General features: G+C 40.3%; 3 protein-coding genes across 4 annotated transcripts; 1 reads left to right on the plus strand and 2 right to left on the minus strand.

Annotated features, from left to right (window-relative positions):
* Window positions 1-22,627: 22,627 nt before the first annotated feature.
* Window positions 22,628-74,104, plus strand: LYN (LYN proto-oncogene, Src family tyrosine kinase). Of its 2 annotated transcripts, none has more exons than XM_084306817.1 (13): window positions 22,628-22,721; window positions 43,596-43,732; window positions 44,865-44,913; window positions 45,006-45,111; window positions 45,467-45,565; window positions 45,671-45,774; window positions 47,440-47,589; window positions 48,807-48,959; window positions 55,764-55,946; window positions 56,873-56,949; window positions 65,416-65,569; window positions 67,659-67,790; window positions 72,486-74,104. In XM_084306817.1, the coding sequence occupies exons 2-13, from the start codon at window positions 43,601-43,603 to the stop codon at window positions 72,686-72,688; spliced, it is 1,542 nt and encodes a 513-aa protein (XP_084162943.1). In that variant the 5' UTR covers window positions 22,628-22,721; window positions 43,596-43,600; the 3' UTR covers window positions 72,689-74,104. The 2 variants fall into 2 exon arrangements, with proteins under 2 accessions (XP_084162943.1, XP_084162944.1); XM_084306818.1 differs by having other exon boundaries at window positions 43,596-43,669.
* Window positions 74,105-76,099: 1,995 nt separating this feature from the next.
* LOC311206392 (kinesin-like protein KIF20A) lies at window positions 76,100-100,388 on the minus strand (the record flags this gene model as incomplete). Its single annotated transcript, XM_084281672.1, has 19 exons — window positions 76,100-76,372; window positions 77,605-77,724; window positions 79,306-79,373; window positions 79,453-79,570; window positions 81,098-81,263; window positions 83,152-83,291; window positions 83,958-84,128; window positions 85,450-85,615; window positions 86,225-86,371; window positions 88,287-88,358; window positions 90,006-90,117; window positions 90,199-90,393; window positions 90,894-90,990; window positions 94,491-94,675; window positions 94,774-94,912; window positions 95,752-95,871; window positions 98,572-98,646; window positions 99,829-99,907; window positions 100,285-100,388. The coding sequence occupies 19 exons, from the start codon at window positions 100,386-100,388 to the stop codon at window positions 76,100-76,102; spliced, it is 2,547 nt and encodes an 848-aa protein (XP_084137798.1).
* A 1,718-nt stretch (window positions 100,389-102,106) lies between these two features.
* Window positions 102,107-103,896, minus strand: RPS20 (ribosomal protein S20). Its single transcript, XM_084306624.1, has 4 exons — window positions 103,736-103,896; window positions 103,411-103,510; window positions 102,598-102,671; window positions 102,107-102,332 (listed from the first exon to the last, which is right to left on the minus strand). The coding sequence occupies exons 1-4, from the start codon at window positions 103,736-103,738 to the stop codon at window positions 102,150-102,152; spliced, it is 360 nt and encodes a 119-aa protein (XP_084162750.1). The 5' UTR covers window positions 103,739-103,896; the 3' UTR covers window positions 102,107-102,149.
* Between the last annotated feature and the right edge of the window lie 8,328 nt (window positions 103,897-112,224).

Raw genomic sequence — 112,224 nt, forward strand, 5'->3', positions numbered from 1 at the left:
TGGGCTTTCTTAAAATATCATCTGCTGCCATGTAAACACAAGAGCTATCTATATAGGTTATCTTACACCTCACCTCCACCTCCTTCCCATCTGTCCAGACCTTGTGAGCCACCAGCTCCATGGATGCTGGCCACCCTCATGCCTGTGGGTGCTCGGGACAACACATCTCCGGAGCTGTGATACTGAAACAGAGCTGCTGGGTGTAACTCAGAAAAGAAATTATGCAACTCAGCCAAAGAAATTAATGAAGTGGTAGCAAGTAGGGCAAGATTGTTTTGAAACAGGAATGAATTATGATAGTATATTAAGCTGATTATGCATCCGGGTTGAGATGTACAGAATGGGTGGGCTATGCTATAGCTGGGAGAAGCCAGGCGCACAGCCAGCCACGCACAATGTGTGTGTTTGTGTGGCTGGTGGCAATGAAACCCGTCGCCCTCTGCAGAGAGTACTGTAAATGTGAGCAGGGCCTGCCAGATGGCAGACATCCGGAGAGACACAAGGAGAGAGCAAAGCGTAACCGCATTGTGCATGGAAGTGAGCGGGCTGAGCCTGTCCACAGATGGGAATCTGCAAATCGCAGTCCTAGTGCAAGCTCACAGGAAAGCGCTGACGAAGTCAGAACCAAATTCCTTAGCCTCCTCTGTGTAGCTGAAAAATCAGGATGAGGGTTCAGACTGGTCTCATCTACGGTTGCACAAATCTAGAGGAAACTGCAAGCCTAGGTGTGGCTGAGCTGCTGGTGGTGTAGGGCATACAGAAGGGATGTAGGAAGATGAAACTGAGTTCACGCTGGTCCTGATGCTCATTAGCTCTGGGGCTAATTAGACACTGGATCATCCTGTACATGATATTGGATTGAAAGCCCAAAATTGTAAAGTGTGAGGAGTGCAAATATGTTCCTACTTCTCTCTTCCTTTAGTTGCCACTTTCCATGGGCAGCCATAGGGACGAGGTGTCCTAGAGCTGCTGAATGCCAACGTGGGCTGGGGAGAGAGCATTTCTGTGTAGCTCTTTTCTTAGCTACATTATGCTAGTGTAAACAAAAATTATTCTAGGATTCAATTCCATGAAGTAAAGAAAGATTTTTTTTTCCTTCCTGCATCCAGTCTGTATTTGACTGTTTCTTGTTTCTTTGCAAAACTTTTTGTCTTTCAAGGCAGGCTGAAGAAACAGACAGCAACACGAGACTCATACCCATGTCCGTCTCCCTTGCCTCATCTGCTTTGATTCAGGACTCAGGTGGGCAAGGATGAGCTGCTGCTCTCTGGGGAGCAGGTGCTCATCGAACCCTTGTGGCTCAAAGGTCCCTGTGTAACATACATGGGACACATGTAATACACGGGGCTGAGCTTCTCATTTCTGGTGTTTTCAAGTTTTATTCTCACCCAATATGAGCACAAATAAGAGAAGTTTGAGATCCCTGGATGATCATTTCCAGGATACATTAAGGGAGAGGCTGGCAATACGGTATTGCCACCTGACACAGCTGGAGCACACCAGCCCATACCCCTTGGAAATGAGGCAGAAAAAAAGCCTCTTCCTCTTACCTGTTGACTCCCCTCCTCCTCCTCAGCTCCTAGTGAAAAAAAGGAAGCTCAGAACAGCTGATTTGATTTATACCCAAAGACAAAGCTGTTTGGGCAAACGGGTGTGTGTTTTGGAAGCCAGCTACTGATACAGCTTTTGAGTTTCACCTTACCCCAGTAATAAGAAGACCTCAGAAAAGCACCGTGATTTGGGTGTTGGTCTGTGGCAGATGTTAAGATCTGTGCAGGAGCTCCTTAGACCTTATCTGGTGTGTGTGTTTGTCAGGGGTCTGGACTGGGAAAAGGGCACTCTGTAAGGATATGAGCTCCTCCACTCTGCTGTGGTACAAGGGGTTGTTAGTGACTTGTCAGTTCATGTTTTCAATTACTGTTATTACTATTATTTTAAAACTGTGGGTGTTTCTAAAATTGCTTTATATCAGATAATAAGTATGCTCATTCTTTAGTTACAGTAATTAGCATTCAGAGTTTGATTCTGCCACCTCAATTGCTCCAAGAGCTGGGGCTGGTTACCACATACACAAAGCTCTTAGCTCTTTTCTATAAATAGATTATATTATATATCCTAGTTTTAACTCCTGATGTCCCAGAGACTATCCTTCCTACCCCTCTCTTTTCTGTGACTCATTCCTGTCATTCCTTCACAGTTTCTCTCCCACCAAATGATATGTCTTGGGAAGGAATGCCTTTTTTTTCTTTCTTTTTTTTTTTTTTTTTTTTAATAACTGAAATAAAAATGTGATTCCTAAGCAATTCCCATGTCCTCTCATGTTGCTGTGGAGCACATTTTCTCTCACTGGCTCTGATGAACAGCCTCCGTATCAGCCTCTCATGGGCCACCGTGGCATTTCCTACCACTTGCGCATGCCTTCTGTTGCCCCAGGAGGGGACATTGCAGATAATTGCCAGGCTACCACGTGGAGCGGCCTGAAAATGCAGCGAGTGACCATCTAGCTGAAAACAAGCTGGTAGGATGTGGTTAGAGCAGAGAAAAAAAATCTTGCATTTAAAAACTGCCTTAAGAAATATCTGAGTCTGTACTAAAAAGAAGCGATGCATGAGAGCAAGTCAATACCAACAAAGAGAGGGGAGGATTCAATAGCGTGGCACTGCGGGATGTAACTGCAGCTTAAGGTATGCTATTAAAGGAGAAAAAAAAAATGTTTTTCCTGAAAAGCTTAGGGTATTTCACTGGAGAAAGCTGAAAACAGACATTCTGAAGGAAAAACAAACCAAAGAATTAAAAAAAAAAAATCCCAGACCAGCAGATACCCTGAAAGATGGTCCACAAGGACATACATTAAAGAGAGGAAAAGAGACAGGGTTGTCTAACAGGAGTGAATGAAGTAATTTTTTAAAGCCTTGTTAGGAGAGTGCTTAGGTATTTTATGGTCCATCTCCTGGATGGGAAACAATTTTCGCATACTGAATCAAAATGTGATTTTTTAATGATGGGGAGATACATACAGTCCAGAAAGCATGCTACAGTCAGCTTTAGTTAGTTAGGTCAACTCACTGGGCTACACGTGCACATCGTTCAGAAGCTAAAGCCTGTTCACCTTGCTGCCCAGTGTTTTGCTGCTCTTCTGTTGATAGATCCCAGCTGGGTTTCTTGCTGTACAAAAGCAACAGGATTGCTGGCAGATATTCATCACGACAAGTCATCTGGCTTGTAGCTCACTTCACACCTTGGGTTTGCCATCACCCGACTCACTTAAACTTGCAGGCACATTATAAAGCTCGTATTTTTCTCACAGCTGGTATGGCATTGTCTATCCATGCAATAGCTCCAATTGCTCGATAGCAAACACATTCTCCATCTAACAGCTAGTTTGGGGAGAGATGAAATGGCTGTATTGGAGCATTTGCACACAGGGCATCTTGCTGTGAAGAGGTACACGGTTCTACTACAGGTACAGATAGGGCCAAACTGACTTTTTGTTAAACATGCCAAGGTTAGAAACACACTGGTCTTATTTTTAAGGAAAAAAATATACACGTGCTCCCATGTCTAGAATGTATATTTGATTTCTAGCAGGTCTATGTGTAGCGAGTGCCTCCACTGATAATGAGGGATGTCTCACAGACCTAAATTACCTCTGTCCACCTACTGCACCCAGCCAGCACACCGTCTGTCCTGTGGCAGCCAGCGGTACTGGCAGAGCACACAGCCAAGCAATAAAGGCAGCAGCTCAAATCTCTGCTCCTGGCTTGGCTGCTACCAGGGCCTGCCTGGTAGTCGTGCCAAACTTGGACACTTCCTCTTGTATTTTACATACTCAGGACACCTGTCTCGGTGTGCCAGAAATGCCGCAGATGCCATCTCAGTCTTCCAAGGAAGGCTTCATCCTAGATAAATCCCTCACCTTCAGGAGAATGGTGCCAGCCCACTATATACTGTTGAGGGAGATTGCAGCTCATTAAGATGCAATGAGTAACGTGTTTGAAAAGGTAATTAAAATGTTTTTCAACCATTCTTGTACACTCTTTTAAAGCAGTATAAAGCTTGATCACGTCTGTGATTGTACTTTGACCTGATGAAAGCTGTGAATGGAAACATGTACAGTAGGTAATATTTACTCTGGCAGTGAACCAGTAGGCAATGTCTACTGCTTTCATTGCTCTGTGGAATAAAAGTTTTGAATTTTGCACTGTACTGAACCATTTATTGTCTTGAAATTGGCAGCAGTAACACCCAGCTGGATGCCTGTGTGTTTTGTGTTTGTGGACAGGCTGATCCATGGGAAACAATCTAACAGACAAATCAACTTCTTTATGAATTAAACAAAATCTTTATTTGGGTATGAGGCATTTGAGCCTGAGGGAGCTATTATTTTGGAAAAGGCCCATAAAAGGGCTTTCTAAAACATGGGCCTTGTGAGTTTTACGTAGGATATTCTCATACAGCCATTAGTTATGCCTTACTCTGCAGAACCCAGTGGATTTCTGTGTAAATGGCGTTGGGGTCCAAAGCACTGAGCTAAAAGACAAATCAGAGCTGGGTGTCTGGCCAAGCTATTGAGCTGTTTAAGTTGTTCTTCTGCCTCCCACCTTCTTGCAGCCTTTTCCCTAGGACAGGAATGACCATTTCCTATCTGTTTCCCAATTGTATAACACTTAAGAATTCCGTATAACCAAAGCAGAGGAGGAAAAAATTTACCCAGAAACAGCTGAACACTCAGTACCAAAAATAAGCATTAGCATGTCAAGATAATTTTGTGTGCTTAGAGTCAGCCCTATCAAATCTCACAATCTCATGAATGTCATGGGATCTGATGTTTTCTTAATTCTCCAGCTGATGATAATCAAGGAACCACATAATAATCTTGACTTCCTTAACAAACTTAAAAAAAAAATCTCTTATAAATTTCTAGCTTTGTGGTTGCTGAGAAAACATGATGCAAGAAAGTCCTAAGTCCTGAAGGTAAATAAAATCATCCCACAGTCATTCCAACCCTTTATTCACTCCTCCTAAGTTAATATGCCTAATGGTTCTTTCTCGTATACATGACCAGACAAAAAATTGTTTCGTGGTGAAATATTCTGTAACAGTCTCTGCTTTCATCCTCAGTCAGCCACCTTCCTGATTTTTTTTCTTCATTTGCAGGTCCAAAGGTGTGTGCTGATAATTGGCCTACAGCAATGTGCATTGGATATTCTCACAATTTACACATGCCTTGTTCTCTCTGTGCCTTCAATAATAGGCTCCTGTGTTCTTTTTCTTCCTTAAACTCCAAGTGATCAGGCTGTTACACTGGTACTAAATGGCAACAGGCCCCATGCTCACAGACCTCCTGCAGGATTTTGGGGAGGTCAATGTAGTAGTTCCTCATCCATTTCTGTATGAAATTAAAGTAATCATATTTACTTTTCTGGCCTGTTTGGTACTGCAGACTATTTTGGACAGAGTTTGCTTCTTAGCACAGTACATACATGGCCCTACACAGCCAGTCTTTATTACTGCTCTCTGTTTCCTTTTTATGGCCCTGAGAGCAGGAACTGGGGTTCAGTTTTTCCCCTCTCCCTGGCTCCTACGGGCTTCCCCTCTCCCATGGTCCAGAAGAGAAGTGTCAAAAGGAGAAAGCAGGTGTGAAGTGTCCCTGCATCTGTGCATGGGCCACACGCTAGTGATCTGCAACCTGGCTACTGTGAGGTGGGAGCTTGCAGGGGCTCCCACACAGTGCAGGCCGGGCAACACTTGGCAATAGTTAACACCAGTGTGATAATGCTGGCATTCACTATTGTGAATTGTGGGCGGCATGACTAACCATTTATGGACAGTTCTTTATTAAAAAATAAAATAAAAAATATATATCAGGATAATAAATTGAGTTTATAATCCACATCAAAGAATACAATCTGGGCAGGATTTTTCCCAGTGATCTGGATGATGCAGTTTGCTGCCTTTTAATACAGCTTTCTGAGGTAGACAGACCTTTTTTTTTTTTTCACATGATATTTTTCTGGATAAGCATTCAAAGCACAGCCAGATGCCTTACTCTTTCTGTGTATCCGTATGGCTTTAAGATGTCTGCCATTAACCACGTTTCAGAGTTTGAATGCTTGATATTTTCAGGAAGAAATGTGAAAAAGAAAGAAAAACATAATAGTTTCCGATCATCAAATATTTTGGGTGAGTCATTCGCCTGCATAGCTAGATAAATGCAACAGGACATCCTGTAACCGTTGTGCAGTTTCTTTAACTTCTGTGTAGTGTTTTTTTTTTTTTTTTTTCCTACGACATAAATAGAGAAGTAGGGAAGAAAATGGCAGTGGAGTCCTCTCCAGGCAGTTATACTCTCCTCTGCACTTGGATCCTCTCCCACATCTGATGGGGAACTCCTGGGGCAACTACCCACCTAGGTACTGAGGTACAAATTTGGGTTGTGTTCTCCTCCTGGCAAGGAACAGGGAATTCAAGGGCAAAGCCTCCTGAGGGAGGTTAGAGAAGCTGATGTTATTTCTCTGAGCCTTTTGTCTCCTGAAGAAGCTTCAGGAATTACCAACATCAGAGGGATGAGCTTTCACTGGAACTTTCCAGGAAATGAACTGAAGGGTCTGTGCCAGCAGCAGTTCTCTCTCTCACCTGCTGTTCAGAGACTAACCTCCCCCCAGCCATTTGTTTAGCTCTTGCATGGCAGTAGAAGAATTTCTAGGAGATTTCTGGTCTTTCTTTTAGATACTGATAACAGGATGCAGCTGACCAGAATACCAGTAAGAATGGAATAACTGAAGTCAAATTCTGCTCCCAGCAAAAGAAAACAATAAGTCATAAAACATAATAATTCTGGTTATGCAGTCAGTATATTTAAGAGTAACAGAGAAAGACGGAAAAGCTAAAACATTGGCAGGAAAAAAAAAATATTTTCCCCATTCCATTCTATCTGCAAGTACAAACAGAGCTTTGAACTTCAATCTATCAAATGTCAATCTGTTCATACCCAGAGGCCTTGGAAAATATATCTGATACCAAGTAGATAAACATCTAGTCAGTAATCTTGGAGTGAGCCTGAGACAGTTTGTGTTTATGTGTTTGTATATATATATGCAATCACCAGAAACTAAACAAAACTAAACAGATAGCTTTATGACTACAAATCAAGTGTAAGGGAATTAGTGGAGAGATCACAAATGAATAAAACCTAACTTTCAGTAATAATTCCTGTGAGAATTTTGGAGGAATGACTTCACACCTGAAATAACTGGGATCTTCTGAAATTCATCTTCCTCCTTGAAATCCTCTTCCAAGACTTAGCCCTCCTGTGACATTTAAAAGTAATTAGCTGATGAATCTGAAATGGTCATATATAGAGGATTGTATTGCCACTTATTATATATTGTCTTTATTTAGTATCAGGAAATGCCTTTCCGTGTTCACAGAGTACGTGGCACAGTGATATCTAGTTGTGACCAAGATAAGCCCTGCAAGTAATGACCAGGAATCAACTCTGTCAATAAGTCTTGCATCTCATGATCTGATGGTGAGATGATAGAAAGTCAGCATCTAACTAATACTAATATTCAACATCTAACTGATTTAATATATATTAAATTCTGGCACTCTTCTTCCTCTGTCTCCCATACATACACAACCTAAGAAGGCAGAACAAGATGTGACTTTTTCTTTGTTTTCATTTTCTGTTTACATCAACATTTTCTCCAGGGTGAGGAGTTCCCTTTGGTTTACATACCTCGCACATGGACTTCTTCCACTCCCTCATTCTTTGAGCCTGTTCCTGATCTGGTCACAGGTACATTGGCAGCAGGCATTTTGTTCTTTATATTGGCAAACTTTTTTTTTTCCACTTTTCAATCGCTGGTTCTCCTTTCCTCTCACAGTGCCATCTATTTCACAACCATTTTTTGTCAACAAAATACCTCCCACTCACTATTTGCTTTCCACCTCTGGATTCTTGCCCTGAGTGTAGACTGAGAAGTCAATAGAGTTGGCACTGTCTTTGGATTTACATGTGTATATGTTTATTTATCCGCAAAAAGCCCCAGCTCCAAACCTCAAAGCCTTATTACAGTAAGTCGTGCTGATGTGGGTGAAAAAGCTTTAACCTTTTAATTCCAGGAACTACTTGAAATGCTATTTTCTAGTCTTGACTAAAAGGTAAAGGTTAGTATACATTTCTTCATGGCCCTCAGCAGTCCTTCAGCTCTCCTTTCATCTGACTCTGGGTTCTGCAGCCCCCATTGTTCTACAGTACTATTGTAGAGCCTTTTCTTTTTATCTCCTTTAATTGGGATAGCTTTCCTGAATAACTTGTTTTTCCCTGCTTTTCTTCAAACATTACCTGAAGCTTACCTTCCTCTCCTAATTGTTCTTACACAATAGTTCTCTAAAACCTTTGATTTAGTTGGCTTAGTAAAATATGCTATGAAAAATGTCACAGGAAAGAAAGTGTTGCTTTGTTCCAGATGGTATTTTTATTTCTGTAATGGCTGGGAACTCTCTTCAGTTTACTTACTAAGCTGCTTTCAAGGCTTGTTGTTGGTGATGGCGGTATCATTTTTTTGTCGTGTTCTCATCACTTAGTCTGGTGTAGTCACTGCAATCCTTTACTTCTCTGTGGTCATCACAGTGTATTTAATAAACCAGTTTAGGGTTTTACTTGTTTTCTTTATCTTTGAGGACTGAAGCAGTTAAGACAGTTTGCAAAAAAAAAAAAAAAAAAAAAAAAAAATCGATGCCTTTCCTGTATAAATAAACAAATAGTGAAGCTGGAGGGGGAAGAGTTTGTGTTATGCTGCTGCTAGTTTTTACCTCTACCATATTTTTTTTTCTGTAAAGCCTGTTTCATTGGAACCCACATACTGGCTAATATCAGGAAGCATAATACTCACAAAGAATATGCAGAAGCACACAGAGAATTGCATTCAGAAGTTGCATGCTGTTTTTGCACGAAAGTGCATAATTCTAAGCCAGCATACCCATATTTAACCTATTCCAGTCTAGCAGAAAAGCACCACCGCCAGAGAATTGGTATGCCATTCATCACAGTCCCCTTCCTTAAACTCAGTATATCCTCCTGGTTCTCATCGCTGTTCACAGGCTAAGCAGGAGAACAACAAAGAAACTAAGGAAGCTGCCCTTTCATGGATAGGCTTCGTCCTGGTGTCCCAGGGCCAGACAGCCTCAGTGAGGCAGGCCAGAGCTATGGTGCCCATGGAGGTGATGTGGTGTCACCTCCCAGCAGCAGCGGCCTGTGCCTGCCCCGGCTTGTGGTTGTGGGCTCTGTATATGCTGCGGGACTCCTCAGCACAGCAGTTTGATCCTGGCTGATGCGTTCAGCCTCGGAAACCTCCAGACAGCTGCTGGCAGGAGGAGGTGAACATTGTGGCCATCCTGTGCAGGTGCTTCCTGGCTGCCTTGGAGCTGAAGCCAGGTCCAACATCCCTCTCATATAAACAGCCTGCTCTGCGTAATCTTCCGTTCAGCAGCACAGCCAGCTGATTGGCAGCCATCAGACTGTCCAAGAGACATTTCTGTGCCTCATGAACATCTGCCTGTGCCTTTTGTTTTCTTCATGTCCTGCTGCAGTACAGTGTCATAGGTACACTCTCCCTCACGAGTGCAAGATTCAGGAAAGAGGTCCTGGGAACCTGGCTAAAGCTATCTGTATCAGAAACTTTCCCCCTAGTAGGGCTACAGTTTTGCCCCCAGATCTCATCACATTCACACGCTGCCCATCTGAGGATCCACAAATTCTTGGGAAGCCAACAGGCTCCTGGAGCATACCATCAAAGTGGTCTTGCAGCAGGGCCTGGAAGTGGCTGCTCAGCAGAGAAGTCCTCTACACCACTGAGAGCATCTTTCCTCTGGCTGTCTCATTCTGCCTGACAGTTTATTTGGGCAGTAGGGACACCTTCATGGAGATTTTTGGTGCTTCTCTTCTCAAAGAAGTAGCCCCCATTGTTTCCTGTTTACCGTCATTCATATTCTCCACTGCATAGATGAGGAGGACAAAAGTAAATGGGCTACCTAGTCATTGAAGATTTTACCTGCCAACAACATTTCTAAGTGCTATCATTTAATATTTTGATCATTTTAACTAGTATTTATTCTGAGCTAACTCCTTCAGGAAGCACCAGATTGCTAAGTCTCACTGCATTCTTACAATTAGCACATAGCCTTAGCTTTGCCTTGTGTGCCATAATAGCAAGTTAATAACATTGTTGGCAGTCCAAGCCAGACTCTTGCCAAAACTGCTATCTATAACTCACTTTTTAAGAAACAATCTAATACTGAACACATCTACCATGCAGTCATCAACTATTTGCTACTTTGAGGTTTAAATGACATTCAGCCTTTAAATGGAGCACAGAAATTTTGCTGTAGCAGGAAATGTTAAACCTATGCCATTAAAAGTTTTGTTTTTTTTTTTTTTTTTTTTTTTTTTGTACACTTTCCCATAGTGGCAAAATTTGTCTTAACAACTTTGTTACATTTTTTTTTTTTCAATCAGGATTTCGATTTTCATGTTATGATACTAAAATGGACATCGAGAACTGTGTTTCTAAATCCAGCTTTTAAATATTAAGCATTGAAATAACTGCACATTGTGCTGTCCTGCGCAAACACTGGATACTGCATCTGGATGCAGTCTGGATGGGTGGGCTTAACCTTGTACACAGCAAGCTGGCTGTGACTGTCTCAGCAGTTTTCTTATTGTTCAATAGGTTTCTTCCAACTGCTACCTGCTCTGCAGGTAATGCTGTATGAGAGCTAAAGGAACTTCTTCCTGTTTAAAGGCAACTGAGTACTGGGAGAGCAGGTTGAAAAATTGTGAGGAGGGAAGAGTGCACGTGAATCAAAAGTATGGTCTCACTTTGGGGCAAGTGTAACTGAAGGAAGACCAGGTAGGGCAGGAGGGTGAGTGAGTTAAAGGGAAGCTTATTTGAGAAAGCCTTAAGAAAACAGAGATTAGTAGACCAAAAGGAATTGGACAGAAACATAGAATAATTTGTATTAGACTCCAACTCAAATCAGGGCTAACTAAGATCAAGTTGCTGCGGGCCCTGTCTAGTTGTTTTGAGTTTTTACAAGGACAGAGATACTACAGTCTCTCTGCACTTGTTCTGGCTTTAACCACTCTCAAGATGAAAGTATTTTTCCCCAGATTCAGCTGGAATTTTTATTGCTGTAATTTGGCCATTGCCTTTTGTCATTTTGCTTCGCACCTCCAAGAATCTGGCACATTCTTCCCTATAACACATCTTCACATAGTTGAAAGCTATAATTAGACCTCCACCAAGTCATCTCTTCTCCATTATGAACACAGGTCTCAGCTTCTCTTCATATGTCAAGCAGTCCAGTTCCCTAATCATCTTCACGGCACTCTGCTGAACCTGCTCCAATTTGCAAATTGATCCCTGGTGAGGAAGAGGTGAAAGATAATAGGGTCGGAGAAAAGCTGCGAGACAAAAGAGGATATGGAGGAAAACCTGCAAAAAGTAGAGCTCACAGCAATTAGAACAATGTATGCAAAAGAAAGTGGAGGATGGGAAGGTGAACAAAAAAAAAAAAGCAAAAAAAAAAAAAAAAGCAATTCCCACTGTGACCTATAGTAACTATGTTACTAGAGCATCTCAAGAATTTTGCCCCAAAATGTTTTTATCTTAGAGACCTGTTGTTCTACTGTTTCCCTTTAAAGGTTAGTGTTGACATGTATTTCTTTCAAAAGTGGCTTACTAAAAATCAAATTAATTTTTCAGTAGTGTGCATAAATTATGGACAGCATGAAATGGGAGGTTAATCACATAAGATAGTCATGTAAAAGTGAGTGATGTTGGCTTTTTTTTTTTTTTTAATCTTTTTTTTTTAATCTTTTACAAATCTTTTACTTAATCTTTTACAAACAGATATGTAAGTAAGACAACTCTGAGACAAATGTGGGGGTGACAAATAGTGACGCCTTTTCTCTGATTCCTTGATTTTCTTCATTGGAGCAAGCATGACCATGAGCTTGCTATGCGACCACTTTCCCATTTGTTTTGAGGCATCCTGGTCTTCCAGAAGGTGCTCTCCAGCTTGGTGGTATAGGTGTCATTTGGAAGATTTTGCTTGAAATGCTTGTCAGGGTTGTAGCTCTCTCTAGTAGGAAGAGATTTCTTCTACTGCCTTGGGACTGCTGTGATCTGTTCCTCTGATCATGAGCTTGACAGATCAAGTAGCTGTTGCTCAATGACCCCATTGCCATACTTTAGCAGACATTGACTTGACACACTGGGGCACAAAGCTACTTTGGAGGCCTAGTAATGTCAGTCCTTGATAACACACTGTGTTCATGCAAAGATGATGGCAAAGCAGAGCGACATTTTGAGTAATGTCACTGAGCAATGGGACAACTACCACCTTGTGTATCATTAAGTCTAAAAAAGGCACATTTGCCTTTTATAGGAAAAACATTTCTGTAACTATCTACAAATCTAACCCAGTATATATTTTTAAGGATTGCCTTATGTTGTTTTCTCATTCAGGATATTACTTGGTTAAGTAGATACTCTACATTTTCAGCTGTATTTGCAAATTATGAAGCACCTACCTATCTCTGCTGGGTGAGCTTTTTTCACTTTTGTCATCTTTTTTTTATGACTAATCAGCCTGCTTAATCACCTGGAAAAAAATGTTAACTTTTATCAAAACCTGTGACTTATACTGAAATAATAATGTTATTAATAAAAAGCATTAGACAGTTTGTAGAAAGAGCTAAAATATTATCAGCACTATATACTCTTAAGTCTAAATTCTGAACTGAAGAGAAAATCAAAAGTCGAACAGAGTAGAAACAGAGTAGTAGTAGAAGATACAGAGTCATTCTGTGTGGTCAGCTGTGTCCCACCTGAGCCTATTTAAGAGACTAAAAGAGAGGGAATTCAGCAGAACAATTTTGGAGAGGATATCCAAGGTGCTGGGAGTCCTTTACCAGGTACACAATGGTTCTGATATCATCCACTGTCCTTGTATCCCCCTAGTTAGTGGCCTTCCTGTTCCTGTGGGAGTAAGAGACTTTGAAAAGATGTACCATTCTCAGCATTCAACAGATATTCATGCTCCAAATATTATTTTTTAATCTACTTTCACCAGCATTATGTAGCAAAAATTATAAGGCAGGAAAAAGTGTCTGTACAGATGTTTATGTAGTAGATTCAAATTAGATTAGAATCCTATGTGTGTTACATATTTTGGTTAAAAACATTAAAGATGGGTTCATTCCTTTTATCTCTGAGATTGCACAGTTCACAAGCACCCTCACAACTGTACCTGAAGAAATGCTGGTACAAATAGCAAATTAGCTGTGCTAATTATTAGGCAATTTGCATGCTTAATGCAAAGTATGCATTTTTACGTGTTGAGGGTCTATACTGTGCAGGTCTGTTTCTTTTTGTGAGCAAACCTGACTTGCTTCTGAGTATGAGCTAATAAATTTAAACCTTTGTGTGCAAGAAGGCTGGCTTGGTGACAAGAGTGTGTGCACAGGTGTGGAACTGAATTGTTGTTGTAGTTTCTAGAACTAGGTTCCTAGTTGTAGGAATTAGTTGTAAACTGTTTGTTTTTTTTTTTTTATAGAAGCTTTTTTTTTTTTTTTTTTTTTTTTTTTTTTTACTTCATTATACTTCATACAAGTAAAAATTAATCCAGGCAATCAGACAACTCTTAACATGCATGCCACCTTCAAGACTAGCCTAACACCCCCACATCTCAGTCTTAAGTTGCTTTTGGCATTTTGAGTTGTATTTCTACTGCCACCCTTGCTTCTAAGGCAGTGGTTCAATACAAAATAAATCTAGTTTTAAAGACTTCTGGACCAAAAATTCAGTGACCCTCTAACACAATACACTGACCTGATACATAGAGTAGAAAGGTCTGAAGTGTTAAATTTGTATCAACAGATTTTAATCTGGCTTTGCCATAGCACAAGTTCAGTGGCTCTCCCACAGCTAGACTCATCCCAAGGGTCTGTCCCAATGCCGTCTTACCTCCACACTGCTCATCCTATTTAAAGATAATGGTTCTAAGATACCACCGGCAAGCTTACAATCTTACATGCATCGGACATCTCTGATGCATCTGTGAACACTCACTGTAGTCAGGCTTCTTTGTCATAGATCTTATCCTAGATTGCTGCCTTGCAACAAATCTCTTCATCATTTTTTTTCCTTAACCCTTGCCTTTGCCTCAGCATTCACACAATGCAGCACTGTCACTGACTCAGAGCCAAGCTAAATCAAACTGTAAATCTATTCAGGACATAAAAGTAGCTGGTGTTCTTCAGAAACTGTCCATCCCAGTCCTGCCCCTTACAACATGCTGCAGCTGTTTGTGGGCAATACATACCAAGATACAGTTCACCACTTCCCACAGGTGATTCAGTGGAGACATCAGAGGGACTTGGAAAAGTAAAGAGCAAAAGACAAATCTCTGAAAAGTTCTGAGAGGTGAGTAGGAAATGAAGAACAGTGGAAAGGAAAGGAGAGGTGAGATGGTGCTGACAGCTACTATCATAACAGTGATGTAACATATCCTGAACAGGTATATACATGTACTTTCAGAGAAAATAGAGGACTCTATGGCAAAGAAACTAAGGTTCCCATTTGTTACTGTTGAAGTCACTCCCCTTAAGGCAGAGAAGGAGTATGAACACAACAACCTATCCACATGGAAAAGGCAGACAAGGAGAAATAAAATATCCTTAGCAGCCAAAAGCAACGCCTATTCCCAAATGCTCCAAGAACTTTTTTTTTTTATTATTTCTTTCTTGATTTTCTTTTTTGTCTGGGTTATTTTATTTGCATTTTTTAGTAATTCGTTGCAGTACCAAATGTTTTGCTGACAGATTGTCTAGTATCTGAAGAACGCTGCTCCCTAACTCTTGCATGCCCCTAAGCTGTGTGGCACCTCCACATTACTGCCTGGAGTGTTCCTCTGACCCTTGCACCACCATACTTTGTGTCAAGTCAAATTGCGTTTCATACACCTGAAAGCCTTCCAGGTCTGTGATCCCAGTGTGTCCCAGTGTTGCTGTCTTATCCCTAGCAGTCCGCTCAGTTGGAAAGGGCCACTTTCCACATTACCAAGTGTTAAACCTTTGTATAAAAAAGGTCCCACCAGTGGAGAAACTTTCCTTTGCTACCCTCCACCCTGCTGCAAGTCCACAGTAATTTCTGGCTCAAAGGCTGTAGATCATGCCTTACATCCTTCAGAAATGTATATGCTTTCCCTCAACCCAGGAGGTCTCCTTTCCCCCAAATCTAATCTCCATGTAGGTGGTTTTCCATCCCTTACTGACTCCAATGCTTCATGGGTTAGGAGCAACCTATCCAAAGAATCTGCACATGAAAGCTACCAGCAACTGAACTGATCTAGACAGGGCAGAAGTTGCTGGTCTTAGGCCTTCCAACAGCCTTTGGAAAGGTTATCAACATGTCTAGCTAAGGAAAAAACAAGGATTGCTTTGGTTCTCTTACTAAATCAATTCTAATGACTTGTGGCAGAAACCAGAACAAGTACATGGCACGCATGTTAGCCAGGAGACTGGACATCATCACAACCACCTGCAAGAAAGATGTGGCTGTGATGATGAGAAAGAACAGACTCTGTCCTGGACTAAATAAAGTACCCTAGGACATTCAAAGAGTGGGGCCAGGTGACAAACACAGCTGCTGTTGAGATCACAAGTGCTGCCATAGACTCAAGAGGAGGTCAGTAATAGCCATAAGGAACATCAGTAATTCCTCCTCCCTCAGAAGGTCTTTCTACCTCAGACTTAGCTTTTCTGCCCCCTTCATATCCTCTCCTCAACACCTCCACACCAGATAAACAGCTACTCAAGGCTTGGCAGCTGCTAAGGAACTATTCCCAAAAAAGCAGGCATTGCCTGCTGCAGACAGTGTATGAGATTCTTGCTACAACTCGATCCTGGACAAGAACTCGGGCAGTGCCCCTCTTCCACACCTGCAGTTCAAATGATGTCTGGAAATAGCTGCCACGTCCAGTTTTGTTCAAGATCTGGTTTTCTTTTGCACTTGTTTTTCGGTGACTTCCTGTGCTCTTGATTTGTTTCCAGCTGAGAGCTTTATCTGGGGGCTTTTCATAGCAGGGCTGGATGGCATCAGAGATATTAAGGGCTGAAATCTCAAACATTTCAAAGCCCATGGCAAAGAGCTGCAGTGGATGGGACAGCACAGCTGGGATTTCAAAGACAGCGGGGCCTGGCTCCAAGAATGGGATACAAAGGGCTTCAGGGGGAATCAGCAACTGGGAACAGGAAAGTCAGAGAAAAGCTGATTTACTGCTCATGTCCAACACATGCATGATGTCAAGTTACAGCAAACAGCTGTCAACCACTCAGCAGAAAAACAATTAGTCAGGTTGTCCCTGACAGTGTGACCCTCCCCGTTTTCACAGGAAAGGAACAAGCTGCAGCTGGAGGAGGGACTGGTGGTACTTCCACGTTACACCCTTACCCTGCCACCATCTGCTCTAATAGCTCTCTTTTGAGTTTCGGTGAAGGAAGCAGCATGCAGGCTGGAGCCTGGCTTGGAAAGGCAGTTCAGGAACCATCCAGCTTCCTCTTAGACACGTGCAGAGCCACTCTGAAGCCTAAGGGGTTACGCAATAGGTTGTGGCGAGAACTAGGTTGCTGCTAAATGCAAGAAGGGGTAAGTGGGCTCATTCACTGGTAAGGTGATTTGGCAACTCCATTGATCTAAAAGGGTTCAGCAGCAGGTTTGTACTTTGCATGGATACACACCATCAGATGGGCAGGAGATATGGAAGACGTGAGTGTCACATGCTTTGGCAAGCCAGCCAGGCCGAGCTGACAGCAGCAAAGTATCTGCAACAACCCATGACGGCTCATTTCATCATCCCTGCTGATGGAAAATTTGCCAGGTCAGGAGACAAAGAATGAAGAAATCACCCTATCATGTTGCCACTGCAGGTAGCACAGCTTTCCAATATAGCCACAGAGGTGCAGTCTGAGAACTTTGTGGGTGACAGGTGTCACCTTCCCAAACCCAGGCTGACTGGTAATACACCAGAAAAGGTCAGGTGTTTTCAGGTTTCTTATAGCTGAGGCAACCTTCTTGGTGCTCAGTGACACTGGTGATGACTGTCTTCTGTCCCAGAGAGGAGCTCCTTCTCACAAACCCTGGGGAACAAGGGGAGGGAGTTGATGACTTCAGTCAGTACCAAACATTTCCATCAATGCTACCAGTTGTCCTCATTAGCTCAGTGCCCACATATATTGCCTCTGCTGCCCCAGAAGAAAACAAAAGCTGTGCCATGCAGGGATCCTTCATACTGCTGTGCGTCTGTGACCAGGGAAGGGCTGCCTGCCTCCCTGCTGCTACTGCAGCTGTCCAAGGGCGGCTTAAACACTGCACTGCTCTTGCACAGCAGAATTGCTAATTGCAGTCCAATGCCTCTCTGTGAGGAAATTTTCCATGAAAAAATGGCTGATCTTGGAAAGGGAAAGCTATACTTCTAGAGCAGCCCACTCTGGAAGCCACCTCCAGGAACAGCACATTGCCTCTGAACTAACATTTCATGTGACACAGGACGGGCAAGATGCAGGCTGGATGCCCAGTCAGGCTGCTGAGACTAGGCATAATGCCCATAGTTCAAGGCAGGAAAAAAAAAATAAAAATCCACCCAAACAAAAATCTCTCTGCAGTGTAATCTTTCTAATTTGAAATGACCACAAACGTGCTCTTGAATTAGCTCAGATCTGTTCTTTCAGGTAATTATATTAGTGATCACAGTGCTGAAGTAAACATAAATGAAACCCACTCTTTAATAGTGTGGGCAGACTCTTTGGACCAATAAAAGTATCTGCAAATAGCCACAAATCGTTGGAAGTAAAGGGCTCCTGGAACTGCTTGTTTGCCAGCTCACCCTTATTATTGCCTACATGAATGAACTGTGAAGAACTCATCAGTTCAGCTGCTTTTCTTGGCTCTGTGAATAAGATGATATCCATGAGAACCAAGAAGACCTTTCATTTGATCTGTCATCTCTAAAGAAAGGCAATCTGGATTTCCTACAGAATACACATAGGCCATTTTCATTACCCATCAGGATACTCATGAGTGCTGCACCACAAGCACAACCTCACAACCTCACTCGTTGCAACCACTTCTCAAACTGGCTAGCAGTGTTGGACATGTTTCAATTCACTAATGAGCGATTTTTCTGCTCACAGCCATGAAACTAGCAGGGAAAAAAAAAAAAAAAAAAGGATTCCTGTGTATAAAAAAAGCTAATGGCAGGTGAATAAAATACTTAAGATCAGAAAAGACACAAAAGAAGCAGCTTTTTCTTAATTTTCAGAATTAGATTATCTCAAGGCAAACACTTTTTCTGTGTGCTGTATTATTATTGCTCATTCATGGGAATTTGAATTAACAAGTTGAAATAAAAAAGGGTGAATTTAGGTTTAATGGCCAGCAAATGTCAGTGTAATAAAATGTAAGAAGCTGTGCATTAAGCAGACCATCATCTACAGGAAAGACGCCAGATTTCCCTAATTTAATCCACTGAGTATGTGTTGTGTTAATCCAAGTGACAGGTCAAGTGCAGGTTGAGTCAATATAGGGATCTGTGCATTATTCCCCAAAGTGTTGTTAAATCATTAAAAAAAAAAAGATCAGCATGCAGGTCACAATCATGAAGTAAGATAGGATACACTGCAAATAATCACAATGCAACTACAATAAAGAATATTTTTTGTTGGTGTTCTTTTCGTTTCTCTTTAGGGTGGCAAAAATTATTTTCCTAGACTTCAAACTAAACAAGAATAGGAACTGAAGAATATCCACCAGAGTGCTTTAACCTGCTGTTTCATAGCTGAAAGTAATATTTCTTCCTTTTAGTCTTTTTCTTGAAGAAGCAAAGTCTTTATCAAGAGAAGCTCATATATTAGAATAAAGTTTGAAAATATTCTTCTTACATAGGCCACTATAACTTTCTCTACAAACATGAGTTATAATAAGAAATGAAGCATTGCAAAATGAATTCCAAAACATATTGCTTTTATTTTCTGTTTGCTTTTTGTCCCCCAACATTTTGTAATGAATGACAATGTGACTTGGATCTCATTTCTTATATCCCATTTTTCACTATTTGTTAAAAAAATTGCTATGTTATTACAAAGCAGGTTAACAATTTGGACTTTAGCTACATAATGATAATCTCTAGAGGAAGAAATAAAATACAGAAAAACAATGCAGTGAGCACGTAAATGCTGGAATCTCTAGAGAAAAGCTATTTTGCTGTCAACAAAATGAGAACAAGTTACCAAAAACAGCTTAGACTGAAAAGCCAGATGATTTCATGTTTTAGTTTTACACGTATCGTTGATCTCTCTTTCTCTGTTGTTCTATGCAGAATTTACATCTTTATAAGCCTATTTTTGAACAAAGAGATCTTTTTAATTAATTAATTAATTAATTAATTAATTTAATATTTATTTAATATTTAAAATCCAGTGAACCTGGATGTTCCTTGGGATCTCTCAAATGACTGCTCTGGATGCCCTGCTTCTGGTTTCATGACTAACTAGCATTCTTCTATTTCTGCTCTGCTTTTGTGTTCAAGCATATTCTAGAAAGTGATCAGAAACTCTGGAACAAAGAAATATGCAAAAGCATAGTGAGAGAAATTATCTTTTGAAGTATGGTGTTTGCATTGTCTGTGACAAAATTTGATTTACTGTCCTGAGCCATTATCCCCTAAATTCTGTGCCGCCTCATATGCCTGGACACAATCCAAATAATGACTGGATCAGAACTACCTCATGGGTGAAAAATTTGAACTGTGAAAACCTCCACAGTCTATAGGCTACGTATATGCCAGTAATTAACAGTGACCGAGGAAACGTTCCTGGACCTTGGAGCTTTGAGTCTACAGAAGAGATAGATCCCTGGCCCAAGCCAATTATCACTCTCCAAAAGTTTCCAGAGCTGATCTGGAAATTAACACAGGCCAGCAACTACTCAAACACCAGTTTGCATGCATCCCTTATTCTGGATGTCAAGAGAATTTAACAGTTTGGACATGGACTGTTACAGTGCCAGTTGGCCTCAGCACTGGAGAACTTTCTTGCAGCCCTGTTTGATCCGGTAGTAGCAACACAGTCTGGAGTTAAGCCTGCCCAAAGCAGAAAATCTAATGCTGAGTAATAAACTGTAGCTGGCTAACATGACTCATTGTCCTTCTTTCACTACAGTGATAGGCTTAAAGGAAACTTTAACTCTTGTTTTACATTCCTCAAATCACCCAACTTTCTTCATCTAAACACAAAGACATTTTAAAACATGTAACTAACTGTAGCTCTAAAGATGTAAGAGGAGGCTGGAACTGGGTTTTTATTTTTTCCTCTTGGTGAATATATAATGAGAAAGAGAGCGAGAGTTCATTTCCTGCTTATGCTGTCCAAGGTAGATTTGGTGCATATTGGTTGTACCAGAGAAAAATAAAGATGCATAAAATGGTGACTTATATTATGTGATACTAACAACATTTTTTTTTTCTTCATATAAAACACAATATTTATTCTACTCCAACCTTTCTTCATATTAGCTCTTTCAGGGCACAACTGATGAATTTCTGCTATGCCTTCCAAATCTAATATTGCTCAGCAGCTTACTGAGTTTAGTTCAGAACTTCTTTGATTCTTCTGAATTATTCACACTATAGGAAAAAATGTATTTTACTAGGCTGCTAGATTATTACGCATTTATAAAACTCAATTCTGTTTTATTTACCCTGATGCTTTAGTAGGAGAACGTGGATTTTAAACCAAGCAGAATGCTTAATAATGGAGAGAGAAAATAGACAGGAAAGTAGGAAGGTCAATACAGATGTGGGCTCTGTGCACCACTTCTCCTCTCCAAGACAGAAGATCAAGGAACTTATCCTATGGAGGAAAAGGGAAGCGTGAGACCCGAGCAGTGCATTCTCTTGAGCCTCTGCAACAGCAGGAGCAAAATAAGCAGAAGTAGTTTATTTTGCACAAACTTTTGGAATTCAAATTTCCAGCCTAAAAAATGCCCCAAACCCAAAGACAATATAAATTAAATCAAACGTTTCCTTTTCATATCAACTTTCCATAGGAAAAAAGGTTGTTTTATTATTTTTTTCTTTTTAAGTGTCTTGGGGGAGGGGAGAAAATCTTTACCAAATTCTTAGTAACAGATCTATAAGAATCTGGTTTAATCTTTGATGGTATAATTCAAAGAAGATAAGCAGCTGTTGCCCTCCACCTTTCAGAGCTCTACAGATACACATGGACATGTGGACCTGATTCAGAAATGTGGCAAATCGTGTTCTTAGTGCTTCTACAGATGGAGTCTTCTATGGGATCAAGGCAGTGGCCTGTGTGTTCAAGCCATAGCCTAGAGGAAGACTGCAGCACATGCTACGATTGTGGCAATTGTATGTCATTCTGTGTGACAGGCCATTAATCAATGCCAAAGTCCTGCTTGCAGAGTTTGTTTTCCTGGGAATGATTCAGGTTCTTTTCTTAAACTCACAGGCTGTGAGCTGCATCGAGCCATTTTCATCCACATGGATGCTCTGATGGAAGTCCTCGCCATCTCCTCAGTCTGCTCCAGCTCCCAGCTAATTAGGTCTTACTGGTGGCCTTCAGAAAAGGATGCAGGGGTACTTCAGAGCATCTTGCAACTATTGCCACTTTGACAGCTCCTCGGACTTGTCCCACTGTCTTCAATATTTTAAGTGGAAGGCTTAAAAGCTTTTATTTTGAAATTCTGCCTTTGAAACCTCAACGACCCGAATGCGTCCAGGTGGCCTGGCGGTACACATATGACGCCTCGGATCCCGTTGTCATCGAGCTGTTCAGCTGCATCCTCTAGGCGTTGTCCGCACGCTCTTGCTTCCTGTTTGGAGTTTTGCTGATGCGTGAGGTTGTAGCTCGCCTTCCAACGGGCCAGTAAGCCCCCCTTTAAAAAAAATAAAAATAATAAAATAAAATAAAAAATTAATATGATTATAATAATGATGATGATGGTGGTGATGATGAGGATAATAATAATGATGATAGTGATGAATTAATCAAAGATAAATTGATCCTATCTACTGGTTCTTTGCTTTTTCCAAGCCAGGTTGGTGGGTCTTCCAACCCACGGACCCCAGAAGTTCCCCAGCCGGGTTCTGGAGAAGCTGACTCCTTTTTTTTACGGCCAGGACACCCTCCTCAGCCCCGCCGTACCCCCTCCATCGGCCGCACTCCCCGGCTGCCCCTTACCGGGGGAGGCAGCGGGCAGAGCCCCCCTCCTCACCCCATCCCTCCCCTCGCACCTTTCGCAGCTCCCCGGCCCCTGACGACCCCCGGCCGTGGGTCGGGCCCCCCCTCAGCTCCTTCCCCCGCCGCGGGGGCGGCCGCTGCTCCCCGGGAGCCCTTTCCTCTCTCCGTCCCTATGCAAATCGCACCCCGCAGCAGGAAGTAGGCTGGCGGGCTCCCGGCCAAGCGCCGGCACCGGGGCCAAGTTCCCTCCGCCGGCTTCAGCGCCCGTGTCCCGGCCGGCGGGGCAGCAGCGCCGCGCTCCGCAGCCCCCCGCCCCCGGCCCCCGGCCCGCGGAGCCCCCCGCAAGACCCCGGCGACTTCACCCGCCGCCCACCGAGCCCCCGCACACGGCGAAGTAAGTGCTTTCGGCGTCCGTCCCTCCGTCCGTCTGTCCGTCCCGTCTGAGAGCCCCCTCCCCTGCCGCCCCCACCCCGCAGCCCCCCGCAGCGCCGCCCTGAGCCGGCCCGTCCCGCACGGAGGAGGAGGAAGAAGGTGGCTCATGGGCGCCGGGCAGGCTCCGGGGGTCGGTCGTGGTAAGGGGCTGCGGCGGTGGGGGAGAAATTGGGAGCGCTGGGGGATGCCTGGTCCCCGCCCGGGAGGTGCCCGACCCCATACAGGGGGTGCCCGGTGTTCGGTCCCGTAAAGGGGCTGCCCGACCCCACCGGGGGATGCCCTACCCCATACGGGGGGTACGGGGCGCGCTGCGGGCGGCTCTCCCCGCCGAGCAGGGGGCACTGGAGGGGGTCTTAACGGGAAACGCGGCATTAGAAAAGAGAGAAAGAAAGGAACCCGCGGTAATCGTCCTCAAAATGAATGATTTACCTCTTGCTGCTGTTGCCCGGCTTGCGTTGGGATCTTCAGGGCTTCTGAGTGTGCTGTGCTGTGTCAAATTAACTGGTCCGAGGCTGCAGTCGGTGTCTCAAGCCAAGGGAGCAGCCTTGGTTTACTGGGTGTTCCTTGTTAACTGCTTTTCCTAGGGGAATAGCTCCCGGAGCATCTTCCAAGTTAAAGCTGCTTCCTCCTAACTGGGTGCTCCGATGTGCTTCGGCTTAAACGAAAGAGCAAACGGCCTCGTGGTGTTGCCATGATGATGCTGTATGCCCAAGGAATGGTGGTGAGGGGTTTCCTCCTAATTTTCATTAGGAGGGTCTAAAAGCCAGGCTGGATCTCCGTAGTGGATGCCACACCTTCAGTAAAGCCCCTGAATTCGGAATTTCTGTTGAAATGGCATCTTGGTGTCTGCAGTGAATGGGTTTGCAAGAACTCACCTCCCTGCTTCACTGACCTCTGTTGGCACTAAAGACTGAAGAGATTAACACCTTAAACTTGTTTAGCCAGATCAATTGGATATACACAGGGAGCACAAAGGTTCTTGTTCTATTGTTTAATTTGAAACCCGAAATCAACGCCTCATCTCTTTCCCACCTCTGAAAAAAGCCCAATCTGACCAGTCTTATTACAGAATGCTAAAACCAGAGTTGGAAATGACCTGAAAGACCTTCGTAGTTTAGATATCTTGATGTTAGTTGCAATATCTGTAAAATACGGTAAATAATTCTATACTGATCAGCCTATTACTAAAGACTTAGATTTTATTTTCCTTAAAAAAAAATAAAAATAAAAATGTTGGGCAGTTACAAAGTTATGTTGGGGAAACATGGCTTGGTTTTGTCCAAGGGGTAGTCAAACTGTGTGAATTGCTTTCAGCCCAGTACTGAATACACAATAGGTGTTGCTTACATCTTATGACAGGACTGCATATCTTTATAATGTGTACTGCCATCAACACCGAGAGTGTGGATGAGAAAAATCATACAGTTTTCTCTGAAAAAGTAGCAACCAGCTAGAAATCAGTTAGATACCCGTAATAGGATGTTATGAAGTCTTGGGCAAGGATGAAAAATTAGAGAATTCTGGTATCTACAGCTTTCTCATTCTGTTTCTCTCCGTCAAGATTTGTAGCATTTTTCTTTCTCCGTTTCAGCTTTGTGAGCTACAGACTAGAAATGAATTCTTGCTTTAATAACATGAAGTTTTATTTTAATCGTATGCTGTTGAGATACTTTTTAAAACCGTAATGGTGTAGAATGAACTTTTTTTCCCAGTACTGTAGCTGGCGGACTTGAAGTTATTCTGCTTTTCTCCTGTAGTTTGTTGAGTAAATAAGGTTTGTTTGTTTCTTTTTTTTCCCCTCTTTTCCCCTCTCTATACAACTGTACAGAGAACAAAGTAAGGCTTACGCCTTTCCTCGTAAGTTCCTTGACCAGTTTGCACAATGACTTTTACTGACAGTGCAATGAGTTATGAAACTTTCACATATGAAGTTAAACCTTATTGTCATGTAGTTATTTAATATCCCTGGTTTTTAATGTTACCCTTTCAAGGGAGTTTCCATAAATGTGATTTTTTTTCTTGCATATATTTAGGAATGTATAAGAAGCTCTTTCATATACTGTTTCCCTCTGTTTTATCTATATCATTGGAGTGAGCTGTCTTCCTATGACCTTGTTGGCTCTGGTAAGATAAATAGCATCACGCAGCAGCAGGCATTCTGGGAAGAAATTCCTAAAACATGCAAAGAAAATAGTCCAAGGCCCTCCAGGCTCAGCTCAGTAGCTGAGCTTCAGTGTGATGTCTCACAAGACCCGAGATGCTATGCCTGGCCTTTCTTGTGTTGCGTGCCAGTAGCATTTGACCTATCTGTAGCTATTCAGGAAAGTTTAAGAACTGCAGTGTTTAATCTCAGATGGGATTCCATTTCCGTCATGAAAAGATGTTTTCCTATCTGTACTTTGCATGTTATTTGGAATCTTAATGAACGTCTTTGAGGTTTTTGAGTGGAAACTTACTGACCATGAGCCAATTTTTATTTTGTCAAAGGGCTAGGTGATCTGAGGAGGGAACAAGGCCTTTCCTTCTTTCCATATGTGCATATTCTGAGTAAAGGGCAGCAGTGACTTTATTTCTTGTGTTCAGGGAAAAGTAAAGCCAGTTTTACTCTTGGGGTTAGGGAGTTCTTTGTGAAGGCAGCTCTTTGCAAAACGGGTTGAACCCAAAAAACGAGCAGATGAGGAACAATGTGAAGGTTTAAAGAAATTAAGAGGCAGGGGGCAGTAGGTATAGAATAGGATCCTTAGCACTCTGACTGTGGTAGCATGCATGTGCATAGAGTTGCCTTTCCATGGTACCAGTGATCCCTAAAGCATGTAAAATGTAATGCAGTAATGCAAGGGACAAGAGGTGAATCTGTTGGCTGGGAATCTTCAGGGCTGTGTGGAGTGGTGATACCTCCTTATAGAGCTATGGTGCTAGATATGTACATACTTGCACAAAATCATGCCAATCCGCTAAGTAGTACTTATTATTTTACCCTTAAAGCATTTCCATTTCTAAGAGCAGCGGCTTCATTCTGTAAATTGTTGCCAGCTAACAATTAGATTTATTTTTTTCTTCCAGATCATATTCCTACTTCTGTCAATTACCTACTGCTTAATAACTCCCATTTACTTGTGTCACCTCTTTCATGCAAGTGTAGGAGCGCTAAAGATAGCGTAGAGGGAAAGACTTCCCGACTTACGAAGCCATGTCACAGGAAACTATGTAGATAAACAATACAAAATTACATTTGTATGGAAACAGCCTTTCGTGAAGCATACAAATAGGAGGAGACCATCGTACTATAAACAGTAATAGTACCTTCTCAAAGAAATTAGTTCCTACTAATAAAAAGCAAATACAGTGTAGCTGTCCTTATTGTGTATGTTCCTAGTTTAAATGGCAGTTGTCCATCAGGGAAGGGTGGAAAGGTCTGTGCTTTCTTATTTGTTATTGCCTGATGCAAATACATTTCCTGTTGACGTTGTCGTGATATGGTGTAATTTCTAAAGATGAATCTGTCATGGTAGGGTTTGGCATCTTTCCTGAAAATGTGGGCTGATGGGACAAAATGTAAAGGCAGAATTTCATCTTGTGTTGGAAGCATCTTCTCCAAATACTTATGAAATGGTTGCATTTGTAGTGTATCCTAAAGAACTGTTCCTCAAGGTGAACAGATTGGTTATTTCTGCCAACTGGACATTGAGAGAGGGATGGTATTCTGACAGTAGCGCTTATCTGAGGGGGAGGAGGAGGACATGAAGGAAAGGTGAAGGGTGTATGGGTAGATCCCATTTCTGTGGGGGAAAAATGGAAAATTGGCACTACTCAGGCCAATGTTTGCTGTACCCTGGGGGAGCAGTGTCTATCTTTCTCCAACTGCTGGCATCTTAAGTATCTCCAATTGGTTCCTGTGTTTGCACAGCTTACTATCTTACCCACTCAGTTCAAAGTACTAAAATGATAAACAGTCTGAACATTTTTGCATGTAGCATGAGGCTAGTTCTTCCTGTCTAAATTGTGGTTGGTATGTCAAAAAATTTGTTACTTAATTTGCAAGGGCCTGCATTTTACTTTGCACGTTCTTCTGACCAAGCTCTTTCTTTAAACTGCCTGTAATAGCAAACCATGAGGTCTTAAAACTAAAAAATTCAGTAGCTTACCATAGGGTAAGCTATTGAAGGTGAAGTGTGGGATACAGCTACTCTTCTGGAATGGTGGGTTTTGGAATTTTCTCTGTTTTAGCAGGCTACTGAAAGTCTGTACGTGATGAAAGCTTGGAAGGAATGGGCCCTCTCTGAGATGTGTTTTCAACTGCTCCTTTGTTGGTGTAACAGAAAGCCATTTCGGGAAGTTCGTCAACAAAAATGTAGCCTGTTAAGTGGGTTTACTGATGTGGTTTCCCTAACATACTGCCTTATTCTACATTTGCTTTTTTAGTTTGTACAGATAAGTGCACACAAACTACTTTTTTTTTTTTTTTTTTTTTTTTAATGATGATGATATCTTACATTAAAGCTTTTTCTTGGGCATAGCCTGTTTCAGACTGTGCCCAAGAGGTAGTGCAGAAGTATATTTGGCTGATAAACAGTTTTGTTCTTTCTGTATATGACTCTATTAGGGTATTATAACAGAATTAATATTAAAAGGTAAGAGTATGCTTGAGTGAATTCCTACATAATGCTAACATATCTGTAAGTTAGTAGGTCTGACCTATGACTAAGTTTTACTCTCTCCAGATAAAAAATTATAAATAAATAAATAAATAAATAAAAATTCCAAGTAGTATCACCAGAGTGGGAAAAGTTCTGAGAAGTAGTGCATCTATTGCACTTACTGAAACTGCTCATTCAGGTATCCTTTAGCAGCATCCTGAGGCTTTTTTTCATTAGATCCAGTGGACAGAAACTGGTTTCCTCCAGGGCAACCCCAACCCTACGTTGTGTTTTGATGTGATTTCAGAACCTCTTCAGTTAGTGCTGAATGATACCCGTGATTTAGGTGTAGCAGGTGGGAGCTGGAGGACACAGTTAAAATGATTGCCAGCACTACTGTCAGCTCCCCTGAGGAAGTGAAATTTTTTGGTAAACACACAGGAAGGGGATGGGCAGGAGAAAGAGGATATCCTATGTTGGATGTCCTGGGTTCATTTTGTTCAAAATACATTGCGAGAGTCATTTCAGTGTGTAGCTGTGGGGTAGCGAAGTGTGCAAATGGCATTTGAAGTACATTTCTACAACTACAGACCTACCAGTGCCAGAGATCTACTAGTTTATGCAAAGGCTGGATAGAAGCATTACAGCCTGGCAGGGTTGTAGGAGAACTTGCCTTTTAAGCAACTGTCCCGCTTTATTGCTAGCGTGGCACTTTGTCTTCCTTTTTCTGTCCTGCAAGGTCTTTGTGCTGTCTCCGCTTTCTAGCTGTGCTTGCAGTAGCTGGGAGAGATACCGAAGCAGCTCTCCTGACATTGGTGAAGGAGCTCTGGGCCATGATATGGTGGATGCTAAGCCCATTTCTCTTGGCATATAGACAACCTGATGGATAGCTCCTTCGAAGCAGGCAGCAGACAGCAGTACTCCAACTAGGCCTGATCAGGGGAGCTTGCCTCCTTTGGAAATCTCCCTCTTAATTTGCTTGGTAACAATTCCTGTCACTCTGCTGTGACATTTACCTGTGTGTCTGGAAAGTCTTAGAGTCACACTGCTTTGAATGTTTCCATTAGTAATAATGTGCTGTCTTCCTTTTTCTTTTTTGCTCCTATTTCCTGGGAAAACCAACATTTCAATCTTTTTCCTGCTGCAGTACTACTGTCTTCCTACTGCAGCTTCCTTTTTTCTTCTTTTATTCCAACATTATTCTGTTGTTGCTCTCCAGCTTTGCCGTCAGGACTGTCAGTGGTTTAAGTCATTTATTTCACCACTTGATTTAGATCTCTCTGCAGCAACTTTTTCTTTTTCCCCTTCCACAAAACAGGCATTTGGAACATAACCTTTTGTAATCTGTCCATGCTACCTTATCAGGGAATGTGTGCCCAGAAATATGTACCTCCAGCCTCTTGGAGAGGTGTAAAGTCCCATAGCGTACCAGCCCGGCATTACTCAGGATGTTTTAATAAGCCTCCTTAAAGTGCAGCTCTGTACTTTTCTAGTTGGCAATCAAGACTCTTCTATCTGGAATGTGTATTATGTGTAGATACAATCTATCTTTAGAGCCAGCTGTCACTGCTAACTGCCTTTGGTTTAAAACAGTGTCCTCAACCTTATTTGAAGAAAGGTTAGTTTCTATCTTGAAAATAATCAGTGTGAATTGTCTCCTACCTCATTGTCTGCTATCATCTATCTGTGATGTTGCTTCTGTCTCTCCTGGGTCAAGATTTGTTCCTTTTGTACACAGGAGGCTTTTCTGTGGTGTACAGTGTCACATTTGAAGGGTTTTTGAGCCAACGTTGACCCTTGTTGAATATCCAATTGGTGTAGTGCAGCTGAATGTGGATTTATCAGCATATGATGAAGAAACCAAGGCTTCGTATTGTGTGCCTGTGGTGCTAAGGCAACCACTCTAGTTCCAGGATTTCTATGCTGAACTCCTTGGTGTCGACATGCCCTGTATGTTCTGTCCCTTCAGAAAGTGAAACTTGAGCAGTGAGAAGGCAGTACGAGTTTTGAAGAACCAACTTCTGTGGTGCAGGCATCAACAGAAAATTGATTTGGCTGGTGGAGTGGACAACTGGGAAAAAGGCCCTTCAAGTGAGATATTTCTGCTCTTGATGGAGCACTTCAGCAAGTCTGAGAGCATTGGATACATGTGTTAGAAAATTAAAAAATCATCATTTGAATAGCTTGTTTGACTCAGAGATCTGAATGTTATTCTTTCCTGTAATGTATTTGACTATTTACAGCTGAAGTCTTTTCCTGCTACGTTTTCCTCACTCCTGTCATAAAAGCAAAAATATCAAAATGTTTGGTACAGTAAGACATAGAAAAGTGTTTGAGCACTCATTTGAGCACAGAGTACAGGTTCAGTGGCGTGACTGTTGTGTTGATTACGTGCTCTGTGTCTTGTCACACTCATTAAGAAAATGTGTTTTTCTAGGGACTGTAATTCTCTCTACCCCATTAGTTATCCTGTGCATTCTTATTTGATATTTCATTCTCCTTTTATCTCTTTGTTGCTCTGGTCTTCCCTCTTCATTCATTTCCCAGCATCAACCCCATTTCTGACCTCTCAGAGATTTCAATGTCCTTCCCTACACCTTTTCTCATATGGTTTGTGTTGTCCTGAGAACTTCCTGTGCACTCTCAACAATGAAGCATTCTTACTATTTATTAAAGTGTCTTCATTGCACAGCACTTAATTCTATGGGATTCAAATGTAAGTTCACTGTGGAGTCATTACAGTTTTCCTCAACAGGACTTACATGTAGGTAGCAATTGTGAACACTGATTTATTCTTAGTTCTTGCTCGAGAAGTTTACTGCGTGCTAAAGTCACTGTGAGTGTTAAAATTGCATATAAACCATGGGGATCATGCACTGTCTGCTGTGGTTTTGCTTGGTAAGGTATAATCATGTGGCTTACTTATGAGCTCCGTACTTCATATTTGCAATTACCAAAGTTATGAATTCTAATGAGCAGCCGGCGTGGTCATAATTAAGAGAGCAATAAAATACTTGCAGTCTGCAGTATGAATGTGAAAATATCTTTTGTCTTGGACCTAGAGTTTGCTGTGAGTCTAAATCTGCTAAAATTATCACACATGCTTCCATGCTCTTTAAGGTGCACGTCCTGCACTTTATTTAGAATAGCCTGGCCTGGGTCTCTGACCGTCTGTAGAGCTCCTGCAAGAGGCATGCAGTCAATTACGGGATCACAGCCTGATTCAGTGGAGCTGGCTGTGGTCACAATAGCTAGGTCTGCATCTGCAATCAATTGCTAGTCTCTTGAGCATTAAGCAACAGAAGATACTAAATGCTGTACAATCAACTCATGACACTTTGTGAAAGCAGCAGTGTTGTTTAGTTTTAGATAGAGAAAGCAAAAAGTGTCCAGGCATAGCCAAAACAGTAGCAGTGGTCAAAGTATTAATGAGATTCTGAAAATGAAAGAAATTGACGTTTTAAGCAAATGTGACATTTTCTTCAGGCCTGACTCAAAAATGTTGTCCTCCACTCAGGACTTCTACTTGGTGTAACTCATCTCAAATATAAAAGAACTTGAATCAATTCTTGCATGACTGCTGCTACAATGATTTGCAGAACTTTTTTTTTTTTTTTTTTTTTTTCATATTCTTGCTCTTGAGAAAGGTCTTCTGCAAAGACGTACATGTGTTTAAAATCCAAGGTCTGTAGCTATTTCGCTATTTCTTAGAACACTTGAACTAGGAACAATCAAGTGAACTGACATACCAGTGATTCACAAAGAGTTTCCAGATTCCCATTCTCACTGCCCTCTGAAAATTGAAAGAATGTCAAATATTTAATTTTGGTTAACTTTCGAGAAACTTCTTCTTCATGTGCGAAACAAATGTGAAAAGAATGCTTAGAAACTTGCGTGTCAATTCTTACTCCATGTTCATTCAGTGATGTATTTCCTTTCATGGTCTTACTGTCACCACAGCTTGAGCATGTAGTTTCACCACATTTTTACTGAAGTGTGATTCTGCCTTTACAAGCCAGGCTTTCAGACCCTAACTGCAGTAATTTGCTGCCCTTCAAGACTGATTGGTAGGATTATGTGTAGTCATATCTATTCACAAAGCCCTGAACTCAAGAATTTCATCTAAAATACTCCAAAAATTGCTCATGATATATAGCTCTTTTAGTTGTATTTTTCATATTTGTAGCAAATATCCTTCTAGTACCTCTGCATGCACCCCAGATTACAGCAGTTGTTTGGAAAAGTTTACTAAACTGGGCAAGAAGGCATCTTGCACGTTTTAGATTCATGCTCTCAAAGGAATATAATTAACACAGAGTTTATAACTCATTTATTTTTCCCAATTTTAAATAGACCTCTGCGAAGTGCAAGAACATAGAGTACAATCTTGCACCTTTGAAGCTGAGAAAGGTTCTACTGTTGTATCTGTGAGAATAAGGTTGGGTGGTTCCTAACAGAAATACTTACACAGCTGGGGCTAAATGTTCTCCTAATATTACTGTAAAGATTAAAAAGCATGAGACTTCATTTCTGCTAGTGTGATTTACTGACACCAGATTTGGCACTGTCTGATTTTTACAGAACTATTGCAATTTCCTCTTGCAACCAAAGAAAATTTGTCCAAGGTTTGCAAAGTTCCAGGAGGAACTGCAATTTGAGTAAGAGTGTCAGTATACATCAGCGTGAATGATGTAACCCCAAGTGAGTTAAACCCTCAACTGAGTTTAGAATTCATCTTTAAATCTTAATTATATACCCCACTACACTGACCTGTGTTTCGGAAGGGTTATATTTGTGTATATCAAATGATGAGGGTAGTATAGCTAATGAAACACAAACTAGTCTACTGGAGAAGTAGCTCTTTTTTTTGCAACTGAATCATTTGGCTTGCAAGAGGGTGAAAAAAAAACATCTGTTTTTCTCTTGTGAGTTATTTGTGACAATAAGTGCTTCGGGCAGCTTTAGACAGGTACCCAAGACATTGTATGAAAATATAACAAAAATACTGTGTTTAAATAGCAAATTTTGTCATGAGTGTGTGTGTCAGCGTTTAAACATGGAGGTGGCAGCAGATTAAGAAGGCCTTTGGCCAATGGAGGAGGATGGTAAATGCAGCAAGGTGCAAAGTAAAACGGGTTAAAAAATGACCAGGCTGGTAAAGAGATAAGATTCATTGGCATAGCAGTCACTCTGCACTAGTTTAAACACAACTATCTTAATCCATGTTAAAAGTGGATTGTAGAATGTATAAAGCCAGGTAAGATTGATAATAATTTGATTTATTCCATGGAGCTAAAGTTGCCTGAATTTGAGAGAATAAAAGCTAAGATGCACTAATGATCTTCCCCCCCCTTCCCTCCCTTTTTTAACACTCTAAAAACAGAAGGTAAACCTAAAAGAGAAGTAGTGACTTTCTATGAGGCCACCCTTAAAACCTTCATCATGGGATTTTTGACTGTGAATTTGCTGTTCTTTAACATGGTTTCACATGCATGTTGAGAAAATGTCATCATCTTTAGTCCTCTGTTTACAGTATAGCAGTGGGTTTGAATTTCAGGTACATCTCAATGTAAAATAACATGTCTGAAAGGGAGTCTTTAGTGCCAGCAACATCCTTAACTAGTTGAAGGCCACGTTCATAAATAACCACTGTTCTCCCTTAGCCACAGCAGCTATTAATGTTAGCTAAATATTAGCAAGCTGCTCGCTTTGTCCCATGTGTTCTTCTGAAGCTTGAAGCTAATTTCTCCTTCATACATCACATAGTAAATGCAAACATTTGGTACTGCAAAGTGGCTCATGCAGGTTACTTAGTGTGAGTTGTGTGGCTATGCCTTTGTTTGCAAGTAAATTGACCAGAATGTTGAAATCGACAAGATCAGAGTCAAACCACTGTGTATATAAACTAGACATTTTAGAGGGATGCAGCACTGCTTGCTGCACACCTCATCCACTTGTGTGTGAGGCAAAGTGTGTATGTGGGAGGCAGACGGAGGAAGCAAGGAGCTCAGGCAGTCTTACTGGGAGAGGAGGATGGTTTGTGTGCTTCTGGCCTGGCAAGGACCACCACGCTGAAAGGGAGCCCGTGGAGGCATGTGCTGTGCTGCAACTGCTTCAAACATGTTGTTGAGAGAAGTTGCCCGAAATTTCTACCTCTGTCCTTCTGGTGTGTCCCTTGGTATCCACAGATTTCTAGACCTTGCCCCCAGATCTGACTATTTTTGCAAGTTTCTCATTTTCCCCACACGCAGTGATTGCACTAGTCGTTTGCAGGAGAGGGGAGAAGGATTCTCCTCCTACTTGTAAACATTGACGTCTCTCAAGCTCAGGGCAAATACTGGACTACTGAACCTTTAGCATGCCACCATTATTGGCCCAAGTGGTAAATTTAAAGCTGAAAAAATTGTATGTGATTCACAGATATGCTCTGATTGGAATGCAGACATAGTCCTTTGAGTTTGTTCAAAGGAGTGGAACACTTCCGGACACTTAGGAAAAATTTTAATTCTCTTCAGTGTAGTGGTTTGGCCAAACTTTCATCTGGAAATAGAGATTTGGTTATATGGAGTTGCTGGTTTTCATTACTAAGGTTCTTTACTAGTAAAGAAAATGATACTTTTTACATACAGTTTGTACAACACTTAAGTCCATAAAGTATTTGGAAACCTTCTCTTTAAGTTGGTTAACATGTTGGCACATTTTTATTCTTTTCCATTTCATTTGATCCTTTTGAAGAATTTGATAAAAGTATTTATTCTGTTGTGGCAAATTACGATGTTATTTGACCTTTTCTCTATCTTCAAAAGATAAAGTACCATGGAAAAGAAGTTGAGGAAATAGAAGATGCAGTTGCCTGAGGGCTGGCAAAATGAATTAATTCATTGTTGATGTTGATTCAAAATTCTCAAGGATGCAGTTGAGGCAAATGATTGTAATAAAATGAAGTGAGTGTTAGAAGGTCAGGAACCAGATGTTAGCTTAATGTAGGACTTGGTTCAAAATCGGTGCCAAAAGGACTGACTACATGAATCTGGAACATTTTCATAATGCATAAAGTCTATTATGCAATGTTAACAAAATTACAGTCTTGTGTGGATTAACTTTCTTGTGTTTTGGTATTTTTATTCAACTGAATAAACAAGGAAAAGAATCAGTAGTCTGTATAAATTATATTCTGCATCATTTCAAAGTAATGTTTAGTTTCAGTATTTTATTTTCATCCTTTCATAAGCATAATAACCTTATTGCACTACCACAATGATATTACTTATTTTCAGTGTTTCTTCTTGATTTTTATTTATTTTTTATTTTTTTACTATGGCCAAATTTCCCATGTGAAACCAAGCTTCTAGGAAATTTATTTATTAAAAAAAAAAAAAAGAATTATAGAAATAGAAAACATCTTTCTTGGTCTTTGCTTGGTCCCCACCTCTTCACCTTCTCCCCCTATTCACGTTATAGGAATAGAACCTTTTGGGTTATCATTTACGCTGATGGCTTAATGGCTACGAATGTTGGACTGTGGATTTGAATATAGGAAACTACCTGAACTAACACAGTTAGTTTTACCAAAGCACTCTATAAAGGCTGTTGTGGAGGGAAATACATAATCCTCAAAGCTCTTCTGACCACACATAATTTCTACATAGCTGTATTTGACCATTTCCTACTTGGAAGTTTGAGGTGTGATAATTTAAGTCACTGATTTTCCATTTAACATAGCAATGTGTTAATTGATATTAGTTACTACATAACTAAAATGCCTGGATTTGTAAGTTAAAAATAAAACAAATTAAATTAAAAAAAAAAAAAAAGAAGAAAAAGGGGGAGGGGGACAGGACAAGTTTCTCCTGTGTCTGCAGTGAAACACATCAATAGAGCAGCTGCAGGTATTTTATCGTGCCAAGGCTTCCTGTTCTTATATCAGCTGTCTGGGGGATTTTTTTTTTTCTGTGTGTTGTAATACACAGTACACTTCCACTATAGTCAGATAACAGCACGCTTTTTTTTTTTTTTTCTCCATTCTAACTTGAATTTTGATTTTTAAAAATCTTTGAATTAGGAAGTAGACTTACACTATAAATTTTACCTAGCCTTTCACCTGATTTCACTTTGCAGGTAAATATGGGAAGAAAAAAGGACACCAAAGGGTAGAAGAATCAGTGTCAAAAATGCTAATGAGATCAAGAAAGGATTCTGTCAGCCCAGATTGGTGTGGAAAGGCAAATATTTGTGTGCTAATGTTGGGAATCTGGTCTCTGAAGAGGAGGAGCAGAAATACTGGTGCAGGACTGAAAAAACAAACATTGCAGAGGAAATAGAAACATGACCTGTAATGGGAATGTAATTGTTGAAGAGTATGAAGGTGATAGAGTGTGGGGTGATATTTTCTGTAACTGATACTGGAAAATGGTAAAAAAATAGTATGAGATGGCGCGGGCAAAGTAGAATTTGTCTTGCTCACGTAATTGGTTTGAAAGGAATTGAGAAAGAAGCTGACTGGGGTAGTGGTGCCTGTCTGCTGCACTTCCCGAAACTCTTGGTAATACCAGTCTCTCTTGCCTAATGATACATCAGTGTTACACTGACACTTTTTAAAAAACACTTTTATTAGCGATGAGAAAGTCAGAGTACCCTTGTGGTATTCGGAGGCATTAGAAGCACACAGGCAGCTGAGAATACTGTGCAGAAAGAATGGTCTGGCAAAATAATGTGGAAAAATTTAATACCAAGGTGCAAGGTTGTGCCGCTGGAGAGATGACAGTCTGCTATGATGAGAGTTTGTCATGATGAAAAATGAGACAACCCTGGATGTCTTGACTGATCACAAGATGATTATAAAGAGCCAGCGTAATGAAAGTTTGAAAACAATAAATTCATTGCTGAAATTTATTGGGGATCATATTTCTGTCTTTGGAAGAAATAGCAGTGCTATTTGTTGTAAGGCATTGCTGAAAGTCATCTTGGAGCGCGTGACCAAGTCCAGCCTCCTATCCTTAAGAGGGATGAGATCAAACTGAAACAGATGTAGGGAAGGGCTGCTGGGATGACCACTGCACATGGAGAAGACCGAGAGGGCTTGGTCTTTAAAACCTAGAAAAGAGGCTGAGAGATGTGACTTCTTCTTAATTGCCTGAGAAGATGAAGAACTATTTAGGCTAAATGCCATTATTGGCCCCCAAAACTGTTTAATACTGGGAATTATGAGACAGGTTCAAAACCAGTTGTAGTCAGGATCTGAATCCATTCAGCAGTAATATTTTGTTCCACCCCCCAAAGCTCTGTATAACCAGAGCTCAATAGACTTGTTACTGAGCTTATATGATGTGATCGTGCTGCTCAGAACAGATCTGCCTTTCCCACAGAGTAATTCTTGGTCCTGTGTTCTGGTCATGGTGATAAACCAGATAGCTGTGTTGTCGTGCTCTTATAAAAGTGCACCCTTGGAAAATTTGAGGGTTTGACTTAAATGTTTGATGAGTTGTCACAGTGTGTTTCATACGCTATAGTAATATTTGTTTTTTGAAGGTTACATTGGAGATTAAATTGTTTGTTGTCTTTGCTTGTTTATATATATGTATGTCAAAATATTATTTTGTCCTTGTCTCACCTTTTGCCAGAAAAAGGTTGAAGTAGGTTAAGAACTGCCAAAATTTTCTCCTGTTCTAGAAATTCTGCCAGCTGGACTATAGTGTCTCACAGGAACAAAAAGTCTACTGGGCAAGGCTGTCATAGTTAAACACCGGGTAGCTTGAGGCTATTCATGCTCCTTCTTTATAAGCATTTCAGAGAGCACATGGTGGTTTTTTGTCCCTGTATCATCTAAGGGATTGATTCAATCTGGGAGGCATGCAGATGATGTAACGTGGTCCAATAGAAATAAGCTGAATTAAAAACAGTTTAAAATACATGAGTTGAGGAGCAACTGAGACATACATAACTATTTCAGCAGAAGGGTGAGGGAAGAACAAACTCCTTAAGTCTCTGTAGCTGGTCCCTAATGCAAAAACAAGACGTAGGAAGTGAAACAAGCCCAAGATGAAAGCTGACCCAGGATTTCTGTACATGCAAGTCTGCTTTAATGAAAGTTACCAGGCAGTCAGGACTTACAGTAAGATTTAAATATATATGTATATATGAAATGATGAATTGCAGGTATAAAAACAAAGCTGAACCAAAACTGATCATTTCTGAGACAGCACAAAGGGTCAGGAAAGGAATAAGGAATCCACTTCAGTTCAGTTGCTCTACAGTTCAATTCTTTATCACCCCTGACCACAGCTAATTTATTTTTGTCACTGTTATTCTCACTCTAGCCTAGTAACGCGTCTTAAGTGGCACTATGGAAATATGTACAGGCCAGTACACCTTTGCTGAGCTCTACCATCTCAAAATAAACTCCTCTGCATGCCTTGGAGGTTGCTTTGCCATTTTGCACCGTGTGACAATGGGTCAGAAATGCATGTGGTTTTCCCAGGTCCCTCAGAGATGTTCCTCCCCATAGTCCCAATAACAGAGGTAAAGAAGATCGTTGCAGCACAGGTACCACAACTGATGTGGTAGCAGGTCAACGCAGAAAGGAAGTCAGCAACAAAGTTTAAGATAAATGAATTCCTTAAATTTGAAGATTCCTTCCCCTCCACACTTTTTTTTTTTTTCTTTTTTTTTTTTTTTTTTCCACTTAGAATGTGAAAATGAAGCTGTCAAATGAAGTTACGGATAAAGTTGGGTGAGGGTACTGAGAAAGCAGGTGTTTGTGTCCTTGGACAGGGTCAACTTACAATTCTTCCTCCCCAGCAGTTTTACATCCAAGTTTGTTTGTTTTTCAAACTCTGTTTTTGTATGTTTGTTTTTCAAGACTCTTCTGCCTTGACCTTGAAGATAATGCAAAGAAGTCTCACAATCTTTATTATTCGGGAGATCTAACGAAGGCATCAGTCTTTCCTTCAGGCCTCATAACTTGTGAAGTAGCAGCAAAATAGCAGACATTAAAGGCCATACTAAGACAAAATAGTATTAAGCTACAGAAGAAGAGAGGAAGGAAAATAAATTATTTTCAATTTTTGAAAGATGTGTTAAAAACTGAAATGATTACCTCTCTTTTCTCCAAGCTGCTTTAAAGCTTCAGCTTTAAAAGCAGTGTTGTATATACATGAAAATAATTGCTTCCTGTTATTTGACTTGGGAACTTAAATATAGAAAGCAGTGCTAAAGAACTCGAATAACTTGGGGGTCTTGATTTTTTTTTTTCCTCCTTAATGTACTTCTGTCTTATTTGTACTGTGTAGGAACACTTGTCTCTATGCACACATGTACACATATATGCATGCTCTATATATGTGTAATACAGTTCAGTGACTTAAATGAAGAGTTGACTGCTGATAAACCTTATAATTGAATATAAATTCATTTCATCTTTGTATCTGTTAAAATACAAATGTATATATCTGTTAAAGGACTAAGCCACCCACAGAATTGGTGTTTATATACATGATTACTGTTCTTTTGAAAAACAGACACCTATTGAATAAAATTGTATGGTCAATGTTGTAGATCAAATTCCTTAAAATACTTTTTTATTGGAAAAAAATCACCAAAGTATAATCTATTTTAGGTGTTTTATGAAAAACTATCTGTAAAGATTAAAATAAAGCTGCTCTAAATAACTGAAAAATCTGTGAGGATTGGAAAAATCATTTACTTAACTCGAGATACACCGAGATGTATCAGGTTGATTTTTAGGAAATGGTTTCTAATTTGCACTGTAAATATTGTATGCAATAGAATCACAAGGATACCAATAGTTGTGATCATGAACAAAATGAAAAACAAGATCAGCTTCTTAGATGATACAGAAGATAAACACTGGGAGGAAATGAAACCTCAAATGCTAAAAATGGTGGATGGACAGGCAATGGTCACACGATCTCTGACTGCCTGAAGCAGCAGAAAGCAGATAACACAACCATGCTTCTGGGATAGGCAGCAGCTTTTAACCTTGAAGAAACGTTGTGCTAGTTTCTGATACCCTAGCAATCTATTCTGGAATAAAGACCCAAGTACTGCTGTAGCAAGATGAAATAGGGGAAGATAATAGGGGATTCAGTGGGAAAAATTCAAGACAAATGTCTCTCCAGACAGAGTCTGTGAAACAACCCGGCTGTGTTTGTAAGGATAGTTCTGTGGATTTTAGAAGGATGCCTGAACTTGGATTGCTATCACCATGCTGCAGATATTAATTCAAGTATGTGTCTTTATCTTTCAGCAATGTTACATGATATGATGCTTTTTGTTAGGAGAGTACTTATTACTCTTTTTTTTTTTTTTTTTTTACATATGTATATAACATAGCTGCTAACTTTTATAAAGACTTTTATGTCTAGAAGTAGGGACAGGACAATAAGTGAAAAGCATGGATGAGATGTAGCATTTTCTGTATTGAAAAAGTATTGGATGGGAAATGTCTGAGTGGAGACTGATAGCATTTCCTTTGGTGTCATAATTATTTTTATCTCTGAAGAACAATAACATAGTGTCATTTGTAATGATGCTGTATTGTTTTCTTACTTACCATACTCTCTTTCTTTTTATATCTGCTCAAAACACTTCCTTGATGTTCATTGCGATACAGGAAGAGAGAGCTATGCAAATAAACATTTTACACTAAGTAAAATATTTTATTCATGCATGACTGAACTTTCCCCCTTCAGATTTTCCTTATGAGTACTCTATAGACTAAGAAAGATGTATACTACATACACGTTTTATATTTCAAAGATATTTTTTTTTGAATGTGTAATGTGCTAGGATTGAATTTTTGTGATTAGCTCTGGTAATTACATAGCATTTTGTGTTTTGAAATCCATTATTTAATGTGTGTTGATGGGAACTCTCCCATCCGTGCCTGCTGTTTATACTAGCTCTACAAATCCTTAATACCACTCCCAAAACCCTGGGAAAGAACTTGATCAGATTTCAGTAAAAATGTGTAATATTGTGGTACTGGCATTGCATCTGGCATTGCTGATGAAACAAGCTGAGTACATACCCTTCAGTGTATATACTGCAGTGACTGCTGCAGTCAGTCATTGAGCAGAAGCTTTTGAAACCAAGATAGTTAAGTTCTCTTTGGCTGTAGGACTGAGCTTGTGGAGTTTTACATGTGAAGTCTGGAGCCCAGCACATGCAGCTTTACAAAGTGCTAGCATGTGTAGAAATATAAGATCTCATGGCCTTTGAAGAGTTCAAGAATCTTTCATTTCACAGTATCAAAAGAACATGTGCTCATTGATCCGGTTTCTAGTGCTTGAAATACTTTTTCAACTTCTTTATACATTTTCTCCACAGTCTGCCTATCCTTGTCAAGAAATAGCATGTCAGAAAGTTATATATTATATCAATACAGTTAAGTGTATGATATATATATATGTTAAATACTAAACATTGTTTTATGCCGTTGCATTTTCTTGTACGTTTCTTTTGCATGAATGAGAGGCCTGCTTTGTAAGGAAGCTAAAAGTCTCAGGATGTATCTACATTAGCATTTTAGTTAGCCAAATTCTGTGAGGACTAAGGGTTTTCATCTCCTTGGGGAAAAAAAAAACAACACAGTTCTACCTGATGAGGCTCAGGATCTTCTCTTTGGTGCATCACATGTATTATTTCACATGCTGTATTTGTGCAATTTCACTTGACATTGACTATACTTCTGTGGGATTATGTGGCACCTGCACGTTGGTATTACTGATCTCTTGTTGTCATTGTCACAAACAAATGCTAACCTTGAGCTTGCCAGCAGAACCTCACAATGGGTTTACTGTTCATGTGCTTTAAGCTGCAGAAAAGTCAGAGTGAAAATGCTTTTCTATGAGTTTACATTGGCATTGTGTGAGCTGCAGTCCCTAAAGATATCTTCAGCTTTCTTACAGCAATAGGCAAAGGCAATTTAGATCGAATTACCTTATGTCCTCAACTTTAGCTGTTTGTTCTGTAGAAGCAGAATTATTTAAGAGCAAAAAAGGTTAGCACTTAGATGGCTAAACACCTGATCTTGCAGATACAGCAAGTAATTAAACACTGGACTTCCAGTTGTCTGGTGAGAGCATGCAAACAGAAGCATGCCTATGGGTGTACAAAAATTTCCTATGAACCCTTACTATGAAACAAGTCATCCATATATACACAACTATTAAAAATAAATGATTAAAACCCTTCCCATTTTTCTCAAAATGACTAGCACGTAACCCACATAGAACTGAGCATTTGGAAAATCTCCCAATGGGCATTTTCGCAATCCAATATTAAGCATTAAAGATTTTGGCTTCTAAGGGCAGCTTCTGGCTGAAGGTGCCCTGCAGGGCCTTCAAGCAAGTAGAGGAAGATTGAAGTGCTGACAGACAGGAAGAGGAAACCGTATGCTCTGCATGTGTGGGGTGGTGGTGCCTGGTCAGTGCCTATTGATTTTCTGTGTGGTTCCTTTTACTTCAAGAGAAAAGAAGGGGAGCAATGAGTTCTCATGCTTCTTGTAAACCAGTATCACAGTTCACTAGATCCCTGTTGAAATTATACGGACAGCCAAAATTTGTTGATAATAGGTAACATAATTTGCAGAATTGGAGGGGACAGCAAATGCCTTCCTCTTATTTTTAGAAGAAAACGTTCAGCCCACGCACAGGACAGTGCATCTGTCATTATGTGGTGCTTCCTCAACAGTGGGAGGGGAGATCAAAATGAAGGTGATGTGGGAAGGTGCCACGTGGAAGTGCTGCATCTGGGCTTTGTTTTATTATAGCAATGTCAGTTAGTGTCATGACTATTGCCAGTATTGTTACAAAAGTACAAGTCTTAATATAGACCCAGACCAATACAGCTAATTCTGCCTACAGGGATAGGGTGCTTAAGCTGCCATTCTGCTGAAACAGTCTACAAGTAGGCACCTCTACTATAACTGTTAGCTGTGATAACCTTTTCTTCACAACAATGGAGGTAAAAGGGAGATGTGTAGGGCATAGCAATCTGCTTTAGCTTCTCCAGGTGTGTTTCATTTACTGCTGGTTTGCTTGAGCCTGCATATGCACTGAGCCCTTTTTTAAGTTTTACATTGTTCTTCAAAGAACTGGCTTTAAAGATTAATTAGGGCAGGGGGAGTGAGAGTGTGTGCCTGCAAGAGAAAATATGTCTGTAAACCTAGCATTAGAGCACTGACCTGAAAGGAGGGAGAGACGAAGGAAAAAGAGGTTTGTAAAGCATTCATAGTGGATTCTTTCAAGAGTAAGTATAATTACTATCCTCTGAGGGAGGAGCGTGGAGATAACATTGTATATGTGCTTGCAGAAGTACAGTGTAATTACATCATGGGATTAGCAGTCAGGTTCCAGTCGTATACATGCTAGCAGCTGTATCTCATCCGATTTAGCATGGATGCACAGCCTGAGAGGAGGATTATTCTTCTAAATTATATTGGAGGATAAATACTTGTGTGGTGGTTTATCATCACCGACACACCTATGGTCAATTTCAGACCTTTGCAACAGGCTCATCTGAACAAGGAAATTCACTGCTGAAAGGCACAGCAGCAGCATATCTGCCAGGGAGCTGGGACTGCACAAATCATCTGTGCTCAGCTGAGATTTGAATCACACTGAGCTCCCTGTTAGACTGGCATACACAAAATAAAGTGGGAAGATACAGGAATTGCTAACTTCAGGTGTGGTTCTCATCATTTGGAATGGATTTTTTTTTTATTTAATATTTTTCCTGAAGATCTGCTACACTAGAGACTCTGCAATATTTCCTACATTTTATGAAGCATCCTTCTCTCTAAAACACCGAAACAAGTTTTCACTACAGTAATTACATTTGCTCTTACATTTATTTGGAAGTTCACAGAAGAATCAGAAAAACTGAAAGGGTCTGGGGGGTGTTTGGGGAGAAAATATGATAAATATAAAAGTGTTAGAATGGGAAATGAATATTTTGATATATTTACTTCAACTGTGGACTGACACAAGAAATTGTTTATTTCCTTTGCATCAGAAATAAAACTTTCAGCGTGTGTTCCTAACATTAAGTTGTTCTCCCAGTAAACTGTTGTGTATGGAAAGGAAGTAAATTTTTGCTACATAAACCAGGTGACTGGATGGGAAACTGCTTGGCTTATGGCATAATGTTTTTGTTTAATACATTTTTTATTCCAACAGGAAATATGGGATGTATAAAATCAAAAAGGAAAGACAATCTGCATGGAGATGGGCTAGATTTGAAGAATCAACCAGTACGTAAAACTGAACGAACTATTTATGTGAGGGATCCAACGTCCAATAAGCAGCAAAGGCCAGTAAGTAGATAGTCTCAGGGGAGAATTCCAGTAGCAAGATCAAAGCATGACTGGCATAGCTTAAATTTCAATCCAAAACATATGCATGAAGAGATCCAAATTGATCATTAGTCTACAATTTGGCTTTGTGCAGTTCACCCTCAAAAAATTAACACTTTAAAAAAAAAAGATAAATTACTTCGTCACATATCATAATTTCTGCATGAAAACATTAATCCTTGGAGACCTTTGATCTAGATACAACTGTGTCTGTAGCGTAATGTTAGGTAACTTTAGAAACTTTTTTTTTTAGTTGTGTTTTATCAGTGTTGTATATTAATAATTGTGGGATCCAGAAGTTGTTTATTTCTCTACCTCTACCATTCCTAGTCAACTTTCCTTTTATTCACTGAATTTTACCTTGCACAAGCTGTATATGTAAGAACTGAGGGGGAGCAAAATGGATGCAGTTCTAAAGTGTGCAGAACTGTGGTGTAAGAGGAACTAGCTAAAGGAAGGGTGCTGGGAAGGGGAATCCCATTGGGTGTTAAGGGAGTTTGATGTTTCTCAGATTTGCTAGTTCCTCTTTCCCCCACCCTCTCTACTGTGCTGAGGAAATGGTATTTCCTAATTGTCCTTATTCAGGGACCTAATTCTCTGTGTGTGTGACTAACACCCTTCTTGTGCATGTCACCAGCTGACACAGTGGACTCTGGATCAATGTACATGAATCACAATTGCCATTTGCACTTATTCTTAATTACAATTTTTGTCCTTCAGAACCTAAGAAGTGTAGATGTGCTTGTAGTTCTTTATCATGATAGCTCCTCATACTGGCAAAGTGATACTAACTGTCCTGTTAAGTTCCCTTGCATTAAGCCTGTTTAGCAGAAGTCACAAAATGTTAACTTCCCCACAGCTTTGTTTTGCACTTTCATGAGGTCTGAGCGGCTCAATTCGAAATCTAGTTGGGACTTGCTATACTTTTCCACTCTAATTTGCTTTTGAAGAATGGTCAGAAATGATTGCAAAATGCTTCCTTTTAATCTAAGACATAGAGGATAATACTAAAGTAACTGAATAATGTATGATTGTAATGTAGACTTGTCACATAAATGTAAAACTGCTTAATTAAAGGCATATTTCATTGTAGGCAAATACAGAGGCACACCTTTTACCAGGACAGATATTTGCCAATGAAGGTATGTTTTCCTACAAATGTTACTGCCTGTTTGCTATTCTTTGTCAGCCTGTGAGATAATGAGACCATTCCTTTGGCCTTCTACCTTTGTAGATACGGAAGAGCATGGAGTCATTGTTGTAGCTCTTTATCCTTATGATGGCCTTCATGAAGATGACTTGTCATTCAAAAAAGGAGAAAAACTAAAAGTTATTGAGGAGTAAGTATGACAGTACTGATTATATGGTAGTTTTTCTTCGGACTTATCTAAATCCCTTTTAAATTTTTTTATATCCTACTCATAACATGAGATTATGAATGTTAAGGGAGATCCCTTATAAGTCAAAATATAAAAGTATGTGTAGTTTTGATAGGACCTGACAGCTGTCCTTGGTGACAATGACCAAACTTTGATCTGATGGAACCAATGGCTTCTAAGAGGAGCTTGAGTATAGAGAAATGGTGATTTTGTGCTTTCTGGCACAGGCAAAGCTCTCAGCACAGTGGAACCTTAACAACCCTTTATGACTTTGCTTTTCTTTGAATACTATCTTTTTTGTTTGTTTGTTTTCTAGGCTGGGAGAATGGTGGAAAGCTAAATCTCTCATAACTAAAAAAGAAGGTTTCATTCCCAGCAACTATGTAGCAAAAGTAAACACCTTGGAAACAGAAGAGTAAGTTCTCTATCCTCTCAGTAGGGGCAAATTTTTTTTCCACCCTGGTGTTGCATCCTTTGTGGGTGAAGGGAAGAGGTTCTAACTCTTTGACATACTTTCCAGGTGGTTCTTCAAGGACATAACCCGAAAAGATGCTGAAAGGCAACTCCTGGCTCCTGGAAATGCTCCTGGAGCATTCCTTATCAGAGAAAGTGAAACATTAAAAGGTAGGCTTTGGGATGGGTGATTTTGGAATTGATAGAAGAGTTAAAAATACATGATCTGGCTTCACAAAAAATTGCATCAAGTGGCACTTGGTAATGAGTTACTCCAGTGTGTCTTGTTTGAATTTACTGTAGTTACTTAGGAATGAGAAGGATGAGAAAATCACCAGAGAAAGATAGGAGAGTTACAAATTACTGAATTGAGATGGGGCATGGTGGCAGTGGTGGTTTTGTATATATATGACTTATTACACTGAGAAAAGGCAGGAGTGAATGAAAAGATCCTTTTCCTTCCTAATGTTTGTGATTCTTTTATTAAAGGACAATTTTAGTTGTAAATATCCTAAGCTGCATTTTACAATAAGGCCTTTCATTATTGGGTCTGTATTCATCACTACAAGTTTTAAAATATAGTTAGTGCATAATGAGACTTTACTCTTCTGCCTTGTAGTATGTTTTAAAATAAATAAGCAAAAAACCTTTTTGATAAATATTTCTACACAGCTCTTTGTACTGAAATACTTAATAAAAGCTCCAGACTTTTCAGCTGAGACAGAGAACATAAGATGGTTCTCCTCCAATATCTTGATTCTAACAGTGTCCTAGTTGGATGCTTCAGTTGGATACTCTAACACTGGACCCTCCAGAGGAAGACACGCTAATCCCTTCAATTGATCATATGTCTTTCCTCTCCACATGGGTAATTTTTTGGCCCTAACATTGCAGATCAAGCACTGGAATGGGCTGCCCAGGGAAGTAGAACAGTCCCCCACTCCTGGAGGTAAATAAGAGGTGTGTGGACATGGCATTAAGGGACTTGGTTTAGTGATGGGACTCTGTAAGTCAGGTTAACAGCTGGACTTTATGATCTGAAAAGTCTTTTCCAACATAATTCAATAATTCTTGACTAGGTAGCTCTTTGTAATGAGCCCACATCACTCTTTCTGTAGTCTCAAATGAAGAGAGAGGTCTAAATTCAGCAGAGACTGATGGGACTAATGCAAAGTACCCATAAAATATTTCTTTCTGGCTTCTTCTGTCACTGGATCTGCATGTGGAGCGAGAGAAGGAATTGAGGTGGTTTCTTGTCCTTTCAAAATGGATGACAAGAATTGTGTAAGTGGAAGAAATCAAGAATTTTGTAGTTTAGGACAGATATTATACTGCTCCATCTTAAATCCTAGCTGAGGTTAGGATCCCAAGTATTAAGAGGTCTTCTTTCTCTCCTCAATGCCTCAAGCCATTTCCAAACAATCCTTTTGCTAGTTGGCCCATGGTCCCCAGGTCATCCTTTTCCAAGATGCTGATCTCCAAATTTTAGCTCCTGTCTCATTAGTGTGACAACTATGGAGTTCCTTTCCCAGGTGGTTCCACTCAAAAAGTGGGACTTTATGCGGAAGTGTGTGTTAATCATGGAGCTGTCTGAATTATGGAACTCCAAAGTTTACTGAATAAGATTGAAAAAGAAAGTCTGACTGTAAGCGTTTTGGTAACTGGTTCAGAACCAGCTATTGGCTAACTTCCTCATGTTGATTGCAAAATGTTATTTGAGGAAATAGAAGAGTGGGAAAAAAAAAAAGTAGACAAGGTAACTTTGTTGAGCTCAGCTGTGCGTGCGGACAGTACAGACTTGTTATCTGTTAATATTCTTTCTTTCTTTATCCACAGGCAGCTATTCCTTGTCCATAAGAGACTATGATCCGCAACATGGTGATGTCATTAAGCACTACAAAATTAGGAGTCTAGACAATGGAGGGTTTTATATCTCTCCAAGAATAACTTTTCCCAGCATCAATGATATGATCAAACATTATCAAAGTAAGTTAAATCCATTAGTGGATTACTTAATAGAATACAGTCGTTATTTCCTGTGAAGGAAAATAAATGCTTTCTTGTTTTGTTTCAGACCTTTTCATCTTTTTTTTCTAAATAACTCAGACGTGCATGTTATTGAAGATAAAGTAAAACTTGTTGGAACCCAAGTAAGGTTGTTATACAATCAGACCTAATACTCCTTGCTCTGTTGCATACCATTGTGAAATAAAGAATAGTTTTCTGAAACATCTCACCATAGTGATGATGATGTGAAACTATAGTAAGAATTGACTGCATTGGAAACAAATTCTGTATTTGAGATTAAATTTGTAATCACGATTAGTGGAAATAGGTATAGACTTCTAACTGTCTTCTTATATTTGATGTTGAGAGTTGAAGTTTTTTTTCCCTACAGATTTATTTATTTATTTCATCAATGGAGTTCTGAAGGCTGTAAAAGAAAATTACACCTACAGAGAATGTACGCATTTATTATTAACAAAAGGAGGGGGATAGGAACAAGTTTCCACCTATATTTTAGCTATAAAAGTGACCTTTTGTTCTGTATAACCTCATGGTGGGTAACTCCAAAATATATATTGTTTGTCTTGTCACTGTGAAGACATAAAATAAGAAAGATGTGAGACAGGAAATCACATTCATTTTTCAAGGCCACGCTGAAGACTTGTCCATGACATTTCTCTGAGTTGTTAGATATGCGTGGTAATTCTTCTGCACAGCTTATAAACCTGAGAATTATTTTATATTTGTATTAAAGTTATAGGTGGTAAGAGACTGGAGAAGAAATAATTGTGACCTACTTATGCTTGCATTCTTATGTGTGCACACATCTAAAACGACATAGCGTAAGAAAACTTAAGGACAGATTCAGAATAAAGATTTCAAGCCTGACACCAATGTGCATCTTCGTACTTTCTGTTAGCAATCAGATCTTATAGTTATTTGGTACAAACTGTACTAAAACAAAATAACCTGATGGTAACCAGATGTGTGTGGCACTTCTCTATTAAATCTGTCCCTGAATTTCAAACTGTAGAAATGCTTAAGGTTGTGTGAAAGCACTAAAAAGATTACATTTTCATAGGCACTGACTTGTCTGAAAATTATTTTGAGCTGGTTAATGCACACCTAAATCAAATGGTCTTTGACTCAATGGATTGCAATGGATTTTATATTTTGTTTTTCCTTTGAAAAAACAGAGCAATCAGATGGCTTGTGTAGAAGGTTGGAAAAAGCTTGTATTTGTCCTAAGCCACAAAAACCATGGGATAAAGATGCATGGGAAATTCCACGGGAATCAATTAAATTAGTGAAGAAACTTGGAGCTGGTCAGTTTGGAGAAGTCTGGATGGGTAAGTTTATTTATTTCTTTGAAAATAATATTAAAATCTCATGAAAGAAGTACAGTTTAAGAATCACTCAGAATAATGGTGGACAGAAGTCTTGTCTGATATACTTGTAAAAACAGAACAGTCAGGCTCAGAATATACCTTCTCATGAGGAAAAATAATAGGAGAGAGGATCTGTGAAAGATCCTGACACAGATCCTGTGAAAGGCACCTGACACAGACATGGAACAAATTGTCTTATAGCAAATTATGTGTAAAGTTTTTAACATCTGTTGGGAAAGAAGAGACTGAAATATAATGGATGGGACTACCATAACCTGGTGAAAAAAAGGAGATATTTAATACAAGATTATTGTTGGAGCTTGCTACTCAGGAAGCAGGTGGCTGATGTAGGTAGAAGATAAGAGACTGATCACCCCTAACCTTGAACTATCATGCAGGTCCCCAATAATGAAAGCGTTGTAAGACTTACAAGTAGTAAATTTTAATATATAACCAGCTAAAACTGATAGTGTTAATTATTATAATCATAATTAACCTTGCTTGTTTAAAAACATTTTTATTTTCTCAGCCTCAGTGGCTTCCCCTGGCTACGACCACTGTCTAATCGTGTTCTGCAAAAATGTTTTAATTCTCTTGCTTTTGAAGTGCTGCCTATTCAGGGGTCTGAGTATTCTTTTGGGAAGCATATTATGTGTTCTGTGTGTAATTCATTGGTTACACACATGTTAACAGTTACCATCTTACTTGACTTAATTGAGATAAACTATACCTTCCTTCCAAAGTCTTCACTATGATGTTTCTTCAGGTCAACTCATTGTCTAACCCTTCCCTGAGTCTCCTTTTTGGAGGTTATATTTAGATAGCAATAAAATCATTTTAATACTATTACAACATTTTTTTTATTATTGGTATTATTATGATTCTACAGGCGGGGCATTTCTAAGAAACTTAGAAGCATATCCCTAAGCTTATTAGCAGATGCTAAGGGTGCTCTAATGACCCACAGGAGTGCAGCAGTCTAACAGGAACACACTTGATATTTCATTGTTTTAAAGAGATGTTTTCTAATAGGTACAATCTGCTGATACAAATTATGCAAAAATGTCAGCGACACATCTCCATGATGCAACATAGACAAATTCAGCCTTTCATCTGCCTTCACAACAAAAGGCTTAAGAAAGCTTTTGGCTGTGTTATACATAAATGACAATTTACTTGCCAGTTGAGACAGGTGTCAGCCATTGTACAGTTTTTCTCTTCCTGATAAACCAGGCCAAGAAATAATTAACTGACATTGAAATGCTGTGGAAGACTTCATGGCAGAATGTTATCACCTGCTTGAAAATGTAGATCATTATGGGAAGTGACTACTTCTGCATACACACACAAAGACATAAAACTTTAAAAGGGTGTTTCTGGTTCAAGATGCTTCCTCTTATTTGTGTCGTTATTTTGACATCTAAATTGGGCCTAACCCTTTTATCTGAATTGTCGCACTGTGAGAAAAATTAATGTACTGTGAAGTGATCACTGTGTTTCCTCTTCTCTGCTTCATTTCTGAAGCGAGAGAAGCTGATTTGCTCAGTACAGATCCTTTCAAATCAGGGGCGTGGTTAATCTTAGAGCCAAGGAGGTTCAGGCTGAAAAACACTTATCAGGTCACCTGTGCAGGATATAAACAAACAGTGTTGATTGTAATGATGACTAACCAGAGGCATCATGAGTTAAACAGAGATACTGAGAAATAAGCTACTTGTTAGACTCTGCTGATTACTTACCTCATCTGGAGCAAAATTATGTTTAGGTCATAGTACGAATGAGAAATACTATTCCATAGCTTCAATACCAAATACACTTCTGCTTGCTAAAGGATTTTGATTTCAGAGGGAACAGTGTTTGGTTCAGAAGAACTTTGTCCAGTTCTGGGCTTCCCAGAACAAGAGAGATATGGAGAGAGACCAACAAAGGGCCCTGAAGAAGTTGAAGGGACCTGAACATCTCTTCCTCTGAGGAAGGGCTGAGAGGGCTGGGACCCTTTCACCCAGAGAAGAGAAGGCACGGGTTCAGTCTTATCAGCATCTAGAAATACCTGAAGGGAAGGTAGAAAGAGAATAGAGCAAGTCTCATTTCAGTGGTGCCCAGTGCCAGGACAAGAAGCAGTGGGCACAGAATGAAATACAAGAGGTTCCATGTGAACATCAGGAAGCAATTCTTTACTATGATAGTTGACCAAGCACAGGATGTCCAGAGAGGCTGTGAAGTCTCCTCCTTGGAGATCTTCAGAAGCCACCTGGACGTGGTGCTGAGCAGCCTGCTCTGGGCGCCCCTGCTTGAGCAGGGGGTTAGGCAGATGGTCTCCAGAGGTCCTTCCCAACCTTAACCACTCTGTAGTATATGGGAAGATAGAGACAATATTGTTACTGCAATGTGAAGATTTGCCAGAATTCTCTTATAGTCTTTTTAGTTCAACAATAAGTATTTTTTGAGCTTCCAAGCTGACATCCTGCTCCTGCACGTGTACTTTTGGGTTTTGGAGAAAGCTAGCATATGTTAGAGAAGATTGTCTTGGTTTCAGCTGGAATAGAGATAACTTTCTTCCTAGTAGCTGGTATGGAGCTGTATTTTGGATTTAGGATGAGAATAATGCTGATAACACATGTATGTTTTAGACCACTCAGTCTATTGCCCCCGGGGAGGATACAGGAAAGAATCAGAAAGGTAAACGTGCGAGAACTCATGGTCTGAGATATGGACAGTTTACAAGGTAAAGCAAAAGCTGCTATGCAAGCAAAGACAAATAAGGAATTTTTTTGCCACTTCCCATTGTCAGGCAGTTGTTCAGACATCTTCACATGTGACAGTTTCTTGGGAAGACCAATGCCATCACTCAGAACACCTGCATGCCTACTCCTTTGTGCCTACTCAAGTCCTGCACACAGCTCTGGGGTCCCCAGCACGAGAAGGACATGGACCTGTTAGAGCAGGTCCATAAGAGGGCCTGCAAATGCCTGGCACACCTTTCCTGTGAAGACTGACTGAGAGAGTTGGTATAGTTTAGCCTGGAGAAGGCCCAAGGAAGGCTTTATTGTGGCCTTCCAATACTTAGAGGGGGCTTATAAGAAAGATGGAGAAAGACTTCCTACCAGGACCTGTAGTGATAGGACAAGGGGTAATAGTTTTAAACTAAAAGAGGGGAGATTTATACTAGACATAACTAATTGTTTACTCAGAGGGTGGTGAGGCACAGGATCCCCAGAGAAGCTGAGGATGCTCCATCCCTGGAGGTGTTCAATACCAGGCTGGATGGGGCTTTGGCAACCTGGTCTGGTGGGTGGGAACCCATGGCAGGGGTTGGAACTAGGTGATCTTTAAGGGCCCTTCCAACCCAAACTGTTCTATGGTGTAGATGGTGAAGGAAGAGTGATGTGCTGATGTGCCATAGGATGCAGAGAAGCTGCCATCATTCTGACTCTTTCCAGACAGCATCCTGGAAATACTGTACCTCCTGCAGCTGCAATAGCCTGAGACATTGTCTGACTTCTAACAGTATCACACTTGATTAGCTCAGGTTGTTTCCAGTATAACCTTATAGGGAATTAGTGTGAAGGCAGAGGAAGGAGAAAGCTGCCTCTTGTAGACTCGTTCACAAAGCTGACCATCTTCAGTCCTGGAGATCTGTTCAGAAATGCTTTTGATAGGCTCAACTTATTGCCTATTATGAGTTTGTATCACAGCTTGGCCTGAATAAGCCCATGTGAAAATCTGGCAACCTGCCTGTGAAAATACCATATTCAACTCCAAAAGAAATGGGCAAAACACAATTTTTGAGGGGTTCTATTCATACATGTAAGAAGAGCATAGCTCTCTGTAAGCAACTGTCAGATTCCTCAGATTTGCCTATTATTTCTTGCATCATATCTAATTTTTAACAAAAGCCTAAACTGCTGAGGGACTTGCTTCCTGCCATGGTATGAAAGGGTTTTCATCTATGGAGTTTAGTTTATTTGGGCATCTTCTTTAGTGAAGTGATGAACCAGGGTAGCACCGTAAGAGTAGGGTCTATGTTTTATGCATTTTTGTTCCTAGTGTGCATTGATATGACGTGAACCATAATGCTCTGTGACATTAATAATCCATGAATAGAATTCTCAAGTAGGGACAAGAGAAAAGTTAACAAGCCAAATGGAGCCATTACGGTGTAGTTTATTAATGAGACTCATTTTGCTTGCATCTCAGGTGTAAAAGATTCTCTCATTTTGTAAACCCCAATTTAGAATATAAGTAATAAACATTTTGGGGTGTATTTTCTTATGCAGCTGTTATTAAAATCAGAGTAAACCATACCTCAAAAATACTATTATTTTCATGAAGACATGTAAAATGAACCAAGAAAACTGGCTAGTACATCTCATCAGCATCACAGATGTATTTTTACAGTACATACAGGAGCTGAATATTAGTTGCAAAGAATCTGAATTTTATGTCAGATGACCTAGATGTAAGCAAGAATTTCATTGCTTATCTATCTGTCCTTTCGAGTTCATGTTTAGGTGGCAAAGTGAGCATCAGTTCATTCATATCATATGCCAAGGAATACCATGACAAACCAAGTGTGGGGTCCTCTTAGTAATCATAAGTGACGTGACCTGAGGACTAAGACATTAAGCTTTGGTAGTACAGATGCATACTGAAAGGATGTTGCCTGCTCCGTGTCTGTCTAGCTCGATATTCTAACATAATGCTCCTATTCATGTGTTATTCGTACTCTGACACTTCTGGCTCACAGATGATGGGAGTTTTCTTTCAGGTGGCTAGGTGACACCAGCTTAGCTGAAGAGGTAGGGCCTCATGCTCTGTGAAGGCTTTACATGTAATGGGGGGGGGAAAGAGGTAAAACAAATTCCAGTTTTTCTGAGCTGACAAGGGTCCATTTTTTATAGACATCATAACATTTGCTGAAGAACCCCTAGAGTTCACAACCACCTTTCCTCACTGGTGGTGTATTGTCGTTCCCGCCACCTCCCCCAAAACCTGATGAAATAAATGAGTGAGAGACAGATCAGGATCAAATGTCTCTAATGCTCTCATGCTACTTTGTTTTGTATGTTACCACCAGAGGACCAGGATAGACTGTTTTCCTGCAGAAAACATCAGTATTGGGTGAGGTTTTTGTTGTTCGTAATGCAAATTTTCTGTAAGCAGAAACCTAGTCTGATGAATCTCTAGTGAATGTAAGATACTGTTATATAGTCAATGTTAAGAGTGTAGATAGAATTGTCCCACAGAAGTAAAGGTATTAATTAGTATGTTTAACAGAGTATTCAACAAATGGGGAGTGAAACTGGTGCTCTCATTCAGGGTATGGTGTAGAATATTACAAACTACAGATAAAAAACCTTCTGCTTTTTAAGCAAAAAGATGTATTTAATACATGTTTGTTTTTTTTTTTTTCATGGATAGAAATTGTATACCTGAATTTTAATGGCAGAATTTGACTTGTTATTGTCATTTCTTCTTATTAGACCATCTAGAGGCATATCTGTGTTATGCTCTGATCATACTGTGCTTGGAAAAAATATATTTAGTAATCATGCAATTGAATATTTGCTCACAGTTATTGTGGCTTTTCTCAGATGACGATTTTTCTTTTCAAAAAGGTGATAAAACGTGCAATGATTAGAGCAATTACTTAGGACCTGGAAATTATTTCCCTCCTTTGCCACTGAGCTTCTGTATTAAGGCAATAAGTAATACACAGAAATTGCAGGCTCCAATTTAGAGGTACATCCATTGTGGTAATACTGTCTGGATTGTTGCTGAATGTGGAACCGAGGTTATTTCTCTTGAATCACAAAAGCTTTACCTCTCCAAGAAGTGTTTTTGCAGTGTTGAAATGTGTATAGTAAGGGGGACAAAAGGCTGCAGTTTGATATTACTGGAGCTATCTGTAAATCTGGAGTGAAGATGTTGCATTTATATCCCTCTCTTTTTCTATTTATTTTCTAGTTCTTTTCTTTCCTATTTCATTTCCTTTTCAAATTTAAAAAACAAACAACAAAAAAAATCTTTACAAGATAAACTTTAGGATCAGTTCTTGCTATTCTCTTGATTTTATCTAATGCTATTTTAACCTTTATATACTGATAATTGCATTTTATATAGTCAGTGTATTACATTACAAGGTTTGATAAACAGAGAAATGAAACAGCCATGATTTGTTCTACGCTTGGCATGTGCTATGTGGAAAGGATTTATCGTGTTTTAAATCTTGCTCTGAACACTGCAGGATTGCAGTCCTGCCAGCATATCTCTGATGGTCACGAGAATGCTTATTTGGTTGCACTTTTCTGAAGAGTTCCATTTTGAGTACTGGGGGTTAAAGAAAAGATTATAAGCATGAGACTGGCTTGCATAAAATGGTTCTAACCATAGCATTTAAAGACGCTCCGCAATCCATTGGCTCTCTTAGATTTTGAGACAGTTTATGTGGATGTTTGTTAAAACACCTCTTGACTGTTTTAGTATTTTCTCATGGCCTACTTATAAATGAAAGCTTGCTTTCTTTATTTTTTCAAATAAACCATTCATAAAAAGTAGAAAATTGATTATAATTGACTGCAGTGTATCACTGGCAAAACATAAAGGAATTTTAGCGTCAATATTTGTGCTACATGTGATTGCTTGTTGTCAGGGGCCTAGCTGTTAATGGAATCTAACCTCACCAGCTTTATGGGTTCCTGCTAGTCAGGGTGCTGCACGGTGCAGGGTGACTGCAAGTGCACTGAACGTATTTCCTCCTTTTAGGTTATTATCATAACAGTACAAAAGTGGCCGTCAAGACTCTGAAGCCGGGAACGATGTCTGTGCAAGCCTTTCTGGAGGAAGCCAACCTCATGAAAACACTTCAGCATGACAAGCTAGTTAGGCTTTATGCTGTAGTGACCAAAGAAGAACCTATTTATATTATAACAGAATTCATGGCAAAAGGTGAGAATGACAGAGGATCTGCAAGTGGGGTTTTAGTAAACACTTGTGTTTATTAATCATTCATTAGTCAGTGCCCATCCTTTAAAAAGGAAGCAGCAGAAAAGGAAAACTTGGGATTTTAACATTTTTCTTTTGTATGCTCTGATATAAAGTGAGGAAGCTTAGAGGAGGCATAAGGGCTTGATTTTCTGATTCATAATTGCATTTTTGAAATAACCTTTTTTTTTTTTTAACAGATTTCTTAAATGTAACTTTTTAAAATTATTTAAGGTGCAGAGCATAACCCTCAAAATAGCTCTGGTTCCTTTGGGTTCTAATACTTAACTTTGGTGTCATAACAAGACAATAATTAAAACCTTAGAAATTGTCTTATATAGCTCTTGAATTGATAAATACTTGTTTAATAAGGGGAGTGATGAGTGTTCCTGAAAAGATTGCTGCACTACTAGAAAGGGACAAACTGTAATAGATTATCACTACAAAAAATAAGTGAGGTTTCCTTCTCAGATTGTCTTAGTAGGGTTTTTGTTTGTTTTGTTCTGTTTTCAAGCAGTTCTGCTGATGACTTCATAAACACTAGCTACCATTCAGCAATTTATTCTTTACCACCTTGAAAGAATTAATGAGTGAGATTCTCCTAGAGAACTTTCCCACTAGCCTGTAGATTAGGGTAATTATCCAATTCAGCACCACTGAACTAAGGTATGCTCTGACGTGAGTTTTCTACACCCAGGGAAATTGCAAAACTTGGATACTTGCCATGCTGACTTGAATGTTACTCTTATTAGGTCGTGTAAAGAGATGGGCTTGAAAATACATGAAAACCATTCACTGCAAAACTTCCATGACTCAGAAAATTGGGGACCTAGTGGGAACTTTATTCTGAAAATAAGCTACACTGACTTAATCTTTCTCTGTTGTAACAGGAAGTTTGCTGGATTTTCTGAAGAGTGATGAAGGAAGTAAGTTATTGCTTCCAAAGCTAATTGACTTCTCTGCTCAGGTAAGTTATAAGAAATATGCTCAAAATTAAGGGGTTCTATTTCTCTCCAGGTCTGAAACTCAGAATGGGAAACTATCCTAAACTTTGTTGCATTAAAGGAGAATTTAGTTTTCAAATGTTTTGGTCTGAGTAAATATGGTTACTTGAAAGGAGGGAATAGAGGAACAAAGTGTTTCAAAGGGAACTTGTGAAGTTAGGCCTCCCTCTTCGATACTGCTGGTGATCTACTTAGATGGCGGTGGTACACAGTCACTTTCCTTTGTGGAAAGGCTGTTTTCATTTCCAACAGAAGTGAAGTGAAAGTGTACAAGTTCTGTAGAGTGAGTGCTTATGAGATGCCTCCAAGTAGCATTCATTGGTGGTGTCGTCTTAATTTCCTAGGTTAGATCAATTAGTCAAACTTCTATGTTAACTTCCACAGAGTAATGTTAGTTTCAAATTCATGCGTAAATTACTGTGAAGTAAATAAAATCCAATCAATATTTCTTATGAAATATCATTGGTTGTGAAACCATGGAGATAGTCTCAAAATATACAAGTTATTCCACATCATAAGAAAAAATTTAGAGAGAAACCCCAAAGTGATTTGCGTGTCAAGGTCTGTATCAAAGGTGCCTATAGTGCAGTATTCTTCCTCTGACAGTCATACACTATAAATGTCCAGGGAGAAAACTCACAGTGAACTAAAATAAGATCAGGAATATTTTTTTTTTGGCCTTGGTTGATGCAGTGTTGAGCTCTGCATGTCTTTTTAATCACACTGTTCTGGTAAGGCAGTTTACCTGCCTATCCAAGCTTCTCAGGAAGACTGAAAACGGAACGAGTGGTAGCTGAGGATTGTCTTCTTTTTTCCCCTTGTATGCCTGTGATGTTTCCCAAGGCTGAGCTGCTCACAGCCACGCTGCACAGCTGGCGTGCCTGCATGCATGTGTCCACACAATAATTATGTTGCAACAAAAAGTTCTGAAACTTTACCCATTGCAGAACAATACATTAGCAATGGACTTGTGACTCAGCGGCATGAAAACGGTCAGGAAGTGTTTCCACTTAATACATTGCCTTTTTATGTAGAGAAATGGCCTTTGTCACCTTTGGCCTTGTCTGATAGGGAAGGACTGGGAGTGAGAGAAAGGGAGGGGAGGCTGTGGCTGTGTGACTAACAGATAGCTGAAAAATGTAATGCCCTTAAACATGAACCCGCTTATGGAGTTGATTTTTTCACTATTAAAGACTGCTGTGAGCTGGCGTTTGCATTGCCAGATGGCTACTCAGTGCTTCACTCTCTGAATTCATGAAGTCTTTGCCTTGAACAGTCTTGAAAGAAATCTGTATTTACAAGGGATAAAATATTCTGATTTTGGAAAAAAAAAAAAAGTTAGGAGTGCTCCCATGGGTGAAATAAACATCTTGTAAAAAGACAGCATTTTTTAGCAAGTAATTGAATATACTACTACTCTGCTGTACTGATTCTGCTGTTTTGTTATCTGAGCATCTGCACGCATCAGTTGCTGTTGTTAACAGCAATGGAGGAGGATTTAGGTGGACCTAAGTCTGCTGGTGACTTCAGTGTATAGCTGTGGACTCAGTTTTTTTGTTTGTTTGTTTGTTTTTTTAATTTCTGTTTGTTTGTTTGTTTGTTTTTTAATTTCTGTATTTTGCTGTAGTAGCAGTCCCAGTTTATGAAATTAGGTCTTTGAAAAACATGGCAAGAAAATGCTTGCTAGGAAGGCAATCCAGCTCTGTTTCTCAAACAATCTGCCCTCTGGAAGAGCTGAGGTTTCTCTTTTGTGTTTTAATTAGTGTGTATGAGTAGGGGCTAGGGAAATCTAGGGTTGGTTATGCCCTGGCAAAGATAATTTTGGCCACTAGAGATGAATGCTAGCAGTCTCTGTAATGAGAGTGTTTTAAAAGAAGCTGAGTTTTGCAAACATATCTTCAGCACGTACTGCCTGCTTTAATACAAAATAGACTGGAGGCATCCCCTGTAGAATTCAGCAGAATTGTGAATTTTTAATATATGCCAGGAACAAAGTCAGGTACACGGAGCAACCAACATCTGAGCCTGTTTCCCTCTATGTAGAGCCTATGAGACCACTGCTTGGTAAGTGTTAAGTAGCCCAGCACCCTCACCGTCTGGTCCTGTAACTTCCTTGGTCTGGCAGTCACAAGCTGACACAACTTATGAGCAGTTCCTGGTACTTCTGCTTCTCAGCTCAGCAAGCAGGCTGAGGAAATGCAAAGGTGCTGTTGGCTGTCGGTTCCCAGTTACAGGCTTGGGCGTGAGCGAATTTCTTTGCTTTGTCCACAACCTCTGCTGCCAGATCTTGCTAAGGCAGCAGACCAAAACACTCAGCGTGCAGGCTGCTCGTATTCCCCTCAGTCATTTACAGGCAGTAGCATGGCTGTTGCATCACCAGGGTGACTGGCAAACTAGATCTTAGTAGTTGTTTCCTGTCTTGCCCCACAGCTAATTTACCCAAAGAGCTTCCAATTCTTTGTTTCTAGTTATTGAACTCAGGCTTTTATGAGGTCAACTAAGAATGTATGATGCAAATTCAGTGAACTTTTTGCATGTATAAACTCTTCCTACTTCTTATGTGAATCTGTTATCTGCTGCTTAGCATACACATGCATAATGGCTGTGTTTAGGAAAATTATATCGATTATTAATGAACATACTCATGTCATACTTTTCAAACTGGTCAGTTGTATCACAAAAACAGTCTTTTCCATGCAGCACTGATACTTCCATTAATCCTTCCATGACCTACAACTTTGTTATCAACTCTTATCCTCTTCTTTCTGCCTTTTAAGGCTACAATGCCATTAGACTAATAATAATATTGAAATATTAATAATGATTCTCTCTAGTATTCCAGTACATAATTACTCTTTTTTTTCCCATGTGGGTCTACTTTACCTACCTAGCTGTTTGACTGGAGAAAGTGGAGTACATTTTTGCAGCCTTTCCTGACCCACCTTTAGGATAAACTCTGCTGCAAATGGAAAATAGGTATTACATTAATTATCATTTGAAGAATTAAAATGTTTCTGTTTCTCAACAGTTTTCAGATTCAGAGGGTCTATACCCTCTTCATAGGCGCTTACCCTAATGATGTGAGGACGAATTCTTTTTTCAAATTCTTCAAGTGTGTTTTATTTTATTACATGTCTGGCCATCATTGAAAGGAATCTGGTTTTGGTTAACCCTAGACCAAATAAAGTCTTATCCAGGTCAATAGCATGTGTTTGCTTAAACCTTCCAAAACCGCAGGCTGTTTTTTCTGACACTCTTCCCTAAGAACTGGGAATTACCAAATTTAAAGCAGTGTGAACCTCAGCAGATGCTACATTACTTCCTCTTCTTAAACCTCATCAGGATAGTCCCTCACATTGTAGCTACTTTTCACTGATTTCCTATGTACTCTGGCTTACATAGGCTGCTTCACCTGCTTTAGCAGGAGCTTCCCACAGGGCCACAGGTCTGGGCTGGGTTGCAGTGAGAGCAGCTCTGCGGCCACCCTCCGCCCAGCCCAGCAAAGGAAAAGGGATGTGGCCAGGATGTCCTGCTCACTGCTGAGCCCTCAGATGCAGCCTCAGTGGTAGAGCAGCCCCGGGGAGTGAGAATCACTTGTGTAGCAGGCAGCAGCAATTCAGAGGGATCATTGAAGCCGCCTTTATTCACAAATCCCTGGCGTCTATGGGGTGCATTTTCACCTGTAGCTTTCACATGTACAGATCCTGAACGGACAAAAAAGCGCCATCTGTCCATGCAAAGGAAAGCCTTTTAAAAATACCTAAATGATCCCCAAAGTAACTGTTTCTAGATTATTTTGGTTTAAAAATTATAGATGAAATAGGGCTGGAGAGTGGGGATGATTTAGCATTGTGTTTCTTAGTCTTTTGGGCATCATAACATCATAGGTCATATCTATTTTTTTCTTTTTTTCTTTTTTTTTTTCTTTTTTTTTCTTCTTCTTTTTCTTTTTCCCCCCAGAATTGATTTAATTTGTAACCAAATACAAACTAGGTGCAACCTTGAATACTGATTCATCACTTTAATTTATTTATTCTTTGTCCGTATTTTACTTCCCTGTTTTACAGGTGAGTAGAGGCTCTGTGACTTTGGATTTACTGACAGTGTTCAGGTGTTTCATAAACACTCATATCCTTCAAAACTGTTCTAGCCCAGTTTCCTTTTTGCACCCTGAGTTCTTACCCCTTTGTTATTCATGTCAGCCATGCGTGCATCCTTGATGCTTTTAGTGAAGACTGAAGCAAAAGCAGGCATTTAAAAACTTCTCTGTGTCATTTGCATGTATTTGCATTCCCCATCTGTTTAATGTAAATATTTTTGTTGCACATCTTGTTACAAATGCACCTCTAGAATGTTTCCCTGCTTACACTTTCTATTTGCAGAATGTTTTGTGGGTGAGTTCTTCTGATTTTTGTCACATTTGGGTATTCTTTTACAATTTATAATTTGACTGTATCATTTTCAGGGGTTTCAGGCCATGTAAAACTTGGCCAACCTTTTCTTGTTGAGCATTTCCTTGTGGTTTGCCCTTGCACTTGTAATTGTTGCTTCCTTGCTGGCATGGTTGTTCCTGAAACTGTTTTCCCATAAGGTTGCACCTGCCAACTCTCCAAGTTGTTTAAAGTTTGCTTTCCTAGGAAAAACAGAAGTCTTCATATTGCCATTCTTTCATTATGTTTCATTTTCATTCCCATCTGTTTCATGATCCCCATCACCCAGTTTTCGTTCTCAACTTGATATCATATATTCTCAGCATGATATAAAAACATCCTATCAGGTTAACCCCGAACAAGCCCATCTGGCCTTTTTAGTATTCCACATTTTTACACACGGCTTACAAATGCACAAGTGGAATCTGTTACAGATGTTACTGCAATCCTCTCTCTGCATTAATAAACAGCATTGCAAACAATATGTAAAACATGTCTCGTTTGAAGTAACTCTTGCAAAAATGAATCACAGGCCTTGGAATGAAAGTTGAAATGAAACATGTCTTTCAATTGAAAAGCTGAGCTGTGAAGGAATCCAGAAGTTCTTCAGTTTTGTAGGGAAAAATTTAAAATAAAATGATTGGCAGAGCTTCACAATTTGGGAAAAAAAAAAAAAAAAAAAAAAAAAAAAGAACATAACTGCCCATCTCTGTATGTGCTGTTTAGCTTCAACTGTGGCATTTCATCAATGCAGCCTCGGAGTTGTGACCAAGTGGTTTTCATTTTTAGAAAGTGTAGCTTTGCTGTGAGAGCAGAGTCTCCTCTCCTGAGGTGGTGGTTTATTAGGTTCTCCCCTCTCCCTTCAGAAGATGTGAAGGACTGGGCAGAACACATGTAATGCTTCTTTTAGCGTCATTGCTCGCTCCCTGCTTTTCCTACCATTTTCTTCAAATATTTTGAAAGAGTTTTATTGTTTGTGAGATGACCCACAAGCATTCTGGAAAGATAAGTAATCACCATACTTTACAGGCAGAAAGAACAGAAACTGAGAGAAAAAAGCACAGCTAGCTGAAATCACCACGTCAGTGACAGAGCTGTATCCAAAACATTGGCTCCGAGTCATTTATTTATCGTCTGACTTTCAGCTGAAGATTTACAGTCTGGAGGCTGTCTTACAGGCTGATTTATTCCTTCCAGGAGTTAGCTGGTTACTTGTCATTCTTACATTGTGTACATAATTCCTACTATTTAGTGATTGCTTTCTATTATTGTTATTGTCAAATAATTTAGCTTAGGTAATTCTAGAAGCATGCCAGTAGTTCATTACAGGTTATGAGAAAACCGGTTTCTTTTTGAGTAGCAGCAGTGCAGTGTAGGCAGGATCCTTTCTTAAAGGCCACGAAAACTATCCTGTGAGCCCAAATAATCTTTCCTTTCCTGCTTCTGACTAGCATGTCACCAAATAGCCTTGACAGGTACAAATGATCATTAAAAGAGAGGGAAAGAGTGCTTTCTTTTTCTTTTGTTCCTGTGGATTTCTTTACATGTAACATACCATTTGGCAATGAAAACCCAACAATTATCAGAAAGAGTTATCGCATGGGCTCTGGCACACATTTCCTTCATCAAAAAATCCTTTTGTGTGGGTTGTTTTGTTGTGGGTTTTTTGGGGTGTGTTTTTTTTTCTTTCCTTTTTTTTTTGTTTGTTTGTTGATCACAAGGGCTTAACATGAACTGGATATATGAATTCGGTTGTTGATTTTCTGTGTTTCCCCTCCTGTTAATCAGAATTCCTTGCCCACTCATTTTTGGGAATTTTTTTGCATGCCCAAACGTTTGTACATACACGGCTTCTTTGAATTTCTCTGATTCAATACAGTCAAAACCATTGCCCTGGAATTGCATGGAAACGTAATTTGTATTTGCTGAAAACACAGTGAATTGTTTGCTGTCACATTCTTAGTTTGTGACTAACAGATGATAAGTTCAGTGGATCTGGCACAAAGAACAGGAAATAGAAAGGTCTTTCCAATGGCTTTGCTTGGCTGGCCTTGGAAACTGAGAATCACGGCCACAAACTTCTCTTCCATGAAATGGTTTGTCATTCACCAGCCAGCAGTTAGTCCAAATGTTGGATCTGTGCAGGGAAGTAAGAGGAAAGTTGATTACTTCTTGATTGTTGCTGGGTTTTCACAGTGGCATTAGTGCACCTGTCTGCGTTTCAGTCGCATCTGCCAAGCTGGCCAGTCCCACTTCAGCATTGATCTCAGAGCAAAACTTTTGCTTTCAGTTCTCCTTCTTCCCCAAACCCAAATCATCACATGTGGAGGAGAGATTTAAATGCTACCCTTCTATTTTGTGAGTAGCCTTTAAGCCTCTAGTAAGACTCTCTGTGGTAACTATTCACTAGTAGCTGCTTCCATCATTATTTAAAATACCTTTTACTTATTTCTAGAAAATAAGAAATGCAGAAGTTCTTCACTTTCTTCATCATCACAGATTTTCTTTCTCGTTTAGTGTGAGAACCCCCTTGTGTTGTGTAAGTGAAATTTAAGACTGCCCTGAAGAAGTGGCAATATATTGGTTTGTAAGAAGAGTTTTTCAGTGGCAGGAGGTGGGAGGGAAAGTGGCTGTGTGTTCCACTGCCTGAACAACAAAAGAGGAACGAAGGTAACGGGGTTTCACTGCTGTAAGGGGCAGTGCTGCGTGCGTGTGGTGTATCCCTCGGGGACTTTTTAAAAATGGATAAGCAGAAGTGGTGTGAATGTTTTCTTAAAGTTTTGTCAGGTGCTCCTGTCTGCTTTACTGCACAGCTGAAATGTGCAGCTCTGGCATGAGGAAGGTGTCCGTGTGCTCGTCTTCTCCTGAGACATAGGGGAAAGAGCTTGTGTATGAGTGTGGTAGGAACTGGGGTGAAAAGGGCCCTTACGTTTCACTGCTGCTTCATTGACAAATCTGGGAGCTTGTGTTCCCCAAATAATGTGCATGGCAAAGACACGTCACCTGCAGAAATTCTGGAGTAGTGTCTCTGGCACAGTTAGCCTGTGGGACTTAAATGGAAATGGCACCAGCAATCTCACAGGGAAAAGAAATACTGACAGCTCCCAAGCACTGGTCTGGTGTTATTTTTTTCCTAGCTCCTATTAAACTTCTGGATAGCATACCAATGACACAAAATTTTTACTGCTCTGAGTTGAGAAACTTTTTTTTTTTTTTTTTTTGAAAAGTAGTATGTTTTTCTTTGGGTGGGAAATAGGGCAGTCTGGACAAATGCTGAGGTAATCATCCCCAGTGTGTATTTTGAGAGCATTAATCACCTTCAATTTGATTTGGAAATTAATTTTGGTTGCTGAAATGCGAGTTAAATTTACTTGTGATAGTATCTGACTACTTGCTGTTGCCAAATGCTCCTCATGTATGAGCAGGTAGATGTTGTCGGAGGTGAAAACGTACATAAAGTTATTTGACCTGTCTTAGTAATTTCCCAGGCAATTTCAGGTAATTAGAAAGCTGGTGGGTTTTTTGTTTGTTTGCTTGTTTGCTTTTGTTTTGTCTCCTTTTCTTTTAAAAAACTTTCTGCATTGTTGCTTAATGAAACTTAAAAGAACATGTCTCTCATTTAACTTACTAATTTCTTCCATTTTCTTATTATTTTAAAAATAAATTGGTTAGTAAATTAGGAAAGAGAACATTGTAGTAGAAATCTTATGAACATTTCATTTAAATTTTTGATTTGGGTATCTTATCCTACTGGCTGTTATTCATCCAAACTATTCTTTTGAAGCTGCCACTGTAAGTACCGTTTTGCAGGACTGGATCTACATGTAAGTTTTGCATGGCAGTCAACCTCTCCTAATTTCCACATACAAAATGCTCCAAAGTTGCTGTTAATGTTAGTGAACATGACTTTGCTGGTACATTGAAAGAACAGAGAGGCCTGGCCTGCCGATGGCATTGTATTGTGCTGAAATACCAAAACAGTTGTTTCGTTTGTTACAGATTGCAGAAGGAATGGCATACATAGAAAGGAAAAATTACATCCATCGAGACTTGAGAGCAGCTAATGTTCTGGTTTCGGACTTACTGATGTGCAAAATTGCTGATTTTGGACTAGCTAGAGTTATTGAAGACAATGAATATACAGCAAGAGAAGGTATGTTCTTTTGTTGTTTTGTTTTGTTTTGTCTTTAAAAATTCAGTCTCTGGGAGGCATTGAGGCTGTATTTAAAATTAATATGATCACCAAGGACAGAAAATGCCATAAAAACTAACTAGCGTTCTAATGCCAACAACTTTTAAAATGACCCGCAGCTTCCATCCCACTGAATTAAATGCTGAGAAATTATGAAAATTATTTTCTGTTCACATCCTAAGTGCCATGTGCACCTCCCTTCCCTTACAGAAAGGAAGCAGCCCTGGTAGTTGTAGTTTTTGGGGGAAACTTTTGCAAAACTGGTTATCTTTTGGAGCTGCTTTAGGAGCTGCAGCATTGATTTGTGTGGTCGGCAGCATCACTCCTGTGTATAGGGACGCTCAAAGGCTGCCTCCTTTTTTGCCCCCTGTTCAGCACACGGCCAGGAGGTAATGCTGCAGCAGGGGCAGGACTGGTGAGAGAGGAAAGCATGCTATTAAAGATTTGTCTGTATTTTGCCATATGTGTTTTGCTAATATTGTCACAGATTGTTTTAAGAAGGGCGTAGTCTATTAGCTGTAGTGAAAAATTCTGTGTTTTTTTTTAATGTTCCCATGCACAAACTGCATTAGAGTAAATGCCCTAAAGCTTCTCTGAGCGTGCCTGTTGGCTGGCTGTCCTGCTCTCGTTTTAAGGACACTACCTCATGTTTTCACACTGGCTGGGTGGAAACTGTGGTAATGTAGGATGAGAGTTTAAGAACCAAGGTATGCGGAAGAAAGAGAACAATGCGTTACAGTTGAGATTAAAGGGAGACGATTAAAGGGCTACTCAGAAGTCACTAGGTAACCAGTAACTAATTCAATGGGAGCTCAGAGGGAAGGGCATGATTAAGCAGCTTTCAGAGGAACAGAACCCATACCTGTGTTTTTTTAGCCAGCTCTGGACATTGTGTATTGATTAAACGATCCTTTCATGCTATAAGTTCCTTATGCTGGGTTTCTTTGATCAGTTTCCTGGCATTCAGTAGTTATCTAGCTTACCTGGTATTTTGTGCCAGCATGACAGAGCAGGGTAGAAAGGGCATAACCAGGATCTGTTTGCATTACTCTTCTTTGCCTGAAGAGCTAAAGTAATATTCCCCAGCAATGGCTGCTTCTTTTCTAACTAGATGGAGTTTGCATTTATATGGGATTTTTTTGGAATCAGTTATTTAGACACGAAAGACATATATTAATATATGACTTGCTACTCCTTTTGCATCTATGGCTGTTTAGAAATAACTGAGTGTGGCGTACGTTAAAGTGCATGTTGAAGTTAGATGGACTTTCTTTAAAATGGTAGAAGTTAGCTAAGTCTTGTGAAGTTCCAGATGATGGTTTCCTGGTTTCAGCTGGAATAGAGATAATTTTCTTCCTGGTAGCTGGCGTGGTGCTGTGTTTTGGATTTAGGATGAGAATAATGCTGATAACACCCTGATGTCTTAGCTGTTTCAGAGCAGTGCTTACACAGAACCAAGGTCTTTCCAGCTCCTGGTGCTGCCCTGCCAGCAAGGAGGCTGGGGGTGTACCATGAGCTGGGAGGGAACACAGCCAGGGCAGCTAGCCCAGGCTGGCAAAAGGGATGTCCCATGCCATGGGGCATCATAAGGAATGATAAAAAGGGGGGAGTTGTGCTGCTCATGGTCTGGCTGGGAATTTTTTTTTAATTTCACCCTGATTCTCTCCCCCATCCTGCTCGGGGTTGGGGGAAGTGAATGTGGTGCTGAGCTCCTTCCAGGTTAAAGCCCAATAAACAGGATTTGTAGGATTTTTCCCTGACCACTGGTAGAAGGTAAAATGTTTACTGCCATTTTAGCAAAAGATCACAATACCCGAGAGGCTATGGTGCTATGTAACTTTCGGCATTTCATTTGCACCTTTAATGCAGGACGTGCAGCATGGCAACATGTGTCTTCCAGCACTTCTCTTCTAGTAATTCCTGGATAGAAGGAGTTGCTGGTAACTTTGCTGTTCTAGGAGTACCATAGACAAGTCTCTTAAATCCTTCCAGTGGCCTGATACAGTGTTTAAATTTGCCTTTGACTGACTGAGACTGTTTTGTCTTTTAGGTGCAAAATTCCCTATTAAATGGACAGCACCGGAGGCAATTAACTATGGGTCTTTCACTATTAAGTCTGACGTGTGGTCATTTGGGATTCTCCTGTATGAAATCGTCACATATGGAAAGATTCCTTATCCAGGTATGGACACATGATTATACCATTGCTCTGTATTTATGCTGCAGTGTTAAAAGGCAAAGAAATTACCCAGGGAAACAGCTGGCATCTGACAGTAGCAAAACCGGTGATTTGGGAAATGTCTTGCAGGTAATGGTAGTGTTTGAAAAGCTACCATCACCCTATGTGTAAGCCATGTGCCTCGTGGGGATAAATTTTAGTGAATGGACTAACAGCACCATGAATGAGGACTCATTTTTATATATTTTAAATAATTTACAGCTGAATAGTTGTAATTGCCAGAGATCTCCACTTCACAGGCTAAAGCACTGTCACGGGGAGGACACAGTACAAGTTTTAACAGTACTGTGTAAGCTACTGGCTTCTTTTTTTAATACCATATGTGAAAGTACTAAAGTGTGTTTTCACAAGCAAGCAGGCACTAATACTTTGTCATCATGAGCTAATCTGAGCAAACAAGAAACAGAGCCTAAAGCAGTGCTGCTGTACCACTTGGCTGTACCACTCTTTATTCCCATGGTTCAGATACGAGACCGCAGGGGAGTACATCAATAGTGGCTATAAAGGTAGCTGTGAAATGGTGATGTGCTTCATGTTTCCTTTTTCTTTTTGTTAGACAAAATACATAGTGATGTTTCCAATGCATAGAAATAGCTCGTATAAAAGATATTTGTGTGTATAAAACCGTCACATCTCGGGCATAGCTGATTAACTCAGGGCAGCAGGGTACATTCACATAAGCTTGCTGAGGTTGTGGAAAATTAACCTAAATTCTCTTATCTTGTGGGTGAATGGAGAAAGTGCAGCTGTATTCACCTGGCCTGCTCACCTCCATTTAACAGACGGAGTAACTCCTGAGATAAAGCCTTTGGATCTGGCAGTTTACAGGCAGGAAAGGGAGAGCAGTTGTTATATATTCAAGCAATGCTTTCCCAGCACTTCTAGTGCAGCAGCTCTTGCTGTTTAAATGGTGAAACCATTTTCACCACCACTTCATGAGCAGCTGAAACTGCATCCTGAAACAACAGGGATGTCAAAGAGACAGAACTGGGTGACCTGAGTCCCAAACCCTGCCGTGACAGTAGGCTTAACACCTGTGGGAACAGGAGACCAGACTTCCCATGAGGCTCAAGCAGACGGAGAAAGGTTGATGGCAGCCAGCTTGATGTTATATGAGGGAAGAACACATCACCTTTCTGTGCAGGAGGCAGAGCCAAAGCAGACGTTCTTATCTCTCCTCAAGGCTCCAGTCCAGGGAAGCACTTAAGCTCAAGAGCAGCCCCCTTAAACTTCAGGAGGTGATAGGGCTGCTTGCATAGCTAAATGTTTAAACATTTTTTAGGTAAGGGCTATAAAATATGTGACTGAGTAGCTGGTCCTCCCAGTCTTAGTCTAAAAAAGCTGCTCAGGTCCCCAAGGAAAGATCAGATGGAAGCTGTCATCAGCAGGGTAATTCATGGCTCTTCCCACAGTTGCAAGACTTTATTTCCCATTAGCACATGCCCGTGCATCCAGACACTAGTCCGTGCTGAGGTGGCCCCACAAGGTTATTTCTGGATGCCTCGAAAATTGTCGTTCCCCGAGCAGACCTACAAACTCACCCAGAAACCAGCACTACAAAAATACAAAATCCCAACCAATACATAATTCTGCAGCTAAGTCTGCTATCTCTTTACCTCCATAAAACACATACTGCATACTGCTTGTAATAGTTTGCATTCAACTGCAAGAGGGATGTATGTCTATTTTAAATAAAAGTCTAAACTGAAGTAGCCTGATAGGCAGAAAGCTGATACTGGAGAACCAGCAGGACAGCAAAATAAGTGGATGACCAATTTACTTCACATGAAGAAATGTGACAGGTTTGGGCAAATTACCCCAGCGTGGCAAGAATAGCCCAGTGATAGGTTGTGAGTAGCAGCCGCTGGAGTAGAAACAGTAAATTGATTTTTCGGTTCTAATGGGAACACTTCAAAATATTATTTTCAGGTATTAACCAGCTTCAGCATCTAGTAAGCTTTCAGCATAAAGCTGCATACAAAACGGTTTGAGTTGTAGCTGACAAGTAGTTAATGCTAGCAAAGAAAATCTAGGCAGGCAGCTTGGTAGGAAGCATTTCCAGCCAAGAAACTTGGAACTTCTGTGATCTTTGTTCCTAAATTCCAACAGCTGTTTCTCTTCCTGAGAAATTCAAAGCAATTAGTGGGACTACAGTTTCAGGAACTACCTCTGAAATACGAAACAAGTGTCTGATTCTGTAGGCAAGTAGGTCGAATTGGTTGTAAAAACCTAATTTCCAGGTGATTACACAATATGTAATTTATTGGAACAAGCCATGTTTGCATTCCAGTTATATCAGCTGTTCTTCACAACATGTGTCACTTTCGGTACACTGGGATTTTTCCTTCACCCTGCTGTGCTTACATCATTTCCCGGGCTGTAACATAAGGAAATCTTTTATCTGTGAACCTTAACAGGTACCACAATGTAAATTAACACACGTACCAAATCTTTAGAGTTAGTCCTTTGGTAGCATATAAGGTGTAACAAATATGTATGTGGGATGTCTTTTACTGACTAGGACATTGGTGAAACAGGTGACTCTCTAGCTGAAAGAAAAAAAATAACATGGAGAAGTTAAACAAGTAGCTATTCTGAGGGTACTACATCATGTGTTGGGTAGACAGATAAACCTCTGTGTTTGTTTTTTTAAAATATATAAGGATGTTCATGATGCTGTACCTAGTATGCAATACTGATAAAAGGCTCTTCATTTTGGTCTTATGAACTTAAATGGTTATTTAACAGATATTTTTTCTGCAAGTTAGCTGAAACACAGTGTGCAGCATTCAGAATATAGTAACAATCCTAAAGACACTAGATCTAAGCACAAGCCTATAAAGTACTTAAACCCAAGCAGTCAGATCATTGTTCCTTGTAAAAATACTTCATTGGCTTTCTTTCTATATTTATTTTGGCTTTACTTTATATAGCAGTAATTCCTTCTTCTGTGATAACATCCTATTCCACTGCTACCTTCAAAATACTCTTTTGCTATAGCATGTGCAGTGCTAGGAAAACTTCACTCCTCCTTCCAAAGCAAAATTTTGAAAATACAAAAGATGGGCCCAAAGTAACCGCTCTGATTCAGACCCAGAATTCATGGCTGATGGTTTTTCTAGAGGTTAAAGCCAAAAGGCTTGAACTGAAGGAATTCCAGCCTTTGGGAATTTGGAGCAGTGTCCTGTAGTTAATGTCAAATTATTTGGGGAAATTAATCCTACCCTGCACAGATCTTAGAATTAACCTCTCCCTTTGAAATGAAGGGAAAGAGGATCCAAGGATCCACTATGTTCTGTTGTAGTGGTGCCTGCTCTTCTAAATGAGGAAAAATTGGCGTGGTCTTACGGTGTGCATATTGTGATTGGCAGAACTTCCATGTGTATTAAGGAAAATCCCCTTAATTCAAGTCATCCTGAATAATCAAAGGAGTTATACTGAATTAATTTGTCATTTGGTTGTGATTCAGATGTGTCCTTAGCCGCCAAGTGGCTTAAATCATAGCCTCGGAGCTCCGGCAATGCGTGTGGTGCTCTGCAGCGGCGGAGCTGCACGGTCACCGCGTTCCCAGGGCAGCAGCACACCTGCACCTCTGCTGCAAGCCTCGGCGTCAGTCAGAGCAGTGCACATCACACACTCACCTACCCAGTGGTTAAAAAATTCAAAACACACCACACGGTAGTCTTAGGCAGAGCTGCACCATTTGGGAAACTTATTCAGAGGAGCAGCCAGCAGCTGTGGGGTCAGGATACCCTTCTGGGTAGAGATAAAGTCCTCACTGATGGCAAGTGTCCAGGCTGAAACGCAGGTGCTTCCTGCATGCCCTGTCTGAGGTACAAAAAGCTTAGAGACTGGCTTGGGAGAAGGTAAAGCTGGCATAGTTAGCCCATCGAGTTGTGTAAGATGTGCAGAGGAAGGGGCGAGCTGAAAGGCAGGCTTTGGGGTAGGAAGTGGTTTTCTTGTTGGCCCTGGCATAGCTGACCTCGCATGCAGGGCTGCCTTCTGAGAGCAGGTGTTGCAACCCTTCTGTGAACCCAGCTCTCAAGGATATAAAAGAGGAAAAGAAGAAGATCAAAAAAAGAGGAGGGTGCAGTCTGGGGCTGGTCCGTGAGAGAGGCACGTGAGGCTCGTGATGCGCTGCTGGTTGTTACTGTTCTTTTTCTCAGAAAGAGAGCAACAACGGGGAAAAAAAGCAAAGCTCATCTCAGCTGATGAGATGGTTTTGCACAACAGGAATAGCATGAGCAAGAGGGAGAGGAAATTGCCTGTTGCATGTAACAGTGTCAGCGATGTCCACTGTCTTGCAATCAGCAGCAGATGCGCAATAGTTGATATAGGAGAAAAATCTGAGTGTGTAACTACACTGAAGGGTGCGTGGGCGTGGGGCACCAGCAGTGTGGTGAAGCAGGCGTGCTGCTCTCCATCGGTGTGGAACAAGCAGGTTTGAAGCTCTGCAGCCAGAGACAAAGAGGGAAGAGTGACACAGTTGGCCAGGGTGGGATTTTGGCTGTGGATCTCACCGCCTCTGAAAGCAGGAAAAACAGGAGGGATCCGGGGAACAGAAGCAAGTCAAATAGTTTCTTAAGGAGTTAAGAGATCTATTCATTGAAACCTTTATTATTATTATTATTATTAAAGGTATGAGCAATTCAGATGTGATGGTTGCTCTCCAGCGTGGGTACCGGATGCCACGTATGGAAACCTGTCCAGCTGAGCTTTACGACATCATGAAAACGTGCTGGAAAGACAAGGCAGAAGAGAGACCGACGTTTGATTATCTACAGAGCGTGCTCGATGACTTCTACACAGCAACAGAAGGGCAGTACCAACAGCAGCCGTAGAACAAAGAACACTTTTCCTGCTGACATGGAGCATTGTCACAGACTTACCTGGACAGACTGCTGTAACCAATTACTCTGTGAGCTTGGATGTCTTAACCAAGTGTGGAAGCTGAGATGCTGACGGAAAGACAAATTCTGCAGCGAAATAATCACGCTTTTCTTTGGTTAAAAGAATTCCTCTAGAGGTTGAAGTTCTCTTAAGTGCTCTGTGTTTTGCAGCTGCAGAAACATACCAAACCGAGTCAGCTTTTTGGGGTGGGAAGGGAGGCAAAAGGAAAGCGACCATGCACCTGTACAGTCTGACAAATCCTTCTCAGGATCAGTCATGGAATGTATTACAAGGAGGCCTTTATAAAAGGGATGCATGAACAGTTGTCTTCGAAAGAAAAAGGCATGAAGGAGACCTTACAGATTTAAGACATGGTGTTGCTCTTAAATCACCTTTTTTGAAATGCAGCAGTGTGAAAATTATTTTTGTATCCTTGTTATTTCGCAGTCGCAGTGGGAGTACTGGCACCTCTTGTAAGACTTTCTAAATGTTGTCATGATTTCCTTTAAGGAAGGGTTATGTATGTAATTCTTTACATTGAAGATGATTCTGTTTTACTGCTCTGTCACTCGTATTAAGTTTAAAATAATTTTCAAAGCAACGCAACAGCCCTCTCAGATGCAGAAGCGCGTACATGACAGCAGAAGCAGCAGCATATCCAGCTCTGTGTCCCACCTTCGGTTTCCCACAAGGCCAAAGTCATCATCAAGGGGAAAGCACAGGAATTTGAAGTTCATACTTTCATTGCAGTCACTGAGAATGTTACCCGTGAAAATATTTTAATCGTAATTTCTAATGGTCTGTGATTATTCGAGTATTCCTTGTATTTTTGCTGCTTTAATCGACTAACCTAAAAGCTGTTTTAAAGCTAAAACTAGCTCTAGCACAGTCGAAACCAATTTGTGGAAATATGCAGTAGGATATTCAGTTATATGGCAGTAACACTATAACGTCGTTGCTCAGTATCTAAATCTGTAATTCATAAAAATGAAACGCAGTTTGCTAAGCTCTATATCAAATTGTTCTACCCAAATGAGTTACCAAAACAGCTGAGCTAGTGCAATTACAATGCAACTACAGTATGAGTGGGCTTTTTTCCTCGGTGACACTGTTCCTACCACTGAAACCCAGCACATCTTTACCACCTCTCACCCCAATTATTTAGGCAAGTGGTACTTTGCTTCGGTGTGCCTGCAGCTAATGTTCAGCAGCATAAACAATCATTGCTTTTGTTTTCCATTGGCCTCCTTCAGCCAAACTACGCTGGTTAAGCAGACTATCAGATAAATATGTAAATACTGTTTCTATTGTATGGTGATTTTTAATTTTAATAAACGCTTAGTCTGAAATGAGTCGTACAGCAGTAATTTGGGGAAAAATGCCTCATAATCTGTCCATAGCAGTAGCTGCACATGGAAGATAAGAGCCTCTGCTTATTACCACTCAGAAGGGTAACTTAGAATGGTAAATATTGATGGACTCTGCATGCCTTATATCTATTCAGTCTTGGGAAGCTGAAGCAGGTTGAACCACCCACTTCTGCAGCCCTTTTTGGGTTTCTTTTGAGCAGGCAGGAAGAAAAGGTTTAGTTCTAAAATGCCCTTTAAAACAGCTTCTCAAAATTCTTTAATGTACCAGTCCATTGCAACCCTTTGAAAAAGATTACAGCTAAAGCTTGGTAAGTATTTCACTACAGGTTGTGTTTTAGCTTAAGGAAAAAAGCTTAAGAGATACTAGAACTTTGTTTTTCAAACCATTTCCTGAAGCCAATAACCTGAAGCCAACAGAAGTGATCCAGGAAGCAGGAAGGTGCATGGAAATGCCATTTGCTTGGAGAATAAGAGATTACAGATAGTGTTCTGCAAACGTGCTAGTATACAATCTCAGACAAACGACAGAGCATCAAAGCACAGCATGAAATCATTTGAAGTGATATTACAATAAGTTTCTAGTGTTAGCCTATTGTTTGACCATTGCTGGTCCAGAGCAATTTGTACTCAGCAGCCTTCTTGCTCAAGGGATCAGCACTCAGTGTTTTGTAGCGCTACACCAAAATATTTTTTAATAGTTGGAATAGTTTGTGTGGGAATAGAATAATATTTTAGAAAATCTACCCTGGAGATAACCCATATTTAAGGGAAACAGTTCAAAAACACGAGACCTGCACTGGCTCAAGTCCTACCTCTTCAGACAGGTTAAAGGCATACCAGAGTGATTACTTATCACTGCATTCAAGCAGACTAACTCAAGCAACTGGTTGGTAAGAGCACTCACATGCAAAGGGCTGTTGCAGTATCACACAGGAAGGCTGCACCACCTAGCGACTCCAAATGAGGGGAAGACTCTCACTCCAAACTGGGTTCTCTTCTACCAATAAGCATCAGGAGCTGATGAATTTGATTTATTTACAGGCTCTGCTTTGTCCTAAAAGGATTGTCCAACTCTTAAAGACATAGTATTTTCACAGTAGTTAATGAAAACCTCACACTCACTGACTGAAATTGCCATGAGGAAGCTACTTCAAGTTTTATCATGCCCCAGTCTTACTCTTACATCGAGTTTGTAGTTACAGGTAGGTAACAAGCAGAGCTGTGATTCTTTCAGCTCATCATCACCACTTGTCAATCGCTATGACAGCTCTGCCTCAAAGTTCATGATTTTACCTTTTCTTTGGTTTCATTGATTTTCTCACCTTTATAAAATGAACAGTCAGAGCTTAATCTAATAATTGAAAGTTTTATTATAAATAGATTTTTCAGAGTTTAATACATGTCCTTAGTGGAAAGTCAAACAATATTAAAACAAGTTCCTTTACAAAGTCAAGTTAGCCACAAAATAGCAAGAAGCCAGATAAGACCTCATTTTATCTCTTATGAGGTCAAAAGTTAAACAAATCTGGTCAGTTTAGTCCCAGGAGGGTAGTTCTCAGGTCAAAGGCACAGTATTTTCTGAAGAATCAAGCTAATTTATAAAAATACAAGCCATCTGATTTGTAGGAATCAGCAACAAAAACAAAATATTTAATTTTAAAAGGTAATAATCAGAGGAGGAACATCCCAATTTGCATGAATCACATAAGTACAGAAGGCCTCAATAGCAGTTACTCAAGAATTAAAGTTGTATATACATCTCAAATCCCATCCCCATATCAACAGTAAAAGCAGAAGTTTAGGTCTACAGTTACATAGCTCTAAATTTGACCCAACATGATTTAAAAAGGCTTGCATTAAACGTTTGTCAGTTAATGTGACAGGAAGGATGGCATCTCAGGGTAGAAAAAAGCAGCTAACAACAGTTTGGGTTAACAACTGGTTAAAGACTGATGAAGCAGCCCAGTAATCACATGTTTCATTAATTGAGTATTATTCTTTTGTTTTATGAGCAAAGAGTACGTGTTTTCTTGAAGGGGTTGAAACGTCTTCACCCTTGCCCCAGCCTTTACCAAGAGGTGTACTAGCAGTGCCTGCTACCGTGGATTTCAGGTTAGCCAACAAACCTCTCCGGGGTTTTTGTTGTTTTGGTTCCTCAGCAGAGAAATGCTTTTTGCGTTCGAGTTCTTTTTGCAGGGAAGACACTGTTTCTTCAAGCTCAAGAACACGTTTAGCCCAGTTCTGAAGATTGTTCATTTCTTGATCCTATGAGCATACAGCTGTGTTAGGTGCATGAACACTCCAAAGTCTTTCATATAACTTAATTCTCTATTTTTTTCTATATTTCTATTTTACTATTTTCAAACACCCATGTGATTACTATGCTAAGTGGCTATTCCATAGTCATTTCTTCTGAATTACTTTTATGTAATTAAGAGAACAGCAAACTATTGGACCATCAGATCTAGAGACTAAGCCTGACAGATGAAGCTGACAGTAAAATGCTTAGCCACACCATGCAAAGAATTTCAGTTGTTCAAGGAACCAAAAATAAAGAAGGCTTTCCAGTCTTAAGCCACAAAATAATTACTAAAGCAAAACCAGTCAGATCAAAACTCAGTTATAAGTCTGCTAACCAGGACTGAATAAATCCACTGAGTGGGCAGAGCACAGTCTTCAAGATGCTCTCTAGTCCTTGTGGCTAAAAAGACACACCTTTCTAAGCCTTAGAACCAATCAAGAAAAATGAAATTCAATATGAACTATTTTCAGTCTCAGACTTGGGACTATGCAGAAAGCAATTTAATGTTCAAATAAACACTCAGTCTGATACCTGTCTTATTTCATTTGGAAGTTACATGAGGCATTGGCGCAAAACGTCAGGAAGTCAAGTTTTTTGTTTTTTATTTAGGAGTCTAGTTGGTGCCTGAGGTGAGATGCTGTCAGCTTTATGAAGCTTTTGAAATATTAAGCAGTTTACCTGCCCACAGCTCTTATCCAGCTTGGGCACCTCTGCAGGAGTGCCAGTACAGCTTTCAAGCAAAAAATTTTTAGGTTTTGTTGTGCTAACATTAGTGTACTAGCTTGCTTGCCCTCCCTCAGGAGAACATTTCATGACTGGACAGGAGAGAAGATTCTACACGTGTTCCAAGCAGTAGTTTCTGCGCTTGACAACAAACTGGGGCATCTTTAGATTAGTAAGAAGTGTCAGCACTGTTTCCCTATCAGCTGAGCCTATTACTTAATTAAATTGAAAAAGGAGTCTTAGGAGTCTTGTGTTACAAGATACAAAGCCAAAAAGTGAAACTTGAGGGTCATAAGTTCAGGAATTTCAGAATGGAACAATGGAAAACAAAGAAATAAGCAAAAACATTATGCTAACATCAAAAGCAGTTAGTGAGACTGAATAGTGTTTTTACATGTACAAAGATGCAGAAACACTGAATGTAACTGCAGAAACAAGCCACAGTAAAGTTGTTTTTAAATGGTTGTCAAACCTTGAGCATGATTGTATGCTTCAGTCTGCTGTTCTCTTCTGCCATTTTTCTGTAGCCTTCATTAGCTTCTAGCAGAGTTTCATTTAATTTCTGTATTTTCAGCTTCAGAGACTTTATAAGCTGAAAATAAAACCCATACACACTGCAGTTCAACACCACATTTTATAAGCATTTGGTTTCTAACTAGAACTCATACAGACACCGTAAGCATTTCTGATTAATACTGAGCAGTGCAAACTGTGAGATCAAAGCAGCAAAGATGAAGACTGCTACTTCCGACCTGTCATGTCCCAACCCATCATTTCTAGTAAAAATATAGCTGGAGTATTCAAGGGCCATTGTGATAAAATTGCACATTGATTGCCAGGTCCGTGCAATCAAAGAACAGCAGCACAGAGTTCTGGAACTGTCTGCTCCTTTTCCATAAGGGTAGTTATTTCATAAGGGTAGTTGTTATAATGCTCTCATCTCATTAATGTTATTTGTGCTCTGACCTGGAGTACAGTTACAGCAGAAGGCTTCACCTTTCTGCTAGGAAGATGGATTCTTATATTGGTAGATGAAGTCTTGAGAGGGAAAAGAGTCAGAACCAGCAATATTATATCAATGATTTAATTCTACGTGGTTGTAGGGGAAACATCTACATCGCTAAATCAGAAAACCTTTGCCCTGTGTTTAACAGCTGAGTGGGAGGGAAAACAAGTAGTCACTAACACATGCACAGATACTGTGAAGCAAAGCAGTGGAAGGGCATTGATGAAAGCAGCTGCATTAAACTATGCTCACTTCAGTTATTGCCAGGCAGCAATCCCATGACTGACATTTTCCAGCCTCGCAAAAGAATCAATATTGAATCCTCAAATCAAGCATAGAAGACAAACTTGCTTTCTAGCATCACAATTTGAAATTGACATAGGAAATGGAAAATGTTGCAGAGCTTTTGAGGACAGGAGTGGAAAACAAATGCCAGGGCCATAAAACGAGACATTAAACTTGGTAAGGAAAAAGTTATTTTTGGATTATACTTTTTCAATAGAAAGGGATTTAAGTTCACTTTCCATTTACATGCCTTATTAGAACCAGCTGGAACTGTTTCTCCAACCCCTACTCCTATTTGCTATTAGTGAAAGGAGCAAAGCTCATCTCTTCCCTCCTCCCCCATCTTCTTTAAACACAGGCCTTACAATAAGTTTGTTTGAGGTGCGGACTAAAAATGCCTACCTAAAAATGATTAGTATTTTGTTTTCCATAACACAGCCTGAAGCTCATATTTCCACCTCTACAGGCTATTCAGAGCCAAGGAATCCTGTTTGTTTAAAGAACTGAGACCTCACCCCTTATTCAGGTAGATGGTGGAATTCAGTACTCACAGCAAGGATGGGTTTAAGGCACTATTTTGGCTCTAGATCTAAACATCTACCAGATTCTTTTAAACTGTGTATGAGCAGGCACCTTTTCCAGAAGGAAAGCACCAAGGCCACATGTTTGCCACATGATTTATCAGAGTAGTAGGTACATCTACAGGCCACAGTAATGCCAGAACACAGCCAGCCTTTGACAAGAGGCATCCACAATGGGGTAAGAACTCTTTTGTGAACTTGACACTCATTTGCAGGATTCTCAAGGGTCTTAAAGCATTGAAGCCATGCCAGAATTTAGGACTGTTATTCCCAGATTTGTTAAATATTAAGCAAGAGCTACCTCATCTTTCTCTGTGCATTGTTTCTGCAGTCCTTCATTGGCTCTCTTCATCATCTTGTTTGCAAGATCTATAGACAAAAATAAGTTTGATTTTATACACAAAACCAAAAATAGCTGGAACAACAAATATCCAGATTAGGTTCCTACCTAGTTCCGTGCCATTTTCAGTGGTCAGTATATCTGAATTTGGACTTCCCAAAGCCAACAATCTCTGTGACTGTTCATCAAGTTGTCTTTCCAATTGCAATATTTTACTCTCTCTATCCTGAAAAAAGAAAGGGACATGGTAGAATTTGTCTAAACTTCCACTTAACCTTACCTAATTTTCTACTAAAACCACCTTGGGCTTTGTATCTTCCTTTATACTGGCCACGCAGCTGCATAAAAGGCAGATATAACTACAGAGAATACTATTAAAAACTTCTCCCCCCAAAATGGTGTATAGCTATGCCTTAAGCAGACATATAAACAGAGTCTAAGTAGACAAAAAAAGTGTTCTGGTAACTGAGTCATCATGTCCACCCTTAATTCCAGTCTGAACTGTAGGTAAGAGTCAGTTATTTTGCTTGCCCATTTTTTAATTATCTGCCAGCCTGAATTAAGCACGTAAGGGTAAACTACATCTTGTCTTTTAGCAGCAGCCCGACTTATCTCCATTTATTTTACAAAAGCCAAACATCAACAAAAACACAAACAGAAACAGCAATGAAAAGAAACAAACACATTTAATCCACTATTGTTTTAGAACAAAAGAAATCAGAAGTCACACAGGACTGATCTAGAAAATTATATACAATTGTTTCTGAGGAGACCTCCACAGAGTTTGACCTGGTAATGTTTTGGTAGGAAAATTAGGTATGCAACCATCTGAGGAGAATAGCCATTACGTGCAAAAATAACACTTGCATACCAGGTAAGTATGAAAGATTTGGAAAAAGAGAGGCCACTGCACAATACAGTATTGGTTATCAGCACCTGAACAGAGAGCTGTAAGCACAGCAATATTTAAACATCACAATGTACAACAGAAAACACTTCCCTCACCACTTCCTTCACACCTTGAAAGAAGCCTGCTTATCAGTGGAGTGAGATGGCTGATCAGTTCCTGGATGGGCGAGTATAGTGAGAGAACATCTTCAGTGTATGCCTCTCCAGATGTGCTACTGCGCACTTCTTTTACAAAGAAGTATCACTCAGGTAGCATACTTGTGCAGTTCTGAGAAGCTGCACACTCTTTACACTGCGCAAAGGAATAGTAACTTCCTGACACCAACTACTGAGCAGCCCTAGTTGGGAGCACATTCAGAGTAAGCTCTCTCCTGTGTAAAGTTTTATTTCTCATTGCTGCTTCGTTTTCCATAATCCTCCCTTACAGACCTTCAGAGCAGAAAATCATTATCTTTGAAATAGCAATCCTGTACTAAATTGCCCATCTGCCCTTTCAGACCAACTTTTTACTCTACACTCTGCAGTTCCAAAGATATTCTCACAGCCAGACTGCTGCATACACTACCCCTCTAGGTGTTACAGTCAGTGCATTACAGAGAAAGATTTAGGCAAACTGGGCTCTCATAGACTAGGAACTTTAGGTATACACTATCAGTAATTTTAGACTAAACATCTCTATCCCTGTGGATCGTTTTAGGCATCAGAATAGCTAGGCTGAACTGCTACAGTTATTTTGGATGTTCAGTGTTGCATTTAGAACTCCTGAATGAGTCTGAAAAAGCACTATTTACAGTTACGAGGCTAGCTCATCGGCACACAGTTATTAGCAGCCATCAGGTCATACCTCAACTTTCTCTTGTTCAGCTATAAATTCTTCTATGGGAACGTAATGGTCTTCAATTTGTTCCATTGCGCACATGTACGCGTGTTTCTTGATGGCCTCTTTATACATTTCAAATTTGCTCTCCAGTGTTTCTTCATAACTGTCTTTCAGATCTTCCAAGCGGTTGCTGAGAAGGATATGTTTGTTTATTTAGCATATTCGAATTATACAGCTATTACAGTTTGGTTAAACATGTTCAATTTGCAACACCAAAGTTATTTATTTAATGATAAATAGTAAACATAGAAGACAGAAGCGCTCTCCTCCCTTGTCTCCTTTTTATTCTCAATAATCTTACAGACCTGCATCAAGGCATAACTTCTAGTTAATACCAAACAGAATGCTATAGAAGAGTATGTATTCAACCCTTGATCTCAGCCTTACTGTGGTTATTCTGATCTTTTTCTCTCTTCCATGAGAACTATTAAACACAGCTACAGACCTCAGCACAAACTACACCACTCTTGTTTAGAAGCTGAAGGTCATAATAGTAGTGGCTAATAGTAAAAATATCTGTGCAGTACTTCGATGGTCTACCACATTATGCTACGTAAGCACTTCACAGCTCAAGTGCCTGAATCTCCGGTGACACTGAACTTGGTATTTTACAGCTGCAGAAGTGGTAAGCCAGTGTCAAGCTTACTTCAGTGGGACATAAGCACTCAAATGAGTGGAAATCGATGCGTAGGAGGAATTAAAATACTCTATCACCATGACACACCTGTGTCAACTAACTCACCAAGCCTAGTTGCAAACCCTTTCTCATCACACAGACACCGCTCAGCAGGCACCCAGGAACTACAACCAGTTAGAATCCCAAATGCTCAAGTGATTTTAACAAGGTTAAAAAAAAAGCTCAACCTGAAATCTAATTTTAAGTGCAAGCACAGTCCTTGCTTCAGTTTCAGTTGAGGTATTGAAAACCTCCTGATGTCTTAAATTCTGTTGGTATACTAGTGATCAGTGCTTGTAGCTACATCACTCTCAGAAGACTGCTGTTAGCATGACTATTAAAAAGCCAGACATCTGCATAATATTTTCAAGTATGGGGTTTAGACCATGTATGGGGTTCAGACCATGTCTTGAAAGATTTGTGAAGCAGAAGTTTACTAAAAAAAAAAAATAAAATCCACCAACATGTAATGGTAGGTGTGATTACACTCAGACCCGATATTTGAAGCCTATTTCTGGGGGTGTGGGAGGGTGTTTTTTTTTGTGTTTAATGAAAAAGCAAAAAAAATTGCTTTGTTTTATTATTTCAAGTTATAGAAAATACATGTTAGCCTTGTCACAATTTAAAATCTGTCCCAGCAGAGACTGAACATCAGCCCAACAGATAAGTATCACTAATAGCTTCATGTGTTTGCCCAAAGGCACCCAAACAATTTTGAAGGCAGTACAGGTGTTAAAGCATAGTGTTCATCTGGCTACTTAACTCTGGGCTAGTGTTTGTTAGCAACTCAAACAGCAGGAAACCATTTTCAAGAAGAAATGAGTTAAGAGGAAGTAAATTCAGCTTGAGCAATCTGGACACACTTGAAGAAATCCCCATTAGTAACATTAATGCAGACAGCCACAGTAACTTACAAGACAGTAAGATAAGTTCAAAAGTCATCAAGAAGGCAGAAGGAGAGTTCAAAGAGATACAATTCAAACCACCTGAAGCACACGCGTGTATATTAACATGTGGTGACCAAGTGCTTGCCTTAGAGCAATCACAAGCCTCAGTCTGGTACCTACAGTCTTCTGTATTTGCCAAATATTAATAACAAGGCAGGACAGCCTGCAGTAATTGCAAGTTACAAAGTTCATCAGAAAGCAGCGTTACTTTCTCCTTGTACATAGGAAGAGGCGGATCTGTAAAAGTTCATTTTAATGTTCCTCTTCTCTTTTCATCTGAATCTTTGAAACTAGTCAGCCTTAACTTCTCTAAACAGTATGAGCATACATGTATATAAGTGTATGCCTTTATATATGTGGAATTCAGTTTTGAATAGGATTGTAGCATGACTTGCCTCCAGGCTTCCTCCGTTTCCAGCAGCTGTCGGAACATTTCTTCTGCCATCTCTCTACGTATCTTCACCTCCAGAAGGAGTTTACTTTGCCTTTCTGCAACTAGCTTCTCTTTTAGGCTCTCTGTAGTTTTCAACAGATCCTAAATTTAACATATTTCAGTTCAGAAAAACTAAAAGTCCATATCAATATGCACATCAAATGAAAAGATGCATTAATACAGATGAACATTCACAATGGGCATTTCTGTAAGCCTCTTTTCAAGGGGGCTGCACCAAGGATTAAATATTTTCAAATTTTATTTTCTTCTATTGCAAAGCCAGTCTCCCTCCATCTTGATGGTTTATGCTGTCAAAAATATTTTTGGTTTGGTACATTTTGGCATTTAAATATTAATCAGTAATTTTAATCAGTAATTTAAATATTTGTCAGTAAATATTAATCAGTTAATTACCACTTGATTATACAACTTTGTTTTTTTAAAATGCCACATCTTAACTTGCTCCTGCCATTTCCAAAAGAGCACAGGCAACTAAACAACACTGTGTTTTAAACAGACGTATTGCTTCCTTACCTGTCTCATTGTGACATCAGTTAAATTTTAGCACTTGGCTTCTCTGCAAAGCCACAGAAGACCTCCCACAACATTTGTTTCCTCAGAGCTAGACCACTTTAGGTCTAGGTTTACTCAACACTGAGCAGTTCTCATTTGATACAGCTGCCAGCACACCTTTTACAGCAAGTTTCTAATATCAGAGCTAATAGCAACGGCTTTCCTAGGTTCAGTTTTGAGTAGATGTTTATCTACCTCGTGACTCAGAATAGTGATGTCCACTTCCTCTTCTGTGGAGGCTTCAGTACAGTCAGGAAGGTCATCTAAAGATGCGTTCACATCAAAGCGTACGATAGGTTTGCCATCGCCTCCGACTAACTTTGGTGGGAAGTAACCTAAACTTTTGGGCAGGATTGTCTGGATTACCTGAAAAATCCAGAGTTGAACACAACATCAGTGCTCTCAACATTGCAGAAATCAGAATGCTAGAAAGTAGCATGAACATGTTGTACTTAAAATAATGATTGCAAGTACATTAATAACATTTTACATGGCTTTTAGCAGACAATCATTTATACAAACATAAAAATTCAGTCCTGTAGCAAAGTGAAAATGGGAAAGATTATCTACTAGCAAGCTTGGTGTGGTTGTCTAGAAAGGTGTTCTCTTTCCCCCTAAAGTAGAGACAGAGTTTAGCATAGTTTCCCGGAAAGCTGATGAAAAACTGAAAGCAAATCCCTAATGCATTTGCTGCTTTCCTGAAATTCTGCAACCAGGATCCAGCAATTCATCCTAGTTAGGGAAATATGATAAGTAATTATGTCATAGGACAGCATATTAAAGAAGCTTGTCTCCTCAGTGCATCTTCATATCTTATCATAAGAGTTGTAGCTGAAGATAATTAGAAAAAAATCTGAAATGAGATTAGACATGCCATTACAGACTTGAGAGGTATAAGAACTAGTCCATGGACTAGAGATGGACTTTTTTCCATGAAACATAATCACCCACCATCCCACAATCTACAAGAAGCCGCTTCTATGGAAGCTGAGTGAACTTAAGGCCAGACACCAGCTCCAAGTCTGGAATTGAATGGGAGCAGAGCTAGCGAGCTAGCAGAAAGCATGGAAGTATGCAAATTCAAAGGAAGTTTTGTTGTTGATAAAAGGCCTGCAGAAGGAGCAGAGCACACTACCTTCAAGACCTAACTTACAAAAAATGCATTCCATTATTTTACTTGCATTACTTGCATTATTACTTGCATTTAGCCAAACAGAAGCAACACAGGCACAAGAGACCTTGACTGAACTGCGAAATGAGAAGCGACTTCTTTTACTACCACCGCTAGCCATCTAGAAAGTTTCTGAACAATTGTCAGCTTGTGCAAACAGATACTTAAGTGCACACGTATTAAACAATTCATCAAAAGCTTTAAATTTAATCTTGCACTTCCTCAGATGCACAGCATAACCAGTCATATCTGAAACTGCCCAGACTACTTTCCACAGTGTCTGTGGTGGAGTCCTCAACAAGCCACAGACAGCTGCAGCTATCTTGTCTTGCTACCACAAACAGGTTGCAGGACAGGCCAGACTACTGGAAGCCTTTAAGAGAGAAACTGTATGCATAAGAACTAATATGACACACCTGCAATCCTAATCACACTGAAGTCCATACTATGTGATCATTCCACAAAATGCTAGCAGTGCAGACTGCAGAATAGCAAAGAAGTTAGATGCACCCTTACCTGTTTGGCTATAGCTGAAAATTTCATTACATGCAGTGTTTCGTCATATGTGGAAGCATGCTGATTGATGTTTACAATCATACAAGCTTTGCCTTTTCCACAAAAGAACGGCTGAAACAGACGAGTCAATTTGCTCTCTCTGAATGGAATATAGCTTGGCTTCATCCTCATAGAAAAAAAGAATAATGAAAATGTGAAAAAAATGTGAAAAGGCTTGTGCGATACTGTAATTTGGCTTAATTCCGTTTCTCTTTCAGGAAGGAGATCAAGTAAGATGCTCATATTTGAATGTAAACCACTTTGTCTCAAAGATCAAGGTCTTTCTTTTCTCATAAGCTCTCCAACAAATTACAGTATTTAAAGCTGAGAAGTAAAGTGCCTGCACCACTGTTCCCTCATGTTAGAAAACCACTTCGGCTGGTACCAGTATCTGAGTACACGACATCTGTACAATTGTCTGATGAGTCCACCTGTATGATTTGTCTTATTCCCTTCCACCTCGAAAAAATTACAGGAAGTATATTGCTTATATGAAAATACTAAGAAAAAGTTTGGTAGTCTTGCTACTAATCCTCCCCTCTTTTTTTTTTTTTTTGTTCTTCACAGTTTTAAAGAAAATGTTAAATTCAGGTATTCCAGTGACATCTGCAATAAAGAAGGCTTAACAAGATTTTACAGGTTGGCATTTTCCTCTTACCACATGAATCCCTCACATAAAGGGATGCTTAGGGTTTCAACCTCACCCTCAGCATGCTGTTTACAACTCTTTACCTACTTTGGATTTTGATTCTGCTTCAGTGCTGCAATGCATTTTCCAAGGATATGAAGAGAATTATTAATATTTCCTGCTTCTTTTAGTCTGTCTCCAAAGGCTTGTGTTTTATTACACCTCTCTGATCCAGCCAAGTCACAGAAAGACAACCTGCATGCAAGAATTATCCAGAACACACAAACAAACATGTTTCTAAACAGTATAAAAATAGAATTTTGGTCTTTTATTTCTTTATACATCTAAGTTATAAATGTAACTCATGTCGGCCTACCTAGATCATGGAATAAGTTGTACTTATTAATATGTACCTTGTCCAGAAGGCTCTACGCAAGGTATTCAGGGTGACAGCACTGAACTATTTTCCCATTGTATATAAAGATACTTGAATAAAATTGCTGCTCCTGAGAAGGTCTATTCAGCATCCTTAAGGAAGGCTGCTTGTAAGCTTCATTTAAAACATTGTAGGCATTCTTACATTACAAAAAAAAATCACTTTAGGAGCTTAAATTTTGTGGCAATAACAACCTAAGTTCTTCCAGAGAAGATGAGAGAAATGCAGCAGTTTTGCACTTTGGCTAGCTTCCACAGTTCAAGCAACACAAGGACAGAAGATAATAGTATGCTTCACAGAACTGCAGTCTGCCTCTTTTGGATGCAGAACAAGTGGTTTTCTGCAAATAAGCTGCCAGAAGCCTTTCCCAGAACACCTCAGAGCTGTTTGCTTGGCTATAGCAATTATGTGCTTCTAAAGTCAGGCCACTGAATTGTCCCTTGTGACACAGCAGGCTACAATCAGAAAGTTAGCCTGGATAATCAAGGAATTTCACTTTTACTTACTATAGAGAGAGCTCCTTTAATACAGGAAGATCTGGAACTTCGATAATTTAAATAACCCAACTAGTGCTCACATACATTTATTTTTATAATATCTTCATAAGATAGTAGCCGTTGACACATTTGAAGTGCACATTAGTACTACACATACTAGGAAAGTCACATTGTAGCCTTTCACCCAGTTCAAATATCTTATGATCTCTATCCTTTTCAGTACAAGATTAACAGCTTTTAGAAAAAAAAGCTTAAGCAACATACAAACTGTCATTCATTTAACAGCTGCTACAAGCTTTGACAGCAGAATAGGTCAGACAGGAAGTGGTAAGGAATGCAGCAGCAGTCATTTCCTCAGGTGATTTTAAGACTTTTTAATCACGGTAACATCTGATACTAAAAGGTGTTGCATGGTGAGGTGTATTTGTTACTATCTCTGCTCAGCAGAGACAGATCAGTAGGAGCTATGAATGAACTAATACATTCCATTGCAGGACTGCCCTCATTCCTCCATGTCAAACTAAATGGATAATTAATCAGGGGAAAAAAAATGACATCCATTTAAGCAGCCAAAGTATTAGGCCACTTTCTCTAAATCAGAAGTGTAAGGACTTAGTAATCGCTCTCACCAGGTGCACCTACAGTAGCATTCTAGATGAGAACAGTTTCAAAGCAAATCACTTGATCCCCTCCTACTGCAGTCTACACCACAGAGCAGACCCAGAGCATGTCACCCACATTCATTTGAATGAAAATGGACTTGAATTTGTGTTCCAGGTGTACACCAAATGAGCAGCCATAATTATTCAACCCATAAACTGGTACAGATTGCACCTTGAGTCTCAGTGTTAGCTGCTGCTCCCTGACTTGAGAGGTTGGCTTCTGTCAGCCAAACATCTGAATTTTGCTGACCTGAATATTTTTGTGTGGTATTACTGAGTACTGCTTTGTCCCCCCTCCCACGTTACATAAGATATTTCCCTAAATATATGTATTACTGACATTTTTAACAGGTTCCCTCAGCCGAACCTTCACAGAATAAGAGGGCCAGGAGTAGAAATGTTGCCCTATCATGTGTCCAGTCTGTTTTATGCAGCCAGTGCAATTCTGATTTCCTTCTCAGCAATCAGATGAATCATTTTTTGCATTAACACAGTTCACCAGTTTAGAAAATCTGATAAGGTATAAGCATGCTGAAATATTTACATTCTGGTAATCAACTGAAGCATTCACTTACTCTGAAACTCCAAGAACATGTGGTTGATGTTCATCAGTTAGCTTTAGTAGCCGGATTGAGAATATACTGTGACTGGAATGGAAAGAAGCCCTTTTTAGTAACTAGAATTATGACAATTAAGAAGCCATTGAAGCAAAGTAAAATGTGTATGCTACAGAAAATTCAGTGCAAAAGAACAAGAATTCATTGATTCACAGTAGTTACTTTTGCAATGCATTCATCCAGCAGCAAAAAGCAGAAATAAGTTTTAACTTATTAACTTAGTAAGTTTCGGAACTTTTCATTCCTTTCTATACAGGGGAAGGAAAAATATTGCATGAAACCTGGAAGCTGTCTTAAAAAACAAAAAAAAAAAAAAAAAAAGCAAGTTCCCTGAAGTCTACTGATCAGAAAATGAGTACTCAGGTAGCCACTTGGTATACAAAATTTAGATGGTATCTTAACTCAGTGAATCTGAAGCATTAACTTCTTAAAAATGAATAGGTCAGGGAATAAGTTAAGATTTGACAATCCTGTAATTCTTTCTAGTACTCACACACACAATTATTTGTTTGGTTTCAAAATTAAGAATAATTTTCCAGAAAGGTTGAATTTTTAATACTTGAAATGCCATAGTTACTCTGTTTCAGACAGAGGTACAAATGCAAGACAATGGACATATGCTAAGTGAAACCAAAAGAAAAATCCAGTAAATCAGGAAGCACGTACGATAGGAGACAAAATGATTGAGTAAAGATTTAAAGTGGTATTTTAGCCCTCAACACCAACCCACAATTAAAGAGTGAAGTTTCTTTAAAAAAAGAAAAAAAGACAGCACAGTTCGGAAACAAGCTAAGCCAAAGTCTGTGTATTCCCTTGAGCAAATAAATACTCTATGCTAAGCTCAAAACTCTGCCAGAAAAGCACACAGTTCTTTTCTGCACTATAATCTTTAGTGAAATTCATGTGGAAGTATAGCTTGAAATTTGATGGAAGCTGTCGTTAACTAATACAAAATGTATAACTATTGCTTTTAGAGAAAAAGCAGCCTTAGTAACACTATGGTTGCATTTGTTGAATATGCAGCAAGCCCCTCCACATTTAAATTAGTAAGAGGACTTCTAAAAGCCATTAGGAAGGCAGTTTCAACATAAAGTATACCACCTTATTTTATTAACTTCTTCCCATTTGATCAAACGAGGCTCTCCCTAGCTTCCCACCCAAAGCTGGCTAAGAGCTAGGGTCTTAAATCTTAAGATCCCAAACAAACTCAGCTACAGAACAGCAATCTAGCAGCACCAAAAGGCACTGCAAGACTTTCTCCTTCCTACATTCCCTATTGACAGGCTCCAGGTTTCATGCTGGCAGTATAATTCTTGGCAGAATTATCCAGCTTTTCCTTCAAAGTCCTTGTGTAGCCCTCCCCAATCAGTCATTAACACTTGTTAAAATCTATAGCCCTGATAGTACTCAAAAATAGATGAGATTTGATCTTTTTGGTTGTCCAAAGCCATGAATGGCAACCCAAGTCCAGATATTGTTGAAGTCATAGGGCTTCTCTACACTTGTCCAAGCTTTCTTCCAGGAAGAATTTTATAATAAAACCAGAATCAATGAAAGTCTTAAGCTAATGTTGAGTAGTGGTTAATTTCACAGATAGTCTGAAGTTTTCTCCTCCTTTCCCCTCCTCCTGCCCTTGAAAGAAAAAAAGAGAATATTCTTATAAAGAGAGGAACAAACCTCCTACTTGATTGCTCATTCATTCTAGTACAAGCAAAGCTTCGGTTCTTGTTTCCTATTTTTAGTATCTTGCAGGCTTCTTCAGTGCTCTGAGTGTTAATCCACTTTAGGTCTGTGAAGAGAGAGACCTTTTACACTTCTGATCTCCAAAGACATTCTGTGAAATTGCTGAGGTCAGAAGCAGTACTGTTACCTTTAATATAAGAATTGCCTCCTTGATCCTCACAAATCCTTAAGACTCTACGCTTCTGGTTTTTAGATGTAGATAATACACTCAACAGATCGTACACGTATTCATTATAAATCTCACAAAAGGAAATCCACACAGATGCTTGTGTTCTTTGCTCTGTATTGGTCCTATGTGTATCAAGTGGAACAAAGTTCTTCTCTGCTAGCCAAAAAAGAAAACGAGTTTAGTGGTCAAGTGACATTAATAAGTCTTACAAGTTTTACTAGTTTCTCATGTTGAGGCAATATACAGAACCTTCTAAAATGAGGTTGGTATATATGCATTGTACAATGAGATACAAGTACTGGATAACTGAGTTTACCCAAAAACCTTCATACTTCACAGCACGTACCCAGAACATGCACAAATTCTAAGGCTATTCGCCTTCTACTGCAACCTCTCAGCATATTATCCTTTAGCTTTGCAGAATAGGATCTCCCTCTCCACCCCAAAAAAGGAGCAAAGATATCACAACACATTTTATGTTGTTACTCTTTCTCCTGAATTCAGCTATTTAAGTTTGTTAAAGGGTTACCTTATTTAATTTGTAGTACAGTACAGATTTTTAAATCCACCAATAGTTACCCACTTATATTCCTAAGTTCCAGGGTTTCTATTCATTTCCCCCCCTTCCCCCCCAAAGACATTTTCCACTTTACCTAGTGGATCAGAAGGCTGATTTTTTGAAGTATAGTTGGAAGGAGTCAGCTCCACATGACACATATTTGTAACAGCACCTGAGACATTTTCCGTCTCCTGGAGGAAACAAGAGACTGTTACATCCAAATGAACAAGTTACTAGACCAGCAGAAGTGAAACAGGACAGTCATTCTAGTATTTAAGATTTAAATATCGAACAAGCATAAACTGTTAAGCCACCCTTACTCCAGCTGCGATAGAAAAGTTTCTAACAATACTGAACTCGCATCAGCAAGCCTTCTTTCCCTCCTCACAAGAATTATCGCCCTCTGCTGCTCCAATCAACATGTCTTAGAGGCCACTTGCTGCTATTATAGGAGACATGTTATAGTTTAGGGAGAAACAAGGACATCTGTCAGATTGTGGCTGCCCAGAGCGCCTTTATGAACTAGTGGACAAGTCTGAATAGTATTTTGGGTCAACCAAACTGGAGAAATAAGCCTCTTCCAGGGATAGATGGCTGGGTAGGAGGCAAAGGACAGGCAAAAGCAGCACTTCACAAATAAAAGTCACAGGCTTATGCCAAGCCTGTGAGCACATATCAAACTTACTTTAAGACTTCACACCAAAGGGAAGCGATGGATTCCTAAAGGACTCAAAGATCTGATAAACCAACAGCCTATGACTAAATGAAAAGGCCATAAAAATTCCATACAGATAACAGCACATTTTGAATGGTGTATACCTTTGCTAAGTTTCTTCACGTCAACAAAATTATTAAAAAAAATGCCAAGACTTGTAAAAGCATAGGCTTCAAATTATCTCTAGGACAACAGGTATAACAGAAATAGCATCTGCTACTATTTAGAGATTCCTGCATCTCCAGGTAGCACTTCCCTCCCTGCCACCCCATATTTTATACACCTGTGTAAGTTCTCATTAGGGCATTTCCCCAAACCCAAATCTAAATGGAAGTCATCCGACAGCAGAAGAAAGGAACAGATTCAAAAAAGCAGTAAAAAAAAAATATAAATTAAAATCACACCATGGTCTAACTATTAGAGTGCAGGGATATGTTTACTAGGGTTTGCCTACTGATGCCTATCGTACCCACTTGGTATATCTAAAATCTGAAGTACAAAGCCAGATCTTGTCTTTTTTAAAAGGCAACTAGCATGCAATTTCATCGCCATTAATTCAGAAGCGTTCATTTTACAAAGACTGCACTGTCAGGATGTTTATGTTGCTTGAGTAGCTACAAGTACAACCACAAGCAGGGACTCTATTCATTCCCTTTATAAAGTACAAAGAGAAATTCTACAGCAGGGAGAGACTCACATGCATGGCATGTGTACACACATGAAAAACTGAATGTAAAAACTATTTGTGCACGTGATAACAGCAAAGTTTTTGTAATGAGATTTTAAACCTGAGTGAATTAGCCATGATTCTGTGCTATTCTTCCCTGTAATCTTATGGTTTGAAGAATACTACAACTGACTGAAAACAAGTGGGAACAGGAACTGACTTTGTTTGCCAGTGACGGAGGCTGATATTTAATAGCAAGTACGAGGACAGGTGGGAATAGGAGTGTCAGTAAAGCAGCTTTTAATACCGTAAAAAAAAGCAATAATTAACCCAGTGAAAAGGACAAGTAAAAGGGAAAGAAACAGGGTGCAAAGTACACCAAGCAAGTTTTTGCAGCAGTACCGTATAGCAAACAAACAGCAGAACATTAAATACAAGGGTATTACGGTAATTCAGAACAGTTTAAACAGAACGAAAGGAACAGCAGATTCTTTCTGCATGACTTGTAAACTGAGCCTGGGAAAAGGGCCTACAGAAATCCCTGTAAACCAAAACCAAGCCCACCAAACCATATCTGCTCTCAGATTACAAGCCTGAGCGAGCATCCGAACAGTGATGCTATTCACAAGCTATCACGAAGCACGCCTTCAGGACGGGGGACAGCTGAGCTATCAGCATGGAAGCACTGTAACATGTAAGCAAGTTCTTGGTATGCGTTATTTTCTAGGTGCATTTTTACCTTTCTTTCCTGATGGTGGAGTCCTGCTTGCTTTTCACTGTAGCGCATCAGCATCTAGATCACCTACTGTAGCTAAACTATTAGCAAAGTCAGAGAGTGATTTAACAGAAAGGAATGTCTGTGACATATGGCATTATCTTCAAAATACAACATGCGCCCTCCTGTTCTAGATCCCGAGTTCCTGCTTCTTCCTTCTTTTAAGCTGGTAGGTTGCATAAAGTTTTGGTTTTTTAATCTTTACCCACTATTTCTCCTGATCATCTCAATTTTTCTTTAAGACCCTCAACAAGACCCTCACCTCCTGCAGAGGCACACACACAAAGTATCAGTGAGCTTTTAAGACTCACAAAATAAATATGCAATTTTCAGACCTTCTACATTTTTCATCTGAGGCCTTCCCTCAAAAGTTAATCAGACTGACCCAGTTCAGCTTGCAGAATTTAAATTAAACAATAGAATTTAGAGTGGAACTTTATATATGAATTAGAGTCAGAGAGGGATATTCTTTCAGAGCTAACCGAGTGCTTGAATAAGAATGTTGGTATTAAAGGCCATAGAAAAAAGAAAACCCAGGCAATTGTTACTTCTATACTTCCCAGAATTCATTCAGATTTGCTGAATCATAATCAGCTGAACCTACTGAATTTTGGCGTTAAATACATGGAATCCTACTTCTGATTTGCCAGAAGTAAATGATCAGTGAATAAGGAAAAAAAGCCAGACATCCTGTGCAAATTTGCGGACTTCCAAGTATAGAACAGTCAAGCATACAAGGGTGCCCATTTTTGGGTGAGAGCCATTTCTTACCCTGCAAGTAACAGAACTCACTAGATATAGACAAGTCTCTGCTATTGGAGCTGTTATACCTACAGTCTTGGTGTTGAACTAGATGATCCTTAAGGGTCCTTTCCAACCCAAGCCATCCTGCGATTGACTCAGAGATCAGTAAGATACCTAAAATCCCCTAAAGCAGGCTGCAATCCTTTTAGGAAAATCATTTAGTGGCATTTCATTTTACTTGCTGTTATCAGAGAACTTTCTGTATGAAACTGCATACTTAAACCAAAGGTTTAAAAGTTTTTAATCTGCCTTAATATCATCATCCACCAGAAAAGACTCCTCTTCTTTGCTGCCCCTGCTGACGAGTTGCCATCACCTCCTCTGAACTAGCACTGGAATTTGAGCAACTGCCCAGAGAAGCTGTCTGAGGACCTGACCCTAAAGAAGATTCAGTTAGCAACAACAAGAAGCAGGTTTTAAGGTCAGTTCTTCCAGAGACTTTTCAAGGGCTTTGTGCCACCACTTGGAGAACTGCCCCTCTGTGGAAGTCCAGGCTTTGGCTTTGCAACAGATTTTGTTTTGAACTGTGTGCTGCTGCAGGAAGTTCTTGCAGTTTACCCCGAGTCCCAAAACCACCAGCTGCCTTATTATTCCAAAGTTTATAAAGAATCCATACTGCAGATTAAGAGAAATCTAAAGAATCAATAGGGAAACAGATCAGTGAAGACTTTCCTGATCTCAAGTATTTAAGAAGCTTCATACAGTGATAAGGAAGTATTTGGTCACTGACCTCTTTCAGCGATGCAAGAAGAGCAGCTTTAATGGCTTCCTCTTGTTTAACTTGTGCATCTTCTAGTTTCTTAACATCGTTGCTCAAATATGGCTTAAAGTTCATCTTCAGATACTGTCTTCCCCTTATGTGGTTAAAAATCATGTCAAGTGAGCGAGGCAAAATACCCAAATCTTTTGAAGTTCCTTAAAATAAGGAAAGATCAAAGTTTAGATATTTGTACAAGCTTCTCGTTGAATTTTGACTTGGTTGATACAGGTGCTTTTTGGCAAACACATTATACCTTGGATAGTGAATGTCTTGCCTGCATTTGTAACCCCGTAAGTAAACACCAGTCCATTCACTCCATTAACACACGCTCTTACTATCTCTTTTGTTGAGCCTTCAAAAAATTCACTTTGGGTAGTTTCTGGTCCAAAGACCTTGGGGAAGGGAGAAGAGAATGGAAGAAATGAGTGCTATGTGCACGCAGAAGTTTAACATACCATAGCACTGAACACTGAATAGCAGCGACTAGTTTTTCAGAGCAAGCTGAGTAGGTGATATCAGCTTGGTTTTCTGCAGAATGCCTGTTAAATTCTTAGAGATACTCAGATTAAAAAAAAAAATCCTACTTCTAAAATAAACTGCTCAGAATACTACTCAGCACATACTGTTTAATGGATACCTTCAACAGCTCTGCTAGTGATGCACAGCTCCCTCCTTTTCTGTACCAGCCATCAACAATTGATGAGAAGAAGATTATTAGTTAGGGTGGTCTAAATGACTCAAAACCTGGAATTGTTTCTCTTTTGATATGTTAAGAACAGAAGTTTTTGCAGTAGGTACCAGAACTAAGAAATTTATCTCCATTATAGAAGGTTTAAGCTGTTAGGCTGCTGTTCTTTCAGAAGTCCCTAAACCCACGCTTACAGAAGTCCCTTTAAACATGTAATTTCCTGTAACGCTTCCCAGATGAGGACATCTGCAGGAACAGCAGAAACACAGTAAGTTTGTGCCTCCAAGAAGTGCCTGTGGCATCTAATCAAAGAAAACAACAGAGCTGCCAAAGAAGCTTCCTTGTCTCATCTAATAAGAAACTTCATTGTAATACAGCTCTCTTGACAGCCTGTAAGCAAATAATAAGCAGTCTGCTTGGTTTTTAATGCCACAGTACCAAAGATGAAAAATCAAATTGCACAATGTAGGAGAAGACTTCAATTTTTATCACTGGAGTGGATAACTAACTAAAACTAAATAAAACCCAGAAAAGCTCACTTACGTGAGAAAAGGTGAACCTGTGCACAGACTGACCAATCCCTCTTTCACTGTTTTTCATTGCAGCAGACTCTTTGGGTGCATGAAGAATTACTGTCTGGGGATCTTCAATAGTTACACAACCCTTAAAAATCAAGACAAGATAAACCAAAACATCACAAAATTATTTTGGTAAAACCCTATGTAAATAAAGCTAGCGTTTTCATCCATTTACCACAACAGTGAACACTTGCAAAGTTTATAGATAATCTTTTGAGGTGGAGATAGTCATTTCACATGAAAACCAGGGTGCAGATAAAGTTAAGGCAATCATCTGGAGCCTTCTAAGAGCTTTAATCTTTTTCTTGGATTCCCTTCCACCAACTTTTCCTCACTTTCCCTTTCTATCTCCCTCTTTTCCTTCTCCCATTCTTCCTTTCCTCTCTCCCTCTTCTCTCACACCCCTCTCCTTTTTCCCTTCCTCTCCCTCCTCCCTACTCACCTCCCACCCCAACCAGCCCTTTCCAAACCCTAGTATTTTGTGACTGGGGCTGGCAGTATAAAAGCTATGAAAACAAAGCTACAGGGAACCTTAAAATGATTGAAGTGGAAAAATGGCAACATGAAACAAGTTATGAATAGCATAAATGAAGTACAGGAAATTTGAAGTATACCCTTTGATTGATAGATGGTGCTATCAGTAGTGAAGGAACCTGAATTAGTTTCAAGTCTAGTTTGATTGCTTTTTCCCAGCTAAGTAAGAGGCAGGATACAGTTACCTGGCACTCACATAACTAGATAAATGTGGAATACAGTATGACAGGAAAATGGATTTTACACCAGCCAGGCTACCAAAACCACAAACTCAACTGTCAATATAGCTTGACGGTGTTTTGAAGCATCAGCAGCAGTGATTATCAATTGTAGCTAAATCTGACATCTGCGTGCAGAGTTGGCCACACTAATAATCCACGTGCAGCACGGAGTACAGGGGGGACTGCTTTGCCTAGGAGTCTCCGTAACAAGTCAGTCTGACAACTCGTTTAGCAGCTCTGAGAGGCTGGGTACTGAATTTAGGCCACTCATTTACTCACTGCACCAGGCTCTAAGCCCCTGTGCTCTCTAACATCCCCTCCACATTGCAGGATGAGGAATGCAGGTTAGCTGTGCTAAATCCTAACGAGCTACAGAAGGATCCCACCTCAGCAGCACATGCCATCAGCTTCACAGAAGTAGGGAGCAGAGGCCCTGAAGCAGTCAGAACTGCAGAGCTGAAATCCAGCTGGTAACATGCCCCTGTTGTTGTCTACCCCAGCTAACCCCATAGCTACGTTGGCATGAGTTGGACCTTTTCTGGCAGTGTACATACCAACTGCATCATAAAATGGTTTGGGTTGGAAGTGACCTTAAGGATCCCCTGATTCCAACCCCGTGCCATCTGCAGGGACACCTCCCACCAGACCAGGTTGCCCAAAGCCCCATCCAGCCTGGCCTTGAGCACCCCCAGGGATGGGGCATCCACAGCTTCTCTGTGCCAGCGCCTCACCACCCTCACAGTAAATAATTTCTTCCTACCATCTGATCTAAGTCCGTATCTGCAGCATAACTTTCTCCAGAGTCACCAATAGGAGAGTAGGATCTCCGCCAGTTGTACCAAGAACAGAATTTCATCCTGTGCTCTTATGCCTTGCTTGCATGTATTGTTATATCTATAAGCAACAGGTAATCAGTTAACTTGAGATTTTGCAAACATTCATTTTTTGTGGGGCTGAGAAAGCCTTCATACCATTCAGAATGGACTGTACAGCTAATATCTTGGAAGATGAACAATTTTGTTTTCTACATGAAGACAAAAGCACTAAAATAAAAATCTTCTGCACATATTTTTCTCCTCCCTCACTGCCTTTAAGGGCATACAAGTAGTTTCATTGATGGTCAGGCATTCAGAAGTTTCCCAATCCAAAGAAGGATAAGAGATAACTTGTAAAACAATTTTGTAAACCGATTTATCCTTACAGACAGCTCAGATGGCTGAATGACACCAAATAGGAAATACTGTGGCACTGCATATTAGTCAATGAGAACTGACTAGGGAAAAATACATTGAAACTGGGGAAAAAATCCTACTGGAAAAAAATTGAAAGGTTTCACCTCTGGCAGATTAAACACTAGAGCACGCAGGAAAAAAGGAAACAGTAAGTCTCAAGAAGCAAATCAGAGCAAAATATTAAATCCTTCTTCAAACAGGTTGGGTACAAATTATAAAGCCCATGAGGCCTTGCAAAGATCAGGGCTGACAGACACACTGCAGAGACCTCATCCTCCCAGGGCAGCTGTGTGCAGCAGTGTCTGCAAGGGGGGAGTGGGGAATGAGGTGAACTCCTGTGTTTGCATGTGCACATGTGCGTGTAAAACACCAAAGCATCTAGAAATGACAGAATAAACTCTAAAAGCTGTAACTGTAAAAGTCACAGAAAAAAATTGACAGGAAGAAGACTGGGAAATCAACCAAGACCAGGCATTTTGGACATTCCCAAGAAACTCAAGGGTCAAACGCGTGTATTATTCTTAGAAGTACGTGATATCTTGCATGAAAACTTTCATTTCTTGAGCCACACACAGAGCTAAGAGTGACCACAACTTTTAAACAAGATACTAATGGGGTTTCACAAGAGATAGAGGTATGGTTAATTAATTAATAAAAATTGTGATAGTCATATTTATGCAGGTGTCCACTAATTCTCTTTGGAAGAAGTACATGGCTTAAAAAAAAAAAGTCACAGCTTACAATACCAGATCTATTTGGGGGAGAAGAAAAAAAATATTTCTTAGCTCTGCAACCAACCTGAGATTCGTGGTTTTCCAGTTCTGCTACAGAAAAGGGCCTCACCCTCAAGAAAACTTTCAAGGGTTGGTATGCCTATTCATTAAAAAAACAAGATGCATTGTTGTAACGACCTCTTTTTAAATAAAACAGCCCCAAACCGTACCAGCACACATCTCCGATGCACCATTTCCTATTTTATCTTGCTGCCTCCCTTTCTCCTTCCTTGTGAGGTTCACACCCTGAGCTGTCACTTACTTCTTGACCTCCTAATGCCCTGAAGTTACCCCCTTCCTCCACGTCACCCCACACCTCTGTGTTCTTTTCTATGATGAAGCAGATATTTTGATTTATTATTTTAAAAAAAAAAAAAAAAAAAAAAAAGGAAGCTATGGGAGGTGCAAAATGCACTGTCTCCACCTTCTGGCCTCCCTCAGTATTGAATTCAAGCTGCAGTTTTTAATTGCTGCTCCGTATTTCTGCACTTCCATGTTGCATGGAGTGTGTTCAGGTAACAGACTGCCACACTCTCACCTTCCAGAGACCACCTCTTTGCCACCTCCTTCCTCACAGTAACAACATTCACTTGCTAATACAGGCTTTTCCACACTGCTCCTCATACAAAGGTCCCCCACCCAAGTGGGGCGACAGTGACAGGAAGATTTTGAGGGACCCCAACACTCCCTCCTTTCCCACCGATAATCAGAGGCCCTGCTTTTTTTGGCTATGTGATTCACCAAAGTCTCACCAATTCCCCACAGCCTTCCCATGACCAGCGCACCACTCAGTGTACAGGGTTAAGCCACCTGAGTGCAGTCAATTAGGGAACCTGCTACCCTAAAAGCAGCTATGGTTATACCATCTTTAAAGACGAGCTACAGCAGAGCATTGAAACTTCTTATTTTCAAGCACCTAAGAAACTTTCAACAAGGATCTGTATCCCCTTTTAGGTTACTAATAGGAACAGCAGGGTCACATTACACTCAGTGCAATTACTGAAGTCCTTTACTTCTTCCTCAAAAACTTAGCATGCACCACTGAGTATTGACCACCTGCACTTGCTACAGGTTATAACCTATTTGTAAGCAATGAGTAGCAAGCAGAACAATCAAACACCTGGGGGACAGAGCACTTCTTCCTGCAGAAATATTTGCCTGAACTAAAGCCTGAAAAATTAATTAAAGAGAGGGTAGGAGGGCACATTACAAAACCAACCCGCACCTCCTGCTCCTCTGGATTGTACAGTACTGTTGACTCCATAGGTGAGGGTTTACCCACCAGGTCCAGAAAAGAAACTGATTCCAATATATCAGATAATTCTGCAGGGATGCAGCTTTTCCCCTCGTCATCCATGGCTCTGTACAAAGGAACTTGCAAGAAAGATATATAATACATATATATATATATATATATATATATATTTTTTTTCACTGAATAAGCCAAAAGACACAGAAATAAAAAAAAGGGAATAGGGTAGTATGCATGTGACAAACAAACAAAAAAAAAAATATATATTTTTTTTTCACACAACAAGCCAAAATACGTAAGAATAAAAAAGGGAGCAGGGTAGCATGCATATGATCAACAAAAAATATTTTTTTTTCACAGAACAAGCCGAAATACGCATGAAAAAGAACAGGGAGCAGGGCAGTAGGCGTAAAACCAGCCCCTTCTGAGGAAAACCAGGTGCCCAGAGCAAGGCTGGGGGGAGCCCTGCACACACCGGGGCTGTACCGGGGAACCCAGGGGCTGGGGCACACGGACGGCCCCGGCCCCTTTCCCCTCAGGCTCGCCCCACACCGTGAGGGGCTCAGCCCCGAGCCCCCCCCGCCCGCCATGACAGGGGGCGCGCGCAGGGCGGGAATCCGCCAGGGCGGGAAGCTGCAGCACCGCGCGCGCCCAACGGGCGCCAACCGCCGCTACCTCGCCGCGCGCGCGCCAGAAGCACCCCCCCCCGAACGCGCGCGGGGAGCGTTTTGGGCGGGGGGGAGGCGGGCGCTGATTGGCTGGCGGGGAAGGGAGCGGGGCCAGCGGTGCGGGCGGCAGGGGGCGCCCGCCGCGCGGCGTGAGGCGTTGGGGGGGCGGGGGCGCGCGCGTGACGCGATCGTGAGGCGGCTCCGGCCGCTGTGGGGCTGAGGCGCCCGGTGAGGTGCCCGGGTGAGCCCTCTGCATCCCTCCCGGTGCGTTAGGACAGCAGGGTACTGGGTTAGGCCGAGTGAGGAAGACTTGGGTGCAATATAGTTATAATCACACACAGAAGTCATCCAGTAATGCTCTCCGCCTGTTAGTCCGCTGCCTGCCTGCTTGTCCCCTCTAACCTGACCCAAGTCATGACGTCCTAACCACGCTCTTCAGAGCACCCTGTAAGGCACAACTGACTTTAAAAATGAGACTAAAAATATTTGTCAGGCAGCTCATTTGTAAAACATTACCAGAGATGGACCTTCAGGAAGACACTGCTCTTTTTTTGCCCTCTCTTGACACATTTCTTTGAACAGCTCTTCCTTAGAAGCAGGCTACCAACATGTAAACGTGACAAATTTTCTCACCTCCTCAGTTCACCACAGCACTTGAGCCTGCAAAGACAGAGCCCTTCTAAGGAAGGCTTTAAATTTAATGAAATTAAGACAAGTGGGCTGATGAGGGTCTCCTGCATCTTGGCAAAGAAAGCTCAAGCTTTGTTCTCTGTTTTGGGTCTTGGTGAATGCAAACAAAACATGAGGCTCTCCACACAAACTTGCGTCCTCATTGCTGCTTGTTTAATTAAAGTTCTCCCATGTGCTCAGGGCAGAAGCCAGAATGGCAGCCTCATCTTAAATGCATGAAGGGCATTACCTGACTCAGGGCTTTCCCTCTTGTACATTGAAGAATCACAATTTAGTTTGCAGAATAAATAAACCCAAGCTCAGACAACCACACACCTGAGAGCCCCAAGTAGCAACAAATAGGTATTTTGTTGCTTTACATAAAAGCAATGTAAAATGTAAACTGTAGTTTGTTAATATTCAACCTATGAAAAATCTAAACCTCAAAAAAAATAAGAGTTTCACGGCTTCATCTTGACTGTGGTTCTATGAACAAGTCTAGAAAGAACTTGCTAAATTCAACATAATCACCACAAATGATTTTTTTTTTTTTTAACAGCCCCAACTATTGAACTGTGAAAAGTGTGGGGGAAAAAGTGCTGCTTTAGTTCAGCCTTTCATAGCAAAAACAAAAAAATTTTAAAAAATCAAAACTCTGTAGTTTACCTAGGCATCAGTTTTAATGCTATTGTTTGTCTGTGATTTCAGCCAAAATTAAATTACTGAAAAATGTTTTTTTTTTTTTCCATAAAGGATTCAAGTGCTGTGCGTGTTCACATAGTCACCAAACTCTAAAGAAACTGTGATGCCTCAGTTTCATCCTCCTCATGTTGCAACTGATGGATTCATCAAGGACCAACAAAATGCAGTTCTGCTCCAAAGCACACTGATTTTGATTTCTGCTGCCTTTCTTCACGAAAATCAGAGGACTACCAAGGACTCTGGGCACAAGCATAAAAACGCACCGCCAATAAAATTTGTAAGTCGGCTTTATTCAAAGTAGATGACCATCTTTTAGGCATCGGCAATAGTGACTTCGACTTCTACACCCGGTTCGATGCTGATGGAAGTGATCTGCTTCACGATCTCGGAAGGGCTGTGCAAGTCGATGAGCCGCTTGTGGATGCGCATCTGGAAACGGTCCCAGGTCTTCGAACCCTCCCCACAAGGTGTCTTCCTGGTGGTGATGCGCAGAGTCTGCAGCGAGACCACAAACACGGGGTATCAGGCTGAGGCACACGGAAGCCCCTTTCCCTTTTCAGCATTTATGGCACTACTACACAGCTGTCCCCAGTGTCAAAGCACCTTGTCAAGTCACACTATATCGCCCTCAGTTTAGTAGTACTGCTTTTCATCATAACTTTTTCTCTAAAATTTGTTGTCAGTGCTCATTTACAGAAAAAAAAAAGTGCTCATTTACAGAAAAAAAAAGTGATTTTCCCCATCTTGGAGGTTTCCTCACCTTGGTGGGCATGCGAACAGGTCCTTTCACCTTGAGGTTTTTCTCCTTAGCACCTCTGATCAAGTCGGCACAGACTGAAAAATACAAAAAAAAAAAAAAAAGAGTTTCAGGCTTGGGTGGTTGTGTTCTTTTTGTTAGTTTTAAGTGAAGATTTAGAAAAGATACGTTGGCTCGGAATAGCGTATAGAGTGATCACTGCGATTCACGTCTAGGAGTTCTCTTCATAGCCAACTGCGTGGAAGCGGGAGGCTGACCCCGGGTTCACAGAACCACGCTGGAACAGCAGCCAGCAGCTCTCACTGCACACATCCAGCTAGATTTAAGCTGTCAGCAGACCAAAGAGCCGGCAACAAACATTGATTCTGCAATATATTTACAGCATACTGGCAAAGTCAGTTCCTAAACACGACAAAATAATTCCTGGTTGAATGTTGAACTTGTACCTGACTGCTTAACAATGAGAATGACAGAATATCAACCAGGAAACCCGTGCATTTTGGCTCTTACTTTCCACCAGCAAGATCTGAAATCCCCACAAGAATTGCGGGACATTACATTATAACTACAGGCGCTCTTACATTAACACCAAGGACGTGGATTTTCAGTACAATGCAAAAACCCTAAAACTAGTTTCAATTAAAAAATAGATTAGATCCTTGCAACTAACCTTGTTAGCTGCAGGCAGGTACAAACAGGCGGATGCTAAGATCCAATTCCAACTAGTTTCGATACGCTCCATTTTGCGATATCTCGTATATATCAGTTGTTACTTAAAAAGCTAGCCCGGATAAGTCAGAAAAAGGCCTCGCTCACCCTTCTCGAGTGACTTCACGTTGCGACTCGTCAGCGTGATCCGGATGCGATGGATGGCCACCTCCTGCTCCACGGGTGCCTTGCCGGTGTCCTTAAACGCCTAAAAGGTCAAAGGGCGTCAGCATCAAACCCTACGGCCCGCACCACCCACCGCCCAGACACTGAACCCCAAAACGAACACCTTTAGGATCTCATATCCCTAGCAACTGAGGAGACCGAGTTTAAGAAAAAAAAAGAGGCTGAAAACCAGGCGCCGGCCACGCGGCGCGGTGCGGGGAGGGCAGCGCCGTGCCCCCGCCGGGCTCCGTCCCCGTCCCCGCCTCACCATGGCGGCAGCGGGGCCTTCCTGGCCGACTTATTCCCGGGCGGGGGCGGTGCGGGGCCCAGCGAACAGCGGTGAGCCAGGAGGAGGCAGCGGAGCGGCGGCGAGAGGAAGGCCCGGCCGCGGGGCCGCGCTTATATAGCGGGCGGGGCGCCGGCGTGCAGGGCTGCACCGCCTCCATCCGGGAGCTGCGGGACCTTTCACCCCGCTGCCGCGCCCGGAACCGGCGGGGAGCCCTGTGGTGGTGGTGCTGTGGGATGGGGATGGGTCCTGGGGTGCTCAATGGGGTGTCAGCGCGGCCCCCCCCGCCTCTGCTGCCCCCCGGGAGGAGAGGCAGATGAAGCTTTGAGGGGGGGTTAAGCAAAAATATTGCTTTCATTCCTCCCCCCCCCCCGCGACCAGGAGCTTAATTAATTCTGTTTGTTGAACTCCCTTCCTTCAGGTTCTGCTCCAGAGGGATGTTTTCCTGATGGGAGGACTCGTTGGTGTGGCCTGGACGTCGATAAGCGCCAGCTGCAAAGCTGCTTGCTCGAAGTGTACCCATCCTGCATGTGTTGCTACTTACCTGATGGAGAAACGGCTATCATAACTTAGGAAACAATGGGTGATAGTAAGATCATTGCAATCAGCGCTTAAAAACAGCATATCAATCCTATTTGTGGGCATTTTGTCCAGTAATAACAGACGTGGGTAACGTTAGCAAAACTACCGCCACCTTTGGAAGCTTAGTAATTACTGCATCTGTTCAAAAAAAGCCTGCGTGGTGTTTTAATCTGAATTTCGTTTCAGCTATCACACTGCTATTTATATATATATATATATATATACATATATATATATATATATATATATATATATATATATTTCCCTGATCAAATACTTCATGGTTCTTCAAATGGTCCTTCCATTTCCCATGAGATGCATAACTTTTATATGCCACTTACCGCATCGCTCAGTTCTGGATTTGTTTTGCAGTGGGGTCACGTGTACTTGCTCTTTGTAGTCCCTCATTTGCTAATGCATTGTTTCTGAATTTGATGGCGTGTTCTGATAAAGCAGCTTCAATAAACATGAATACAGAAGTAGTCATCCTGTTACAACTTCCCTTGCCAATTGCAATCCGTACTTGGAAAATCTGTTTGGTGATAGTCCTGCTTCTCTGGCCTCTTCCTCCCTGCAGTGAAAGCAGCTTTTGTTTCTGGTAGTTTGTTTTCTGATCTGATTAACAATTACATTAACAACTTTGAACTCAATTATCCATAAGGAATCCATGTTTACGCTGTTATCAGCTGTTCCAACTACTTCCTGAGGAAGTTTTCCATTATAGAAGTGTTTTATATTCATCATTCTTAAATACATAACCTCACATCGATCATGCTAAAGCACTTGATTTTTCCAGTAATCCAGATGATTCCAAATCACCTGTCTTACTACACTATTTACTTAGAGCTTTTTGAATATTATTAGTAGACTTTATTTCCAATAAAATGTTAAGTAGCTTGGTGTCAAGAACTAATTCCAGTGGGATTCAATTAGAAAGACACCTGAGCAATTCCTCACTGATGACACACACCTGTAACCTTAAATTTTATTTACTTACATTGAATTACATGTGCACAACTAAGCCAGTTCCCAGGTGCTACATTGAATAAGCCTATGTACAAATTTGTTAGATCAACACTGTTCCTATTGTCTACCAAACATAAGCCCTAATGGTAAGAGAAATAAAGTCAAAAGGTGTGTTTCATATATTTGATCTGTGTTATTTAAGTGTTGTAATTTATTTTTTGTTCCTCTACCAAGGATTCAGTTGTTCTTTTATTTTTTTTCCCCTTGGGATTAATGCAAGGTTGACAGTAAACTTCTGATTTTGTTCCTTTCTTATGTTTTTCTAATATTGGCGCCACCTCAGCCTTCTGTGAGATTTTTTTTTTTTTTTTTTCTGAGCTTCCCCAGATTTCTCAAAGCTTATGGAAAATCCACATTAACAGCACACAAGTCTCCTTTGCCAGCTCTTAAAATTCTTGGATGCAAGCTATCTGGAGCTGCTGATTTAAAAAATGCCTTACTTCAATTCCTGTGTTTAAGGCTTTCCTTAGTTATTATTAGAATTTTCTGATACTAATACATTGTTTTTTTTGCCAGAAATCCAGAACAGAAATTTATCTAAACTTTCTGCTTTCTCTGAAATATATATATATTTTTAATTACTCCTTCCTGCTTTTCACATGGGTAAATATCCATTGTCAATGTAACGTAGCTTACCTTCTGAATATTCTACAGCTTTTAGCATGTAATTCCTATTTTGTTTTATGCCTGTTTTCCCTTTGGTTACATATTTGTTTTAATACAGGTTTCTCTCCCAGCCAGTGCCCACTTCAGTTTAGCTATGAAATTCTGAGTTAGTACATGTAATAAATAGTTAGTACATGTAATAAAAAAGGTGCTTTCCTTATATCACATAACTAAGAAGGTAAAAGATTAAGAAGCAAGCCTTCCTTTTAACATGACCAAAAACCCTGTAGCAGAAGCTATTTAATACCTAATTTCATGATTTGTCAATCAGAATATTTTCCCATGTCCATTCACAACTTTTTTTTTTTTTTTAATACATAGATCACTGTTCTTTCCTTTGACCAGCTTGTCCTTCAGAAATAGCCTGAGAGTGATCTGAATATTTTGTTATCCAGCTGTTTTCCACCAGGTTATAGTAAAAACAATTTGATGCAATTTATGCTTCCAAATTAATTACTCAGTTTATCCTGTTAATTAACTATGCATGTGTTGGGAGTTAGGTTCTTGTAATCATTTGTGGTTCTTTGCTTAATTTTAGCTTGAACATCTTTACTTTCTGATAAATGAATGCTTGTTGGATTCTTTATCTATTTATTGCCATTGAATTTAATCTTGCTAAGTTTTGCCTGGGAAGACTTTTTCCCCCTGTGACTGAGGCTAACATCCAAATTATCCTAAAAATATTCCGATACTCTACAAATCTAAATCCATTAAGTCTATTGTCAGTCTAACCTTCTGTCCTCCTTTGCTTGTGTGACAAAAGACATCTCTGAGATCTCCTAGGTTCCTCCTAGCGCTGGGGTGGTCATAAATCACAGCAGATTCTGGTTTCAGCCTACCTATGTGACTGAAGGACTAACTGAATGAGCGTGTGCCTGCTGGCACTTAGCGTCTTCTGAAGTACTACAGTAACCAGTCCCGAAGTCAAGGCTTGTGAATGGTTTGGACAGGGCTCACAGTAGCCTCCTTAGACTTGCTTTGTCACTTTTGATAGTGATTATTCAATGCTGGCATCTCACTGGAATTGGGACCAGGGTTATACCAGGTTAAGCCTGTAGCTCTTTGCTTTAACGTATTGCCGAAATACGTTCCTCTTTACTTTGAAAATTACTTCCTTCTCCAAGTTCTTTGAACACTGAGATTTTATTTGAACTTCTGGTCATAAAATACCTGTGAAGCAGGATCGTAGTCAAGGCTTCTCAGGAAATCATCAGTAGGCAGTGGAGTATTTAAACCAGTCAGCAGCATTCCAATAAAAACTATTTTCAAGCATTTTCGGAAAGGCTTCAGCGTTTGCTTGGTCTTAATTGCAAGTATCTGCAGATCCTCTTTTATTGACTTGAAGTTATTCAGATGTCTCATATCTCAGAAATCTCCAAGTTCTTTGCTCATCCCTTAGATAGAACCTGTTAATATCCTTCTGTAGATTCTGAATATTTGTATTTACTCAGTACAGTACAACAGAAACGGCAGTACTAGAATCTTGCAAAGTGCTAACAAGCACCTACAAATTTCCTCAATATCCTGCTGTGCCAAATTCCCCAAATTCTAGTCCCACGTACACATTCACACACCTCCCAGCCTCTGGTCATGAGTGTGGTTTACTCCCCACTGTGGGGAGTGCGGGTCCCCCTGTTCCTAAATGCTAGCTGGAGATGTGGGCACATGTTCTCATGTAGCCACCCCACGTGCTGCCAAAAATGTACCCCGGGTTCCCACCTGCTCCCCAGAGAGTGGGGTCCCGGCTGGTGGCTGAGGGTCCCCTTGTGGGTGGCAGCTGCTTGCCGAGTGCGGTGGGGAGGACAGCTCTTTTCAGGCTAACTCGTTTCCTCAAAAGGCTCTCGTTGTTTAATCTGGGTGATCATTGCATTAAGCAAGCTTTGTTAATGTTAGATTCCTCTTGGCATTATCAGGTTTTGGGCAAACACCCTCAGAGGACAGTCAGGTTTGGGCATTCAGCTCACACGCACCATTTACACTCACATTCCTCCCGTGGCATCTGTCGGTATCGAGGCCACGCTACCAAGGGGGGGCGTGCAATTCCTGTGCAGAAAACCCCTACGTCAGCCCTGTAAAAGCAGACCTTGTGGGCACAGAAACAAAATGGTATTTCTACAACCAGTTTCCACTTTAGAAATCGCCTGGGAAGACTTCACGTGTGGAAAGGCGAACCAAGTACAAAAACATATTCCAAACTACTTCTCCAGTCCAGTTTTTGCCACTTCAGGCTGTACCACCAGGTGCTGTTTGTCACAATGGGTGATTTACCTGGGGAAAAAAAAAATAGTTCAAGAAGATGCAATAGCTTACAGCATGTGTTGAAAAGCTGCATCCATTTCCCAATATCCACGTGGCTGTCTGAGCACAGCAACTGGAAGCAGCTTCCAGGCCAAGTGTTGGCTGCTACACTCACCTCACTGGCTTCTCAGAGCATCGAGGGATCAGCAGCACGCACCGGTTGTACAAACTCTCACAACACGTTTTGGGCTAACACAGGCTTTAGGAGCTGTCTTCCTCTCCAAGGTCTGGCTCCTGCGAAGGCTTTGTGGCGAGCTACCAGCAGCAGGGTGTTTGCAAGGTCGGGTGTCTGTCCTTAGGAAGAAAAGGTTGATACATGTACTGCAGCAGTAATTACATTTAGCAATACATGCAGTACGTATATCCTGTTCATGATGCCTACTGTTTTAGAGCCCTGTTATGAAATTACTGATCACACTTTTTTTTTTCTCTGAAAGACCATTTTAATTTAATCTAATTCTTTAGTGAGACGGAGTAGAAGGGAATAGTTTCACAGTGCTTGTGCTGCCTCTGTCATGGAGCAGGGATAATTTCAGGAATGATTCGGACCTCACACTGCCTTATGACTGATGAGCTAGCCTCTTGACATAGAATGCATCACTTTTTTTTTTACTTTTTTTTTTTTTTTTTTTTTTCTGAAGTTTTTATTCATCCCTCCAAGGTTAATTTCCTCCTTGCGATATTCCTGAATCACCCATTTTTCAGATGATGAATGTTTGCAAGCACTGGAAAAATTTCAGAAAATGCTTTCTACAGATGAAGAGGGGATATAAAGCAAGGAGGGAATCGGCATCATGATTGCCCACGACTATTAGAGAAGGAGAGTGGTTGCATCTCACGGTTTTATTTAGATTACATCCCAGCATCAGACTGACTTCTGTGTGGCTTGTGAAGAGCTGTCCTTCCCAACCCTACCATCTGTAAAGGAAAAACTAAAGCCAAATTCAGTAATGTGTCTCCTGTTGTGACCTGACCCTGTGTGAACTAGTGAAGTATAATTACTCAAAAACCGACAGGAATAACGTAAAACTTAGAACCTGGAACTAAATGAGATACCTTTGGTGTTAAAGATGTGCTTTAGCAACAGGAATTAATAGCTGCTGAGGAAATCATTACACTGATGGTTCAGAACAGCTGGACAGATCCACGCTGTAACATGAAAGCGATCCAAGAGGCATCAAATATTAAGAAGTTTGGGTTTCAAAGGCCTTGCTGACTTCTTAAAAAGCTAACGTGGCAAAGCGGCAGCTGCAGCCTACTACTTGGAAATTATGAGGTTGTGGTTGGGGGGCAGGAACAACAACTGTAGAGTTTCTCGTGTCGTTTCACAGCAGACTAGACCATCCTGTTTAGGGGAACTTACACGAGAGCGAGGTAAGTCTATTAAAGCTTGTCTTTGACCTAAATACACAGCCAAAGTTCCTATTTGACTTGTAATGAAAACATGGCTTGTACGTTTCCTTTCACACCAGCCTGTAAAACATCACTGTTACAGAATATTGCTTCTTTATTATCCCAGGAAATGTATTATAAAAATACTATAAAGTAGAAAATACATCTCCCCCTGCATCAATCACTCAAATTGTAGCAAGAACAACTCTACCTGAGTGCACATGATCACTCTTCCATCCCAAACATCTCCACCTTCATGCACAGAGAAAACTCTGGCAAGAGGTTTTTCAAGGGGAGCAGGATCTTGTTTAAAACTGAGGTAAAAACAGCATTAGGACAAAAGAAGGTGGTGGTCAAGAATATTCAATTTTTAGGCAAGTCAAGTTAATTTTTGTAATATACATTGGTGTTTTTGAGTATGGTAGCAATGCCCCCTGAAAAAATAAATACCAATACCTGTAGTTTTTTTTCGGCATTATGATCTCAAGTTTTTATTTCAAGCACAAAATACTTATATTGCATCATCTTTCAATAGGTTCATCTGTTTGAAGATGTTTCTAAGACCACCCAGCCTGTACTTTGTTCTATCAGTGGCCTCCTTTCTGCAAACTTTCAGCAGGTACATTTCCTTTCTGAGAGTCCCTGATGCATTCAGAGGAAGAACTGCTTCAAACACGCTCTTGTGAAATATTCCTGGTGTGAGGTAGAGCCAGTCACTTTGTTCTGGCTGGCACAAATGTATATGCGACTACTTCTCCCATTTCCTGTAAAAAAAAGAAAAAGAAAAAAAAAAAACCACCTTTGATATGGAAAACTGAGCTTTTTACTATTTAAATCATAGTGTATATAATGTATTATAAATTATAGAAATTTCATTTCTTTCACTGACAGCCCAGTGAGCAGGTACCTCTAGCATATGGGACAGAAATTCAAACACCATCATAAGATGATTCTTCAAAGGGGAATGTCACTGAAAAACTTGCATCAAATTGCTTTTTTTTTTTTTTTTTTTTTTTTTTGGAGTTTTGGGTTTGACTCATTGCCTCCTCCAGCCACCCCTTGTCTGCCTGCACAAATGGCTCTTTCACGCTACCCTTGCTATGATTTTGTCAGGTAGTGCTTATTTTTATGGTTAAGACACTTTTTCTAAGCACAGTTTGTACTTCAACATACAACTTGATAAAATAAGATATGCAATACAAAAATAATCAAGTTGAACAAAAAAAAATCAAAGAAATTGTTTGCCTCTGAATGTCAGCCTCTGAAATGATGGAGATATTAGAAATAAAGAACATCCCTTTTCTCCCTTTAAATCAGAAAATATCTAATAATTTAATTCCCAAAAGCTATATAAGTTTGTACAATTTTAAGTGCTTGGAGAGGTTCTGTTGCTTTATATGCAAAGAGAAATTCAGGTGACTTGTCAACGCAGTGATACAGCCCTTTAAAAACTGCGTGTGTGGCTTTTGTGCTGTCTGCAAATCCCGTTAACGAAATTGTTGGATAAGAGAAACAAGGTTGTGGCCAAAGTATATGATAGCTATCTGTCTAAACTTATTGTATTACGCAATATATACACTATTAACTACTATTAAGAAAACACAGCCTCCCCGGTGTGTGAATTCCCACGTGAGCACTCAGCTTTTTTAATACCGCTGTTAAGGTGCAACTTTCCATATTGGTCTCTGGGGCCACTTTCACTGGTGGCATATGTGAATCAAAACTCTTTCACCATTTTTGAAGTGGCTGAGCAAAACACATGGCCTGAAAATAAAACTGGCTTTTCCTTCCGCCCCATTTGGGGGGGAATAACTTAAAAAGGGCTGGACATTTACATTTCCAATACGCAGCCTACTTTGCTCTTTGTAGCCTGGCACATGTGCAGTAGAATATTTATTAAGTTATGAATTACCCTATTATCCCAGGTGCCCTGCAAAGGCGAATGCAGTCACCTCCCTGCTCTGCCGAACACTCGGGCTATTGAACGCCAGGCTGGGTAGGGAGCGCAACAACTCAGCCTCGTGCGCCGACAAATCCAGGTCGGATGGTGCCTCTGCTATCAAATTGTCCCACGGCATCCTGAGCTGACGGCGTACTGGGACAGAAGCCAGTGGACCTTTGTTGCTGTTGTTCCATTTTCTGTCTTTAACTGGTTTAAAGGCTGTTCGTTTGACAGGCAGACAAATATTTGGCAGCTGGGTTAAGTGAAGCATAGAAAGAGGCTCTTTGAACGCTGTATGAGATATTTGCAGCAGATGAATGACTAAAATAAAGTACAAGTAAAATATTCAGCATATAGTTCATGTTAAAAGTAATCATTAATTTTCTACCCCTATTTATATCTTTGTTCTAGTCCAGGCATTTATAAACACAGATGCTAATAATGCAAAAAACCCACACCAATACAAATATTAAGCATCCACTTAAGCCCCCATTGATTTTACAAATATTTGTGGTATTCTCTAAAGCATTTTTTCTTTGCTTTGCTGCAGAGAATAAAACTAGAT

The sequence above is a fragment of the Netta rufina genome (assembly GCF_964035555.1).
Source record: "Netta rufina genome assembly, chromosome: 2".
Lineage (NCBI taxonomy): Eukaryota > Metazoa > Chordata > Aves > Anseriformes > Anatidae > Netta > Netta rufina.

Bases quoted from the DNA above. Each gene is read 5' to 3' on its own strand.
- LYN (XM_084306817.1), top strand. From the start codon at position 43,601: ATGGGATGTATAAAATCAAAAAGGAAAGACAATCTGCATGGAGATGGG. The intron at 47,590-48,806 runs GTAAGTTAAATC...TTGAAAAAACAG, and splicing joins TATGATCAAACATTATCAAA to AGCAATCAGATGGCTTGTGT. The intron at 48,960-55,763 runs GTAAGTTTATTT...TCCTCCTTTTAG, and splicing joins GTTTGGAGAAGTCTGGATGG to GTTATTATCATAACAGTACA.
- RPS20 (XM_084306624.1), bottom strand. The intron at 102,672-103,410 runs GTGAGCGAGGCC...TGTATTTTTCAG, and splicing joins CGTGAAGTCACTCGAGAAGG to TCTGTGCCGACTTGATCAGA. The intron at 102,333-102,597 runs GTGAGGAAACCT...GTCTCGCTGCAG, and splicing joins CTGTTCGCATGCCCACCAAG to ACTCTGCGCATCACCACCAG.